This window comes from Silurus meridionalis, chromosome 7 (assembly GCF_014805685.1).
Source record: "Silurus meridionalis isolate SWU-2019-XX chromosome 7, ASM1480568v1, whole genome shotgun sequence".
Taxonomy (NCBI): Eukaryota; Metazoa; Chordata; class Actinopteri; order Siluriformes; family Siluridae; genus Silurus; species Silurus meridionalis.
The window spans coordinates 14,131,620-14,246,841 of NC_060890.1; the positions used below are offsets into that span (position 1 = coordinate 14,131,620).

At 36.1% G+C, this 115,222-nt stretch overlaps 6 protein-coding genes across 12 annotated transcripts; 4 read left to right on the forward strand and 2 right to left on the reverse strand.

Moving 5' to 3' along the window:
• The first annotated feature begins 624 nt into the window (after window positions 1-624).
• mfsd13a (major facilitator superfamily domain containing 13A) lies at window positions 625-10,147 on the forward strand. The gene is made up of 9 exons (XM_046854676.1): window positions 625-930; window positions 3,300-3,540; window positions 3,674-3,750; window positions 3,883-4,335; window positions 4,920-5,040; window positions 5,154-5,250; window positions 5,475-5,646; window positions 5,977-6,170; window positions 8,999-10,147. The coding sequence occupies exons 2-9, from the start codon at window positions 3,376-3,378 to the stop codon at window positions 9,232-9,234; spliced, it is 1,515 nt and encodes a 504-aa protein (XP_046710632.1). The 5' UTR covers window positions 625-930; window positions 3,300-3,375; the 3' UTR covers window positions 9,235-10,147.
• A 1,014-nt stretch (window positions 10,148-11,161) lies between these two features.
• On the forward strand, window positions 11,162-21,255 carry trim8b (tripartite motif containing 8b). 3 transcript variants are annotated; one of them, XM_046854606.1, is made up of 7 exons: window positions 11,162-11,799; window positions 12,492-13,247; window positions 17,777-17,872; window positions 18,116-18,349; window positions 18,834-18,865; window positions 18,954-19,069; window positions 19,196-21,255. In XM_046854606.1, exons 2-7 carry the CDS (start codon window positions 12,675-12,677, stop codon window positions 19,837-19,839), a joined length of 1,695 nt encoding a protein of 564 aa, XP_046710562.1. In that variant the 5' UTR covers window positions 11,162-11,799; window positions 12,492-12,674; the 3' UTR covers window positions 19,840-21,255. The 3 variants fall into 3 exon arrangements, with proteins under 3 accessions (XP_046710562.1, XP_046710563.1, XP_046710561.1); XM_046854607.1 differs by having other exon boundaries at window positions 12,756-13,247; XM_046854605.1 differs by having other exon boundaries at window positions 11,162-13,247.
• A 9,853-nt stretch (window positions 21,256-31,108) lies between these two features.
• arl3b (ADP ribosylation factor like GTPase 3b) lies at window positions 31,109-34,671 on the reverse strand. Its single transcript, XM_046853532.1, has 7 exons — window positions 34,543-34,671; window positions 34,147-34,216; window positions 32,205-32,348; window positions 31,886-32,002; window positions 31,731-31,781; window positions 31,448-31,633; window positions 31,109-31,301 (listed from the first exon to the last, which is right to left on the reverse strand). The coding sequence occupies exons 2-7, from the start codon at window positions 34,147-34,149 to the stop codon at window positions 31,254-31,256; spliced, it is 549 nt and encodes a 182-aa protein (XP_046709488.1). The 5' UTR covers window positions 34,150-34,216; window positions 34,543-34,671; the 3' UTR covers window positions 31,109-31,253.
• On the forward strand, window positions 34,582-48,745 carry sfxn2 (sideroflexin 2). The gene is made up of 12 exons (XM_046853531.1): window positions 34,582-34,707; window positions 36,917-37,098; window positions 38,998-39,168; window positions 39,431-39,529; window positions 39,657-39,732; window positions 39,858-39,943; window positions 40,038-40,098; window positions 44,925-44,991; window positions 47,285-47,334; window positions 47,488-47,537; window positions 47,652-47,699; window positions 47,840-48,745. The coding sequence occupies exons 2-12, from the start codon at window positions 36,941-36,943 to the stop codon at window positions 47,937-47,939; spliced, it is 966 nt and encodes a 321-aa protein (XP_046709487.1). The 5' UTR covers window positions 34,582-34,707; window positions 36,917-36,940; the 3' UTR covers window positions 47,940-48,745.
• A 483-nt stretch (window positions 48,746-49,228) lies between these two features.
• Window positions 49,229-61,177, reverse strand: timp2a (TIMP metallopeptidase inhibitor 2a; the record flags this gene model as incomplete). Its single annotated transcript, XM_046853906.1, has 5 exons — window positions 49,229-51,620; window positions 51,774-51,898; window positions 53,555-53,663; window positions 53,754-53,854; window positions 60,892-61,177. Coding segments are annotated over 5 exons (819 nt in total), but the record flags the coding sequence as incomplete, so codon positions are not given.
• A 3,522-nt stretch (window positions 61,178-64,699) lies between these two features.
• cyth1b (cytohesin 1b) lies at window positions 64,700-109,836 on the forward strand. Of its 5 annotated transcripts, none has more exons than XM_046853913.1 (13): window positions 64,700-64,825; window positions 99,758-99,840; window positions 103,516-103,580; window positions 104,552-104,618; window positions 104,974-105,092; window positions 106,065-106,145; window positions 106,344-106,456; window positions 106,783-106,931; window positions 107,098-107,210; window positions 108,700-108,778; window positions 108,914-108,985; window positions 109,072-109,226; window positions 109,347-109,836. In XM_046853913.1, the coding sequence occupies exons 1-13, from the start codon at window positions 64,807-64,809 to the stop codon at window positions 109,423-109,425; spliced, it is 1,194 nt and encodes a 397-aa protein (XP_046709869.1). In that variant the 5' UTR covers window positions 64,700-64,806; the 3' UTR covers window positions 109,426-109,836. The 5 variants fall into 5 exon arrangements, with proteins under 5 accessions (XP_046709869.1, XP_046709871.1, XP_046709867.1 ...); XM_046853911.1 differs by lacking the exon at window positions 64,700-64,825 and adding an exon at window positions 73,277-73,853 and having other exon boundaries at window positions 107,098-107,209; window positions 108,702-108,778; XM_046853912.1 differs by lacking the exon at window positions 64,700-64,825 and adding an exon at window positions 91,045-91,275 and having other exon boundaries at window positions 107,098-107,209; window positions 108,702-108,778.
• The last annotated feature ends 5,386 nt before the right edge of the window (window positions 109,837-115,222 follow it).

Sequence of the window (115,222 nt, forward strand, 5' to 3'; positions counted from 1 at the left end):
CCAACTCACTCCCAACCCTCTCCCAGCCCTAACTCACTCCCAACCCTCTCCCAACTCCAACTCACTTCTAAACCCAACTCACTCCCAACCCTCACCCAATCCCAACTCACTCCTAACCCCAATTTACTCCTAACCCCAACTCTCTTCCGACCCTCTCCCAACCCTAACTCACTCCTAACCTTAACACTTTCCCAACCCCAACTCACTGCCAACCCTCTCCCAGCCCCAACTCACTCCCAACCCTCTCCCAACCCCAACTCACTCCTAACCTCAACACTTTCCCAACCCCAACTCACTCCCAACCCTCTCCCAATCCTATCTCATTCCTAATCCCAACCCTCTCCTAACCCCAACTCACTCCTAACCCCAACTCACTCCTAACCCTTTCCCCTCTGCAAACCCCATCCACAAGCATTTACTGCTTTTAGGCAACTTCTTTTAGACACGTGTTGATTAATCCTGTTTTCCACACTTGAATATTTATGGATGTGTTGTAAAATTAAAAAGCAACAGAAGCTATCAGTTAATAATATTATTTGGACTAGAAAATTTACATTTGTGGTTTTGCCGCCTGAGAATGTCGTGTAGAAGAAGACGAAGGAGAAACTGGAAGAGAAGGAGGAAGCGGATTTAAAGGGGTTTTACGTCACCAATTTCCTCTTACACATGACAGCTGCTGAAACCCACTTTTATTTTCCATTACTGTACGCTATAGGAACAATCAGAACCGGGTTTTTACTAGTTTTATTTTCTGGCAACAACAGACACGTTTTCTCCAGAGGGTAGATTTTTTTGTTTTTATTATTATTGGAAAAGCTAATAAACCGTGGTAACTGGGTTGAAATGTTCACATGCCAACTGGGCAGCGTGTGAAAGGAACACGTCGCCCTGTGTAAAATAAAAGCAGATGCCGAACAGGACGTGTACAGGGTAAGTTTATTGAGGCTGTTCAGAGAATTACACAGTGGACCAGCTATAAACATTTACACTCGATTTTTGGATATATTTTTCTTAGGGAAAAGCTGAAATCACTAGCTAGGACTAGTTAGCTTGCTAATATATGTATGTATGCCGACCACAATAGTGTCTTCACGTCTAAATAATCACCTTTAGCCAAAAAAAATAATATTAATAAAACAAATAATGAATTAAAAGTGTAGTTTACACTAAGTTTTAGTTTAACGGTAGATTTAGATTGATGATTTTATGAATGTAGCTAGCATGTTGCGCTTGATTAGCATTGGTAAGCCAGGCTGCTTACCTAGCGACAAGTTAACGCCGGGTAGTTAATCTGATGTTAACCAGTGTTGGTAGTCGTTAAGATAACATGTTTTAAATAATTAAACTCGTTGCAATGTTGAACAATTTTATTAAACTTGGATTATGTGACTTGTGGAGGCTGAAACGGGTTTGCACGCCAGGTATATACTGTACATATATATATATCGCTGTATATGCATTGTGACGCCAGTTTACTGTATGTTTCGATACAGAAGCAGAGAGAAAGTGAATATGTTGGTGATTTTCATTCACATGAATCAGTGGGTAAAACCTCAGCAACGGCGGCATGGAGACAGATTTTTTGTGCATTATTTTGCTATATTAATATGGCACAGGTGTGGAACCTGTTACCATATTACATTACTGCCTTACTGTTGATCTCAGCTTGGATCAGATACGGGTTTGTACTACAGCAGTAATAGAGAAGCCACCTGTTCAGAGAGATGAGATGGATATCTATGTGCATGCAGTGGCAAGAACTCAGTGGTTTTGCTTCACACTTTAAATCGTATTGGACACCGACCAGAAATAAGAAATTCACTAATATATTCAAGGATAAACCGATCTGACCTGCTGTTAAAGTATGATATTGAACTACCCTTTGTTTATTAGTTGCTTTGTTTATTATTAGTGGTCATACATGCATGATACATAGAATTAGGTGTTTGTTTAACGCAATACACAGAGGTCCTATATGAAGATTAATTGAAGAAATATTACACTGGTTTTTCAGTGGAGGTATTGACCTTTTAATATTATTATTAGTCACACTGTATACGTTGATTCATGTAAAACATTTTAAGGCCTATGACTAAGCCTAACTAAGTGTTTGATAACGTGTTTTTAGTGCCATATTATATTATGATCCTCCAACAGTAAAATGCTAACTAGGTTTGTGCAGAACATCAAAAACATCAAGTTTTGTTTATATGCAACAAATGAGCTAAAAGCCTAAAACAGACACCGGACTGCGAATGCCTGGAAGAGGGTTCAGTGGACAGATGAGTCCAAATTGTACTTTTTTGGCAGAATAACTTGTGGACTGAGAACAAGAAAGACATTAGCCGGCTGCCTCACACCCAAGTTAAATCAAGTCAAGACGCTTTTATTGTTTTCTACCATATATAGCTGACTTAGTACAAAGTGAAAACCCACCCTCAAACATGGAGGTGAAAGGTAATGGTTGGGGTTGTTTTGGAGCAGGGAAAAATATTACACTTGAAAAAAATACTTAACCAACATGGCTTCTATGCCATACTTTAACACCATGCAATTCCATCTGGACTGGGGCTAATTGGAACTTAACCATACAACAAGCGTTATTTCGAGAGCTGGAGAGCTGGCCTGCCCTGTCACCGCAAACATAAATCTTATAGAACTGCTGTGGCATGAACTGAAGATCAGAAAGAAATCGTTGTAATCATCAGTTAGTGAAGAATACTTTTGGCAAGTTTTACAAGAGGCATGACGAAGTATTTCAGCCAAATGTTTCGAGAAACTGTGTGTTTTTAAAATAAAGTTTAATATCTGTATGTTTATATATTTTTTTTAAGTAAATCATCATACCATACCATATTTATTTTTAGTTTGTTGCATATAAACGAAAAAGAACATGCATATGTCTCTCAAAAATGATAAAAGACTAGGTGTTGCCTAACTTTTGACATGCACGGTTTTTGTAATTGCTTCATGAATCTTGCATCATTTGCTGTCTTCCTGTTCATGACTTACATGAGTGTTGAAGCAATCCAAAAATAGTTAATATCATACATTTGAGAATGGGTTTATTATTTAAAAAAATGTTCAGCATAATCAGGCAGAAAATCCTAGGATGTAAACCCAGCTTAAGGATATGGGTTGAAAACATTAAATAGAAACCTATTTTTTTTTGCAATATATTGTGTGATATTTGCTGAATTATGAAAGTTAACTAGATAAAGTTAAAACTTTTAAACATTAAATCTACGTTTAAAAGTGTCACCACATGACTACAGTGCTGTGTATTTGTTTTTTGACAGGATTACTATTTAGGACGATGACCACATTCTGCTTGTAGAGGAAATGCAGAGGTAGAGCAAAAGAATGTAAAAAGAGATGGGAAAGATGGTGTGGAACTGTTGCCTGGGTGCCTCCACAGCTGTGCTGTATGGCTCCTTGGCCCTTTTTGTCTCAATTCTTCACAATGTCTTCCTGCTTTATTATGTGGAAACTTTTGTGTCCGTTTACAAGATAGACAAACTTTCCTTCTGGGTGGGAGAGGTGAGTTAGTTTGTTTTGTTGCGTATGTAGATAATGCATTATTAATTAATGCATGCATTAAATAAACAAAATGCATTCTTTTATACCAAGATGAGTAATTTGGTCATTAAATGTTTCTGGCTTGCCCACACAGACTGTGTTCCTGATATGGAACAGCCTGAATGACCCCCTCTTTGGCTGGCTAAGTGACCGTGCTTTCCTTAGCACTCAGTAAGAAATTTCTTATTTGCTCTAAAAAGATAAATCTAGAATCTAGAGTACAACTGAACATTTAAATGTTTAAAACAACAGGAAAAACTTTAATTTGGGTTTTGTATGTTATGTATTTGTTTCATATCTCAGGTCTGGATCTCAGATCTCTTCACCTGAGGTTGTGTTGAAACGCCTGCAGTCTCTCTCAAGGAATGGGCCGCTTTTTGCTCTTTCCTTCCTGGCCTTCTGGGTGGCCTGGGCCCACCCTGGTCTGCAGTTCCTCATTTGCCTGTGCCTTTACGATGGTTTCCTCACACTGGTGGACCTCAACCACAACGCTCTGCTGGCCGACCTAGCCGTGTCTGCAAACGAACGCACACGCTTGAACTTCCATAGCTCCCTGTTCAGTGCACTGGGCTCACTTTCTGTCTTCCTGTCCTACTTCTTCTGGGACAAAGAGGATTTTTGGTCCTTCAGGCTTTTTTGTGTTGCGCTGTCTGCCCTGTCAGTGCTAGGCTTTGCGGTGGTATCCCGAATTCTGCGACACAGGTTCCAAACTGAGGTTCAGTCACTCAAGAAAGGAGAAAACGAATTGCTCAAAGAGTAGGTTCAGTTTAAATCTGCATTTTCTGCCAATGATGCATAAAAATACTTCTTATGTTGCTTAGATGTTGCCATGGTTCTGCCAAATGTCACTTTAATATTCATTCATTAAAACAGCATTTATGAATCTTTCATAAAAACTGTTTGGAAACTGCGTTTCACATTTATAGAATATAGATTTTTCCCCAACCTGAAATACTTTGTGTTTCACTCACAAGGAATGTGAAAGCTGCAGAATCCATTATATACAGTCTCCTTTTTCAATTTTCTAAAAAACAAACAGGAAAAAAAAGTCACTTCTATATTTCTGTTACTTTACTCACTATCGTCATTGCTGTGGGGCTCATGTGCTATAATAAAAGTATAAACTCTGTCTTCTGAAACTGTAAGCAATTTAAAAAGGGCAAAAACAAAAGGTAAAAACAGGACTTGGTCTGCCCCATCACCGAATACATGAGAAAAGGCTTCTCAAATTGCAGACCAGTCCCACAAGCCTCTGTTTGTGAGCAAAAAGAGACTAAAATTGCCTTTTCAATTGTGACTTCTTTCTCTCGTTTTTATTATTCTTACACTGTTTCTCTCAGATTGTCTGTTGGCCAGGCTCCTCTTGCTCAGACTGAGAAGCCCGTCACTCTAGGGGAGTATCTGAAGCAACTCTCCCGGCACAAAAATTTCATGTGGTTTGTTTCAATGAATTTGGTGCAGGTGAATATTGCTTTTGAATCCACAATTTTGTGTTTTGATATATTATTGGTTATGCATTTTAGAACTGCTTTATTCATCTTTTGCTTTTTTTATATTGCATTATTTATCCTAAGGTCTTTCACTGCCACTTCAACAGCAACTTTTTTCCTCTGTTTCTGGAGCACCTATTATCAGACCGCATCTCTGCCTCCACTGGCTCTTTTCTGCTGGGTAAGAACATGTGACCCTACTGAAACATTTGCCCAATTAAAATACTACTAATAAGACCTTAGCGTGATCCAGTTGTACATTTATAATCTTTTGGAATGTTTAATTTGGAAAAACAGGAATGGGTTATGGCAATTTTCTATTTTCATGAACTAATTTAAAAAGCTGTTACATAAACTCAGTATGTATCATAACTTTTGATGTCTTTTTCTGTTCAAAATTTACAGGAATCTCTTACATAGCTCCTCATGTCAACAACCTTTACTTTTTGACATTATGCCAAAAACTGGGTGTCTACCAAGTTGTTCGTGGTCTCTTTCTTTTGAAATTGGGCCTTAGTATAGCAATGCTGCTAGCAGGAGCAGACCAGGTCTACCTGCTTTGCTTATTTATTGCCAGGTAAGAGCTCAACATTACACACACTTCAGGACAAAGCATGTTTTTCACATATGATCTAAAATGTCTTAAATATGCTTATTTTTAATCTGGATATGTATGTTTTAATTTATTATTTCAGTTGCTTGTATGTTTCTGTTGCATTATTGTATGTATGCGCTTGAAATATAAGAATCACAATAGATATAATTCCATAAAACTTTGGTTGGATAATCAGTGCACATTTTTAAACCATTTAGTATTATCAATATACTAGTTCAAATATTTTTGATATAACAAAATAATAGAATAAAAGCTTGGCTATGCTTAAAATGCATGACTCCTTCTGTGCAGTAATCGAGTGTTTACTGAGGGGACCTGTAAGCTGTTAAATTTGGTAATCACAGACCTGGTTGACGAGGACTTTGTGTTGAACCGACGAAAACAAGCAGCCTCTGCACTGCTGTTTGGTATGGTTGCTTTAGTAACAAAGCCAGGCCAGACCTTTGCTCCTCTCATTGGCACCTGGCTGCTGTGTGTATATACAGGTATGTCTAAAAGAGTGTGTTCAGTTGGACATGTTTGAATTGTGAAAAGAAAAAAATGACACTCCCTTTATCTTAAACTGACTTGTGAGGGTGGAATAATATGTCAGTTAAAGATGACCTTTTAATATAGATATACAATTGTCCAGTGTCCTGCTGTTCCTTAACAGGCTGATATATAGTAAACTATTCGGTAAATGTGATTTTTATTGTTTAAGCCATATATTATCCTTCCCCACACTTTAAACACAGACAGAAAACATTTGCAAGAATATAGCGAGAGGAATTTTGTGTAAATTTGTAGAAATACAGAACACTGTATCACATTTATAGTGCTTGTTTATTGGTTGTGTCCTATAACTTCAAAAAAGAGGCTGAGATAATGATACACCTCACCGCATTCTTTACTTTCATTTGCAAAATCTGATGGTGTATGTCTTTAACTCCGCCTTTTTTGACGTCAGAGGACACTTCAACCAATAAACAAACAGAAAACCTTTGGTTTTCTGAACTGAAATGCTACTCATTTCTAATGGCATGTATGTTGCCAAAGTAATTATATTGGTTATATATATATATATATATATATATATATATATATATATATCGGCACCCTTGCAATTTTGTCAGAAAATGCAACACCTCTCTCCGAAAATTGTTCCATTTGCAAATGTTTTGGTATTCACATGCTTATTGTTTTTGTTTGCACTGTAACAACACAAAAGAAACAGAAGAAAAGTCAAACAAGAAATAAGATTTCATACAGAACTCAAAAATGGACTGGACAAAATGATTGGCACCTTGTCAAAATTGAAAAAAAAAATTGCTTTTTAAGCAGGTTCCTGTAATTTGTATTTAGACACACCTGTGGCAAGTAACAGGTGTGGGCAATATAGTAATCACACGTGCAACGAGTTCAAACGGAGAAACGTTAACTCAACCTTTGTGTTGTGTGTCACACGGAGCAAGGAGAAAAGAAAGAAGTGTAAAGAGTTGTCTGTGAATTTGAGAAAAAAGATTGTGGAAAAACATGGACAATCCAACAAAGTCCATCTCCAGAGAGCCATTGTGCGCAATATCATCAAGAGGTTCACAGCCCACGGCACTGTAACCTCTCTGGATGTAAACGGAAGATCAAAATGAATGAAAAATTACAATGAAGTATTGTTCAAATACTGGATAAAGAACCCTGGTTAACTTCCAAACAAATTCAAGCTGATCTGCAGACACAGGATACAACAGTGTCAGCTTGCACTATCCATCACCATCTGAATGGAAAAGTACGCTACAAAGGCATAAAAACAGCAAGACATAATTTTGCCAAAACTTATGTGACAAAACCACAATCCTTCTGGGAGAATGTACTGTGGACAGATGAGACAAAAGTAGAGCTTTTTGGTAAAGGACATCATGGCACTGTTTACAAAAAAGAAATGATGAAAGAAAAAAGCACAGCCCCTGCAGTCAATCATGGTGGAAGTTCAAAGATGTTTTGGGCTTCTAACACTGGATGCATTGACTGTGTGAAAGGTTTTATGAAAGCAAAGAATTTTCGGGCGCATTGTAGTGGCCAGTGTCAGAAAGCTACATCTCCACCAGGGGTCATGGGTCTTCCACCAGGACAATGACCCAAAAACACACTTCAAAAAGCACTCAGAAATGGTTACAAACAAAATGCTGAAGAGTCTTGAAATGGCCAGCAGTAAGTCCAGATCTGAATCCCATAGAACACATGTGGAGAGATTTCAAAACAGCAGTTGTAATCAGATATGACTTTTCTTCTCTTTTTTTTTTGTGTAAAATAAACGAGTACCAAAACATTTGCAACTGCAAAAATCTTCTGAGAAATGGGTTGCATTTTTTTGACAGAATTGCAAGGGTGGCAATATTTTTGCAATGACTGCATGTGTGTGTGTATAAAGTCAACTCCCAAAGATTTGCGTTTCAAACTCCCGACTCGGAAAATTTGCGGGTTCTCATTTGGAACCAAAGTAACAGCAAGTTGCGAATTATCTTAAAATTCAGAATCGGCAGTTGGACCGAATGTTCAGGGACGTAAGGAATAAGATTCTAAACTGTTTTCACTTACAAAATTCATAAAAAATTTCAAACACATTATTTTATTAAAGTGACATAATGTCTAGATAATATATAAATATATAAACCCCAATCATGGAATAACATTATGACCAACGAGTGAATAACACTAATTATCTCTTCGTCATGGCATCTGTTAGTGGGTGGGATATATTAGGCAGAAAGTAAACATTTTGTCCTAAAAGTTGAAGTGTTAGAAGCAGGAAAATGGGTGTAAGGATTTAAGCGAATTTGACAAGTTTCAGATTGTGATGGCTAGACGACTGGATCAGCGCATTTCCAAAACTGCAGCTCTTGTGGGCTGTTCCGTGTCTGCAGTGGTCAGTATCTATCAAACGTGTTCCAAGGAAGGAACAGTGGTAATCTGGGAACAGGGTCGTGGGTGGTCAATGCTCACTGATGCACGCGAGGAGCGAAGGCTGGCCCGTGTGGTCCAATCCAACAGATGAGATAAAGTGGTTCAAATTGCTGAAGAAGTTATGCTTAATTGGTCAGGACTGTTTTAGCAGCAAATGTTTTACCAACACAATATTAGGCTGGTGGTCATTATGTTATGCCTGATCGGTGGCTGTACAGTTTTGCCAGGGAAATATATATATTTCACTCTGTCCTTCATACAAGCACATTCATTACCCATTCAGTTTTCTCAATTCATCCACAAGGTTAATTAAATTCACCAGATTATTAAAATGTTTATTTTAGTGTAAATAATATTACTTGTCTGTCTTTACTAGGTTATGACATCTTTGAGCAGACTCCTCTTAAAGACTCAGCTGTAGCTGTATCGGGTACAGAGAGCTCTTTACCACTGCGCCAGGGCTGCTTTTACCTACTGGTGTTTGTTCCCATCTCCTGTGCTCTGCTGCAGCTACTGGCTTGGTCTCGCTTCACCCTCCACAGTCGCAGATTACGGGGCATTAAAGCCATGAGGGAAGGTATTCAACACCCAATTGATGTGAAGGCCATTTAAAACTACCTGACCCATTCTTCACTGCCTCATACAGACTCAAGATGAAGGCTGGAATCGTTTATAAAAGGATTGTAAGACAATAAACTCTTAATGAAATCAGCCTTATTTTCTTATTGTGATATCATCAACATGTCTATATTTGTAAACATAATGACCTAATGACCAAATATGTACTGTTAAAAAAAAATCATGTGGTGTGGGACCATATGGGAGAGGAAAATTCCTTCCGCTTTAACTGCACAATACAAGACTATAGTTTGGCACTGTTGCTCATGAAGGAAACAATGGTTTACTTACTAAGCTTTCATCATTTTCTATAAAAATCATAAGCTTGAGGTTGGTTTACCTATTTATTTAGCATTTTTATAGTATGCTAATCTTTTAAGTATTTCTGGGACTGCATGAGTTTCTACAGGATTTTAATTGATTAATTTGCACCAGTTTTTTGCCATAGGAAATTTTAGTGGTACGCTAATTCTAGAAAGGATCATACTTTTTTTTTTTTTTTTTTTTTTTAATGATAAAATATTTTTACCAAGCATTTTACACTAATTATCTCCAGGTATAATTCCAGTTACACCAGTAATGGCATATCTAGATAAGAGTAATTTTATATATATATACATTTTTTTTTTTAAACTGCCATTTTCATATGTGCTTGTTGACTTATTGATTTATACAAATCATGCATTAACTTTCCAAAAATGAAGAGAGACTTTACAGTACTGTCCTTTGAAATATTTTTTTAGTGTTTGATATTTAATGATATTTGTATTGCTTGTTTTGTGATCAAGGGGACCATTTGTAACTCAGGAAATTTTACATTATGTAATATTTTTTTGTTGTTTATGGTAGTGCTTCATACATTCATATTAATGTTTTGCAGAAAATAAACATATTCGTGTTGCTTGAATTATTTCTGATCTCTGCCAGTTTTTGTTACTGATATCAGAGGACATAGTCAAATTGCTTTAATTTAGGTCATATGAAAATTACATAATTTTAATACCAAAAAATGTGTAATCTTTGTAAGCAGATACATGTTGGGGGTTGAGCAACTTCAATAGCAGGATCACATGGATTTATCTTGATGCATTTTAGTTCATGTAAATGATATTTCTGGGGTTTTTTCTGTAATTTACATGTCCAGTTAAAGGTGTTTGTGTTGTTGGTTTTTTGTTAAGCATAACACAATACATTTTTTGATTAACTAGGATTTAACTAGCCATCAACATGTATTTTATTCAATGAGATGCCAGTTGTTGTTTTAGATTGTCAGTGGTTTTATGGTCAAGTATGTTTTTGTATGTAAATCTCTTCCCTATTTAATGCATAGTTCTGCTAATTTAAGTTATACTACCTAATAATAAACCAGATTTCATGGGGATGCACAAAGAAAAATACATTCCCATAGTGCATCGTTTTAACTCATTTATTTTTTAAATGTGTTTCATTTAAACCTTAATAACGCACAGAGAACAATTTTAATGTAGTCACTTTATGAACTGTTTTGTTTATTTAAAAAATTCAGGAATAAAAAGCTCATTGGCTCCAATATAAAATTTATATATATATATATATATATATATATAAATTTGATAAATGCATTTTTAGATTAAAAAGACTGCTCTGCATAGGGGAAGAACTATGGATTTGATATATTGACTGCAGCCTACCATACAACTGACTATTGAAGCCTGTGTCCCGAAACTATATCACATATCAACATTTACATTTCAGTTATTTAATCCTAAAGTTTAATTCCTTCATCTCGGATTTGGTCTATTTTACATTATTATTTGTTGACGTGTAGGAACCTATTTCTTCTAATCACAGCTTTCTGAGTGGCCACTGCTTCATTTTACTGTTTGGCCCTTTAAAAAAAAAAAGAAAAAAGAAAGGTTCTTCCTGTTTAAGCCCCGCCTCTTTATGTATCAGCGCTGTGACAGATCACGTGACTGTCGGAGTGCTTTATTGTTGGGAGGAGGGAACTCTGAGAGTGTGTGTGCGCGCGCAAGAGCGAGAAGCGAGGTGTGTTGAAACTCAGTTCTGTTTCTGCGTTCCTTCCCTCATCAAAGCCCGTCTAAATAGATAGGGGGGAAATCATAAATTAGACCATGGTGAGATAGAGGAAAGCGATCCACGAAGGAATTTACAGCGAGGACAGATTGGAGGAAATGTGCAGTGTTACATTACCCGTTTGACGCCTTGTGGACAGTAAAGGCAAGAGGCTGCTTTTAGCCAGGGACGTTTTTCTTTTCTTTTTTCATTTTTAAAGAGGAACGCAAGATGGCAGATGACAGGAGTGAATAACGAGACTAGCACGGCGCGGTTCCATTTACAATGTAAAGGATCGCACCGAGGATTTTGGTTGTATATCGGAACTGGACACATTGTACTTATTATTCTCTTCGACCGGATACAAATAAAAGAAAGGAAACTCGGTTTGGTCTCCCGGCAGTGAGGATCTCGGATCAAAATAGGTTAATGTTTTAGCTCTTGAGAACACTCGCTAGCTGGATATGGCAGATCTTTCCATTTAGTCCACCTACAGCAGATTGGTTGGTAAGCCTTTAAACCTTTTTTTTGTAGGCCGTTTCGGCAAGAAAGGCGACGGGAAGCGTCAATCCTGTTTTCAGACCCCAGACCAATAGTGTGTTCTCAGTTAGTTTTCAGAAACTAAAGCTAAAATAGATCCTCTAACACGTTTTTTTTCCACTAAAATGAAAGTAACCTAGGCCATAGATTTGTACTGGTGAAACTAGATTGCACAAGAATGACGCACTGTAGCTTTAATATGAAGGACAGTAGCACTACCCGGCATTAGTATATATTTCACTGATCTTATTTTGATCTGTTGTTAGGATCCTATCCGACTTTAATCAATCGAACTCTATTGAGGCCAATAGTTAATGTTGGGGTTATAAAAATCTGTGCGTAACAACTCCAAAGTCTTAACAGTGCGCCGGAAAGGCCCATAACCGTACATTCACCTACTAAAGGGAGGAACTGCCAAAGCATATCATTCAGATGTGTCAGCAGATTAGTCTGTTCATTATCGTCCCACATGATTCAAGAGTCACTGTGACAAAAAAGAAAGACTGAGTGATAATGAGATGTAGGTAAGTGCACTTGACCATAAGGAACAACATTGTTGTCTTTAACACACGGATTAGTAAATCTAGGGTGATTATAATGTGGCATCAAGTTTACTTTATGATTTCAAGCACTGCTGTTGTTCGGTGTTCCTTCTACAGAAACCTCAATGCCTGTGAAAGTAGGCCTTAAGACCCCCTTGGTTATCATTATTCAGTAGATGAAGCAGGGGCAGGTTTTGTCTGTATGGGTTTATAGGAGTCGTGGACTGTGCATCTTCAAAAAAAAGTTCTCAGCCTTTCACACGTAAATAACTTTAATCTTTGAGACGAGCTCGAGCCGAAATGGCTGAAACCTGGAAGAACTGTCTTGAAGAAGAGCTTATATGTCCGATCTGTCTGCATGTGTTTTCGGAACCGGTTCAGCTGCCATGCAAGCACAACTTTTGCCGCGTGTGTATAAACGAAGCCTGGGCCAAGGATGCGGCCATGGTCCGGTGCCCGGAATGCAACAACGCCTACAGCCAGAAACCAGCTCTGGAGAAAAACCACAAGCTGTCCAACATCGTGGAAAAGTTCAATGCGCTGAACATAGAGAAAGCTCCAACTGTGCTGCACTGTATCCTGTGTCGCCGCGGGCCACCAATGCCTGCTCAGAAAGTATGTCTTAGGTGCAAGGCGCCATGCTGCCAGTCACACGTGCAGACGCACCTGCAGCAGCCCTCGTCCAACGCCGGACACCTGCTAGTGGAGGCGGCCGAGGCTCGGGCATGGAGTTGTCCGCTGCATCACGAGTACCGGCTGTACCACTGCGAGGCTGAGCACGCTGCTGTGTGCCACTACTGCTGCGTGGCCAGATGTGCGCCACACCATGGACACGCCGTCTGTGATGTAGAGCTGCGGCGCAATGACATCCGGGTAAGCGCCCAAACACTAACACTGAAAAAAGCTATACATCTTGGTTGTTGGTTTGGTTAGGTTTGTCACTACTAACCCTGTTTTGTTTGGGTTTTGTTTATACCTTTTAATAAATAAAAAATTTTGGTTGTTAGGTTGTTTTGGTTTGTCACTAGTGACTTGGTTTGGTTTGTCACTAGTGGTCTTGTTCATACCAACGTGTGCCTTTAGTGAATAGCCAGTTAGAAATGCATGATATTTTAGGAGTGTAACTCGATGTTATATCTGTTTCTGTATGTATGTAAAGGCTCCGAATCTCTGTCCTTAACCCTGAAATGGGTGTGGCATAAACGTAAGTTTATTCATATTATTTAATATGAACCCTTTTAAACTCTATGCCACTGTAAAAACATGGGGAAATCCTTGAAACAAATGATCAGTTTTTTGTGAGTAAATATATTTGTATTTATTTAAAACACACACAATTTACATTTTCAGATGGTAACCACTTTTGATCAGATTGTAGGACTAATTGGTTTTAATTGTTTACTGAGTTACTAAATGCTTACTAAAATAAAATAAATTTTTATTATGTAGTTTCCTTCCAAAATAAAAGTACATCAGATTTTAAGCTTGTGAAACAAGGCAACACTAATATCCAGAATGCCTGCCAGTAGGCGTACCTGTCAGTTTATTTATTTATAATTTTTTCTTTATAGCCATCAAGTTTTATTAGGTAATTTCAGAGCCTTACTTCTTGACCCATCTATCTGGGTAGAGTTTTATCAATGTTCCAGGACTGGTTCTTCATTCCTTCTCTCCCTTTTTGCTTTCATATGAGTGATTTCCAGTTGGGCTGAATTGTGAAACACTCCCAGAGTTCTCCTCTGGCCTTATCTCTCTGGGCCAGGTGCATCCTCGCTTGGCATTTGGGGCAGAGAGGGGGGTGGTGGGTTGCAACCAAAGGATTAAATGAGGAGCCTTATTTTTTTTGGCACAAAAAAAGAAATGGAAAACAAAAACTCATTTGAATCTTATTTACTTTTAACAGTTATTGCTTTTCTATATGTGTTAGAATTTGTAGACATTTTGTGTTTATATAATTAACTATGATTTATCAGTTTAATGTCTGTTCTGGTTTTAATTAATTCTGGATGTGGTTGTCGGTTGGTTGGTCATTTAATGGATCAACCTATGTGAATGAAGATAATGGACTTTTTTGTTTTTGAAAATCCTGTTTTGCTTAAACCCTTTATAAGACAAACTAGTATTATGACTGTACTGTAGTGCATTGTTATGCTTCCTATAGTCTTTTTTAAATAAGATTAATATACTGTACTCTGATTAAAATCCCAGTTGAAATTTAGATTTACAGTTGCATGTGCATATCTGCATTTTCGTTTGGGTACAGGCAAGCTATTAGCTTTAATGGACCGCTAATCACTCTGCTAGGGCCGAAAAGGCAGGAAGACCAGCTGTACCTGAACTGATGGTATGGATGTGCCTGCTCTGTTCACCCTGACCTTGATGCTGTCAGTAATTCTAAGAGCCCTACCCCCACTCCCCCTAGAGAAAGGGATAGCAATACCACTGTGCAATATTAGGTTCCCCCTATAGGCTTCTGCCAGCAGCCTGAACTCATCAGTCACTACAATTAGGTCATATATTTGACTCTTGCTTGCATTATTGTTTGGTGAACATGAATGTGTGTTTTATGGATAACTATTAATTCCAGCTACCTTTAGATTAAATCATTAATGTATGTGCATGTGTTACATATTATAGTAATTAGATATTTATTTTTAAAAGTGTTTTATATTGTAATAAAACAGGTCCCTTACCAGTCCCCAGTCTATTTGGCATCGTAAAGATCATGATGATCATCATAATGCCATATTTGTAGCCAGACAGACCATGTTAATTCTAAACGATCATATTAACCCAATGAGAGATACAGTATTAGCTCTGTTACACTGTTAGTTTTTGAAGCTTTTAAAGTTGTTAGAATTAATCTATTTCACTGTGCATTTAACCATTATTTTAATAAAACGTATCTTCTAGTAAGACTGCATAAACCGTTTGCTTGTTCACTAAGCAGTCAATTCAGAGTTGAATTAAACCCACAAAGTGATTAGTTAGCACAAACAAAATTGTACAGGTTAGTGTTCGGACCATAAATGTTACAGTCTCACATGCTACTTGGCAGTTGTGTGGGATTTGTATATGCAGGGTGGAGTTTGACCTTGGAGGTGCATCAGGTTTTTTTGTCCACTATCAGGGTTAGGTGAGGAGTCCGGCATCACTGTTTTATTATGCGTAACCCCAAATTTCATGTTTTAGGCTGTAAATTAAAAAAAATGTTGATTTTAAAATTTCTTCTGATTTTACATGATTTAAGAGCATACATAAATATGACATATTTAGGTGCATTATTCCTGTAAATCCATTGAAAGATTTATATTTTTTTCTTTTTCTGGAAAAGACAGCTTAATCATAGCCACTGTCTATCTCAAGGACCACAGTTTTATGTATTAACTAGATGAACTATATTTACATGGTCAGTTTCTTTTTAAACTATTAATGTTTTTTCATAGGATAATACATCATATTAAATGAAACATTGTTTGTTTTATTTGTTCAACAAATAATTTTTTTTATGCATAAGCTCAATTAAGGATGTTTGTGCAACAATTTTTTAACAATTTACTAGGCTCCTGCTAATTGTTTATTTGAAGATATGTTTACACCAAATAGCCAGATGCTGTTGTGAAAACCCATTTCAGAGATGTGGAATTTTGAATAGGCTGCATTTAAAATCAATTTAAGTAGCAACATAAGCAAACTCTGAATACAGAGAACTTTATCTGCCGGATTTTAGTATACTTTTTAAACTCAAGTTCAAATTCAGCCCATATCTCTTGAGTATGGCGTTCGTATAGATTGATTGACAATGACTGATATAGTATATTGTGCACTGAGGGCAGAGGCATTTATCAGTAGTGGTCAGATTAGAAATTTGATTCCTATCACTTCAGAACCCATCATGATTGTTTGTGCTCATATTTCTTTCAATTTTGTGTGTGTGTAATAAATAAATATATATATATATATATATATATATAAAAAAAATACATACATATACACAAAGTGTAAAGCAGATGGAATTAAATTTAACCTTACAAAATATATTTTATATATATATTTTTTTTTATTTTGTGCAGTTTGATGTGTTTGTATGATTTATAGGCTGCTGAGATGGTTATGGGCATTCAATTACCTATACTGTTTGTCTTATTTAGTTTGTGGCTGGATACACCCAGATCCAATATCATTCAAATTTGACAAGATGCAGAGATCATGTCTGGTACATGATGTGGCCTGTTATTGGGATTCAAAATCCATGTATTTTGTTGTTGGGTCAGTGAGTGCATTTGGCTGGGTCTGAGTGTCTGCACAGTTGCAAGGCAGAGTTGAATGATTACTGATGTGTGTATCTATGGGGGTACTGCTTTGAGAAATTGCTAGAGCAAAATCCGGGGTTTTAAAAAAAAAAAAAAAAAAAAGAGAGATAGAAAATGGGGGTGTTACAGTAAAGCTTCATGGTGTCATGTGAACTAGACACTGGTCTGGTTCAGAAGCTTTAAAGCATCAACTATGTGGTGTGGTTCTAGAATTGTGCTGGATGCAAGCATTTTTATCTGCCAGCCAGCTTGCATTCATTACAGAGCTTTGCTCCAGTATGCACACAGCGAGGGTCACAGCTATTTGTCTCTGACATGCAGGCCGACAAAGACAAAATGGGGGATGATAGTGTGAAATAAATGTGTTTCTTCTGTTTCTTTCCTGTCCTCTTTGCTTTCTATAGTTCTCTTCCCCCTGCTTCATATTCACCTGCTGAATACACAGAAAAATAACAAAGCCGCTAAAGTAAAAAAAAAAAAACAGATTTGTTGCCATGACAGCACTTCCACCTCCTCTTTAGGGGCTCTCTTGCATCATGCTTTTAATTTACACCAATTTAGTGTTTTATTGTTGTTATCACTGACATTTGTTCTAGTGTTAAAGGCCCATTTGTTAGTGTTTTAGATTTTGTATGGAATTTAATATTAACAGGACAATTATTAAGATTCTACTTCTATCATATGCTGATTGGGTTTGACCCTATTTAAACTAAATCTCTTTAATATGACTTTTCTGTTTGTATTATTTAGAGATGTAGATTAGAATGTAGAGATTGCATTTAATTTGAACCCATTTAAGAATGGATTGGTTCAGATGATTTTGCTTTGTAACATGTCATTCATGACATGGTCATTTCATTCCTGTTTTTAGATAAGCATTGTTCTCACCATGGAAACAAAATGTCCTTACTAAGCATCATAGCATTGTCTGGCTCATACGCAAGAAATGCTAAAGCATGTAAAATTCCAGATATTTAGTTTGTCCTTGCTTTAATGGTCTCATGAGAGAGTTTAGTTGCAAGAGCAGTTATTTTAAGGTGTTATTTAATGTTTAAGTGTGACTGTATTGTTCTCGTTCTGCTTCCATAGCAAACGTTAATGAAGCAGCAGGACCGGATCGAAGACCGAGTTCAAGATATAGAAGAGCAACTCTACAAACTAGAGTCTGACAAGTGTCTTGTAGAGGTATGTTTGTTTCATCACCCTTGTACAAACATTATATTTTCCAACATATGCTGTATGCTTTGTTTAGCCGATAAGCCATGTGTGTAATCTCTGTGAATCTGACAGATTTAGTTTACCTTTTTGGTTAATTTTCTAATGAACACCATGTTGCCATGTTAGTCAACAGCCAGATGTTGTGTTATTTGATTAATAATCATTAATAATTGTTATTGATGATTTATGATATTGGACTGAATATTCCAGGAGAAGGTGCAGCATCTAAAAGAGGAGGTACAGCTGCAGTATCAGAAGATGCAGCAGCTGCTAGAAGAAGACTTGGGAAAGACACTGGAGGTGCTGGATCAGGCGCATACCAAATTCTGTCAGGAGAACTCTACCCAGGTTTTGCAGCTCAACCAGAAACGCCAGGAGGCCAAGAAACTTCTTAGCTCCATTCAGATGGTTTCCGATAAGGCAGAGGACATCAAATTTATGAGGGTGAGAACATTGATTCTTGGTTACCTATGTTTTTTTTATATAGCCAATAATAACCTAAGTGACATCAAATTAACATAAAACAGACTGCATTAGTAGTAAGTTTACAGTAATCAGTAGTTCGCCTTTATATGTTTCATTTCTGTGGCACTTAATTTTTAAAGGTTTTTGCAAACTTTGGAAATTGTAGACCTACCATCTTATTGTTTCTGAGCTACACAGCCATATGAGTGTTTATAGTTAACTAATAGATAACATACTTCCTTTAGAAATGCCTCAAAACTGTGTGACTTTTACACAATGACACTCTGATGTCATTGGACTTTATGCCATCTCACCGCAGTTCCTCATTATCGTCACTAAACTCAGACGTCATGTTCAAATCCTGTTTTCCCCCAAAAAACCAAACGTTTTTCTGGGAGCTTTTTAAGAACTGGAATGTGAGCATTAACAAGTTTTGCTGTGCTTTTTTTTTTCTTCATTTTAGAATACAAAATCTGTAAAAATCTTAATGGACAGGTAAGTCTGCATTTCTTGCATATCATATCTTTGTCATAAAGTCTTGACAGTGCAAGTACATATGAGTCTGACACACTGTTTGTTTTAGGTCTCAGTCATATATTGGCAATACCTTACCCTCTTACAAGGTGGGCAGCCTCAATTCGAAGCTGTTTCTTTCTGAAATCACAAAGAGGGAGAAAAACCTGTGCAAAATTCTTGAAGGTAGTTATAAAATAATTTCTGTAATTTGTCTAATGTATACATTTTTAGCAGTTTTGTTTTTATTAGATTATAATTAGATGTGTTCTCTTTTAATACCACTTCCTTTTTTCTCTTCTTGTGTCTTAGCTCCTTTTAGTGCTCCTGCAAACTTCTTCCAGACTATTCCAGCCTATCTGTGTGCAGAGAAGCGTAGGCACTCAGTGGCTTTCTCTGAAGCTGGGGGCAGCAGTAAGGCTGGGTCTAGTTTTATGGAGTCTTCCTCTTCCTCTTCCTCTGTACCTGCTGCTAAACAGCCATGTCTGAGTCTTACTCCAGCTCCAGGTTCCTCCACTAGTGAGGGCCAGTCCTCCCAGCATGCTCTGGGACCTTGCAACTCTGGAAACAGCAGTGCTGCCACCACCTCTCAGTCCATGCATCACTCTGGTTCTGTATTTCCTCATTCTCATTATCCAAACAGCAGCACCTCACAGCTGGCTCAATACGGAGGACGCAAAATTCTAATGTGCACAGTGGATAACTGCTACTGCTCGGGTGTGCCCTCAGTGTCCAACCCTAGAGGGCATCCGCCATACCCTAGATCCAGCTCCTTCCCCTGGCCAGTGAGCTCACAGGAGTATTCCCATCAGCCCCTTCCCTCCACACCTGCAATGTCTCAGTCTCTCCAGAGTCTGTCTATGCGGGACTGGATAGATGCCTCACAGCCACACAGGCATCCTGACTTCTATGGCCTCTACAGTCAGTCTTCCAGCAAGCATTATGTCACCAGTTAACCCCAGTTCCAGTGACTGCTGTCAGTCACAAGATTGGCTAGGTTTTTAAGCTGTGGGAACTTTAAGGAGTGGGAATTAATTTTTTTTTTTTTTTTTTTTTGTACATAACTTGGATCAGTAATTTTTATTTCATTTTGGTCCACTGTCTAAGTCCTTTAAAACAATAAATGTTACAAATTGAAGCATAACTTTGCACGTAGGAACCGATGATGTTCCCTTTAACATGCGTTGCTACTTACAACAGAATAATACTAACCATTTTTCGGAATGGACAAAGAATAATAGTCATCTGTTTATCTTCAGTAATGCTGCACTTTTGTGCAAGTTCCTAATCATTTTAAAACAATTGTTTACTGTATCCAAATCAACGGTCAGCTCTTAATGAAATATACTGTTAGAAAGAAAAGTGATTCTTACCATTCACACTATTATAACCCACTATATTTTATTTGACTACTTATTTCACATAAGTAGTGTTTTTTTTTTTTTTTTTTTTAATCAGTAAGAAATTGTTGTATAAGCAAGATATTTTCAAATTTTTACAATCATCTATGTTTGTTTTCATTTAGCAGAAGATGAACAGTCTTTAGTGTGTTTTTTTTTTTTTGTTTGTTTTTTGTTTGTTTGTTTTTTTTCTTCCCAATAAGAGAAAGGTATACTTATTTGTATAAGTTTGGGTTACTTGTATATGTAACAGGTAATTTTGTATTTTTAGAGGGAAAAAGAAAGGAAAATTTAATGATGCAATTTTTTCATTGTTCTGTTTTTTGTTTTTTTTTTTTTATTTGTGTGTACTTCCCTATAGAGAGTATCTTGATGGAAATGCCCTGTTGGCATGTGATTTCTTGGTGTAGCTGTGACTAAATGTCCAAGCAGCTGCCCAACATGAATGCCCAGCACACAGACAGTGCTGCCACACAAAAAATACCTTTGTAACTTTGTGAAAACAGGATGCATTGGGTTTTACGTTCTATTACTGTTAACCTAATTCATTCAGAGCTATTTGGACCTGATTTCCCCCCAAAATTTGAAGGAAATCTGGAAGTACATTCCTCTCCATTTATTAGTAATGCAGTTCTTCTTTCTCCTGATTCATGTCATTAATGGCAGCAATCAAAGAATATCTGGCTTCCTGTTTGTTATTGATTGCATGTGGGATCAAGTTTCTGAGCACTTGTAGTAAAATAATAAAACTGCAAGAAATTTTAAATGACTTGAAACAGGGAAGGTTCTTTTTTGTTAATAAATAATATTCAGTAATGAAAAGCACTGACTAATGAATCTCTATAGATCAAAGCAAGAAACTGGTTATGAAATGTGTGGGTTTTTCTTTTTTGTAAATATTTTGTCAAACTAAAACAGAGTTGTAACTGGGTAACTGTTTGGTTTTTTTATATAAATAAATAGTAATTTCAATAATGTTGTCAAATGGTTTAAAACAATCAGCTTAATATTTTATACTGTAGACCATTTTTACTTCACATGTTTTTCAGTAACTAGGGAAATTAGTGTAACTGATTCAATGGTTTATTGAGTTTGACATAGTTGTGCTGTGACTTAATGGATGACTGAGGATGTGTGTCAGAGTTTAAAGTTTTAAAAAGTGGCCTACAAAATTAAAGGGAAAAGAGAACAATCTTGTAGATGATAAGACAAATTACTGCAGTTCATCAGTTTAGAAAAAAAAAATTCTATAAGCGTGTATGACTTCTTGATTTTGCCCTCTCAACTATAAGTAAACTTTTCCCTCAAGAATTAAGAGAAGGCCTGCTATGCATGAGACAAATCCTACATTTTTGGCAATGCATTTCAATGAAAGGCATTGACTTGTCAATTGTCAGCAAGTTAGGTTCAGGACAACTGTTCACTTGTCTCTCATGACAGACTGGCTTATTACTAGAAGGTATGACTTCCTGTGGGTTTTTTTTTTTTTTTAATTTAAAAGTAAATAGCAATTTTTACAGTAAGACATACTGAGTTATTATTACTTAAAGTTGTGCTGCAAAATTTAATCAGAGGTACACTGTGCTGCTGCATCCAGCCAGCGTTATTGTTATTACAGCATGAAAAACTAAGCGCAAACATTTAAAAGGTGGACCAGTGACTGTAATGGCTAAAGACTGCAAGTTTCTGTCTTTCTGTATGTTTTCCTTTTTCAGTGTTTAAATGGCTTCTGAATCAGGTTCTTCCCTTTACATTTAAGCTTCTCTTTTTAGAGAAAAACCAAAACCAAAAAGCAGCTATGGCATTTTGGGAACATCACAAGGCAAGAGATTTACTATAATTTACAGGAGTAAAGGGAAGCGCAGACCAGAGTAGAAATATCCACCTCCTCTAAAGGGCATTATCCACTGCTAATCTTAGTATAATTATATTGGTCCAGTGGGTGGATGGAGAAAGACTGTGAGTTCTCACTGTCTGTTAAAATAGATGACGCTTCAGTCAGGAGTTGAAAACTTTTGATAATTCTCACTGCTGTTTGTAATGAGAGCATTATTTTTTTGTTATCTGTAATGTTTGTGGTTCAAATATTGTAATGAAGTGTCAATTTATCTATTGGCTAAATTGAAAGCTTTCCCCTAAAAAATAATGATTCTTCCTAGTGTTTTTCTATGGGTTAAAATAATGTAAATAGCTTGTTTACTACTTGGCTGATTTAGACATAGCCTTTGTATGTGTTGGCAGTTCATAGGCTTTTTTAATGCTTTTAGTTGTACTTATGAGAAGAAAGCAGCCCACAGAGACTTTTAAAGATCCCCTTAATGGCATGGAATGTCTCCCACATGGCTTAAAATGTATTTGCTTATTGATCTATTTTGACAGCAGTGAGTACAGGGCTGTGTGCTCTTTTCACAATGTATAGCTGGCTATTTGAGACCCTTCACTGTGCTGCTGTTCACTGAAACTCCCCACTGCTCTGCTTCTGTGCAGCCCCTTTCCAGCTCTCAAAAATGTGGGGGAAGGAGCTTCGTGTGTGCGTGCGTGCGCGCCTATTTGAAATTTCTTTGGTCATGTTTCAGAAGATACTGTCTCTTGTGCCACTAAATTTATCTCAACTCTTTCTGTGGGTCTCCTGATGTGTGTGTAAATGAGAGGAAGCCAGAGATCTTATGGCCTGTGCGCCATTTTTTCATATGAATGAATTTGTGGAGGTGTCAGTGAGGTTATTTTCAACTCTAGGGGGGAAAAGGGGGGAAAAAAAGAAAAAAGTTAGACGCTGGCCTCTAAATAATCAGCCTGGTCATGCCACAGTGCCTGCTCCCACACACCAGCTCAGTCATCACAGTGAGACAGACTTCTATTAAAAAAAAAAAGGCATTAGTTTTTGCTAAGATAGAAAAGTATACATGTAGTCATACTTAATTATTTACATGAGAATAGCCTAAACAACTGATTACTACATTACATCTTTTACAGAAATCCCAGTCAGCAAGTTTCCTTTGGCCTAGTTGCCACATAATAATCATGGGCCACATGAGTTTGTGTATCTCAAAAAACTGTATTGCATCTAAACAGCCATAGCAACAGTGATACACATCCATACATTACAATATCACATATAATTCAGGCAAATTATAACATTTCATATAGTTCAAAAGTATACCACCAGAGAGCTTATGCAACACAACTTAATCTCTGTGTGCGCAATGTTTTGTTACAGGGCTTGTTTTTATACTAGCAGCATTACTCAAAAAAATGGTTACCTCCTAAGTGGAGTGTATTTCTGGTGGAGAGTAAAAACTTCAACTTTATTTAAAACTCATTAAGTAAATGCAAAAGCAGTTTGTTTACAAAATAATGATTTTCAATTTAGTGTGGATTTGTGAAATAATATTGCAGTTGTACCAAAACCACCAAATAATAAAAGGAACAATAATGTCACCCTTTAAAAGGGGATTAAAATGCCTCATATTATAGGTTATGGGTACACTGCACTTAAAAAATGACAAACATAAATTGAAGTATATTAAATAAGGTTCCCAATTATTAAAGAAAAGAAAAGTGTTCAGTACAACTGTTATTTTGGAATAAGATAATATATAGATTACAGAATTATAATAGTAAAAAAAAAAAGGTTAAAAGCAGTTAGTACTATAGAAACATTTAACATGATACTTATACATACTTAAAATGGTTGGTGCACACACACAACACCTGCAGCATAATTACTCAACCAAGATTAATCTAAGTCTCTCTCATCCTTCTTACTCCGCCACCTCCACGTCATTATCATAATCATTATCATCAGCAGTTGCTAATCTGAGGAGTCTTTTTCCCTTTTATTTCTATGCTCTAATGGTCTTTAGTGTTGTGCTTTGAGATGGTCCTGAATTTATCAGCAGTCAGGTGCCTCTTCCAAAGCAAAAGAACACTATATTTTTGGAATCATTAGGTATTGCGCACTTTTACTGAACCTAACTGATTTTGCACAGTTATACCACAGCAATAAAAAATAGTGCAATAAAGTTAAAAATGGCACATTTGGCTCATCATTTGTGTGGACAAAAGGTTACTAACATTAAATAAGCCAACTAACCAATTAATTCAACACATTTTGCAGAATTGTACAAATTAGAATAATAAATGCATAATTATAATTCACTCTATGAGCGTAATGACTGTGAAACACATAAGCAGCTCACTTCCTATGTGACTAATTCAAAGAATACAAGCAGTGGGTTGTATCTTATAATAGTGCACCACATGCAGTGTAAAATACATAAACAAAGAGGAGATATTTAGTGCATTCCTGTGGGGTTTGCAAAAGAAATTCCAAGTGTGGTGTTCCTGCACTGTATTCAGGCCACAACACACCACTCTGTCACACAAACTTCCTTACTTAATCACACATTTGATAGCTATTACATTGTCACAATGACAATCTTGCTAGGGGCATTGTAAGTAAAATTATCCACTTATTCACTTCAGAAACCAAAGATTAAGTTTATAATTCTACCTTTATGAGTTACTAAATGTAAAGCTTTCTTGTGTTTATTAGAAGGCCAAGATTACAGCCAAAGTAGTCTTCCCACTGATAGAGCTCAATGTTGAGTTCTGCAAATCAATATTTTATATATTTATTTGCAGATGAGGAAGTGACAATGCCCAATCTATCATTCAAAATCTTTTGGCGGTGTCTGAAATGAAACAGACATCTTTGGTTGTCCATTTGAAGTTTGCTTTTTTTTTCTTAAATAAACACACACCATGTCAAAAATGTTCCACAAACCAGTCAGGCTTGGATGAGTCATTAATTCTGATGTAATTATAAATGAACTTTTGTAATGACCTCAATAAACCTATGGTAGTTATTTCCTGTTGCGCATACTATAGTGAATGTCTGCTCTATATCAAATCGTGGTGATGAGCTTCTTCTTCCCCTGTGTGACAGTGGAGATGCTGGGAACCCTGTAATTCAACACTCATCCCTCCCCCTACCCTCTCAGGGCCCACTGAGCTGTCACACACACCTGCCAGCCACTCTGGGTGTTGCCTCTGCTCCCTTTCTTCCTTTTCACCATTTAGTAATCTCGGCCTATTTATCATCCCTGCCTCTGTCTAACACGAAATGTGGAAATTGTCTGTCATGTGGTTGCATTATAGTGTGTTAAGTCAAACATAGAGAAACACTGTGTATCTGTTTAAATAAAATAAAGCATATGTGTGTAATTTTAGAGAAAACCTTACAATAAAATATTACGAGGGACACAGTATCTTCCAGTAGTGCACACCTTTTGAACACATTTTGAAAATATGTGGGAAAGCAACATAAACTTCAAATCTATTACCTTATTAGGAATGAAAGCTGATTGCACTGCTGCTCTGTCACTTACTGCTAAATGTACTCTGATAGGTGGAAAACAGTAAAATGCACAGTTTGACAGAAGCAGAGGGAGAACAGCCCTGTAAAATGTCAAAAAGCAGCTGCAGAACAGCTGCCCAGTTCCCGGTACACAGACACTGTAAACATGAGAAAAGAAATTTAACTGTGCTTTTTGATCAGCACCACATATATACACTTACAATCCTTTAACAGGAACTGCCAGGAAAACATGTTAGTTTTTTTTGGACTATAGAAAACTGGTCCCCTTTAATCATTTCCATTATAATAATAGCACCACCATTTTTTAACATAATTGAAACGGTATAACAGTCATGGAGATGCATCCTACAGAAGAGTTTCCTGACCGTATGGTGCAGAAGGCAGCAGTGTGGGTGTTGGGCCCTTTGTGTCTGGTTGAGGTGCATAATTATGTCTCCTCCACTGCACCCCTCTGACAGCCAGCATCTTAATAGCAGTCAATAACAGAGGTGTGAGTGCCTAAAGTGAAGCCAGGGTACGCATCTATTAACGGCATGCAAATTGTATTTGTCTTCAGTACGACACGAATAGAAGACCATTTATCAGCCACGATCATTCAATAAATCAAAGATGTGCACTTGTTATATAAAACCCTTCTGAGAAAATGTATATAGTACTTTGTTCCTAAGGAAGATACTGAGGAGGTATATTTTTCACATGGTATTGGCATTCTATAATAGAAATAATAAGCAATGAAAGTGAAATCTTGACAGCCATGCAGTTAGAAATTAATGAGACCTTTTAATGGACTTAAGCGTAACTAGGTGCCACTGAGTTTCCATGGTTACATACTGCATGTAATACCCACAGAGATTAAAGTGAAGTATAATTGTTTATTGTAAACTGATGCTGTGTACTGTAATGGTGCTACTGCTTATTCTAAAGTATATATTAGTGCATACACCTGTGTGTTATGTTACCAATTTACCTATTTCATATTACAATAATTAGATTGTCAACTGTAAGTAAACTATAAATGTTTCTCTATTTTGGAAAACATCTATAAACATAGCATATACTATGTTTCGTGTTTATACTAAAACGTAATTTAATGCGCCAATTTGCATCAGTATCAAGTGAATTATTACACTAGGTGATTCTGCCTAAGAATCTATTTTCGAGATGCATTTAAAGAAGCATGTTTGCAATTATTTTAAAAAGGTGGCGCTTTTACATTTAGAACTAAATATTTTAAGCTTCTTGAAGGAATGTTGGAGCTGTATTGTTTATATAGTATATCAGGAATGATATCTGGAGGAATTGCAACATGGTGGTGATTTGATGCAGTCATTTTAAATGATAAATACTTTTGAATTGAATTGCCATAATTACTTGTTTTACGTGTTCTCAAAAGAAAAGGACAGTATCTGTCTCGGGACCTATACAGTCTCTAAAAAGTCTAAGTCTTTCTTTAGAGTGCTTAAGTATGTTACCAACAATCATACCATGTGATTTATGACTTTAAGATTACTGGTTGATAATTGTAGGTATTCAGGGGCAATAACTGTAAAACTGCTAGCCAAATATTCAATGCCTTGTACTTTACGGTTCTACAAACTTGACATGGATTCTGCCTTTCTGCTTTTTTGGAATGCTCTGAAACAGTAAAAATTAAAATTTTAAATAAACAACAAATCAGGCTAATCAATTTAAACACACCAACAATTAAATAGTATAAAATAAAAAACATTTTATTTGACAGAAGGACTACCAGTTTAAGCACCACCTGTAAGTAACCCCCCAGTCAACTGGTAGATCACATTGTAACAGCTTTTGATTGTATTGATCTTAATAGAGAATTTTCGGGTAAAGTCTTATTAAAAGGATGGCATTAACAATATGCCTGTAATAAAATATTTACCACATTGAAATCTGATATATCTTTTAAACATTTATTATTGTTTTCATATTTATGATTAGATCTGGTCCTTATTAAAAGGTTACATTTAATGTGAATAACACTTTAAATGAATGACAGTGGCTATTTTGATGATAAAGGCATATTAATTAATTGCCATTTCTCACTTGATAAATGTCAAATGTACAATAAATATAAGATAGCTTGGATCTCTGCAGTTATGTTACATTTGTAACTGACAGCAAACCTTGAACTTGAATCTTATATCCTTTTTCCACTTCTGTTTACACAGACAGCTGCAGAGTTCCTATTTGTGTTTTTCCAGTCAAAGTAAAGTTACATTAAAATTATATAAAGCTATGCTTTTAAATCATATACAGCTCTGTAACTGTAGTGTAACTGTAGATTAACTGTGAAAAAGGGTTCTTATATCTTAAGGCTACACTTGCCATAAACAGTTTTGCACTCAATTCTCCTTTAATAAACAATTGATAACCTCAAGGATGGAACTATAATTAATGGACACCCAGAAAAGGATGGGTTCCCTTTTTAGTTTGGTTCCTCTTAAGGTTTCTTCCTAATACCATATAAGGGACACAATCACCAGGGCTTTGCTCATAATGAAGAAAAAACCTAGGAAGTAGCAATTTATTCATTTAAATTGTTTATTCTAATTAGCTTGTCAACTGAAGAAAGTATCTTTCACTAATTTACTAGCAGTGTGTCCAATATATCAAAAACTGCAAAACTGCTTTCAAATAGACAAAAAACTTTAGAAATAGTTTGATACATGTGGAATGTGTTCTGGTATGGGTGTCTGTGCATAGTGGTTTTTGTCTGAAAACACAAAAAGAGTCTAAAATATAAATTATTTTTATATCCTCGAAATATTAATGATTTTCTATTTAGAAGTTGATCAAGTAACAGACTATAGTCACATGTCTCAGACTAAAGTGGAAAATTATTATTCAATCTTTTGTTATTTTCTTTCTTACTTGTGCTCATACAAATCTTTTCACAGCCCCATAGTATACATCACTACAACAACATAGCAACTGTAAGGACTAATAATTAATATAAAGGTATAAGAAATAAGGACATTTTGCTTTTGATTCACATTTTTAGTAAAAGGGGCCATTTTCAGCCACACTCTTAAATCATACACATGTATATAAAACATGTTTATGACTTATTTTTTGTGGAGATTTTTTTCCCTCTTATCCAGGTCTTGAGAACAGTCCTTGATAAATGTTGCTGTCTGGCAGTCAGTATATGATGAATACAGCATATGCTAGAGTATTTAGTTCCATGTTTTAAATGCATTTATTTTAAGTGCAATGGTTTAATTACTTTTTAAAGAGGAAAAAATGCTTTGGTCTAGTGACCACAATAGCCCATACTCTGGGTAATCTGACTCTCAGCAAGAGATTTGACTTTTATTTGAATACAAAAACTCCTCTAAAATGACTGGGCAAAGACTAATTTGGTTAGGCAAGTACAGTGGTAAACTACACCAAAATCACCATTTTTGTTTGAATGATTAAAATGTTAGTTAGTCTTTTTAGTATTTGGTAGAAACTGGCTATTTAAAATAAAACACTTGATCAGAAAGTTCCCACATAAGTCCTGTTTGGCAATTTTTCAAGCTCCTTTTCCCCCAGAGGCAATCCATCAACTCTGCACTGATACACATTGATAAACAGCCTTGCTTCAGATTCAGCCATTTACTTCACAGATAGAAATACAACAGGGCCTTTTCTTCAATGAGCAGACTTCAGAAGGGGTAGTGTACTATCAGACTTTTCATTCTTTTTTGTTTCAAGGGCAGATGGAAGGAAAAAGCTACAGATAAGAAATCTGGCTTGCTAGCAAGGATGCACAGGGATGTAGGGCGGCTTGTCTAATTGCCTGTCTCAGAGAGGCAGATACTGAAAGGATTTATTCAGGCTTAATAAAGCCTGCGTGCCTCACCAGAGTGCATGTGTCAGCTTGAGAATGTCACTCAAAGAAGCTGAGTGTGTGGAATCAGTGGAACTGGCTGGGTATGTTCACATTCAGGCATGCTAGTAACCATGAAGATGCAGGCCTGATTCATTTCATGGCCTCATATAAAAGAATATTATAATAATAATTGTAATAATATAATTTATAATAATATAATGTAATAATATAATATTCAGATAAAATATTAGGAGAGTTACAGAATTAAATTTACGGCATGGTAGTTTAGCAAATGTTTTACCGTAAATGTTGTTGTCATTGTTTTGATTTTAATTTTAACCTGAGTATGAAAAAAAAGACTCGGCTCCTAAAAAGACAGAGCCAGGTTTGCAGTTCAGAGTATCAAAGACTGTGTGTGCATCTAATTTATTAAATGTATTTAAGGTGTAGATTTTGTCATCAAAATAAACCAGACAATTTCATTAAAAAATAAAACTGGTTAGTAAATAAAATGGAAAGCTTCACTTTAGGGAGCATAAGTTTTTTTCTTGAAGCAGAACATTTTTGACCATTTTTATTATGGTGGGAATACTATAGGTAAACATTTAGATTTTCTATATAAAATAAACAGTGCCATTTGTATTGGCCAAAATAGGTATCTGGGATAAACCTGGTTTTGTAACTGTAAGGTTATTTCTTTTAAATAATAAAAAGTACAGTAAACAGTAAAAGGCTTTAAATTAAGTGCACTGAAGTATATAGGAAACCACCTGAGTTCTGTCAACACCATCTGTTTCCTTGCTTAATGGGGGATGGTAGCAAAGAGAAAAAGATATATGACCTTTGGATGAGCAGCAGAGGACAAAAGTAAAGCACATTAAAACAAGTAGGATGAAATAATTTCACAGAACTTTATTTTATTTATATCTTTTATTATTGCACGTACAACAGCAATCGATTTGGAGGTACTGTGGGGAGATGCTCAAACTAACAATATTTATAAATATACCAGTTACTTTACTTTATATGAATGTTTTTGTATAAAATAATTTGTAACCTTTGCAAATTATGTACATTAGATTATTAGGCACATTTCATATCATGTCATTTTGTACAAGAATTATGAAGGTTTGTTCAGGTTTGGGAAAACCAATCTTTTTTTAATGTCATTCTATGAAAAGTGATATTTCTACAATTTCAATGTTACAAAAATATACTTAGAAATAGAATAATGTAGTCAAAAATATTGCATTAAAAGGGGCAATGACCAGAACTGTCACCAGAGACAGACGTAACTGTGGTGCTAGAATTAGGAATGTGTACAGGGCTAAGCAGACATGTAACATAGTATGAAGTAAAACATTTAGGAAACTTAGTGTCAGCCCAAGGATGTCATGGTTCTGACCTTAAATATGATGACAGGATATGCTTATTCAAAACTTTACCACTGATTAGTCTACTAAAATGCCAAAGTAAAGTAAAGTAAAGACACTGATAAATGTATGATTGACAAAAATGTAAGCCACGATGACATAAAAGACTGAAAGCTGAGAGTATAAAAATGGTCCACATATGAATTTTCTGTAAGCACAGCAGAAACATATTTATAAATTATAATAAATTATATATTTTTTTGTAACATAAATGTCTTAATAACCCAAATTCGTTTATTTTTAAAGCTGTACATACATGACATGTTTATACAGGGACACACTGCTTTTCCTGGAGCAGCTTAATAGGGAGTATTCAGGTCTACTTCCTTTTTGCATTCACACTTTTACAGACCCAGTTCATGCCATCCTGATACACACAAACAAATTAACATTTTAATCTATCATTTTATAATGCATTTTTTTCTGTTTTTAAAAAATACAAATATAATTTTTTTTGTTAGCATCTAGCTAAGCACTGTAAAACTCTTCTGTATGTTTGTTTTTTATAATTACCTGGATACCCTCGCCAGTAAGGGCTGAACAGGGCTGGATCTGCCATACTCTGTCACGAATGGTGTGCAGGTTTAGTCCCTCAGCAATTTCAGATGCGGGGGCTGCTGTGAGGAGATCTTGCTTATTAGCAAAGATGAGGACAGGAACGCCACTAAGCTTCTCCTCATCTAATAACTCAGCTAACTCCTGTGAAGAGCGGCACAACAGCATAAATAGTGTAGTATTTTCAAAATGTACATTAAATCAAACAGCAAGTCAAAATCATAATAGTTCTTAATATTACCTGCCCCGTTTCTTCAAATCTTTTGCGATCTGCACTGTCAATAACATAAATCTGTAAGAACAAATGGGGAAAAAAATTATACATTTATCTTTCAACTCTAAATCAAACTCAGAGTGCTGTCATGAGTAATGATGGATGAATGCCATGAAACTTTCCAGTAGATCTGTATTTTCAAAGTAGTTCCTCCAATAAGGCCTGATCTTACGTTGCCCGCCGATGTCCCACACATTCAGTTTGAAACCCTGAGACTGCACACTTTTTATGTTGAAACCCTACAAGAATCATAACATATGCAAAATAATAATAATATTCATCATCATCATCATCAAACGGTGAACATAAGTTTAAAAAAAAATGTAAAAGAAAATTCCATATTGTATTACAAGGTCTTTTTTTTTTTACTTAATTGGGAGCAGAGAACTAAAGACTATTGTTCAGAGGAGAAGTTCTGGGATCCTGTGTTTTGCAGCTGACCTGTGTGGGTGTAATGTGGCTAATATCCTCTGAGGCCAGCTGTTTGAGCAGAGTGGTTTTGCCACCGTTGTCCAACCCAAGAAGCAAAATGCGGACCTCCTGGTCCGGAGTACTTTTTAGCTTTCGCAGAATTGATAGTAAACCCTGAAACATACATATATAACTATAACTATAACTATATATAAACACTGGGCAACACTGTGCAAAACAATATGTTAAAGATTTTTTCCCCCTAACAATTATATTAAAATGTGGATGTTATTGCATGTAAAAGAATTGACAACTTCAACAGCTTTACTGACATTTTAGCAAAAACACAAAATATGTGTTGTTCCAAATAATTATGCAGAATGGATTAATGAGATGGGTTATAATGAACTAAAAGCTGAAAACTGTCATATATGGTATATGGACAAACATTTTCATACAAATACTACAATTTAAATTAAAAACAATTATTTACATTTCAAGTGACACTTATATATGAGTCCTTTTTTGACATGACTTTAACAACTCTCTTATCTATTGAACTTTGAACGCTCTCATCCATTGAACGTCCATGTTTAATTTCTGCGTGTATTTCATATGAGGATGCCTGAATAGACCCCCCTGAATTGACTGCTGTTTGTTGTTTTGGAGCTATACTGCCACTCACACTCACCGATCTTTCTTTTGAGGATATTCCACAGGTTTTCAATAAGATTGACGTCAAGGACTGATGGTGGCCACACCATGATTTTTTTTTCTCTTTTTATACTCTATACCAAAAAATTCAATGTTGTTTTTGCAGCTAATGATGGTGCGTTTCCCTGCATAAACATTATTTTATTTCTTAAGGCATAATTTTTTTATATCATGGCAGAAAATTATGTTAGGAACTTCAGAGATCTCACAGAAGTCATTTGACACGTCAGGGATCCTAAAGGGACCTACCACCTCACTTCCCAATATTCCAGCCCAAGTCATCACTCCACCACCTCTTTGCTGACGTCGCAGTCTTGCTTGGACAGGGTGGGCATTCATCCATTTGGACAGTCAGTAAACACAACAAAGCTGACAGCAAATGTTTCTCTTTGTGAGCTTTGGTTAGGGATAGCCAAAATACAGCTTTATGCACAACTGAAAGCCTCTGAAGGGTCCTGCATCGAGAGTTTCCTGAGACTACAGAGACACCAGCAGCCAAGGCTCACTGATGCACTTGCCGAGCGAAGACAAGTTACTGTAGCTCAAATTGCTGAAGAAGATAATGATGTTGATGGTCGACGAGTCAAGACTGTTTTGGCAGCGAATGGGGGACCAACAAAATATTAGGCAGGTGGTCATAATGTTATGCCTGATCAATGGCCATAAAGTTATGCTTGGTTTTTATATATATATATATATATATATATATATATATATATATATATATATATATATATATATATATATATATATATATATATATATATATATATATATAAAATTATAAATAATAAATTAACACGGAAGCAACCACTTTAAGGCCGCAGCAGTAAAACACGAGCCCAGCCATAAAGCTGATAAACCCCATCTATCCATCCACCACCCGTTCATCCATCTTTTCTCACTTGTATGCTATCAGCAGGCACAAACTGTACGATTACTATATTTAATTCTCTCTTTCCAGGTTCGATCACAAGCCATAGTTCTAACACACTGGATCTGGTTTAAAAAACACTGGAAGGGGAATGATGCTGCTTTGGGGCAGAATTAGCACAGGCTTATCTCAATAGAGATTTAGCCATAAGTGATGCTGATTAGTATTCAATCTGTATCAAATCAATGTACAAATAAACATTGTTCTTCGTCAGCATCAACCGATTAAACGGCTGCTAAAACGTCATAACTGTTGTGTCCTATTGGCGCCATGTCTGATGTACAGTGTAAAAGCTTGTAATAATAATAATAGGTTTGAACTCACCATGTTGTGATTGTGCCTCCTCGAGACGCCTCCGTGTTACTAAGGGCTGCCGATGACGTAGCACGCAAGACTGACGCACAAAGGGGGCGGGGTTTCACGAGCACAAGGCGAAAGAGATATTTGTATGAAAATCCTGTTAGTGTAAATCAGGAAAACTTCGGTGTGCAAAACAAATGTTTTAAGTAGCACCACACTAATTTACTTGGCTTCATGGTTTACGAATACACTGTAATCACATATTTACAGGAGCACTTTGTTTTTCTTTAATGTGAGGGATTAATAAAAAGGATGTAGTATTTAATCATGGATTCTTAGAGCAACTCTGTGCGAATAAAGAGGAACTTATACAGGACCATATTCCGAACCGAAAATGTAAAGGAAACTTGCATTTATTACACTCAACTGCAGCTCTTTAGTTCAGCAGTGGATCCGCCCGTTTCTGTGATTGGCAGTGGAGGTGCCACGTGCTTCCGTGAACCTACCGGAACCTACAGGGCCACGCGCGCTGTTACTACAACCACTCACCCATCAGACCCACACCACCGACAGTCCAGTCATATTGTAAGTGCATTTTTTATCCATACATTGAATATTATGGAAGCTACATGGGGATTGGGTTTGAGTTGAGGAAAATGTTGGGAAATGTAGCCTGACGTGTTTAAGCTGTAATTCTAGCAAGATCAGTCTGCTAACCTTTCATCAGCTCTCAATACTACTTACTACTGGTTTTTATGATGCAACTTCACTGAGAAACAAATCGGATCTATAAAGGTCGGTATGCATTTCAGGCAGCTGTGTTGTCTGACTAGTTTATGGAATCCACAGTGGCAGGTTTGTTGTGAAAGCTGCATTTAATTACCAATTTGATCAGAGAGATTTTTTACAGCCTTCTTCTTTTTGTTGTGGAAAAAAAATAATAATAAAATAAATAAATCAAGACTTGTTTTTACTTTCTTCTTTCTGCATGGTTGTTTTTTTGTACGGTTATGTTACATATCTTCAAACCAAAAGTAACAAAATAATACAACACCTAAACAGTAGATTCACAAGATTGTTGTTAAATGCTTATTAAATAAGCAATCTACTTGTTCCTAGAATGTACACATCCACCTCCAATATGCACATTGTGTATCATTGTTCAGAAGATGAGTTATTATCTGTGTAAGGTGTGTCTAATAATATGTCCAGTAATATATGCATGATAAACCACTGTTTACTCATGTGATCTGTCACATTATCAGCTTGTACCTTTTGCTGACAAGGCAAGTTGCTGTGGGAACACTATATTATTATTTGTTATTTTATAACTATGTAAAATGTAGGTGATCTAAATGTACAGGTGAACAATTTAATTAAGTTTTATGCATTCAAATACTAGAATATTTTACATTGATTTTTAAAATACGATCTTAGATTCTTTTGGTGAGCTCAAGGGTTTTTAATATTCATGCCTGCTATTTATCAATATACAGAAAAACAAAGTTGCATTCTTCAAGGCCTTGGAGTAACATTTCAGAGGTCACAGACAGCAGTGTACAAAACCAGTATGTAGTGCAAAACATGTTCTTCAATTGCATCATGAGTTTTTGTTGTCTTCAAAGTTAACAGTTGATTTAAATAAAGCAGTTACTCAAATGAAGGCAGTCACTCAACCCATATTAATCCACTACTGTTTAAGTTCAGAAATCTGAGAAAGTTTCTGCTTGATTTAACAGTTGACATGTGACTGCTGAACATATTACATTTTTGAGTTTTAATATGTTTTAGAATCAGGTGAAGTAATTGACTTTAATAAAATAATTTATTCGCTGTGACTTGCTGTAACATGCTCACCTTTAGAAACCTCTATTTTAGATTTATATAAAACTATGGCCATATTATTTTAAATCTGCATAGATTGCTCAAATCTACTAAACACATTACAGATTGTGATTATAGTCTGAATATGTGAAAGTAGTTAATTTAATCGGAGGATGAATGGATGTTAAATGCATTTGATCTATGCTTGGGCAGAAAACCTTTTTTCGAATCACCGGCAGCAAGAAGGTTCCTGATAACAGTGAATAATAATATGATGATTCATTTGATGATGTGATTTAATTTGATATTAAAGTGAAGACATTTGCTTACTCTTATGGAACGCAGAGATATGGCATGTTTTAACAGGGAATGGTATGCATAAATTGACAGGGCTGAGCAAAAGTAACTGTTTGCAACTAGGTCTTGCTCAGTCAGTCAGCATGCCGTATGTGCACCCTGTGACACTAACCAGAGTACACCACTAATACAGATCAAGGTTCAGCTTTGTTCTTTTGCTGTGTGTGTATAACTGTTTTTTGACCTACAATGTTGACTCGTATGGCTGCCTAAACATAGAGTGTAAACACAGGTATGACAAAAGCCTTTTAATTTAAAATTAAAACTTGTCCTTCTAAAAGTCTAACCTTGAGAACAGTATCTTGTGTATCAAACGATTTACTGTTAAACCCATACTTTTTGCATTTTATGCAAATTAATATTCAAAACCTACAATATAGTTCTTACTTACAGACTTGCTTTTTTTACCCTATTAAAAATCCACCATTTTAAATGCATGATTAGAAACCAAATTGTGAAAGTCATGATAGATGTGAGCTGTTACAGAAGTATAGAAAAATGCAGAAAAAAATGTAATCCATAAATTTACCAGAATTTGCACAATTACTCAGCCATTAATGTCCAGAGGTCAGAAGTGATGCAGTGGGTGTCTTTCTGTGCTATGTTGATTTAGTGCCTGGAGAGAGGAGACAGCACTATGGCGGCTCTGAATGGCTTCGACATCGATGCTCCACGCTGGGATCAGTCCACATTTATGGGCCGTCTCAAACACTTCTTTAACATTACGGACTTTCGCACTGCCGTCCTGCCTAATGCCAAACTGGATGAAGCAAAAGTTTTAGTGGAAAGTTGCAGGTACACAAAAGCAACTCCAAAACCATATGAATAATGGAATTTATTTCACATTGAGCAATAGTCCAGCACATTTTCTTTAAAACTCACTAACAATACAAACTTAATAGTAGTTATTGACATTTGAAAACATATTTAATGCAGTTTACCCGTTAAAATCAAGAATTTTAGTTGAGACAGACTTGTTTAATGTTTTTTACTAAATTAGTTGTGATTAAATTTGTTTGTTATACCTGAAGTATGTTGATAATATGGTAATTCCACTAACCTTTTTTATAGAATCAAAATCTTGCACAGCTCACAATCAGGTGCAGAAAGTAGATTGGTTTGCTTAAAATGCACATGACAAATATGTAGTGGCTTTGTTAAACTATTCAGACCTTTTTAGATTATATTTTACTTTATTGTTTAACATGTTATTGTGTTATATATTTAAATTTTAAATTAAATGCATTTTGGATTTCCTTTTTTTTATATATAATTAACTATTATGGCAAAGGAAAAAAAAAAAGGTTTCATATATTTTGAAGAAGCTCCTCTGGCAGAAGTAACAGCTTTAAGTCTTCTTGGGTACATGTATAAGGTTCAAATTTGGGCTTTGGCTTGGCCACACAGAGACATTCAGGGATTTCTTCTGAAGCCACTGGCATTGTCTTTGTTGTGTGTTTTGATGTCATGTGAGCCCTTGAGTATGTTTTCCTCAGGGACATCCTTTGATTTGGTTGCATTCATTATTCTGTCAATTCTGACTGGTCATCCCTACTACACTTTTTTTAGTTTAACCATAGGAACATAGCCAGTTACGCATAAGTGACTTCTGTCTCTACTCTGTACCATAAACACACAATTAATGGAGAATTTATTAGAGGTTTTTAATTTCTTTAAACTTTGGAACCTCTTCGAGTGGCCATTGAACTTGGGAGCTCCCTGACCCCTTCTGTCTCAGTTATTTATTTTGGACTAAAAGTCTTTCCTTTCCAAATGATGGGGCCTACTGTGAACAATAGTCAAATAAATAGTCAGACTTTATATACCAAGACAGGTTCAAGTTCTTGAGAAATCTCAAGATAATCAATGATTGTCTACAATGATAATAGATAAAAATTTTTATTTCGTTTTATTTTCACTGTGTTTCATTATGAATTATAGTGTGTAGATTAATGGCCAAAAATGCAAATGAGCAAATTTTATATATGTATAATTTAATTGTGTGCAAAAAGCAGATGAACCTACAGTGAGGAAAATAAGTATTTGAACACCCTGCTTTTTTGCAAGTTCTCCCACTTAGAAATCATAGAGGTCTCCAGACCTAAACCCAATAGAGAATCTTTGGAGGGAGCTCAAACTCCGTGTTTCTCAGCGACAGGCCAGAAACCTGACTGATCTAGAGAAGATCTGTGTGGAGGAGTGGGCCAAAATCCCTCCTGCAGTGTGTGCAAACCTGGTGAAAAACTACAGGAAATGTTTGACCTCTGTAATTGCAAACAAAGCCTACTGTACCAAATATTAACATTGACTTTCTCAGGTGTTCAAATACTTATGTGCAGCTGTATCATACAAATAAATAGTTAAAAAATCATATATTGTGATTTCTGGATTTTTTTTTTAGATTATGTCTCTCACAGTGGACATGCACCTACTATGACAATTTCAGACCCCTCCATGATTTCTAAGTGGGAGAACTTGCAAAATAGCAGGGTGTTCAAATACTTATTTTCCTCACTGTATATACCTCAGAAAGCCTCTGTTTGGATACTGTATCTCCTTAGAAGTTATGTAGTGTATTTAATTACATGCTATAAAATTCCAGTGCATGACGTTGATGTTTTTCCTCATTCTACTCTCACTGTTGTTCCTCCAACCTAATCCAATCCTTCTTGCTTATCCTCCTCCTGTGCCTAGAGTGGGCACGATCCCTCCAGGCACAACTGAGGAACAGCTGCATTATGCCAAGAAGCTCTATGACTCAGCATTTCACCCTGATACTGGTGACAGAATGAACTTGATTGGCAGAATGTCTTTCCAAGTCCCAGGGGGCATGGCCATCACCGGCTTCATGCTGCAGTTCTACAGGTTCAAGCTCCTGCACAAGAACAGTTCAAGCATTTAAGCTAAGGGTTGTTGATATCATTAGTTAAACAATTTATTCATTGCATGGTTGTTAATATGAAATTTGAAATATATTAATCTTAAACATCACTGATGCTGTGTATATTTTTTATATATATTTAAAAAACTTTTAAGTATCATGATTATGTGCAAGTTTTCACATTTTTACATGTGTTAATGTGCATGCTGTCTGAATGAATGAGTATGGCCCTGTGTGTGACTGCAGGACAGTGCCTGCTGTGGTGTTTTGGCAGTGGGTAAATCAGTCCTTCAATGCTCTGGTCAACTATACCAACCGCAACGCTGCCTCCCCCATCACAGCAAAGTAAATATTTTGCATTGTATTAATAAGTGGCTGAATAACAAATTTGAATACTATTTTGGAAATCGAAGCATTGCAGTGGGCTGTGTGAGTGTGTGTGCTTTCTAATGTGTCTCTCTGCCTCCTTTAGACAGATCGGTGTGGCTTATGCAACTGCAACAAGCACTGCATTGGCCACTGCCGTGGGTCTGAACCTCTACACAAAGGTATTCACAATCTGTGAATTTTACCTTAAAAAAAGCTGTCATTTAAAAAAGGTGTTTTTTTTTTACTGTTTATTAATGCACAGCATTTGGTTTTATGACCATACTGGTGTTTGGTTTCTCTTCAGAAAGCACCTCCTCTGGTGGCTCGCTGGGTGCCTTTTGCAGCCGTGGCTGCAGCTAACTGTGTAAATATCCCTATGATGAGACAACAGTGAGTCCTGTCCACTTAAATAGCTTTTATTTTTATTCTTCAATTGTATCAGTTGTTTTGCCTCCTATGTTCACATTTCTGTTTTTTTTTGCAGAGAGATCTTGAATGGCATTGCAGTCACAGACGAAAATGGCAATAAACTTGGTGACTCAAGAGTGAGTAACAGTGATCCTACTACCAGAAAGGAACCTCATAATCACTAGTAGAATGTTAAGCACAACAAATCCACAAATATATATCCAAGGCAGGTTTTTAAATTAATCTCGTAGTATCCGAGTCATGTGAAAATATAACTTGCGTTAATGTCATTATGCTTTTCTTACTCTGTGGTCTTCAGTCAGACCTTAATTAAGCCATTGTTATTCTGCATGTTTGCATTATTATGATCCTAACCCTGGCAAGTTAGGAGTGTAGCAACTGTTTTAATGGGAAATATAAGAAGGTTGGGATTGATCATGTGCAGTAAGGAATATTTTGAGCCAGTCAAAAGAGAATTTGTTTTCCATGTCATAGCTAATTTGGAGTAGAACTGAAAAAATTCAATTCAGTTGTCACTTTCTGTTTGCAGCTGATGCTGAAATAGTGTCTCGGTGTTGCACACATACATACTGTAGAAAAATAACTGTTTACCTTTCGCTTGCTGGTACTGCTGCACGATTAATTGTATCACAATGTGAGCTTGTGTGATTATATGACGGCAAACGTTGCGATTTAATGACATAAATAAATAAGTGCATTTGTGGACACATACTTTCTGAGAACAGAAGATTTACAGATTTTCCGCCCCCACTAACAAAACAAAAAAGACCAGACAGTCTCAGTTTAGGCAGTGCACGTGTGGTGTGTGTGGTCACGTGACTTTTTGGCGTGCTTCGCGGAGAACAGAACGCTACCTCTGTTATATGGTGATATTTTAGTTTAAAGATTACCAGCACTGAGCAGAGAAAGTGCAAGATTGGCTGAATTAAATTTGCTACTTCAAGTGGCAATATAACAAATCTGTAACCGATCTCACTGATTTCGGGTTGGAAGAAAGAGACGACAGGCGATGGTTTAACAGTCATCGCTTTCTTTTAGTTTTCATTCACTTTTCCTCGTACACACACTGGGACACACACTTACTCGCGGTAACGCGTAACCCACGCACATTTGCGGATTGGCGCGCATTAACTGGCAACCTCTGCTTTCCCACACTCATCCTCATACACGCTGTCAGCTCTGCCCGGTATCTATCTTTCTCTCTCTCTCTCTCTCCCGGTGTCTGTTACATCCTGCATAAACAGGGCCGTTTCGAGCCTTGTGGAAGCCTGGGCAAGATTCCTATTGTCACCACCCCCCCATGGCACTCTCATCACAATACTCCACTACCACACCATACAAATCATTAGCAATCTAAAGCTATAGCAGGTCTCATAACAGTCCTATAAACTTTCCCTTTCACTCTTGCAGATACTATTCACAAATCACTTCTGCCACTCTTCTACACCAACTCCACCCTGCCTGAACTCTTTTCTTCACTTCTCTAACACACACTCCTTTACTTTGCACTGCTGACCCCAGGTACTTAAATTCATCCACCTTCACCACCTCTTCTCCCTGCAACTGCAACACTCCACTGCCCCTCCCTCTCATTCACACACATGTATGCTGTCTTACTCCTTCTGACTTTCATTGCCCTTTTCTCCAGCGCATACTTCCACCTCTCCAGGCTCTTCTCAACCTGCTCCCTACTCTCACCAAAAATAATATCACTCGCAAACATCATAGTCCATTGAGATTCCTGTCTGACCTCTTCCATCAACCTGTCAATTACCACTGCAAACAGAAAAGGGCTTAGAGCTGATCCTTGATGCAGTCCCACCTCCATCTTGAACCAGTCTGTCCTACTGCACACTCCACTGCTGTCACACTGTCCTCATACATGTCCTGCACCGCCCCCACATACTTCTCAGCCACACCAGACTTCCTCATACAATACTATAACTCCTTTCTCACCCTGTCATAGGCTTTCTCTAAATCCACAAGCACAATGCAACTCCTTCTGACCTTCTCTGTACTTCTCCATCAGCATTCCCAAAGCAAATAATGCATATGTGGTGCTCTTCCTTGGCATGAAACCATACTGCTGCTTACAGATGGTCACCTCTTCTCTCAGCCTGGCTTCCACTACTCTTTCCCATAACTTTATTGTGTGACTGACCAACTTAATTCCCCTGTAGTTACTGCAGGTCTGCACATCTCCCTTATTTTTAAAGATAGATACCAGAACACTCCTTCTCCATTCCTCAGGCATCTTCTCACCTTCCAGAATCTTGTTAAACAATCTGGTTAAAAACTCCACTGCCATCTCTCCTAAACACCTCCATGCTTCTACCAGTATGTCATCTGGTCCTACCAACTTTCCACTTCATCCTTTTAATAGCTGCTCTTACTTCCTCCTTACTAATCTGCTTTACTGATTTACTATCTCCACGTCATCCAACTTTCTCTCACTCTAATTTTCCTCGTTCATCACCTGCTCAAAATACTCCCTCTATCCTCACAACACACTCTCCTCACTAGTCAACACATTTCTATCTTCATCCTTTATTGCTCTAACTTGTATAAATCCTCTTGTTTTAGTGTCCAACTTCTCATACAGCTCCTCGTCTGTCTTTTCCTTTGCTTTCACCACATCCCTCTTCACCTGCTGCCACATCTTCTTGTACTCCTGCCTACTTTTCTCATCACTCTGTCCATCCCAATTTCAGACACAGCCTCTTTCTCCTTATGCTTTCCTATACTTCCTCATTTCACCACCACATGTTTTTGTCTTCCTTTCGATTTCCAGATGTCACACCAAGTACCTTTCTAGCTGCCCCCCTCATCACTTCTGCAGTAGTTGACCATTCATCCAGCACCTCTTCACCACCATTGAGCCCCTGTCTGAACTCTTCCCTGAATCTCACACTACAGTCTTCCTCCTTCAGTTTCCACCATCTTATTCTTCTTTCAGTCTTCTCTCCTCCTCTTCTTCTTTACCTCCAAAACCATCCTAAAGACCACCATCTGATGCTGTCTAGCTACACTGTCCCCTGCCAACACCTTACAGTCTCCAATCTCCTTCAGGTTGCATCTCCTACATAGAACATAATCCACCTGTGTGCACCTTCCTCCACTCTTTTATGTCACCCTATGATCCTCCTTCTTCTTAAAATACGTAATTACCACTGCCATTTCCATCCTTTTAGTAAAATCTACCACCATCTGCCCTTCCACATTCCTGTCCTTAAAGCCATACCTACCCATCACCTCCTCATCACCTCTGTTCCCTTTACCTACATGCTCATTAAAGTCTGCCCCAATCACTAATCTTTCTTTCCTATGTACACCTTCTACCACTTTATCTAACTCACTTCAGAAGTTTTCTTTCTCCTCTATCGCACAACCCACTTGTGGAGCATAAGCACTGATGACATTTATCATCACGCCTTCAACTTCCAGCTTCACGTTCATCACCCTATCAGAAACTCTCTTCACCTCCACTACACTCTCACTGTACTTTTCATTCAGAATCACCCAACACCATTTCTCTTTCTATCCACACCATGATAGAACAGTTTAAACCCACCTCCAATGTTCCTGGCCTTACTCCCTTTCCACTTGTTCTCCTGAACACACAAAATATCTACCTTTCTCCTCTCCATCATATCAGCTACCTCTCTCCCTTTACCAGTCATAGTACCAACATTTAAAGTACCCACCCAAACCTCAACTCTCCTACACTGCTCCTTTTCCTGCCATCTTTGTAGACGTCTTCCTCCTTTCCTTCTTCTCCTTCGGCCAACAGTAGCCCAATTTCCACCGGTACCCTGTTGACCGCCTGTGGCGGTCGTTGGTAACCCGGGCCTCCACTGATCTGGTATGAAAATCTGTTTCGTGATCTGCTGAATGCTCTTCCTAACGCAACCCTCCCTATTTATCCGGGCTTGGGACCGTCACCAAGAGTGCACTGGCTTGTGTAACCCTAATGGCTGGGTTTAAAGGCTTAACTCTGAAACAGTTTACAGTTTTGCCAGTATACTCCCAGGTTTGAGAGTAGGTTTTAAATCTGGGTCGCTAGAGTGAGTGGCAGACACTCTAGCAGTCTGCCTCAGCAGAAACATGGGTAAATAATTAAAATTGTCAAGGGCAGTGGCAGGGCATTTAATGTTTGTTTGGGCAAAAGATTTAAAATATATCTTATTTTTGTGAAAATGTATATATATTTTTTATTGTTTTGTTTAATTCAGCGGTACCTTGGAGAAATTTCTATTTCATTTTGTAAAAAAAATATTCATATTGAAAACCTTTTAAGTTTTACAAATACACATTTTTAGCATAATCACTAATATGTGTGCAGTTCCTTTGCTAACCAATCAAGTGGACTCATGATACCATTTATTATATTGCATATGGCAATATTGACCACAATAATCGCAACATGACATTTTTTCCAAATCATGCAGCCCTTCTTGCTGGTGAGAATGTAGGTTGTCAGGTTAAATAACTGGCTTTATAATATGTTTTGCATACGAAAAAGCAGTATGTTGTTATCCAACATTTCATCTACAAGATGTGTGTTCTGTCCTAATACCAAGCATAAAAGACAATATTCAACTCTGGCTAACATCTTTATTTTCTCTTTATATGTTTAACCACAAGGTTACTCATTAAACTTGTAGTAAGCAGAAGATACCCTGATTCTGAAAAGACTGTTTGTTATCAATGCATTTTAATTATCCATTTACTGAAAACACTCTTCAGCTGTCGGATCATACATTAACTGAGGTGTGTAGTGCAGTGGCTGGTCAGATTTAGGTAGTGTAATTAGATATGTTATCCAATGTATACATATAACATGCATAACAAATAAAAATGTCTAATTATTTTTTGCCTGCTCAAGGTTTTGTTCATTTGTTTAGTTAACAAAAGAGTAATTTGTTCTTTCTGTGTGTCACAGAAAGCAGCGGCAAAGGGCATCACACAGGTGGTCATCTCCCGAATCACCATGGCCGCACCAGGCATGAGTAAGTAAAGACAAACAAATAGCTGGTGATATGTATTCACACTATTTGGACAAAAGTTTGTGGACACCTGAACATCAGATTCATATTTTCTTTTTGAACATCATAATCCAAAATTTAGTCTCCATTTGTTGTCATAAAAACCTTCATTTTTTTGGGTGTATATTCCACTGGAATTTGGAGTGTGGTTATTCTCAATCACTAAAGTCAGGTACTGATGTACAGTGGGGGAAATGATTATTTGATCCCCTGCTGATTCAGTAAATTTAACCCCTTACAAAGAAATGAACAGCCTGGATTTGTTATGGTAGGTTTATTTTAACAGAAAGAGAAAGAACATAAAAACAACATTTGGAAAAATAAATTAATTAATTAATATTACATATAAATTAATTTGTATTTGATCAACTGAAATAAGTATTTGATCCCCCACCAACCAGCAAAAATTCTGACTCTCATACACCAAAATAACCCAGCCATTAGGGTTGCACAAGTCAGTGCACTCTTAGTGCCGGTCCCAAGCCCAGATAAATGGGGAGGGTTGCGTTAGGAAGGGCATCCAGCATAAAACATGCCATATCAAATATGTGGATCACGAATCAATCCGTAGGAGAATGCTGAGGATGGAGCCACCAGGAAGGAAGAAAAGAGGGAGACCAAGGAGGCGGTTTATGGATGTGGTGAGGGAAGACATGCAGGTAGTTGGTTTAAAAGAGGCAGATGGAGAGGAAGGGGGTATGAAGACGGATGATCCGCTGTGGCGACCCCTAATGGGAGCAGCCGGAAGAAGATGACAAACCAAAATGAGTCCTGTCCATTTAAGAAGGTACTCCTAATATTAACTCCTAAAACTACCTAAAACTCCTAGTGTGTCTAAAAGACGCCAGTCACAAATCAACCTCTTCCATTCAAACCTCTCCACCACCATTGGAAAAGAGCTGTCAAAGCACAATGACAAGATGGAGACCTGCACAAAGCTGGAATCGGCTACAAGACCATCAGCAAGAAGCTTGGTGAGAAAGAGACCACTGCTGGCATGATAATTTGAAAATGGAAGAAATACAAGATAAGTCAGTCACCCTTGCTCTGGAGCTCTACATTCACCAAGAAAACCATTGGTAACACACCAAGTTTCCTCTGCTCAAGAATGCACATGAACAGGCCAGTCTGAAGTTTGCCAATGAACACCTTAATGATTCAGAGAAGGTTTGGGAGAATGTGATTTGGTCATATGAGACCAAAATTGAGCTCTTTGGTTTCAACTCAACTCACAGAGAAATTATGAATATGACCCCAAGAACACCATCCCCACTGTCAAACATGGAGGAGGAAGCTAAGGGTACAGGAAGACTTGACCACATGAACAGGGCCATACACTGCAGAATCTTGGATGAGAACCTTTTTGCCTCAGCCAGAACACTGAAGATGGGTTGTGGATGGTCTTCCAGCATGACAATGACCCAAACCTTATGGCCAAGACAACAATCTGATGGTCTGGTAACCCATTTCAGCCTTGTGCAGGTCGACAAACTTGTCCCTGATGTCTTTTTGACAGCTCTTTGGTTTTTCCCATGGTGGTGGAGAGGTTTGAATGGAAGAGTTTGATTCTGTGACTGGTGTCTTTTACTGTATACACATAATGAGTTGATATTAGGAGTATTTTCCTAAAGGTATAGGACTCATTTGGGTCTGAGGGAGTCAGAAATCTTGCTAATTTGGTGTGGGATCAAATACTTATTTCTCTCGATCAAATACCCTATCTTTAATTATTCTTTTTTATATTTTCTCTCAGTTAAAATAAACTTACCATAAAAATTCTAGACTGTTCATTTCTTTGTAAGGGGGTAAATTTATTAAATCAGCAGGGGTTCAAATAATTATTTCCCCCACTGTGGGGTTAGGAGGCCTGGGGTGAGGTCAGCGTTCCAATCTATTTTAAAGGTGTTTATTTGGAGTGAGGGCAGAAAGAATTTGCAGGCCACTCAAGATCTTTCACACTAAACCATATAAAGCATATCTTTATGGAACTCTGTCGTGCACTGGGGCATTGCTATGTTAGTTACTGTGAAGTTGCTACTGAATCCAAAGACATCCTTTACAATTGTGTGCCTCCAAATTTGTGGTAACAGTTTGTCTATAAGTATGTGATTTAGCTATTGGCAAACTACATTTACTTACAGAAGATAAAATAAAGAAAAAAATAGACTTGCACAAATTTTATATGTATTGGTAACTTTATGAGGGGAAAAAGGATCCTGATTTATTTTCCTGTCCTGTTATATTTCTCTCTTTCCAGTCATCCTCCCTATATTAATGCAGAGACTAGAAAAATACAGATTTATGCAGGTATGTTTCACAAACTTCTGGAAATGTAAGAGAATATACAACTCTAAACATTGAAACTTTATTCAAAGCCTCACATTTTGTTATGTTATTTAAATATACTATATTCCTTCACTGTCTCCACTTATATATATTTATTTTCTATTTCTAATGCAGAAAATTACATATCTCCATGCACCACTGCAAGTGATGATGGTTGGAGTATTGTAAGAACCATTTATTTAAGTTATAATTTATTATTGGCAAGTTGCTTTTTACTGAATACATACTGTGAAAACAAATCCTTAATCAGTTTTCTCTTTTTTTTTTTTTTTTTTTAGCCTAATCTTCATGGTGCCCGCAGCATGTTCACTGTTTCCACAGAGATGGTAAATATGAAGATTAATGAACATTAGTATTTAACCACCGGCAATAGGCTGGATAAAGTAACCAGAATATATAATAATATTAATCAGTAACTCTAAGATTGTGTTGGCCAAAACCTGATCTCGATGCTCCTGTTTCCCAGCTCTCTGCCTGTGTCCAAACTGGAGCCAGAGCTCAGGGATTCCATCATCTCCCAGTATGGTGACCGCATCACCCATGTTTATTTTAACAAGGGATTGTGATAATGTTTCACAGCATATCTTAGACTGGAGGAACATAGTCTGATCTTGGCCAAACCTGAGCAAGACCAATACGAGTAAACGGTTATTCATATAATTATACCCCTAGAACTTAAATATTTTAATTCTACATTTTTTGACAGTGTTTGGGATAAGAGGTGAAAAGGATATAGGTTTTCTATAAATTGGAAGTCTTTGGCCCACTTCTGAATAACCTTCAGCATGTCTTTTTTTTTTTCTTTTTAGTTTGTTTAAATTCTTGAGTTAGGCTAAGCAATCAGCAGGTGAACACCTGACTTCCTGGTGCTGGAATATAATAAGATGTAATAGTATCGGTTTAATTTAGGGTTTAAACAGGTTTACAGAATTGCATTATATTTTTTTTTTATTGTTTACAATGTTTGATAATTGTTTAAGTTTGTTGTTTTAGTTATATTGTTCAATATTGAGTTGGTCATAAAGAAAATTGATCAGTGAGCCCTGAGCAGAGTTTTACAAAAAATATTAATAGAAAATCAGAAGAAGGGACCTGCAGTTGCATACTGATGTCTCAGGAATTTTTAATGTAGTGGTTCTATGCTTTAAAGCTTAATTGATTAGTTAAATAATTCAAATATTATCATATACTTAGCTAGTCCAGACTTTGCATTTTTTTAGTGAAGCCTGTTTTTGTTTTTTGTTTTTTTCAATCATTCAAACACATTTAATACATTGACACAATGTGTTATTATTACAAACATTTTTAGAGTAAATGATTGATTGGAGCCTCACCCCTTTATCTGTAATATTTAAATAAATTCTTATGCACAGCTTTTTGCTTTGTGTCGTATACGTATACAGTAAAACCGCAATGCTGTACTCTGGCCACTAGAGGACACTAGAGTATTTAATTTCCAGATATGTTTATGGTTGATGTGCTTCTGCTGCTGTCAAGGATAAAAAAAAAATTTGGAAAGCAAATAGCTTTTCAAGCAAAACCTTTGCACAACGGAAGAGAATTTCCAAAGGAGGATAAAAAATCCTGTGAGAAACTGTTTCTGTAGGAAACTGAGTGCTGCTGAGACCAATGTTTGTATTGTTACTGGATGGTTGAGAAAGGTAACAGCTGGTTTGGGGGATCAGAGGGTGGGACACTGATCTGTGCTTTGTATTGGATAAGAGAAATCTACATACTTCATGCTGCTTTGGCCTGTTTGCTATGTGTAATTAACCCGACATGCAGGCATCAGCAAAGTTCACATTTTACTAGTCTGAAACTTGTGACCAACTGAAAAATCAACCACACAGCCAAATGTCCTTTAAGAGTTTTATTTTTTTTTGCTAATACTGTAAATTTGCCCAACAAGTGAACATCCACATAGGAAAATACACAAAGCTTCAAAGACATGCATAGTCTGGTTCTCATCAAACAACTTCTCTCTCATGTGGTTAACACACAAGAGGTTCTGCATTATTGTACTTTCAGCAAATCTTTAAAGAAAAAGACAAAAGGCTGGTCCAAAAAAAAAAAAAAAAAAAAAATCATAAAATAAAGGTTATGACAGTAAAATATAGAAACATAGCAACATCAAACATTTAAATTATGCTGTTTATATTTCCTTATATCTAATACAATGCTGCAATGTAGATATAGCATGATGAATATTAATCACTGCCAACAATATTCTTACATTAGATTTATGTAAGTATTTATATGTGGTCAAGCATGTTCATGGCAAGTTATAAAAACCGGTTGAAATAAGATTTGTCTTAAAGCTTTTTTCATTTAAAGCACAGTTTCTCCACAACACTAACAACGGTTTCTTTAACACTGTCAGCCTTTAAACAAACAGTAGCTAGAACTAGATTAGGCATCAATTTGAGTATCCTTTGAAAGCTCGCTTGTGTTCGGCAGACATCACTGTGTTCATTTTATACAGCTTAAGTACCTTAAACAAATACACAATGTAGCATTAGCATTAAGCATCAATCATCCCAACCCACTGAAAAAAGAAATGATTGCTCTCTTTTATTTCACAGTGGTCTGTTCCCTCCCTCCCTCCCTCTTTCTGTCTGTCTCTCATTGTGCTATGGTTCACCCTGTCAAAATCCATAGCAACTACTACCCTCACACCTTTTTTCTTTCTGTCACATGACTTAGCAGTGCCCAATCAGGGCACTGTTACAAAAACATAATTCACTGCGCCTTCCTTTCAAGACAGCCAATAAACTGTTTATTGGCAGCGCTGAGAACAGACCACCTTTCTCTCCTAATGCAGGAGAACGTGTATGTATTCTAATGTGTCTGCATGCTAATCTAATTGGTCTGATGACTGAAGGGCAGAACTGGGGTGTCCCCATTTCCATGGCAACTAAATTCTTAAACAGCCCCACTTGATTAAACATTCTAGTGGCACACCAATTTACAAACAATATGCAGAGGCTCTGATGACATGCTAAATCCAAGGCTGGAAAATTCCTATCAAGCATTTCTTAATGAAACCTTACTATCGTATGTCCTGCAGGAACATCACAAAGTCATTTGCAAAAAAAGCATAAAAGGCATTAAATGGCATTCTAAAGACAGCGAGAAGACTTACAAAACCCGAAAGCAGGATTCAGTTCTGTAGCGTTTTCTACAAAGTGCAATAAAAAGTTCAATAAGGATTAAGAGCAATTTTAGAGAAATTATTTGTAAAAAGGCAGATTATAAAAATAGCACAAACAAGACAAAGGTTTACATGTTGCAAAAGAGAGTTTTAAAGGAAGATAGAACGAAATGAGTAAATATCAAACACGTAAATAACAAAAATGAACACACTAGGTAAGCTGACATTTCTTTTACACAACACATCAAATCAGAAAGAAACTAATAATGTTATAAGCAGTGTCAAAATGATTATATGGTATTGTCTTATCACTCTCTTATTTTCCCTAAAAGGGACGCTCTGATTTTTGGCTAAAAACAAACAATACAGAAAAGAAGATGCAACTTATCCCTATGCACTACCATTCTTAAATTTGGTCAGCAGCAAAGTATAAGCTCCCAGCCCCACTTCCCCCTCTTCACAAATCAATGTGAAATGACTTTGGTCTCTAATTTTCAACCCATGCACACTTCTTTCAATAATCGTCATTTGATCTCAGTCAAAGTTTTAACTCTCTGGGAAGTCCTGCCTCACCATGTATTTGACTCGACCAATTAGCATAGCTTTGGGAAACATCATTTGAAAGAGTGAAAAATGTGAAATGAGCTTAAAGTCTGCAAAAGTTTGCAGACCGAGAAGCCATTTCGGTCACAAAAACAATTAAGTGCTTTTAGGGGCAGAAAGTATTCATAAATAAGGATTGTCCATCATGTAATGTTGATGACACAGAATACAAGCTATTTGAGCACTTACACTGACCTATGTTCTAACTTAACTGTAAATCTATTCTAAAGTTTGTTGTGGTGGAGTTTTCGTTTGTTTTGACTAATCGCATTGTAAAGAGATGTACATGAATTTATTATGGGTCTTCGTTGTCCAGAAACTCCTTCTTTGGTGGGGCACTTCCACGGTACCAAGCACACGAACCATCTCCTCTCTTGATGCAGGAGTAGTGTTCAGACTGGCGTCCATGAATGAGCTTCTCTGTCACCCAGTCCGTCCACAGGCACTCCTCGGGGCTGCTGATCTCACAGGGGAAGGCAGCACAGCGGGTGATCTGGTCATAGCAAAAATAATCAAATTAACCATAATTCAATAAAATTGTAAAGAGCATTAATGTTGATCATTTGAAACCTGTGACAATTTTGACCATTATTTTGAACGGTTGAAATGTTTTGTGTGTGTGAGACAGAGCTGTTATGTTCATCACCTTGCAATCGCAGCCCATCTGGTAACGCTGGCTCAGACTCTTCTTCTGGGTGGCACTTGTGGACTCCCAGGGCATGATGAGATCACACAGAGTCACATGCATCTTCCCACTGCCATCTGCCTTTCCTGGAAAGTGCATGTCAGACAAAACAATATGTAGACATAGCAGTAGGTGGAAGTAGCAGCTGTAAAAATAGAAAGACATAACAGCTGTCCATAAGAGTACACAGTAAACAAAGATAAAATCTTGCTTGGATTGGGATGATAACTCTAGCATTTTAGTGTCAGCTAACCCATTTTATGATTTTTAAATCTACTAAAGCTCAAGTCAAAATTCTGATTGGGTAGAAAGCATGTATAAATAAATGTATTATGGGTGAGAAAGAGAAAAGGAAAAAAATCCTTGTGATAGAGCTCAGATATCATTTTTGGGGTGACACCAACAATGGCCTGCATTTTTATTTCTATTTGAAGCACAATATTGTTATTGTTATTAGGCTGTAATGAAAATCACAGCTTTATATTATTGTGCTCATTCTAAATGCATTGTTGTTTCTATAGTAGCAACTTTTTCACAGGGGATGCTACACATCATTCAAACTTAATATAGAGAAAAGCTTTCCAAACAGATGTTTATTTAACATTTATGAAAGGAGTCTACAGTGTCAGCATTCAGAGACAAACAGAGATAAATCCACTCCAGAAAAAACTTCAGGGTGGAGGACATACAAGCAAAACAAGATTCTGATGGATATATAGATAAGCCAGGTAGAACAAAAGATAAATAAAAGTAGCTTGTTATTACTGGTGTACAGCTGACAAACATGCCATGAGTAAAGCTGCTTAATGGTTTGATGATCATCTTATGGGGGGGGGAGGGGAGGTCAGAAAGTCAATATGCATAAATGACTAAAGCAGATAAAAGTATTTAATCCACGACACAGAATAAGTAAAAAAGAATGAATATGCTATACAAAAAAATTGCATAATTGTGCTATTAACTGACAAACTGCTTTTTTTAATATACAGAACTAGATAAATGGGTGTCTAAACCCTTCCCCCAGTTTGTGTGCTGCATAAATTGAGGAAAAGTCACAAGACAAAAAGCGCTGTCTTGGCAAGCCAATTTTTAGAGCTCTATGGAATGAATCTTACATTTCAACAACAGTTATATTAACTATTGTTTTAAATGTTAGTTGATCTACTTTGTTTGAAATGCTCTTTCCATGTGTGATATTATTTCTACCTTTTCTTCATATAGTATTTTTTTTATATGCTGTGTTTGCACACTGAGTATGGCATGTGAACTTTGAAATCACAACCTCAGCAGTTGCTGAGAGCTTCAAGCCCAGTTTCCCTCATTATGGTACCCCCTCCTTCCTTAAACCTTCAGCTTTACAAGGCAATTGCTACCTTGTGCAGCCCTCTGCCTCGTCCACTCTGTAATTTGGGCTATGCTGAATCAGTCTAAAATGGAGAAACCAGAGGATGTCTGTCTTCATACTTTCATGACCTTTCATTTACTCTGCTGTTTGATCAGCAGCTCATTCAGTTCACAGATGAGAGCAATCAAATATAAATATAAATCTAACACTGTATATGCAGCCAGTCGTTGTCACTTCTAACCACCAAGCACCAAGATTTGGCTGTCCACTAGTGCTCTGTGGCCACTCGGGTATTAATTGCACCTTCTGGTTTTGAGTTTGCTTGTTAAACATCCTAAAATGACATGCTATGCCTTCACAAAACACTATGCACACCACTGAATTTCACACACACTACCTGAAATGAGGTACTCCTTCTTTCCATTGGTGTCCATGGTTACCCCACAGACAGCTGAAGAAGGTGCAGTAAAGATCATGTCAATGTGCTGGTCTGGTCCTTTGAACATCTTGGGGAGAAAATACACGTTTAGGAGCTAAGCCATATATTTGTGCCTTAAGAAAAATCAGAGAAACCTTTTTTTTTTTTTTTTTTTTACCTTAATCTGCTTGATGTCGTACTGGATCCTCTTAATAGGGTTGCCATAAATATCATTCCCAGCAGTGATCTCTTTTCCACCTACCACCTTTGCTCTGATTACTATTAAAGTAAAAAGACAAATTAAAAAGACATTCAATAATTTAAACATCACATTTATGTGGATTACTTTTTTAAATGTGTGCAAGGTCCCAGTCAGAGTGCATTTAGCTTCATACACACAATGCTCCCCAGATGGTCTGGATCCACTGTGACCCTAACAAGGATGAAGCTTTCTGAAACCGACTTAATAGATTCCCACCTTTCCACATGACTAATATGACTACTTTAATCATAAAAGAAAAAATCATGTGTATACCACAACTTGTTAGTTTAGGTTAGGCATATAATCATGCACATGTCTCTTGGCCCCTTGAGAGTCATCATTTCTCTGAGGCCTTGCCTAAACAGCAGAGACTAATTTCTCTCACATAGAGTCATACCCCCTATCCCAAATCCCATTTCCTGCTGTCTTAAGCTCTCTTTGTCAGATCAGCCAACATGTGGGAGCCGAGCCTGCACACGAGGAGCTGACACATGGCAACCTTCCGCTGACTCCTCAGTTTTCTTGCTTTTTATATCCCTTTTTATTTTTTCTAAGGCTCCTTCATAGTTGTCAAAAAGCTGTTTGAAGAAGTAGGAAATAGTAGCAAATTTTAACAGCCAAGCAACTAAAGCTTCTCAGTCCCACCCTCTGTAACATCAGCACATTCAAGTTGATGTGTTATGAAACCTGTGACCAAACAGTGATGAGAACACAGCCCTCACATTATTATAAACAATGATGCAACCCCATAATACAGAGACATGCACATACACAGGCACTCACCCTACTGAACTCTGTTTGTGTGTTTGTGAAAAGGTAATGTTTGATTTTGTGACTGTTGACAGTTGTAAATGCTAATAACAAAGCATAGTATTTTTATAGTACTATATTTAATCTTTGTATTTAATGTGGTCAGGCAATATATTTCTGAAATTTGTAAAGGTTATGACCAGAAAAATGTCATAAAAAGATTTAAGATCCCACTATATACTTTAATAAATGGTGGACTGATGGTACGCCATCATAATCTTGTTTTTTGTTGTGTCTGGGTGGTTATTACCTGGCAAAAGCTTTAACCAGAATGCCAACAAAGTCATTGCCAACAGCCCAATATATTTATATAAATATATAAATATATTTAATTTGGAATAAATATAGTGGGGAAAAAAATGCAACCAGTACCAACTCAGTGTAGTCATGCTACTAATCATAAATATGCTTTTCTATTTGAACAACTGCTATGTTTTTAGTGAAAGTTGACAAATGGGGGGAAAAGGTGATACATAAAAGAACAATAAAAACCAACATCAAAGGACTTCCTGGTAAAATGTTCCTATATATTTTAGTGTAACACCTGCAGATGGAAATAGATAGCTTTGCAAGCAGGTTTTCATTAACATTCTAATAACTGTTTGTCCAAATTACAGACCTCTTTCGGTCTTCAATATAACAGCACACTCAACAAAACAACCCAGATCAGCAGATGAGTTGACAAAGTATTAAGACATCAACTGAGCTACTTCTGGACTCTGGCATTGTCTCCTCCTTAGCATCACTGTTTGCCAGCTGCAATGATTTGCCATGTTTTTTGGCAGTACTTTTTATTCTAATGGAGAGATATTCAGGAACACTGTCAAACACTAATGTAAAAACTCAGAGCAATAAGAAAAAGGAATGGCTGGGCAATATTTGTAGGGCAGACAATATTACAAAGAGATAGAAGTAATACAGGTCCTTTAAAAAGGACAAGATTAATGAGTGAATACAGAGGTGGAAGCGCAATGGAGGGAGTCGAATAGAGGAACGACTCCATGGTGTGCAACAGCTGCTGTTTTTGAAGGTATTTGCTCACCATGGAAAATATGAGGCCATGGATATAGCATGCAGAGACAAAATAACCCGGTGAAAAAAATTTAATCTCTCTCTCTCTCTCTCTCTCTCTCTCACACACACAAAAACACACACACACACACAACACGCATGAACCTCTTATTCCACTATAATGGTTTCATTTTATAAGCTAGGAAAGACACAAATTTGAAAAGGACATGGCTCTTTAAATTGATCAAAGTTCCCTCCAAGTTTTTGTGTTCAGGTCAACACTTTCTATGACTAGCAACTTAGACTATGCGGCATGCAAATATACTACAAGTACAGGTCAAACACAGGAAAGTATAACCAATAAAATGCTAAGCATGATCTATTTTTTCACTGATGAGTCATTCAATTGCATTAACTGTCTAAAAGAGTTATAGACTATTTTAAACCATTGTCTAAACATAGAGGCTATTAGTCTTGTAAGTGGGCAAAACTCCTACTGCAATGACAAAGCAAAAATAATATCAGTGAAAATGCCCTATCAGATGTACGTTATGAAATTTAAACGAGAAGGCCTGTATATAAGATATTTGCAACATCAGGACCATGCTATAACTTGATATGAGTCATAACTATTCTGAAGATTAAGTGTTTTTGACTTTTTGGCAAAAGGCTTCTCAGCTGGGCAGAAAATACTGTAGGTCTACTGTTTTTCTAAATCTTTCACTTAATATCCTGCCAGTATGCTTTGTACACTATTTTTTGCAAAGTTTCCCTTTTCAGTGTTTCAGCCATATTTGATGTGTGAACTTATAAGCATAGTACACAATCTTTTCTCTGACTGTCCCATATTTCTGCTCCCTGATAATCGTGTTAAAACCCACATCTTACATATGCACATATCATAATCACAAAGTCATAGTTTCCATGAAAGCATACCCACCACGAGGACCAGCCACATCCTGAGGTTGTTCCATTGCACAGCTTTTAGCAATCATGACCAGTTCTGGGCCTCAAATAGCTTCATTCACTCCTACCTTTATGTCCACCACTCTTAGACACCAAACAGTCACGTGGCAATAGTCAATAGTGCACAGGCGAATGAAACAGCATCATCTTGGTATAATCACTACAAATTGCATCTGTTAGTCTTAAGATGTGCAGTATATATATATATATATATATATATATATATATATATATATATATATATATACACACACACACCAAAACATCAGATGCTGCAACACAGAAAATATAAGAGAAAAAATATGGTGCTATTACACAAGTGCAGCATTAAAGTTTATTCACCAGCCAGAAGACACACGGCTGAGCATCTCCTCTCAATCTCTGTCTGACTAAGTCTCTTTAATTCAAGCACTCATGGATTCTGACACAACAAAACACAGTAATTCAATCTCTCCTCAGCACTGTGTACTTGCCCTTTTCACAGTGCGAGTTCTTGACGGCTCAATGCCAGTTACAGCATTAGAGCTCTTACTTGTGGTTGGATCATTTATTGTCCCATGTACAATATATTTGTGCTTAATTCACATTTAAACCCTTCTCTACAAACCAATGACAGAATATAAATTGGCTATGGGGATAAGCCAGTTATTTCTTTTTTTTTTTTTTTTTTGGATGAGTATATTATTATTTTTAATAATATAGGTTTTGTTAAACATTTTATAAAATTAAATTAATTTGAATCTCTACGCTATAGGCATGTGTATTTTATCTTTATCGCTAAATAATTTAAATAATAATTAAAATAGTCAAATTTAAATGATAGTTCAGTTAGATAAATTGGATGATTAGTTCAGTGGGTTTCTTTGTGATCCAAAGCCAAATGCTTGACAAAATACTGTACATCTGCATGGAGCTTGAACTGCCTTCAAATCTCAACTCAAAACCAATGTTTTGTTAGCTTACTTACTCCTGAACAGATTATTGATCGAATATTGCATTTGTTTTGGCCAGTATAAATATTGTCACTAGAAAAGCCCTTTTCTTGCTACGATATAATCAAATACTAAAAAATATTTATGCTGTGAAGGCTGACTTTGTGAAACATAAATCACTAGCATTGTTGTTTCAGCTGTCTTACCATTGTTAAAGCTGTCATCTGCCAGAAATTAAAAAAGCAAAACCATTTTAATCATGTCTGTACCATCTTCACAAAAGTGGATGGTCTGAGAGCTGCTAAACTGTTTGACTATTATCTGGCTAGATTTGAAAGAGCTGCAGGATGACTCACAGTGAGAAAGCAGCTCAATGGTTTCATCTGCATTGTCACTGTGGCTCCTAAATAAAAATCTATTGGTTAGACAAGCAGGTTTCTATGACATTGGGGTTAACCGCCATGGAAAATGACTAGACAGGACATCTGATGGCTGAAGACTGCCCACGACCCAGGACAAACAAGAAGAGAGTAAGAGAGAGGATGTGGAAAGACAGTGAGTTCATTCAATTTAGGATGACAAAGTCTCAGATACATTTTCCAGTCTCTGCCACAATACACAAGTTATAGATATGGTACAAGACAAATATAAAAAACCTAAAACTGAAATAAACTGAGTGCACAAAATCTGCAGCAGGGTAAACAGGTTTTCAGTTATCTGCACAATGTCACACAGTCTTGTGAATGTTTCTGAAGTTCATGTGCAGCTGGAATACACATCTACACTATGCCTAGCACACTGTGTTCAAGTTTTAAATCCATTGCTTGGACAAAGTAGCTGAAACAGTGATTCCAAATGAAGAATGTAGACATAAACATTTCAGTATTTTCCATTTAATAATTAGCTGCTTCATTGTCAGATTTCCATTTCCCATTGCCAGCTATAATTAGATGTTTGGCGTGTATCTACAAAAATGCTTAGAGTAAAAGTGAGTGGTCATAAATCAACATTGGGCTTTTAGTTTTGTCTTTGCTTCTTCAAATCATAAGACATTTAGATAGAATCACACTTCATGGTTTACTGATGGCTTCCTCACAAGTATTTTTAACACAGTACAGTTAGCTAGTGATTTTGTGATTAAACACAAGCTAAAGTTTTGTATATTTAAGAAAACTAGAACAGATATGAAAGGACAACCAGTTATATTAGCAGTGTCTCAGTAGAATATGTATTTCTGAATCAGAGAATGTATCATTTTAATTTGTATCTGTAGAATCGATAAATATACTCAAGATGGGATTCATCTGAAAGTATTAGGTACTTTTTGCTAAAAAAAAAAAAAAATATGACATTATACTAAATGGTTATCTAGACATTGATAAACAAGATTTTATTTTGCACAAATGTTCTTAAAACAAACAAATGGATAAGGTAAACCCCAATTTCTGAAAACATTCTATAAAACAGGGGCTTTTACTCCACATATGTATGCATGCATGAAATAAGTCAATGACGCCCGACAACAACTCTGTTACTGACAATAAATCTTGAAGAAATCATGACCAGGACGTACAACAATGTACGGTGCTATCAATAAAATGTGGAAATAAAAAGAAGATTCAGTCAACATGCAAGCCTTACTGCATGTTTTTCAATGACACATTAACTATGCATTGTAAGGTATAAAAATAAGCTGTGTTTTTCTAATACGTTTCATTTGAAGGAGAACCAAAAGTTAATAGGGCTGCAGTGACTCCGATTTGCAACCGCCTTCTTGCCCATAAACAGCATGGTTCATTAACATTGAGGTCAATTTGGCGGGAATAATGGCAACAGAACTGAATGACCTCAGAGGGTAGATTAACAGATATTAGAGGCAGGCCGCTATATTATTGTCAAATTTGACACCTAGCACTGCTGTTTACCGTCTGCTGTCCAAAGTCATAAAACTAGTGACCATCATAGAAGAGGCCTTAAATTTAACTGTTCACAAATGGAGAAAGAAACACACACACCCACTCTTGATCCAAAAACTCCAGGTTTAGTGCCAGTAAGCTGATGCAAAGCTGGAGCAAAGAGAAGGAGAGGGCTATTCTCACCATTTGAAGAATGCCTCGCATATTTCTGAAAGCTTCTAGATTTTCATTGCTTTTTCCTCTCAGTCAAATCCAAAACTGTCAGCCAGATGTCAGAAGCTCTCAGACGATTCCACGTCCTTTAATAAGAGGGGTGTGGCACTAATCAAACTATGCCCAATGAGCCTTTTAAAAACACCATCTAAGAGAGCCTGGCTGTCTACTTTTCCCTCCTGTTATTTTATCAGCTCACAGAGAAGCTTGGATTCTATTCCAGTTGCTTGTATCAAGTCTCTGGACATGCTGTCCCAATGAATTAAGCATGAGACTGGTGGGAAAGCCCCAGTGGGACATAAAACATTCCTGCAATTTTTCAGACTTTACAAGCAGTACCTTTTAGCTTTGAGAGCAATCATTAGCATCCATAAAAATAGGGAATATGTGGATTTGGTACAAGGCCTTAGTCTCTAACTATGCCAACATTCTCTCTATTTCCCTATGCACCAGAACATTGATACATCAGAAAATGTATACATCAACTGATGCCTTTTGTGGTCTTGTAATTCATGAAGACATGTTGTTCTGGTTATTACATATCTCAAAGGCAATATTAATCAACAACAGAACACTTTTTGACCACATTTCTGATGAATTTGATAGCCTGCAACTAGACAGTGTGAAAAAACAGTCCAGCAGCATGGTGTGAATGTGTCATACATGTGCTGTTTGGGTGCTAGTTTTAGACTGTTATTTAAACTGAATCTCGTTCAGATCCAACCAGGACACTGCTACACAACAGCTCCATTTAATTCATTCAATATCACCACCTTTTTGCTTCTGGAAATGTAATCATATGTGAAATCTAAAATACTCAAATTATATAACAATATGAAAGTATGAGCCATTGAGTCCTGCTTTCAAAATTGGAGCTCGTTTGTTTATGGCAGTGGTTAGAGACAAAGCCTATGAATAGAAAAGATCTTTTTAGTGCATTTATTTCCCATGGGCTCAGGTAATTGATGATTTAAAAGAAATAGCTGCCCATGTACAGGACTACGGTGGGTATATAATGAAGAAGAATCAAAACAGCAGAAACCCAGTATGAGTAAACTCTTTATAAACAACCCCATTATCATCATCATCATCATCATCAAAACAGCCAAGAAAAGAACGATTGGTTTCAGTCTTTGCATCAGTAGCAATTACTCTTTGCAGTGAGGTTTGTTTCAGGCCTTTATCTTTTCTCTTCTCTCTACTTACCGATGTCGGCATTACAGAACGCCTGTTGAGGATGCACAGGAGAGCAGCTGCAGGCTTCTGCTATTTCCTCCACCCGATAGAGAATCAGCAGCAGCACGGTGGCCACAAACCGCTCAAACACGCCATCTTTTCGCTTAGTACAGCAAAAAAAAAACACAAATAAACACCGCGCTGATGACTGAATCACCGGCCCCGTTTCAGTTAACAAACACAACAACAAAAACACCACCACAACAACAACAACAAAAAGTAGAGCGTCCAATGCGGCCGCGCTACGCCTCGGTGATTAAAAAAAAACTGCACGGAATCGGTTTGCTGATAATAAAACACACTTTGCTATACTGTAACCTCTCTGTATTGCTTCACGGGTGTGTTTTAGATTGAGCCCAGAATCATCATGCTTTTAGTCAGTCTGTGCTCCTCCTCCTCCTCCTTCTTCTTCTTTTTCTATGACCAGAGGTGGGCGCTTCCAACACACTGCTGGAGAGAGAGCACGTTTTATAGTCAGAATTTGTTTAATACAGATCCATTTAATAGACATTTGAGACAGAAATAGTTTTTACCGTATACACAGGCACACTGACATGCTAATAAAAGTGTTCTGTGCAGTAGCATGGCTGAGGGTTTTTAAAAACATCAGTGCCTCTTTTGGGTTGAGAAACAATCCACCAAGCAAAAATATCCAACTGTGCAAAAGCTGTGCAGTGGTTGGGAACTGACAATGATGAAACAGATCTTGAGTCTATCACAAATGCTATATCTTTGTAGTGAGTTCCAACATTATCCTGATGGAGACTATTACAAGGCACTATTCACATACTAAATGGTAAATAAATCTCCATACCTGGTGGCAAATATGTGAAATTCACTCACAACTACTCACAGCTCAGGCTTACACCCAAGACCTTGAATCATTTAGGCAGTAAATACTATTAGTGTATATATATATATATATATATATATATATATATATATATATATATATATATATATATAGAGTAGTACACCAACCACAACACTAATGTAGCTCTCAAAGTAAATCAGATATATTACTGAAATATACCTAAATTGTAATGAGAGAAGAGATTATGCAGGCCTTATCAAAGTCACCATGTACATCTTGAACTCCAAACTGTCATGAAAAACACAGATTAGACTGCTGCTGACTACTCAGTTTAAGTCAAGTCAAGTTTATTTCTATGGCACAACAGACATTGTCTTAAAGCAGCTTTACAGAAATCAACAGTCAAGGTGAATGGTGTGCATTTATCCCTAATGAGCAAGCCGTAGCGACTGTGGCAAGGAAAAACTCCCTTAGATGTTATGAGGAAGAAACCTAGAGAGGAACCAGAATCAAAAGGGGAACCCATCCTCATTTGGGTGACATCAAGAGTTTGATCATAAATCTTTCAACAGTTTAAAATCAAAAGACTCACAGGAAAGAAAACTAGTTATACAACACATCAGTCAGTAAATCACTACACTTCATTATCTATATTTCCTCATGGGTTAATAAAACTCAAGTACAGCATTCTTATATTAATGACTGGTAGCAGGATATAATTGTATTTAAGGGAAAATCTTGATTACCACAATGAACCAATAAATATAATGCAAAAAAATACACTTTTTATTGAAAAGTATTTCACACTTAACATGAGTTCATATTGTTCTGTTAAAGATGTAGTTCCTGTTCACATAAATGCACAAAAGCACACCAGAGACATGGGATTGGTAATAGTATCAACTATCACATCTATGAGGAATGTGCCCTCACTGTAATAAACCTACTGAAATTCATTTTATTGTATGATTTCCCACTCAGAGGAACAGTAAAAAAAAGCTCCCACTTGTCCTTAGCTTGCCAACTAGGCTGGCCCACTCTCATTATTTCCACTTTGACATGAGCAGAAGCACAAAAAAAATGTGTGTTTTTGTGAGGTTAAGGAAGAGAGAGGGAGAGAGGGAGAGAGAGATACCCGGGTTGGAAAATCTCGTGGCAAGGCTCGTGCTCTTTACAACATTAGGCTTCTGACATCATTTCCCTAACTATGGCTGCACACACACTATAGCTACAGCAATGAACTTGATGTTTTGACCTGGATTCATGCATTTCTATTTTCGAGATGTTTATTTCATTTATTCAGTTATATTTCATGTCATATTCCTAACAATATTGAAGCAGAAAAATAGGAGTCTCTCTCATGAATATAAAATATAACCAAAGGTTAAATTCAAAGAAATCTTACAACAAATAGCAAGTTTACTCTTAAGATGCATTAATTTGTGAAGGACTACATATTCTACACAATTAGACTAGGAAATAAAAACAAAGCTAACCTTACTCTGACCTCTTTTAGGCTTATTGAAGATATTGATTTCTAGTTCTAAAGCCCTGACTGTGACTTTAAACAGTTATTTAGGCTGAAAAAGTCTGCAGGCTGTTATGTTGAGTGCTACTGTGTGACATACACAAAAACAACTTTCAGTGCAGATGCTTAACAAGAAAACTATGAAAAAATACCAAATATCAGATCTGGCATCAAAATTAAATACAAGATCTGTGTTTTTCTCTAGCAATTAAGTACTTACTTAAGTAAATAAAGAAGCAATTTTAAATGGGATAATATATCATATTTTATATTTCCTTTCTATATGGTGCATAATGTGCTAATGCAGTGTGTTTACTTTTACATTGAGATATTTCTAAATGTTACATTTACACTTATATCCCATGCCATCAAGACATATTTTGTTTGTGCTGTATTTACCTTTGAAGCAATCAACAGGCCATTTATCCAGAAGTATCCAAAAGTGCTATAGTCTCCATCAAAAACATATCGTCATGATGGAATAAATAAGTCAGGGTCTAGGAATGTTATCAAGCTGAAATTCTATTAGAGAAAGATGAGTTTGTACAACAGGGAAAACATGACTATGTGGATTTTTCCCCTTAATTTTATTTTTGTTTGTGTCAAATTCTTAGTAAAGAAGTAAGTGATCAGTCTTTGTCTGAAGACAGTTAGTGACTCAGCTGTCTGAACATCCAGTGGAAATCATTCCACCACCTGCATGCTATTACAGAGAAGAGTGTTGATGCACATGATGATGCCATCATACTATGTCTTAATATGGGTAATAAAAATGACCATTTTGAGTACAATGCAAATATACTGTCCAGTGATCTGATTATAAGACCTTTCTGTTGTATTTTCTAGTTTTTTTAACCCACCAGAAAAAGCACTGATATGAACCTATGTAGGCCTTGAGCCTGGTATTTCTTCGATTTTCATTCTTGGTAGTTCTTTTTTCTTTCTACTTCCAAATGCAAATACTGACACGTAAACCAAAGTTAAGTGTGGAGTGACACCCCGTGGCTGACGCAAGAAGTGGAGTTGAAAAGCTAATTTCTTCCTTTGTCTCAAATCACCCATAAACTTGTTTTTTTTCTGCCCCAAATACTTTTCTGGTCGTAAAATCCTTCGGATCACAACTAAATCCTGATTTGACCACTAGATGGCACTCTTACACATATTTCACATCGTATTGCTATAAGTGCGCCCCCTGCTGGAGAACTATAATCAACAGTTAACAGGATGTCCTGCGTTCGTGTGTCCTTTTGTACACGGACTCAATGAATAAATGTAATCAATAAATCGGCCCCGTTCCAACCCCCATCACATAATTCATAGACGGATGTCTGATAGATCACTCAACACTTGGCACTGAGCAGCGTTTCCTTTTGTGGAGGCGCGCGTGCACACGCAGCAGGCTGAGTGGACGTGCGCGGCCACGTGGTTGCGGGTGGGATGGAGGCGGTGAGGGAGTAAAGCGGCACAGAAGCCCATGTTCAGAACACGGGGGACTAAATAAAGCGAAATAACTATTCGATACACCGAGAAATAAAACGGGACGATGGAGACTGACATTTACGGTAAATTGCGATACTTCTGAGGCGTAACATTTCAGCCTTATGCTCCTAAACAAGCAGTTATGAAAGTGTAATGTAGTTTGAACCGGTATTATGCACAGCATGAACATCAGTCTATAGTTTCAAATCCCAGCAGTTAGTGTATAGTAATTCTTACATGTGCTCTGTAGCTTGACACTTTGTGTAGTAGTTCAAAGCCAACTTTCCCTTTAATATACTTTAATCTCTGTTTGTTGTAAAAAAAAATATTACGTATATAAACAGATAAGTAAGTGTTTATAGCCAGCTGAAATATAAACACTATCTATTATGAGCTTTCATATACATAAGTACTTTACTGTACCTTTCCTTTTGGAGATGATTTGCATTTTGATTTATATATTTCTTCTGAAAAGTTGGATCAACTGTATTGAAATGATTTAAGTTACATAAATGGCTTTTCAGAGCAAATATGTGCCTTTTCTTAAGGAGTACACTACATGCAAAATACATCAAAGTATTCACATTTGAAGGTACAACAAGGAAAACAAAGAAATGTACATCTTACTTTCCCTTCCTTCACTATCCCTTTCTGAGAATGTAGATTGATAACAAAATGGTTCATAAACAGTGTGTTTTGTAACTGTCAGTAGAGAGTCACAGACATGTATCTCTTTTAATAAGTGATTTTAACATTGTGCATTTTAACATCATCGCTGCTCGACTGAACAATATAACCGCAACGTTTTTGTGCCTTTCTTTATTTCAGTGATTTGGCTGTCTGTGTCTTGTGAGATTGTGACATTTACATACATTTTAACATGCAGTCTAGAGCAGAGAACTTTGTCTTCGCTTTCTAAATATATATTTTTTTTGTTTTTTTAGTCTTTTTACGTTTTTTTTAGGATTTATGTGTCAACATATAAAAAAAAACAGAGTTTGGACAATGGATTACATACGTCTGATCAAAAAGAAGGCAAATCAGTATTGGATCTTGATTTGCAGATATTGTTTAGTCTGACCTGTGTCTTTGTATTATGTGGTGCTTCATGAAGCGTCAGACGAGCATAAACAGTTTAACAGGATTTCCTGTCTGAATTCTTAACTAAGACACGGCACCACCACAGTGTGTGTTTGTGATTGTAAAAATATTGTAAATAATGTGGAGACCTTGTGTTTGGTATTTGTGTTAGAGTGATGTCTATATTTATTTGGTAATTTTAATAAGATACGCCGAACTAAAGATTTGGTTATAGTGCGAGGCAGATAGACAGGAAGTAAGAAAAAAAACGCATCAACGACAGGAACTCAGAAGTACTCCACCCGCTTCCAATTCGCACATGCCAACAACACCTGACACCAATGTGCACTGTGTTTTATAGTCATATTTCACAACTTAGTGACTGCTGCTTTTTTCCTGTTTATGAGCATCTTATACATTTGGCCACATGCAGGAAAGTTTTCTGAATATATTTTTTCAAACAGTAAAACATTTTGTATAAACGAAATGAGAATGTTTAGAAATGTTCGCTTGCTTTTTTGTAACCTTTATGCATTTTTAATATTCTATTATGAGGATGTGTATTGAATGAAGTATAAAATATTTTAGGTCACATTGCACAGCACCGAAATGTATAGATGGCAAACTATAACTGTAAATAAATATATGACTTACAGATATTAAGGGAGATTCAGAAAAAAGATCGAGAATTCATTTGCCATTGTGTTATCATAAGAGAGGACCACAAAGATTAGATTTGGTTAGATTATTTTGTTGTTCTTTGGTAAATCTGATCCGTGTGCACTGCAACTTTGTGGTTACAGAGATATAGTATCATAGAGTTGCAGAATGATTGCTTTTCTTGCTTTGTTGGTATGAAAAGCCATGAAAAATGGATTACACTATTAATATTTCTTTTAGCTGAACATGGCTGTTGAATGGCCACAGTTTTAAGGAGTAATTATAAATATGCGGACACAGGTGACTGTGGGCTCTCAGCACTGCCACAGTTGCAGCTGCAGACGTGGCAATGTGTCACGTCCAGGAAGAAGCCAGAGTGCACAGCAAACCTCTGAGCCTGTCCTTATTTCACCTCATCCAACTGTCTTTCATATCCCTTAACTCCTCCTGCTCATGCTTGTGCACAGCAGTATCTCTTTTAGTGAGTTTTTTCTGATTTCATTATTTCAAAGATTGGTTAGAGGATTTACAGGGACAGCTAAAGTGATTAAGTGCAGCAGTTGGTGGTTTCGCTTCTTCTCTTTTGGCCTCTGAAACTAACTTATCTGCATTGTTGCAGAAGCTTTCTCTTTAACTTATTCATAAACACAAGTGACTATAGTACATTTAGCAAAGTTTTTTAGCCAGTGTGTATATTAAATGTGTTTTATATGCATTTTTTTTAAAAGTTAACTGTGGATTCACTGACAACTCCTGCACTTGCATTAAGATTTCAGTAGGGGGTGCTCTACTCCAAAGCAGGGGAACTAATTGCATAGAAATGCAGTGAGAAAGTAGATCAAGCACATTCCACAGTGTGGAAATTATTCACGACATCAGCAAGACCCAAATAGCAGATGAATTCATCAAAAGGAAAGACTTTGATGTTATAACTTGAGTGACTTGTAAACTAGAGTTTAAAGTAAACATCAAGGGATAGAAGGCTAAAATCCCTTGATGTTTGTGTGATGATATACTGCGTTTTTCAATAATATTGATGGTTTTAATTGCAGTGGTCATAATGATGTTATTAAGAGGTGGACTAATTAAGGAAGGAATCTAATAGCCCTAGGTGTGAAATGCACAGCATGTTACTAATATATATATATATATATATATATATATATATATATATATATATATATATATATATATATAATATTATATTTTTAATATGTGAATGAGTGGTAGTTATATAATGATTATCAGCTGTTTTCAACATCATTAGCATGTAAATGTGTGCACAAATACTTGCACCTAGGGACATTTTAGAATAGCCAATCCACCTACACGAATGTTTTTACGACATAAAACCCATTTACCTGTAGGTTAATAATGAAATATCATATAAATTAGGAAACACATGGAATGAATATTTCCACACTCCTGCTATATATTCATCCACAGCCACAGCCAATGGGTAAGAAAAGCAAAAATCCAAGTATTATTTAAATGTTACATCTACAGCATTTGGCAGATGCTCTTATTCAGAATAACTTACATTTATCTTATTCATCCAGCTGAGCAGTTACTTAGTTTAAGGCCAAGTAGGGTCAGCTTAGTGGTGAACTTTTAATCAAATGTCTAACATATTAATCACTGAGCTACACTTTTTATCTTAGGCTTGTTGTGTTTAGAACAAATGGAAAACTTGTCATAGTATTAATATATAGTGTAAAGTGTGGGATGAAGCGGATTCTATGGTACTTGCAGAATATTAAACAAGTGCTAAATAACAACAGTGTAACTATGGTACCAAATGGAGTATGATGAGATGATGACCTCTAGTGGTAAATCAGGGTTTTGTAAAGCATAAACGAGACAGGGAATGCATTCTACAAGCCTCTCATAAAAAATAAACACTGTACATACAAGTACCTATAATTTCATGAGCAGTATTAGAGTGACAGGGGGAAGTGAGAGAAAATCATCCTCTGTTCTGTACATGTAATTGGAAGGTTTCGCAGTGAAGAAAAAACTGACATTTTGTTGGAATTTTGTATGCTCTATTAGGGGAGAGGTTGTCTGGCTGCTGTTACTCCCTGCTGTGAGAATAGATAAAATGATAATGCTACATCAGATATAAAACTGCAAGCCAATAGTGATGCAACCCTAGATGTTTTTTTCCTTCATTGCAATAGTAGCAACCATCATGCTAAGAAATAGCTGTATTTTAAAGTGTGTGTGCAGATGTTAACAAAATAACTTAAATGCTGAATGCTTGCACTGCTATTAGTTATTTTAAAGAAATAACCACTGGCACACTGCATTAGTATATCAGACATGCCAAGAGCAGCTTTTAGTGGACTTCTGTTGATGGAATAAAGACAACATATAGAAATAAACTCACAGACCACATATTGTGCTTGACAAAGGGGACAATCCTATGTATAAGCTACACAGGTTTTAGAATATACAGTCCATGCAACTGACTAGCCATGAACTATTCAGAAAAAAATAATAAAAATGGATCATTAAGCAAATTGATATAATAACTCAGGCTGTCAACAGTACAAGCACAGAAGGAAACAAAAAGCAGCACAAATAACACCCTAATCAGTTATAGCAAAAGGTGAAAAAATAAAATACAATTTCAAATATCATGTTGCACTAAAGACACAAATCAGAGCTTATCACATATTGCAATGGCCAACTTCCTTCTGTGTATGTAATTACCATTAGATCTGACAACATAAGTTCACTTTCAGATTTCAGATAGATCTATTTTTTTAAAACTATTAGCTATAAAAAGTTTATTTTTATGCTGTAGAGCAGGCTGATTTGAGTTCTCATGTTTACAAGTAGTTGACATTGATTTTTTTATTTATTTATAACACTTCCACATTCCTGTTCTGATATATATATATATATATATATATATATATATATATATATATATATATATATATACTTATATGTTTGAGATGAACATATTTAGCATGGCTTTTAACCTTTTAACATCTGCTTATTTATTGAACATATGTTTTTTATATAAACATATGTTTAATTTTGTGCTCCAACAAATCCTTATTTCATGGTTTTGCGCTTTCATAAAGCATATTAAGAAAGCAAAACTAAATATAACACTAACAGTCAGATGCTGACTGAGTTTTATTGCCCCTTTGGTTGCTCAGCAGTGAAGCTGTATTTATTTTCAAATCCTGACACTGTATTTCTCTTTGAATTTCTCGTTGATGACAACATTTTTAGTGCAGATCCATTAACTGAAATTTACAGTGTGTTACAAAATATTGAAAGTAAGAAATGTAAACTTTTATGTGGGCATGAATGTCTCATATATAAAGCTTGCAGGACAAATGTGCGATGTGTGATGCATCTGTAACACTGTGTGATGCATCTGTAACAGCTTCCTTGGATTGCAATAATAAAGCTGTCAGGATTGCAGTGTCCAAATTATATTACTAGTTTGTTTATATGCCAGTTTGTTAACTTACCATTTTCTTTAGAAATGTTCACAGGTAGAAATACAACAAACTAATTAAAAGTCTCTAATTCAGTAATTGAGGCAAATTGTGAACGAGGGTGATATACTGAAGGATGAGGAACCATCAGAATCACAGACTATGCTGACATGTTTCATGTTTTTCACTGTTTTATTCAGAGCTGTTTGAAGCACTAAACAGATACAATGGCAGTTTTGCATACACAGTATACAGTGTACAATGTGTACAATGCAGCCACGGCTTTGACATCACTAAAATGCACTAGTGATTGACTGCGAGAGTGTTGGTGGGTCCATTTAATTTGGGCTATTTTAACCTTATATGATAATTATTATTATTACTAGAAACATATTGTAAAAATATTATTTAGAAATAAATAGACATGGATGTTGTGATAGGTTTGTAATAAGAGAAGGAAGGGAGTGAACCAGTGTATGAGTAATAGGAGATAAAAAAAGGAAAGTTTAGGAGGGATTTGGAAAGTTCTGGGTGGATTTTCCTGAATGATATCAAATATCAACCTCAGAGTTTCCTAACTAGACACTGCAGGTTTCAAGCTTAGACTAATAATCTTTTGCAAAACATAGTCTTTAAATGAGAAATAAACAAAAAATTGTACGCAACTTTAAATTGTATTAAACTCTATTTGTCATTTTTAAAGTCAACTCCAGATTTTAAAATAATGGCAAATTAGCATAATACTTTGCTAACAATGCTAACTTTTTACTTAATTTTATTAAACTTATTTGAAGAAAAAAATAAATAATTGTGACCTGTGTCAATTTGAGAGCTTTGTTTAGGCTACAACATTTTTTGAAAATCAATTTCTGCAAGACTGTCCTTTGTGCACAGAAGCATTATCATAGTGAAAGGGTTTGGGCTCAGCTCTATAGATAAAATCTTTTTTTTTGTTTTGTTTTAGCAAAACCACATCATATTTATTTGCCTCCCATAAAAATACCTTTATGAAAATTTTAACTAAAGCATGTTTCCATTTTCACATTGTTTAGGAAATTCTAAGCTTTAATGCATTGCTTTCTGATTCACTTGGGCATATGAAGTGACACAGAGGCTAAATTTTCTTGTTCATCATAGGGATGACAAAGTTGCTGACCTTCATAAATCAGACAGTGCCTATAAAAATAGCTGCACACTTGAAACAGTTTAGTGCTAGGCCATTGATTATGTTTAAACCAACTTAACCTGTACTGTAGTGAACCTGGAAGACTACACAGAAGTTTTTTTTTCCTGCCAATGCAAAATAAAGGGGTTAGAGAATAGACAGAAGAATTCTTCTAAGCTTATGCTTAGAGATTTGCAGGAAATGGTAGTGCATTATGATCACACAGTCTCCAAATCTACAGTGCATCTGGAAAGAATTCACAGAGCTTCACCTTTTCCACATTTTATGTTACAGCTTTATCCAAAATGGACTAAATTAATTGTTACCCCATAATGACGATGTGAACGTTTACTTGAAATATTTGGAAATGTATATAAAAAAAAAATAAAAAATATCACATGTACATAAGTATTCACAGGCTTTGCCATGACACTTAAAATTGAGCTCAGCTGCATCCTGTTTCCACTAATTATCCTTGAGATGTTTCTACAACTTGATTATGAAGTCCAAGGAGTTGTCTGTAGACCTCCGAAACAGGATTGTATCAAGGCACAGATCTGGGGAAGGGTACAGAAAGATTTTTGCAGCATTGAAGGTCCCAATGAGCACAGTAGCCTCCATCATCAGTAAATGGAAGAAGTTTAGAATCACTGGGACAGCCAACTGAGGGATCAGGGGAGAAGGGCCTTAGTCAGGGAGGTGACCAAGAACCCGATGAGAGAAAAGAACAACCGTCTTTGCAGCACTCCACCAGCCAGGCCTGTATGATAGAGTAGCCAGACGGAAGCCACTCCACAGTAAAAGGCACGACAGCCCACCTGGATTTTGCCAAAAGGCACCTGATGGACTCTCAGATCCTGAGAAACAAAATTCTCTAGTTTAATAGATGAGCGTCATGTCTGGAGAAAACCAGACCAGCATCATGCTGTGGGGATGTTTTTAGCATCAGGAACTGGAAGACTAGTCAGGATCAAGTAAAAGATGAATGCAGCAATGTACAGAGACATCCTTTATAAAAAAACTTGCTCCAGAACACTCTGGACCTCAGACTAGGGTGACAGTTTATCTTCCAACAGGACAAAGACCATAAGCACACAGTCAAAATAACAAAGGAGTGGCTATAAGACGACTCTGTGAATGTCCTTGAGAGGCCAGCCAGAGCCCAGACTCGAACCCGAATTAACAGCTCTGGAGAGATTTGAAAATGGCTGTGCACCGATGCTCCCCATCCAACCTGATGGAGATGGAGAGGATCTGCGAAGATGAATGCCCATAAATATGTGTGACAAGCTTGTAGCATCATACTCTAAAAGACTTGTAATTGGTGCCGAAGGTGCTTTAAAAAAAGTATTGAGCAAAGGCTGTGAATATTTATGTACATGTGATTTTTTTTGTTTGATATTTATTTTATTTTAATTTGCAAAGATTTCAAACAGACTTGTTTTATGTTGTCATTATGGGTATTTTTAGTAGAATTTTGAGGAAAACAATGAATGTAATATATTTTGGAATAAGGCTGTAACATAACAAAATGTGGAAAAATTGAAGCGCTGTGTGCATTGTACTAGATATTGTATTAAATGTCATCTCCAAGTTAAACTATTTTGCTTTGGAATTTGTATTATTAGAAAACCGACATATTTTGTATGGTGAAGTTGTGAGCCAATTTTCACTCAACTATATTAGCTTTTGTTATTGAATTGCTTACTGAGGCTTGAAGAAGATTTATGTACTTTACACACTTCGACACAACAGAGAGAAGATAGAGAGAATAAAACAAAAACTGTTTTTATCAGGTTAGTGTTATTTTGTTTGTTTCTTTATGACAAGCAAAAACAGCTGGAGGTTCTGGGCATGCACTATGTAAAGATATATTTGTGCTATAATTAATCCCATCTAATACACTCACTCTCTCTCTCTCTCTCTCTCTCTCTCTCTCTCTCTCTCTCTCACACACACACATACACACACACATGCACACACACGCACACATTTATATATACACTGATATACACCCAAGCATTACTTAGATGCTTAGAATGATGATGATGTTACGTGCTGTCTAAAGTGGCCTCTGTGCAATGTGTGGGTGTAAGTGAAGAGGTGAGGTGTGAAGTGTTAATGTGTTCATGCGTATGTGTATTAAAACCTACTGGCTCCAAAATTATTTCAGTGCAAGTGTGGGGAGGAAACAAAAGCCCACAGTACAAATATAAACTCATAAAGTAGAGGGTTGAAGACTGATTCACTGCAGGAGAAGCTCAACAATTGGGGGGAAAGCTATAGTGTCAGTGATAAGAAGAAACCGAAGAATGGATTTAATGAGTGGGAGGAGAGGAGGCACAAGGAGACTCAAACCGACTGAGTGAGAGACTGACTGACAGCACACATCGGTGTGAGGGTGCTTTGTGCCGAGCCTCACGCAATTTGAGTACACATCTCTATGAACGTGTACTCTTATTTGAAATCACTAATTTATATATATTCAAGGAATATACAAATCTGTGCAAGTTCCCTCTTCTGCTACAAGGACTAAAAGGGGAAGCAAACTATCTTTCACTTTCTGCTGGCTGTCTTTCCACGGATTATTCTTTCCGCGAAATTCACTGCTGTGCTCAGTGAAGTGAGATCTTGGTTTGTATTAAGTCAGATTGCTCAAAAGTGAGATGGGGACGGTGAGCGAACTTTGTGCTTCCAGCTTCCAGGCGTTCCTGTGTCCTACTGTGTGCCCAGCTGCACCAGCAGGTGGGTCTGCGCTCGGTGTAGCTGAATGTTTATTTGTGATCTGTCTTTTTTGTTTTTGCTCATTGTTGTTTTTGTTAGACTGCTTAAGATAATAAACATTTCAAATTGAGAAAATGATGGTCCATGGAGCTCCACATCTAAATCACTCTCTTTGTAATGTTAGATTGTTAGATCAGCCTAATGTTGTTACCGTGGTGATGGAGATTTTTCAGAGATTTTATGTATGTAAGAAAAGATTTAATGTTCATGTACAGTAGTATATCAAATCAGTGCTTTGAAGATTAGTGATATTACCTAAGCTGACATGAGCTGAAGAAAAAAATATATAACATTTTATACTGCTGTAATTATTTTTTTAATTGTATGCATTTGAGTTAAGATGTGTGGTATGTGATCTGGATTATGGTTTGGTCTAGATTATGTTGATTGGATAGATGTAAGATTCATGAGAAACACTAGATTCACTCTATAAGATGTTTACTACTGATTACGTGTACAATATGTTGGAGACACTTCTCTGGTAATGGGAATGCATCATGGATTTCAGTGTGATGAAATGGTCAGCAACACACTTAATTTATAGATAAACGCTGTAGTAATGTTACACGCCAAAAATCTTCTTGTGTGGTAATGGTTAAGGGGGTTAGGATACCAGGATTGACTCTGTATCCAATGCAATGCTGATCAGGATTAGGTCATTACTGATTAATTGATTAACTGATGTTTTTTGTGGCAATAAGCAACTTATTCAGGAACAGCTGCATTTTTAGGAACATAAACCTAGATATAAAATATATCCATCTCAAGTGAAATAAGCACATATTAGAATAGATCTTTAGATTGGCAATATAATTTCTGGCTTCACTAATGGTCCTGTTACCCTTTCTTGGTCTTTATTATATAAAACCTAATATATAATATAATATACCTGTAATGCTTTAGCACCATGGTTGTCTATTTAATATCAGTAGTCCACATTCCATCTACATCTTAAACACACACTGCATTTATCATCACACTTTCACCAATTTGCAATGAATGATAGCAGGCATTTGGACACCTCTGAATATGCTTTTATCTCTTGTAAATGTTCCACTGGCACAATATTAGAAGCACTTTTGTAAATGAATTTTATGACCCTTGAGTATGACACTTAGCCTTGTTTTACAGTATATCATTACCAATGTAATATGAGAACATTTAGAATATTTTATGCATTGGTTTCTGCATGTAATAAACTATTGCTTGTCATATGATTTGTTGAAACTAATGACTAAGCTTGTTTAGTTTATCTATATAAAGAGAGGAACCTTTTCCTGCGTTGCTGGAAGTTTTCATTCTCGTTTTTTCCCCCTGGGTTCTGCTTACTGCTGCATTTATTTCAAGGAACAGGAAAGAATTGTTTTATTGTTGCATACTGTCATATGATCGGTTACTGTAATTTACAAGCAACTTGTGACTATAGATTTAGATTAGGCAGGATGACGTTTATAGTCAGGAAATTTTTGTCAAAAAGCAGCATAAGCAGTGTTATTGATTAATTATATTATTGATTAATATAGTTATTTTGCATGGAGATGTAGGTGAAGACTTAATCATTTAACATTAAGGTTAAATACATAGCTGGTACAAATGAAGGTTACTGATGACCATTGCTTATGTGTAAGATGGATTTATTCGCCATCAAGGGCCCTGGGAATTAAAGTGCTAGATTCTACTGAAGGTACCGGTAATCTCTACTGTGATCTACTGTGACTCTTGAAGTAACCCAGACTTTACATAGGGCTGCTATATTGGTCATCATAGAATTGAGTCAGCAATTGTGGGTGGCATTTGTAAATCATATCCATACCAAATGAGGGCTGCATGATGCACATGGTAACCACCTGCTCTGTGGGTCTCTCTTAGCACTCAACTGGCTAACTTTCAAACCATCTTCATATCATACCATGGCATGAAAATTGTAGGGACTTGCAGCTTAAAATGGCAAATTTCTAGAATGAGCTCATATAGGATTTCAGTTTCATATGGTGCGCATATCATCTGGTCATCTATATATATATATATATATATATATATATATATATATATATATATATATATATATATATATATAATGAGAAGAATGGTGTAACATCAGGAAACAACACACGTAAGAAAAAAGAACTGAGTAACATGACAATAATAAAGAACAGAGAAGCAGATAGCAGGAGAGGTGTAGGATGAAAAGGTCTGTAGAGGTTACACACACACACGCTCTCTCTCCCTCACTTTCCCTTTTACACACACACATACACACACACACACACACACACACACACACACACACACACACACACACACACACAAGCTGCTTGTGATTCAGAAGAGACAGTGGGCACTTAGAGCTAGGAATCGCTAATACTAATGATGATGAGTTCTAAAAGGGGGGATGAGAGTTATAATCATCTTGTTATCCATTTGTGTGTGTGTGTGTGTGTGTGTGTGTGTGTGTGTGTGTGAGAGAGAGAGAGAGAGAGAGAAATAGAGAGAGAAGAGAGAAACATTTGAAAGAGAGGTTTAAGATAATAGGAGCACTGACCAGTGTGTGGTTGTATGATAATAAATGTGTGTGTGTGTGTGTGTGTGTGTGTGTGTGTGTGTGTGTGTGTGTGTGTGTGTGTGTGTGTAACACCTACACGCCCCCTTGAGACTGTGGCTTGTCTCTTATTCAGTATTCACTTAAATAGGCATTTTGCCCTTGTATGGAACCTCAGTGATGTTTATTTATCAAAACAGTATATACAGTATTTTGAACTACCTTTTTTTTTTTTATCAGAAGAAATTATTCTTTCAATTTTTTTTTTGCTTTATTTATGCAAAAAAAGTCATGAGGTTTGGTAGATTGCTCAAGTCATGTCAAGTGTGCATTATTTCCCCCTAAACTCTCTGTGTTTAATTTTTGTGATGGAGGGTGCTGTTGTCTTTCCTCAGCATGCTAATTGTATGCTACAGCACAGTCACGTCTTCCTCTTTACACCCACTCTCCTTGTTTTCCTTTATTATCTCTATGTGTACTGTAAGAATATGGACTATTGTTCACCAGAGAACTAAGGAATGATTATAGTGTACAGTTTTGTACATTAGTTTTAAAGCTCTGGTGACAAAAAAAGAAAAACAGCTTTATTTTTCTTTTCTGTAGTACACAAACACACTGAGTACTAATTGCATGCTAAGTCTTGCCAAGTCGAGATTAATAAGTGAATGCTCAAGGCTCTTTAAAAGTGGTGTAATGGAGAAATAAATGTTATATGCTTTGAGTTGCCACTAGCACTTTAACTGTTAACCCAAAAGTAAAATCACAAGTATAACACAAGTGACTGAAGGGACACATGGTTTGAATGCAAGCCACAGTTTTCTTGTGGCTGACTAGTCATTATGGATCTCCTGTGACGCCTGTGTGGAGGCCTGCTGAGTAACGTGTACATGTGAGGGAGTTACATTCTGTGGAAAGAGCTAGAAAATGCCAAATGCCACTATTACATTTATTATATATTTTTTCTTCTTTTTTGATTACTGTTGTGTGTCTGCTCTGCTGACCCGTTGTTCTTTTTGTGAAACATCGCACGCTCAGAAAGACCTCTACCTCTGTGTTTGTATTCTTTGTATTGTATTTAATAAAGGTACAGTAGATTTTGTCTGATAACATTTTAAAATCAAAACATATTTTTGTCAGTTTTAGACATTTACAGATTTATGCAACCTTTGCTAAATTCAGCTTTGTAATATCAGCTGTATATTTTGCACTGTGTCGAGTTATTTTATACTTACTCACTAGAAAATGTAATGATTAGCAATGGTCAGCAAATCCCAAACGGTTACAGCTTGGTGTTGTTAGGTTTTAGAGTCTTTTGCTTTCTGTGTCCCAGATGAATGCCTTTAAAGAAGCCACCATAAAACCCGATTCCATGTTTGTTTTGAAAGATTGGTGATGTGCTTAGTAATTCTGGTACTCTTCTGTTATTCAGTACTGTATTTCTGTTTTTCTTGTAAAAAGTTCCTGTAGGGAGAGTCTTCTTACAGTTTACAATGGTGTTACAATTGCAATGGTAGTACCACAGTAATGCATGAGCACACGAAAAGAACACACAGTGGTGTCACGGATGAAAGCGAAACATCAGCACGGTAAGTAAAAACCGCATAATCCTCATCATGTGAAAATAGTTTAATGAGGTGCTATTGTGTAAACAGTTTGTTTGTTAACTTTGGGACAGTCGCACTGGATTTGTTCTGTCGTGCCTCGCTTGCGACATGATGGATTCAATTAAATTGGTGTGAACAAACACTAAACCAAAAAACAGCAAATAACAACATCAGTAAATGATTACACCTTTAGTCACTCTTGCGGTTTTCAGCAGATCATTATGCATTTGTACCCCAATGCATACATTTATTATTTTTTTTAATCAAGTCTGTTCTCTTGCTGCGTTTCTCCATTTCATTCTCTTTTTATAGCATTTGTCTACAACAGTGAACTTCTGTTTTCAAATGTGATTTACTGTGGCTTTGTTTGTGTATATAATTTATGCATATATAATTTAATTATTATACAAGATTATATTAATTAGATATTCTAGGTACTTATATATTCACAAATGAACATTTGTGTTCACTTTTTAAACAAAAATTGTCAAAATAATAATGTATTATTTTCTATTGATTATTTTAAGCATGGTTGTCAGCTTGTCATCTGCAAAATACAATATAAATGTTGATTTACACAAATTGCTTCACCTTGCAGGCTTAAATGTTGTTGTTTTTTTTTGTTTTTCTACAGAAAGAAACAACTCAGCATGGGGAATTTGTTTAAAGGAAAATCCCTCATGAACTCCTCAACAAGCAGCCACTATAAGCTGTAAAATGACATAATTAAAGACAATTAAACTCACCATATGGCTTTTGCATTTTTTAAGTACACTTTTATACATTTATTTCCTGAATTAGGGTTTTATATAGTCATAATAAGTATATATATATATATATATATATATATATATATATATATATATATATATATATATATTTTTTTTCTTTTTAATCAGATTAATCACAAAAAAATATTCGTCTGACTAATCGATTATCAAAATAATCGTTAGTTGCAGCCCAAGATAACAGTCAGAGTTTGTTTTCTCAAAATAATTTTTCAGTGATGTTTATTTTTGTAGTAATGAAAAGAAGTCCAATGTAGTGGAGACAGCAAACGCTGGACTATAAGGTCCAGAATGCAATTCAGCAATATGTCAGATCTTCAATTGCTATTTTCAGTCCGGCCTGTATGTTACACACAAGTTGGTGTTGTCATTAGAATGAAAGTTTTGGTATCTTTGAAACCTTTTTATCACATTGGAAGGGAGGAAATGAAGAACTGAGAAAGCTGGAGCCAATAAGGGACTAAAGCGCTGCTGCATTATTGTCTTTAGGTAGCGATAAAGCAAGTGATTTATAAGCACTCAGCAGATAGTAGAATACAATTGTGCATATAGGAAATTGTTAACTGTGAAAACAGACAAATGTTTTTATGAAATAACCTAACACATCAGAATTTTAATACAAAGTACACTCTTGAAGTTATTAAAGGTATACATTTTTAAAGATTAATGCATACCAGGGTGGCCTTTTTCTTTATACAAAACTGAAGAATGTCAATAAACATTTTAAGGCAACCAGGTTTAATGTTAAGTCAGTAACTCATGTTCACTGTCTCTGACTGACTTTATTTTTTATACTGCATTGTTCTGAATTATTACTGAATACTGAGAAACATGTTCTAGTGTATACTTCACTTTATCCTTTAGCTGTATTGAATTGCCATTGATGGTTACAGATACTTTTTTTTTCTTTATTTATTCTTATATCCATTATCTATTTTTCATGTAATTTATTTTACCCACTTGAGCCTGGATGAATGATTCACACCAGCCTGGCATTTCATTTTTCTTTATGTCTTCTTTATAAATCAAATACATACTGTCTCTCTGTCATTCCCAAGTGCACACTGCTCCTCCCTGTCTTTTTTGTTGTGATGATGACGAGAGGAGCGTAGGTGTCCTAATACGTAGAATAGTTGGCCAGGATTTGCTCTTGCACCTGCCAAAGCACTGAGTAATAAACTCATGAAAACATGCAGCCTTTGCAGCTCTGATTCTGACTCATGCTTCTTTCCAATCTGAAGGGGAGGTTGTCCGCATCCTGGTGATGCTTTGGATGCAGTTGAATTTTTAAAAAATGAGCCTGTTTGCTTTCTCCCTTTTGTATTAGACATTCACAAACTTTGTGCAAACAAAACTCTGTTCATCACACATGGCAGTTTCTCAGGCCAGTACAGTTTATTGGCTTATAATACCCGGAACAGTATATTGTTCATGCAATATAGCAATGCAGTCAAATTCCCAGTGAAGTGCAACAGGTTTGATGCAGTCTCTCATTTGATCCTTGCCCTAGATAATTTTTTTTTTTGACTACATTATGTCAAACACAAACACATTATACCAAAGCTGGTTAACTCCAATAGACACAGACATTATTCTTTTATACATTTTTTCCTTCTTTATATATATATATATATATATATATATATATATAGTGAGGAAAATAAGTATATGAACACCCTGCTATTTTGCAAGTTCTCCCACTTAGAAATCATGGAGGGCTCTGAAATTGTCATCGTAGGTGCATGTCCACTGTGAGAGACATAATCAAAAAAAAAAAAATCCAGAAATCACAATATATGATTTTTTAACTATTTATTTGTATGATACAGCTGCAAATAAGTATTTGAACACCTGAGAAAGTCAATGTGTAATATTTGGTACAGTAGCCTTTGTTTGCAATTACAGAGGTCAAACGTTTCCTGTAGTTTTTCACCAGGTTTGCACACACTGCAGGAGGGATTTTGGCCCACTTCTCCACACAGATCTTCTCTAGATCAGTCAGGTTTCTGGCCTGTCACTGAGAAACACGGAGTTTGAGCTCCCTCCAAAGATTCTCTATTGGGTTTAGGTCTGGAGACTGGCTAGGCCACGCCAGAACCTTGATATGCTTCTTACAGAGCCACTCCTTGGTTATTCTGGCTGTGTGCTTCGGATCATTGTCATGTTGGAAGACCCAGCCTCGACCCATCTTCAATGCTCTAACTAAGTGAAGGAGGTTGTTCCCCAAAATCTCGCAATACATGGCCCCGGTCATCCTCTCCTTAATACAGTGCAGTCACCCTGTCCCATGTGCAGAAAAACACCCCCAAAGCATGATGCTACCACCCCCATGCTTCACAGTAGGGATGGTGTTCTTGGGATGGTACTCATCATTCTTCTTCCTCCAAACACGTTTAGTGGAATTATGACCCAAAAGTTCTATTTTGGTCTCATCTGACCACATGACTTTCTCCCATGACTCCTCTGGATCATCCAAATGGTCATTGGCAAACTTAAGACGTGCCTGGACATGTGCTGGTTTAAGCAGGGGAACCTTCCATGCCATGCATGATTTCAAACCATGACGTCTTAGTGTATTACCAACAGTAACCTTGGAAACGGTGGTCCCAGCTCTTTTCAGGTCATTGACCAGCTCCTCCCGTGTAGTTCTGGGCTGATTTCTCACCTTTCTTAGGATCATTGAGACCCCACGAGGTGAGATCTTCCATGGAGCCCCAGTCTGAGGAGATTGACAGTCATGTTTAGCTTCTTTTATTTTCTAATGACAGTGGAACTTTGTTCACCAAGCTGCTTGGCAATTTCCTCGTAGCCCTTTCCAGCCTTGTGGAGGTGTAAAATGTTGTCTCTAGTGTCTTTGAACAGCTCTTTGGTCTTGGCCATGGTAGTAGTTGGATTCTTACTGATTGTATGGGGTGGACAGGTGTCTTTTTGCAGCTAACGATCTCAAACAGGTGCATCTAATTTAGGATAATAAATGTAGTGGAGGTGGACATTTTAAAGGCAGACTAACAGGTCTTTGAGGGTCAGAATTCTCTCTGATAGACAGGTGTTCAAATACTTATTTTCAGCTGTATCATACAAATAAATAGTTTAAAAATCATATATTGTGATTTCTGGATTTTTTTTTTTACATTATGTCTCTCACAGTGGACATGCACCTACGATGACAATTTCAGACCCCTCTATGATTTCTAAGTGGGAGAACTTGCAAAATAGCAGGGTGTTCAAATACTTATTTTCCTCACTGTATATATATATATATATATATATATATATATATATATATATATATATATATATATATATATATATAGTGGTGATTTCTTTTTTTTTTTTGCATGTTTGTCACACTTTAATGTTTCAGATCATCAAACTAATTTAAATATTAGTAAAAGATAACACAAGTGAACACAACATACAATTTTTAAATGAAGGTTTTTATTATTGAGGGAAAACAAAATCCAAAACTACATGGCCCTGTGTGAAAAAGTGTTTGCCCCTAAACCTAATAGCTGGTTGGTCCACCCTTAGCTGCAACAACTGCAATCAAGCGTTTACGAAAACTTGCAATGAGTCTGTTACAGCGCTGTGGAGAAATTTTGGTCCACTCATCTCTGCAGAATTGTCGTAATTGAGCCACATTGGAGGATTTTCCGCCTTTTTAAGGTCATGCCACAGCATCTCAATAAGATTCAGGTCATCTTCATGGACTTGCTGTGTTTTGGATCATTGTCCTGCTGCAGAACCCAAGTTTGCTTCAGCTTGAGGTCACAAACAGATAGCCGGACATTCTCCTTCAGGATTTTTTGGTAATCAGCAGTATTCATGGTTCCATTTATCACAGCAAGTCTTTCAGGTCACATCACACTACCACCACCATATTTTACTGTTGGTATGATGTTCTTTTTCTGAAATGTGGTGTTACTTTACCCCAGACGTAATGGGACACACACCTTCCAAAAATTTCAACTTTTATCACGTCAGTCCACAGAGTATTTTCCCAAAAGGGTTATTTTTGCTAAGCAGCGGTCATGCAGACCATTTTTGCCCAGTCTCTTTCTTACGGTGGAGTCATGAACACTGACCTTAACTGAGGCAAGTGAGAACTGCAGTTCTTTGAATGTTGTTTTGGGGTCTTTTGTGACCTTATGGATGAGTCGTCGCTGTGCTCGTGGGGTAATTTTGGTCAGCTGGCCACTCCTGGGAAGGTTCTCCACTGTTCCATGTTTTTGCTATTTGTGAATAATGGCTCTCACTGTGGTTCACTGGACTCCCAAAACTTTAGAAATGGCTTTATAACCTTTTCCAAACTCATAGATTTAAAGTATGTTCTTTTTCATTTGTTTCTGAATTTATTTGAATCTCTGCATGATGTCTAGTTTTGATGATCTTTTGGTTTACTTCACTTTGTCAGGCAGGTCCTATTTAAGAGATTTCTTGATTGTGAAGGTGTGGCAGTAATCAGGCCTGGGTGTGGCTAGAGAAATTAAACTCAGGTGTGATAAACCACAGTTTTAACAGGGGGCAAACACTTTTTCACACAGGGTCATGTAGTTTTTTATTTAAAAACTGCATGTTGTGTGAAACTGTATGTATATACTACATACTTGTAGGGTGATTCTACTGTATATTTGTATAAATTGCTTACAAAAGAATAGATGCAGCAAGTAACCAAGCAAGTGTTTTATTATATAATAACAAACCTTGTATGACCAATGCACATATAAGCATTTCTCCACTGTGATACTATGAAAAAGGAGTGTAAGACAACAATCTTTTTTCTAACAGATTCCTACAGTGGACTTTTCAGAGTAAAGATAGAAATGCTTCTTAAGACATAATTTAACTCATAACTCATCTGTTTGGAGATTTTAGCTTGATTCTCTTCTTCCTTGCAGCACAGAATTGGAGCAAAATAGTAAAGAGATTGGGCAATAACATTTGATTTACCTTTGTCAGCAGTATCATATTCATCAGCGTTATCATCAGGCATGTAAAATTAACCCAGTTTGGGGGTGAACATTGTAGATATATCAGATTTTATTGGAATTAAAGTGGCATTATGAAAAATAAATAGTTATAGAAATAAAGTGGCAGTGAATGAATGAATAGTGGATGGTTGTATTTCAACTATAATCCTATGAGCTTAGTCTAAGACTGGTTCAGTTCAATATAGTGTCCTGACATAGTATTGAGCTATTGTACAGTGTGAGCGATGTTGTACAAGTGACCATCTGTATCTTTATTATAGCAGAGCTGAATGAGTCTTCTACTAAAGGAGCCCTGCTGTTTAAACAGTGGGTCATAGAGGGGATGCTGTTTTTTGTCCAGAATAGCTGAGTTTATTAAATGTTCTCTTTACCACCACCCTCTCAAAACCTTCCAGAAAACACCCCAATACCAAGCCAGAAGATTAGATGAGATTTTGTTCAGCTCTGATACCAAGACTGCACTGGCTACCACAGATTGGTAGAAGGTCTCTAACATGTATATTATATGCTATAACTAAACCTAAAATATAACAAAAATATTAGTTTAGATAAATATTGAATGGTCTGAGCTTCCTAAAGTAAAGTCTGTTCATCTATTTTCTGTACACAGTTTCGGAGCTGACCAGTCTAGCTTAAGGTTAATTCAGATAATTTACTTAGCTGTTTAAAAGCATGCTCAAGGGCCTTTCTTGCCTTTTCTGTGTTTTCTTTTTTCTGGTTTCACTATTTCCTATTCACCCCACCCTGGCCACTCTCTTGTCTAAATTGAGCATGGCTTTTACATTAAGTGTATTTTTTTTAGGCAGGAGGGAGTGTGTGTGTGTGTGTGTGTGTGTGTGTGTGTGTTTGTGTGTGTGTGTGTGTGAGAGAGAGAGAGAGAGAGAGAGAGAGAGAGAGAGAGAGCTCTACTATGATGATGGCAATCCCAAGCAATCAGGTTTTACCATTCCTGATTAGATTTTTCCTGCTTGTTCTTATGCATTTTATCTAAAATAGCATGATATTTATATTGATAATGAGCTCTAATCTTGAAGTGTGACAAGTGCACTTATAGAACAAACTTCCCCCGAGCATTAGAGTGATTTCTTGTTTTTATTTTCAGCTAACACATATTGAAATATTAAGACTCTACATTTAATAAAACATGGCTCCAGAGTCAAATCCTGCTTTCTGAGTAAGGGAGTAAGAGCAGTGTGTCCTGGGCTTAGTTTTAGTGTTTTTTTTTACAGTGTACAGGCTTTGAATTTTACCATCCACACAGCAGGTGGGTCCATTTCTCGATCACCATAGTTACCATAGCCATTTAATAGAGGCTTCACCTCTGATGCCTTCTAACACACATTTTATTACATTTTAAAACATCTCAGCATATTGTAGTGAAGCTGTGTCACAAATTGTGAATCTGCATTTATTCACATGGAAATATTTTCTCTCCAGGGAGAATTGTTCAATTAATAATCAATTAACAAAAACTCATAGATTTGAAGTATTTTCTTTTTATATTTGTTTCTGAATTTATTTTAATCTCTGCATGATGTCTAGTTTTGATGATATTTTGGTTTACTTCACTTTGTCAGGCAGGTCCTATTTAAGAGATTTCTTGATTGTGAAGGTGTGGCAGTAATCAGGCCTGGGTGTGGCTAGAGAAATTAAACTTAGGTGTGATAAACCACAGTTTTAACAGGGGGCAAACACTTTTTCCCACAGGGTCATGTAGTTTTGGATTTTGATTTCCACCAAATAATAAAAACTTTTATTTAAAAACTGCATGTTGTGTGAAATGTATGTATATATCACATACTTGTAGGGTGATTATACTGTATATTTGTATAAATTGCTTACAGAAGAATAGATGCAGCAAGTAACCAAGCAAGTGTTTTATTATATAATAACAAACCTTGTATGACCAATGCACATATAAGCATTTCTCCACTGTGATACTATGAAAAAGGAGTGTAAGACAACAATCTTTTTTCTAACAGATTCCTACAGTGGACTTTTCAGAGTAAAGATAGAAATGCTTCTTAAGACATAATTTAACTCATAACTCATCTGTTTGGAGCCTTCAGCTTGATTCTCTTCTTCCTTGCAGCAAAGAATGTCAATTAATAATCAATTAACAGTCACAGTCAATGTTTCTATAAAGTTACTACACTGTCAGGCAATTGGTGCATTATACCTGCTACAAAATGTGGAAAAAAAAACAGTCCAGTACAAATGGCCATGCTGTCCAAGTAGATACATGTTTAATATCAGGCATGTAAAATTAACAAAAAATATATATATAACTACACAAAATAAGTTTTAATACTGTATCTTTACCTCTAATTTTCAATTCTTGGTCACTTCATTATTAAAAAATATATTTTTTTAGATTTGAGAAATCTCAGCCATGGTCACATATGCATAGGGGAGTCTATTCATATTTATTAATAAATTCCAATTTCTAAAAGTACATACTGTCAGTAGTGTGCTCAGAGTATTTTAAATTTCACTCCAACTCCAATTTAAAAACATTGTCATATTACAGTCAATACAACACATGCAACTAATGCTTTCAATTGTGAAAAATAATAAAATATACAGTATATTAGTATATTAAACGCAGTAGGATATTTCACCTATTTTTTTTTTTTACTCACTGTTGATAGCATTAGAAATTGAATGTTTTAAGGAAAATCAAATTACAGTATGATTAGGAAATTGTTTGATAATACACTGTAGACACCTACCCATAGGTTTGCATGTACTTTTTGAACATCCCATTCCACATTTAATCGTGAATTTCATTTTATTTGTTGCTATAATAGCATTCACTTTTCTCAAAGGAAGTTGCACTAGATTTTGGAGTATGGTTGTAAAGATTTTTGCTCATTTAGACATTCAGAAAGTCAATTACTGATTTAAGGTTCAATCAACATTCCAGATTTATTCCAAAGGTCTTCAATAAGATTGAGGTCAGAGCCCTATTGCAAGTCAAGTTTATTTCTATAGCGCTTTTTACAACAGACATTGTCTCAAAGCAGCCACTCAAGATCTTCCATCCCAACCCATGCAAACCATATTTTCATGGGGCTGGTCTTGTTCACAAGGGTTTTATAATGCTGGCACAGGTTTGGGTCTCCTAGTTCAAGTGAAAGGAACATTTTATTTCACTACATCCTAAGACTCCTATACAATTGTGCACCTCCAATTATTTGGTAACAGTTTGGGGATGAACCACATATGGCTGGAAAAAGAAGGTGTACCAATACCTTTATCCATATTTATCTATACTTTTGCAGTCGAAATACAAAGGGCAGTGGCACTGATATTTAAATGAATGCAGATATGCTTCTAATTCACATGCACACTGTTTAGCCAAAAACAAAAAGGCCATTGTATTGGGTACAAACACACACACATACACACACACACACACACACACACACACACACACACACACACATAGTTTGTCTTTTTCTAATACAAGATTTCCCTGAATACACTTTATATTGCATTATGTCTTGTAACATGATTATATGTATGTAGGAATTTATAATATTTACGTGTCATATTATTCATCAAAAATGCATTATATCTATATTTTATATCACTATATTATTATTAAATATTTTTAATTTTAATTTGTTTATTGATATTTTTTCCATAATAACACTTATTTCCTGTTTGTAAACAAATATGTGTCAAGACCTCGAATTAGAGTGGCTATTAATTATTGACTGCTTTAATTGTGCCTGGTCTGTTGTTTATATCACAGCTCTGAAGTGAACGTCTGGAGAAAGTGTGTCATCTTGCCCAACACAAGAGAAGCACATATTCAGATAGATAAACAAGACTCTCACTGTAGACAGAAAAACGTGTTGTTAACAGGTTTGATGCAGCTGAAGATTTGCTAGGAATATGTGTTCTGTAAATTAAACCAAGCAGACTACAATGTTACTGACATTTTTGTGTTGAGTGGTATTTTGTTAGATGTTGCTGATTGAATTTAGTTGTTTTTATGTCATGACTCAGCACTCTGATCTGAGGGAAAGATTTTGTTTTTTTCCTTAGATACTTGTGTTGCTGAAACTGCAGGTGAAAGGAGAGAGGATATTAATGTTTCTATTCTGAGTTAATGGGCTGTAGTTGAGTTCTGTGTACTTTGCTGTGTTTCAGAGGAAGAGGTTAGCAGAGGTTTAGGCACATGCTGACTCCTGTTTTTTCCTTTTCTAAAGGCTCACAGCAGGCTGTGATCAAGTGTTCTCTGCTGTGCGAGTATTACGTTTGAGGTAGTGTAATGGTGTAAATTAAAAATAACAAAGCAGAAAGCACAATTCAGTAAGGTATGCATATGAATAGGAAAGTTGCTTATAGCATGCATTTAGATTACTGACCCACAAAAGCCAGTTTTATAATTAGAATTGTTTAGAAAAGGATTTAATTGATCAGTCATGACCTTTTATTTCTCTAATGTAATAATAACAGCTTAAGTAATTGGGTGAACTAGAATTATTTTTTTCAAGTCTTTAAATTATGACTCAATTATACTTGACAATTTGCCTCTTTATTACTGTCACTCTAACTTGATATTTTGCTGGTGCTTTAAATGATGTAATACTTGACTCTAGTTTAATGAAATACAATATTCTGAGCTCAAACATACAGACGCATATATAAATGAACCAAAACACTAGTCCAACAACAGAAACAATTAAACAAAAGTTATATATTTTTGACTTGTATGTAGACCCATTTTTTGTTACTCCCTATCTGTAGCCTTAATGTGCCATGGTGAAGTAGGAATTTTGTGATATGCTATCAGAAAAGGCTTGTTTCTTAAAATGTTAAAATCTTTTTGTTATGTAAGGAATACAAGAATAAACTATATTCTCATATCTAATTTGGTTTCAATTGTGCTTGATGTTATTTTTACCTGCTTATGTTTTTTTTATGTTTTTTTTTTTTTTTTTTGTAATAAGTGAGGTGTGCCACATATATGTATATCAGGTAATCAGGGAACAGCTATGATCAATAAGGAATTTCTGAGAATAGGACCAAAAACTTTTTTGAATGAAATATTTTAGCTGAATTTCAAATTTTTAAAATTATTCATGTGCCATTTTTATGCTTGCTTGCTTGCTTGGTTTTGCTTGCTTTTTTATGTCTGCACATATACAAACACTTGTATGCATTTTAATTCTGTCCAATTTGTTAATATTTCTGTCTAATTTATTAATATTTATAAACGCATCATTTTAAAAGAAAAACACAACTGATAGAAAAGTTGAATACAAATGTGAAAGTAATGCTCATAATTCTTGATGAAATATTATGAATGTACTAAATTAACTAGTAAACACGTATAATAAATAGTGGAGACTATTTATAGCTTATCATTTTTGTTTCCAGCTGGCACCATGGCAACAAATCTGCTTGATATATTAAGGCCAATTTTTATGTTTAACACTAAGCATAACTTTACAGATTGGCTATGATTTTTGATGTAAAGGACAAATCTGGAGCAGGACATGGACGTTTTGGATGTCCAAAATATTTAAAACCATTTAAACAGCTCTCTCTGTGTGTGTGTGTGTGTGTGTGTGTGTGTGTGTGTGTGTGTGTGTGTTGCTCACAGTTACACAAACTTTTTTTCCCACTTTAATTAAATTCTAGTTTGAGGAAAAAACAAAGAAGCATTTATTGCCATGGAAACAGTTTCAGACCACAGCTGAGAAAGCAAACTGATTCTCCTATATGCCTTTGGCTGCATGTAGTGTGTATGACATTTAGAAATCTTGAACTTTTTTTGTTCCATTGGTGATTTTTGAGGCTTATTAGGTGGAAAATATCAGCGCTGCAACCCCATAATGCAGGTTTGCTATGACAGGATGCAATTAGTACATTTATTTTATTGATAGAGCTACTGTTAGAAACTGGAGGATGTGAGGCCCAAAATGTTTGAGTAATTCCTCATAAGTGTTTTGCGTTTCTAAACTAAATCACAAATATTTAAAGTAATATTATTATTGGGACCTGAAATTAATACCTTAGAGAACATTTCTTATCATTTGTATGAGAATCATTTGTATGCCAAACACTCTCGAGTTTCATAATCCCAGGTGCACAAATCGAGAAATGTAAAAAGTTATATAGTCTGACATCTACCGACATTTTCGGGTAGTGCATATTCCTGTCTACAATGAGCTTCCTGTCTAGTTTTACTGATGCTGTGGGGTTTCTATGAGTCTCCCTGCTTCATGCCTAAAGGATATGGCAATGATTACAGTCTCTCAGTGTCAGGCTTGACCTTATATTGACGCTAGAGGGAGAATTATTCAAGAAGCAATTTTGCGAAAGAATTAATTCTATTTGTGATATTTATATTCAGATTTCTGTCATGATAGACTTTAAAAAAATTTATATATTTTAAAACAGAAGAGAAAGCAGACCTCACTGTATATCGGTAGCTGAAGAGTATACATTTTAGTTTAAAGTAGTGCTTTAATCTATTTTTACTCTCTTAAGAAATGTGCTTATGTAAAATGTCTTTACTAATAAATTCCACTAGTTGAGAATGAGTGGGTGAGTGTGTTTGTGTATGGTTTATAGACTGGTATTTCATCTCAGATTAATACTTGCAAGTGTGTTGTCCGGATTGACTCTGGATACACCATGGCCCTAAACAGGATAAACCAGGATAAAGATGATGAAAGATAGTTCTATATAATCATTGTCATAATCATAGTAGTAGTAGTAGTAGCAATAATAATTATAATAATAATAATAATAATAATAATAATAATAATAATAGCAGCAACACATGATTTACTACTACCACTGTAATAAATAAATAGATAGATAGATAGATAGATAGATAGATAGATAGATAGATAGATAGATAGATAGATAGATAGATAGTCGTTCTTTTGAGAATTGATATGTATTAATGTGCTGATTGTGTTATCTTTATAGTTCTTACATAAAAGTCTTTAGGTACCTAAATATTCACAAGTGAGAATGCCTTTTCTAAGGAAACGCCAACATACTTTACTGTAGCCTGTGGCCGGAGGTTCAGATGGACGTGACATGAGACAGAGTGTGAAGTGTACAGTACGTGAGGTGCGAGTGGGGGAGGAGTTTTGTTGTATTGTATGCGTGGGGAGGGACTTCTTTAACTCAAGTTAGTGATTGGCTATTGGAAATGAAAGCCTGTTAAGCCACGCCCCTCCTTCGAGGCATGGCAATTTAGCACCCTTACGTGGGTTGAACTGGTGGATATTGTAAGGTAGTATTTTGAAGTGGCTTTTCTTTTAGTTAAAAGCGATTGTATTATTTCCGTTTGAAGTGAGTCAAGAGATCAGAAGTGAAGATTCAATCCGCTTTAGTTTTCTGAGTGGTCCTGCCGGTGTTTACACGGTAAAAGGTACAAGTTTGAAAGAGTGTCAACAATGGTGCTGAAATCAGAAGCTGGAGACGGTGAGTGATCTACTCAGTCTCCTGATTTCTTTTTCTGCAGCAGGGCTTGCTCTTAAGCTTTTTGAGGACCCGTGTTACCAGTTCATCACTTTGCCTACATCGTTTTGTAGTTGCCTTTTTTTTATTATCTCGGCTCGGTTTTGTGCGCATGACCCTAAAAATACAACAGGTCCATGGTTTCTAATGCGAATGTGCAGGAGCGGGTTGGACAGTGGACGGGGAGAATGAAGCTCTCTGGCGGTGCCACTGCTGCAAATTTCTTTCGTTTCTTGTACGTTGTAACCTTTATTAACTTAAAGTCCACACTGATTGAGTCTCTGGAGCCTCACAGAGAAAATGCTAGATAGGTTTATTGACCTAAATGACCTTAGGCTGACCTCTGGTACAGAATGCATGGCAGTGATAAACACAACAGGTTAAACTGCACAGATTCAGCTTTCCAATCACAGTGTTTGATATTTAATCCATAGCAGTTGTCTTTTAGTTTTGCTTGCCAGGTTTTCTGTTTTGACATTGTTTTATAACATTTTTGAAAATGTTGAATTAAAACCCACAGTTCTACATATGCTTAAAAAACATGTCCCAGTGCAATAATAACTCATAAAGGCTGTATGAATAAAGATCCATTTCAACTTTAGTAAGCGGTACATTATAATATCTAGTTCAGTGGTTGATGCGATCACATTTAATGCACACACTTGTGCATTTGCTATTTTTAGTCTGCACTCGGCTCTTTCTTTCTCTAACCCATAGGCATTCGGCTAAAATGGTTGCCATGGTGTGTCAGAGAAGGAGAGAAAGCATTTCCCCATTTTCCTTCACCCTCCCTAGTATGATGGCTCAATGATTCAAGCATGTCCAGCAAATTTAGTGCAATGTGTGAATGTGCAAATTACATAATACATCAAAAACTGTTATTATACATTCAAGTTTTTGGTTACATTGTTTTTAATCGTTGTTGCTGTTCTTCAGGCAGACTTGAAAAGAAATGAAAATGTGGTTTAGTTCATTGGTTAGCTGATTCACTTTTGGTTGCCATCACATGCAGTGTAAACAAATCCATCTGTTTTTAGAATGTTTCCCATCTATTCCTCTTCCACCACTCCTCTTTCAGTATTCTGTGCTAAAAAAGTGTTAAGACAAAATCTGCTCAGTGTAATAGCATATATTTATATACTTGTCTGCCAGCAGATAAACTAATGACTAAGTTAATGTACATTAACATTCATGTAGAAAATGGTGTCTCAAAGTGCTACAGACACTGTTTTCTAGTATGTCTGAAATGTTTGCATACTGTATATTCAAATGTATATAAGGGATGGCTCGATACCATTATTCTGGCTTTGGTACGATACCATTATTTTGGCTTTGGTTTAATTGCAGTACCTTGGAATCGATACTAAATCGATACCATATGTGACAAATAACCAGCCTCAAAAGATAAGTGAATTGAAAACAAGTTTATAACAATAAAAAAATTATTAAAAAAATATATTCATATTTTGTTACATTTTGTAATAGTTAAATTTTGATGTTGGAAAAAGAAAACTGAAGTAATACAATGAAAATATATTCCAATCTTCTTATCTTTTCACTACAAACAAAATGTCACAAAATATTTTTAAAAATCCTACCAGGAAAATAGGTTACATTTTGACTTTGAAGAAAAAAAAGCAAGCAAAATGTCACACAATTAATGCATGTGTATATCTTTTCAGTCTTTTACCAGTTTCGCTGTAATTTGGGAAGCACTGCCTCCTACAGGTGGAATTCGGAGTTATGAAATATCGAGTTCAGCAAAATAATGATATCGTACCGGTATTTGTCCAGTCTTGATATACCGCGCATCACTTATGTATATAAGCTTAGTAGCTCGAAGGCTATGTTTTCATAGTGTTTTATGAAATACAGTGTAACAGACTAATCTCATAGTAAAGACATTGACAAATATTTGACATTTCAACAATTAATGAGCTAATTTTCAGTTCCATGTTGAATGTATCATTACCCAGTGTCTTACTCCAGATAGCATTAGTCACTTGGTTTCTCACTTGTTTCACCTACATTCTGGTTTTATTAAGGTTGGGTTTATGCATAATTAGGATGAGTAGGCATTTTGTTGCTCACTTGTACCCTTTAGAGGAGAATAAATCCTGAAGAAAAGAAAAGCATGTTCACACTTTAATAGAGGATATGGTACATTGTACATAGTACATTTAATTGTTGAACTTACAGTAATTAGTTTTATATCTCTTTGCTTTGATTTCAATTTGTGCTTATGTTGAATAAAATTGATCCTGCTAATCTAACAAACTCTGAAGCATGGGCCAGAGTGTCACTGGACACATTGGGTAATTTCATTATGCAAGATCCTTTATCTTTTCCACAGTCAATATGATATTGCTCAAACACAACAAACTATTTAGCTGTACACTAGATCCCATCTTACTGAAACATGATGGGGAATCAATATTTATTTAACAATTCCAAACATTAAAGCTTTTTCCCTTAGATTGGTATTTATTAGCTAATATCTAAAATCATTAAATTGCAAGTAAACAAACTTGATCAAAGGTCAAATAACAATCAATAATTCAAATTGTAACCTACAAATAGGAGCACAGGTCAGCTAAGTAAAATACATTTAGTTTTACTCTAGGTGTAGGTTTCTGTTGGCAGAAAGATTAAGTTGGATGAGAGGACATAATACATCATCCTGAATGAAAAAGCTTCTATAAAGGACAGACTTGTTTAGACTCTCTGTTTAACAGGAGAGATAAAGACTAATCTACAGTGGACCCACCCTATCTATGCAGCTCATGTATTTTTGTTTTCTTCTTGTTTTCTCTTGTCTGCCTCACCCTGTGCAGCTTCTCTAATTTCAGCTCTCCATGCCTGAAACATTTCACGATTAGTACATAGTATTACCATTAGGTGGAGCTAAGCGTGCTTCTGTCTGTGTGTTTCCTCTGGAGGAGAGGAGGGAGGAGACTAGAGGAGCAGTTATACTGATAAGTGATTTTGCAGATATATTACAGAGAGTAAAGAGACTGTAGTAAAGCTTTTTTGCCTGCAGTGCCAACCACCTACTCCCCTCTTCTCCAGGACCTCCTTCCTATTATTCTCCTCCCTCTGGATTTAGGGCAGCAATCTGTTCTTCTAGCATCAGCTTCTGAATGATTGAATGGTTCACTAGGGATTACTAAAAGACGCTGGGAGGTCCTGGTTGTGTTAGTGGGATGCTAATCCTGAACCTCAGATCTGAGCAGAAAGGCTGATTGGATCAAAGCTTACCATAAAGAAGTAAAGTAAGTGTTCACTGCAGTCTTCACTCTGAGCAGAAGGACCTAATTAGTGGGGACAATATTTAGTGAATCTCTGACGATGTTTTAAGGTGCATATACCTCATAAGCAAATATTTACACATTTGGGGGTCAAGCCCAAACAAATGTTATGCTTTGATAAGTCTTTAGTATATGTATTGTAATTGCGGTTTGGTGGTCCATTTCTAATTTGTGTTGGGGTTTTTTCTTCTCTGTCCTCTGTTAGACAACAGCAGGTTGTTTGCATGTTTGGTTTTCACAAAAATCAGTGAAGTATTTGGAGTAGTGTAAATCCTGACCACATGCTCATTCAAATGCAGCCCACATTCTGGCTAGTTAATTGTAATTAATAATCATATTATTACTTTTAGTTATAACATGATTTTATAAGACTAAAGCATCATCAACAAAGGTTTTCAAAAGATATTTAACTTCCCAGGGCCACTGTTTGATTTATAGACTGTATACTGTATTGATGTATGAAAAGACCATATATACAGTATTTTTGTAAAGTTGTTTTGTTTGTAAAGAATAGGCTGAACATGAGTCATTATGTGAAAGGCAAATGCTGCTTTTGTTTGTGGAAATGAAGACATTCCTATCATGCTACACTCTTTAACAGGTTTTTCTTTTCATGTACCATTCCAGCACTTTGAATCTTTTAACAAATTGCATTTTTTTGTTGGAATACAGTCTGCTGTATTTGTTTTAATGTTTCAGTGGCTAAACTATAATCACACTCTTTATTGACTCTTTGGGTATAAAGGAACATTTTATGCTTCATAAATAATATTATCCAGTCTCCTTTTGAATGTATTGAAACTGCAAGCCCCAGACTGCATTCAACACACTGCTTCATGACCACAGTTTTCTCCTATTAAAAATACACAAAAATGTCTTTCACAGTTCCTCACACATCACTTGTGCTCACAGATTCCATTGATTCTCTGGTGCAGCACAGCATCTGTGTGGGAATGGGGCCTAGAGTGATTGGGTTTTGGCATAAAGTTTGTGTTTGAAGTTAATAAATAGATGTTAGGAAATGGAAGAGTCTGAATTCCAAATCAAAACAGTTACTGATACTTAAATATTTAAAGCTGAACACTAGATGATCTGGTCTATTTCACACTCACAAACAGGCTGATATGTGAGATTCTGTTACATTTGGTGTTGTTCTAGACAGGCACATGGTGTTACAGGCAAAGCTTAGTCATTTTATTTTCTGGTAGCTTAGCAGTTGCATAATTAATAGAATTAAGTTAGGTTTAGTGTGGGGTTTTAGCCACTTTTTTCAGTGTAATATCAGATTTAGACTATCTACTGAGCATGTGCATCCTGACTAAAGTTGATCTAGCTTTTACTGTCCAATTCTACATTTATTATTTCTTATTCTAATTTGCATGACAATGCAAAGCTACTTTGATAGAAGTTCAAATGATCATATGATGACAAGGTCTGATTAACATTACAGTGATAAAGCTTATCTAACAGCTGATGCTGAGACTTCAAAAACAGCAAAAGATTCAGTAGATGATGTTCTGGTTCTGATTGTTGATTGTTGACCCCTTTTGGTAAAATGTACAAAAACGCTTCTGGGGGAAAAAAATTAGAGACAACTAATCAACATTTTCTCTTAAACAGCATAATAAATTGTAAAGTTTTTGCAGCATGTACGGTAATATAATTTTTACAAAGCTAATTTATTTGACATAATTTTAAAGTGATTCAAGTTAAAGCAGCCTAAACTTCGAATCAGTGAGGACATCAGTTGACTGTGCCATAGCAAGCATTTATTATTGCACTTTAAGACATTTTTCCTTAATGTGCCACGTGGCCATTGTGTGGTTAAGACCAGAATCAGATTAGTGTAGTGAGATGTTGGAGGTGGGGTTGGATGGTATGCGAGTCCTTCTGTTTATTTTTTTCACTGGCCTGCAAGACAATTTTAGCTTGTATGTTACCATGGTGCTTAGCACAAAGCTGTGTACATATTTGCTTGTGTGAATAGGACCATGAAGGTTGACTGAAAAATTTTTTATTCTACATTGTTTTTGATGAATCCAACACACATGGTTGGCATGAATGACAGAAATTTGGTGACTGCATTTCTTTCTGTCCTGAGGGTGCAAAAAGAATCAATTAGTCTTATTTCCCAGCCCACCAGAGCAATCATGTGTTATTTTGCATTGCAACCCATTTTGCATGCCCTGGTATAGTTTGAACCAGCATAAAAATGTTAAATTCATAAAAATGTATGTCCAATGATTGTGGTGTTGCAAATGCTATGCTAACAATGGTTTTCAAGTAGGAAGTGGGATTTCTGTGGCAATCATAGAACAGAGGAATGATGCACAGAGTGTAACATCCCAGTCTGGTTACACTAAATATGTGGTTACACAGCAATTTTGGAATTGGTAAAATATGGACATGCTGGTCAACCAATTAGATTAGTGGACCAGAGCTGAATCTCAACAAGATAAGACAAATGTTTCATTGTGACTGTATATTAGTCACTATTGTAAGACTTTTTTGCTATTTATTTTCCTCAGGCTGTATTCAAAAATACTTACAGTAAGCCCAGTACTGGATATTACTAGATTTCTTTTACATGTTTTGCTTACTATAACTATATAAAACCCTATTTCAGGCTATTTATGTATAAAAGTTTACAAACAAATATGCAAGAGCCACATATGGAGTTTCACTATCTTTTATTTTGACATTTTAAAGCGTATAGTGGCTGTTCATTGAGGAGTGCATGAGGGATTTCTCCTTTAAACAAATCCACTCATGCTGGGTTGTTTCTTTCTGTTAAAAACAAAAAAAAAACCCCACAGCATAAATTAACATTTGTAATTTTTTTTTAATGATAATTGCTCATGGCAAGTTGACAACAATGCATAAACAAATCAATATAAAATATATAACACAACATTGTTTTGACAATTTAAAAAATAAATACACAGACAGTTTGCTCAGTTCATTTTGAACATAGTAAAGCCACAGTAAATCAAGTTTGAAAACAGAAGTTCATTGTTGTAGTAGACAAATGCTATAAAAAGAGAATGGAACAGAGAAATGCAGCAAGATAACAGGCCAGATTTAAAAAAAAAGGAAAAAATATGCATTGGTGTACAAATGCATAATCATTCGATGAAAACCACAACAGTTACTTAAAATGTAAACATTTACTCCTGCTGTTATTTTCTGTTTTTACATTCAGTGTTTGCTTGCTCGTAAGCGAGCTGATTGAGCTGATTGCGCAACCTGGTGCTCACAAGTCACGACAGAACAGATCCAGTGCGACTGTCCCGAAGTTACAAACAAACTGTTTACACAATAAAATTTAATCAGACTGTACAATCTTCACATGATTAGAATTATACAGTTTTTACTTACCGTGCTGATGTTTCACCTTCATCCGTGACACCACTGTGTTTTCTTTTTGCGTGCTTGTGCATCACTGTGGTATTTCCATCCCACACAAACTTCGCTTTGATTCAGTTGCAGGAAACTTGGGACACACACTTTTTCCTGCTGCCAGTTGACCCTGTACTCTCCACCATTTCGCAGTCTGCTGTGTTATCTTGCCATCACGCGAACCCGTAACTTGAGCAGCCCAACTAATCAAAAACAGCATACGTTGACAATGAATTTCATTATCGATTTTATCGATTAGTTGTTGAAGCCCTAGATATTACTGTACGTAATTGCATCTTAGGAAAGCACTTCAGGTGGATTGCTACAGCTTTTTTATGCCTTTAAGGATTGTACAGTTGTCTTATCTCATAACTCAGTTTAGAAGGTTGGACCTCTTGATCGCTTTTCTTGATTTCTTTACAGTTCATGAATGCCCCCTGTATTTCAGTTAAAATGCACAGCCCATGAATTTTTAGAAACATTATAGTTTGCGCTGCATCAGAATATCTGTAAACAGAGTTCTGAATATAATCAAAAACCCATTTTTTGACATCACTGTTTGTGGTATTAATTGCCTGAGAATTTTTAAGCTGGGTCCCTGGAAGGTTACCTATATTTTCCCTTTTTTATTTCAAGCTTTCCTTTTAGAAGTGGACAAACTTCCCAAAAGGCCCAAAAATGTGTTTTATTGTATCAAACTTCATTATATTAAAATTAAAGTTACCATGGTTTTTCATTATTAATTATTTAATAATATCTAGAAATAAAAATATTAAAATGAATATGTTCAATAAAAACTTGTAGTACAATAAAAATATAGAAATAATCCTATTTATAGTGCAAAAGAGTTTAATGCCTGTTGTAGCTGTTTGAGCTATAATACAATACAGTCATATGCTTGTAATATCAGTGATCTTTTATGAGACTTTCAGCTATTGTTAAGTTTTTTTCTAATTGGGCAAAGTCAAATTCACTCATATTCCCTACATCTCATTTAAAAATGGTTAGGTCCCCTGGTGGTCTAGTGGTTAAGACGCAGCGCTCCCCCCGCTGCAACCCGGGTTCGATTCCCGGTCAGGGAACCATCCCCAGCGGTCCAAAGCCCGGATAAATTAGGGAGGGTTGCGTTAGGAAGGGCATCCAGCGTAAAAACATGTGCCAAATCAAACGTGCGGAGGATCCGCTGTGGCGACCCCTAACGGGAGAAGCCGAAAGAAAGTTTTCATTTAAAAATGGAAAGGTGATTGGTGAAAGGTGATTGGTTACTGAGTGGAAGGTCGGGGGTTCAAGCCGTGGTAACGACAAGCTGCCACTGCCACAGCACGGCCTTTAACCCTCTGTGCTCCAGGGGCGCTGTATCATGGCTGACCCTGCCCTCTGACCCCAACTTCCGAGCAAACTGGGATAAGCGAAAAAAATAATTTCTCCTTGCTGTAATGTGTATGTGACAAATAAAAGCTAATCTATTCTATTGTACATGTTAAGTTAAAATGAAGATCTGTGTCAGTGTGAGCCAAATCAAAAGTCACCTTGAACCAACTTTGGTCATATTTGCTTTAGCGTACATATGGTCTTTTAAACATTTTTATAGGTTTCACGTGACTGTGTGCACTTGTCCATTTAACATGCATCAAAACCAAACACTCAAAAGTCAAGCCCCGAGTCAGCTGAACTGTTTGTATGGTTACTGCTATGATTTGTAATTAACATGCTCATAATGATCTTTTCTCTTCAACCAGTGCCAGATGACCTGACTCCAGAGGAGAAGCAAGAGCTGGAGAATATACGGCGCCGAAAGCAGGAGCTGCTTGAGGACATCCAGGTGATGATTTTCTTAACTTGTTTTAAAATATCCTTTGCAGCAGGAATCATTATGTAAACTAAGAGAAGCTTTATGCTGTTATGATTTTATGTGCACTGTAGATCTTTTTGATATTGATCTTATTGATATTGTTTTGCAGCTTGTGTTTTGTGTACATTTTTGTGTACATTTTTTCTTATTTATATTGCATGTAAAGAGAATGAAGTTGAAACTAAAACTTGTCACCTGTTCCTGTTAGAAATCATTTTGTTAATGGTGTGTTGCATTTACAGTATCTCACAAAAATGAGTACAAAAAATGATCTTCTCAAGGGACAATACTATAGAAACGAAACGTGGATATATTTTAGATTATTCAATGTGCAGCTTTTTTAGCAGTACAGATTTACTGTCCTCTAAAAATACCTCAACGTACAGCCATTATTGTCAAAATAGCTGGCAACAAATAGTGAGTACACTCTAAGTTCATGGTTTTGTCTGCTTGACAGGACCATACAAATTTGTGTATCTCGTATTAAAGCAGTTGTAATTTGGTGCTTTGAGTGCAATTCTCTTATACTGACCACTGGATGTTCAACATGGCACCTCATGGCAAAAAAACCCTCTAAATTCTAAGAGTTAGAATTGTTGATCACCACAAATATGGCCTGGGATTGGTAATGCCCTGAAACTGCATTATCAGTGATCCAACATAATAATGACCCAAAACACACTAAGAATGTCTCCAAACCTGAACCCTGTTGAGCACCTGTGGGTCATCCTCAATGGGAAGGTAGGGAAGTGCCATGTGTCATCCAGCAGCTTCGTGATGTCATTATCGAGGAGTGGAAGAGGATTCCAGCAACAACCTGGTGAATTCCATGTCCAGGAGGATTAAGGCAGTGCTAGAATGGTGCACACACAGAATATTGACACTTTAGACACAGTTTTGACGTGTTCACTTAGGGTGTATTCACTTTTGTTGCGAGCTATTTTGTTAATATTACAATTAAAATATCTATTATTACAAATCCAATGCAGCAAGTGTGTCCTATATTTGTTGAATTCTTTTGTTTATCCTTAAATGAATCTTGTATATGGGTATCCTGAATATTATTTGCAGTAATTTAACATTTGTTTGGCTGCTCCTTTGTGTTGAATATAATTTTGTCATATACAGGCTGAATAGAAAAGTGACATCCCTGCACATAAATGTTGTTGAACCTGCTTTCTTGAGCAGTTTTAGAACAAATATGAACTTTCACAATGCAGTCATTAAAGGAGAAAAAACATTTTCAGACAGATTTTTGTTGTTGTTGGTTTTATCATTTTTTATGGACACTTGACTGTTTTACTCAATTTATTTTCTTGAATTTACCTCGATTTAAGCATTGTCCTCATATCACTACTTACATTTTCCATGTTCCTGGCACAACTGAGATATATATATATATATATATATATATATATATATATATATATATATATATATGTTATAGTATATGAAGGTGATGCCAGATCTTTAGGCTGAGCCCTTCCAGACTACTGCTAGAACTTTACAAGGCTTATCAAGTCAAGTCAAGTCAAGAGGCTTTTATTGTCATTTCTACTATACACAGTGGTACACAGTACACAGTAAAAATGAGACAACGTTCCTCCAGAACCCTGGTGCTACACCAAACAACATAGAGCTACAACACAACACAAAGCTACATAAAGTGCTTATATACTGATAAGCCTTGTGATCATGGGAACATCAGCTCTGCATGAGGTACATCACATTTACTATAACAGAGACATAAATAAAAATTAGCGTGAAAAAAAAGAGTGTATCATGATGATTCTGCTCATAACATAACCTGAAGTCCTAAATAATGGACAATGCTAGTCATGCACTTTTTGTCCTTACGATTATATAGTAGTTACAACATTTTTTATTCTTTTTTTAATACTCTTTAATATATAAAAAAATATGGATATGTTCATAATTCGATTGGACATAATTGTGTTCCTTCTAGTGAACGTAAAAACTAAGATCAGAGGATGAGCTTCTCGGTCATCTCTATACACTCAGCACTACTTTTCACAGTGTTCTCACACTGAACATCTTTTCAACACACTCAGGTCTTTTGACTTTTACAACTGCACACCGTAATGACTTATTATTCCACAATTCAGTGTGAACAAGAAGAGGAACCATTATCTTTTTTTTTCTTTTGGGTTTCTTCATGTCCTTTCAAGGAGTTTTTCATTGCCACAGTCTCTTCTGACTTGCTCACCAGGGATCCCAATGCACAATAACATTTCTGTTTTGAGAAAACCTATTTACATATGTGGTATGCAAATAAAATAAAATTTGTCTATTACACCATTAATTTGTTAGAAAGACAGAGTGACAGAAGTGCAGTTTACCCAGTTTGTCTCCGTTTTCATCATTTCTCTGGGGTGGTGGGACAATCTGAATGGTGATACAGAAGAAAAAAAATGATAAAAGAGTAAATGGTTGAAACCAGATGGAGAAATGCAAATGGGCAGCTCACTGTTGCCATTCTGATTCTCTCATTGCTTAGCAACTCTGACATAGAACATTGTTAACCTACTCATTTTTGTTCGGTTTCAGCAACACTGGTTTTAATCCTTTAGCAATTACGCCTACTTCTCCCTCCAGAGCAAAATCGGCTCTGGCAGAATTGTTCAGCTCAGTCAGCTGTCCCAGTCAAATTGATCACTGATTCTACTCATAAGAGGCCATGGGGATGATAGGAGACCTTGATTTTTTTTTTAAATCTTGTTAAAGCTTCTTATGTCGTTATTTTGATGGTTGGTTTATAAATATGGTTTGTAATATTTTTAATAATTTAAGTTACTTTTTTCCCATTGCACTTCCTCCAGAATATCATGTATGTTTTTGTCCTTTCAAACTGGTAGCATTTATAATTCAGATGTATTATTTATTTTATGCTACATAATGGCTGCAATGACCTCCTGCATATGGCCCTGAAGTAAGGCCTTCTAGACACAAACCAAGAAGAAGGGGAAAGTAAAAGGGCAAGTGTTTGCGTGTGTGTGTGTGTGTGTGTGTGTGTGTGTGTGTGTGTGTGTGTGTGTGTGTGTGTGTGTGTGTGTTCTGAATAACTGTGTTGCACGAGTAGTATTGATCTATGTCTGAGCTGCTGCAAGATGAATTACTAATGCAGTCCGCTTACAGCGGACACAGGATTACGCTTACATTCTCCCACAAATACAAGCTATACACAAGCACACATTCAGGAAATATTTCACTGCGTTTATATCTGTGGGTTTCCTGAATCCCTGGAATGTATGGATGAGTTGCATATGGAGGGGCGGCAGCATGATTCTGAGCCCTTCTGTATCACCAGTTACTAATTACAGTTGAAAGCATTGCTCAGGATTGTATTTCTCATTTTAACAATTTTTTACATGCACCTCATTTTTTCCTTTACAATCTTTTTTTGGCTTCCTTTGCCTACTTGTTCATACCATTCCTAATCCTTGCTTGGGCCAGACTTTGGCCCATATTGTGAAATGAATAAATATTAAAATGACAATTTGTACACTGTAGAGAAACCTTCTGAGTGTTCTTGGTCAAACTAAACATATGAGGGTTTTTTGAAAGATCCATGTTTAGCTTTGCTCATTAATCACTTTCTTCTTTCTCTCCCTCTTTCCCCTATAGCGGCTCAAGGATGAGATAGCAGAGGTGACAAATGAGATTGAGAACTTGGGTTCCACTGAAGAAAGGTTTGTATTTGTGTTTTTTCTGAAAACTGTTATTTTGATGGACTTTAATTAACAGGCCAAAGAGCAGTAGAGAGCTAGAACACAAACACCTGCAAACACATTTTAACATTAAATTCTATTGAGCTCAATAAACATCCTGTTAGTTACAGAGGAGCAGATAAGCAGCAAAGATGAATGGTAACCTTTCAATGTGTGAACAGTAATTATTAGTCTTACTGTATTTAAAAACCTCCTGCAGTATATATTTTCTCACACAAATGTCACCAGTTGCTGTTAATCTCCACTCTTCTGGGAAGATGTTTCACTAGATTTTGTAGTCTGGTTGGGATATTTGTGTTCATTCACCCACATGGACATTAGTCAAGTCAGGTACTGATGGGCTGCTCCCAGAGTGTTTAATAGGGTTGAGATCAGAGATCTCAGAGATCCTGGAACAGATTTAGGTCTCTAAGTTTAAGTCTAAGAACAGAAAATATAGTGCAACATTCAGAAAATAAAATCGAAAAACATCCCATCCTATACATTCTTTATCCAGACAAAGACTGGCTTATGTGAACGGTGGATAAAAAAGGTATTTTAGGAAATGTGACTTTCAGTTATTTTTTTCTGAATCTCTATTATTGTTCAGGCTTCTATTCAAATGTTTATCCCTTTCTTATTTATGTATTGAATATTTAATTATACTAATAAAGCAGCTAATCCATTAATTAAGAAAACCTCTATTAATGTATAATGTATTACCCAGTGCTCAGTGGGAATACTTCTAATCTGCTAATGCACTGAGATCTTGTGGTTATTAATGATGTCATTAGGATGCTGTGACATGCAAAGTGTGTTAGGAGAAATCATTGTTTAACTGGTTCATGCAGCCATGCCTCTGCACTCTTTTACTGACTTTTATTTGCTGATTTTGTCAATACCTAATGGGTTTTAGGAATGTACAACTTATATTGCTTCCATACTTTTCACAGAAAAAATATGCAAAGAAATAAACAGGTGGCAATTGGCCGAAAGAAATTCAACATGGATCCCAAAAAGGTATAAAACATGTCTGTGTTCTCATGTAATTATATCTATTATTTGCCTTGGACCCTGTAATGGTCATTTTGAATTTAAGGCCTATAATAACTGCGTTTCCATATATATATATATATATATATATATATATATATATATATATATATATATATATCTCATAAAAATACTATTTTCTCATTGCCATTTTTTTTCATGCATAAAAACGCAAATCTTGTATGGAATAGTAGATAGGGGGAAAGTAGATAAACCAAAGTTTTTTGGGAATATTATATCCTGAAATAAGTTTTGCAGTTGGAACTGTGGTAGTGCCCATCTGTAGATTTGTGTGCCTTAAAACAGTGCTGCCTTTTCACAGGGGATACTGTTCCTCATAGAGAATGACCTGCTCAAGAACACCTGTGAGGATATCGCTCAGTTTCTCTATAAGGGTGAGGGCCTCAACAAGACAGCCATTGGAGATTATCTAGGTGAAAGGTGAGAATGACATAATTCCTTAGCTAAATTGATGACAGCAGTGCAGTCCATGTTTTCCAAGTGTTATTTATGAATGCAGCCATAAATGCAGTCAGCATATCACAGTGCATTATTTATGTTCTTTATTCCTTAAGTTATATGCTCCTTTATTACACAGCATCAAAATTAATCATATTACCCTTTCATTCTGGAGTTAACATGCTTATCTTTACAAACATGACATGCAAAAAAACTCAAAAGAGCTACGTTATCATCTGCTCTGTAATCCACAAACTTTATCATTTGGTTTTCATTTAATTGGAAAATTTAATTTCTCTACTCATATTTAGTTACTGGTAGTAAAATATAAAAACAATATGTAGTGGGTGCAGACTGAGAGCAAATACGTTTTCCACTGATTCATGATGATATCACTTGTATTATTCCTGGACTCTGTGCTTAAGGCAGTATTACATCATCCTGTCATGTGTACATCCTCATTAAACGCCCTGTAGCCTTACTATCCTCTGTTGGTCTGAGATGGTGAAGGTCCCAAACCATGCAATGATACAGCTGCTCAGGATGCTCTTGACGGTCCCTATGTAGAACATAATCAGCCTTCTCAGGAAGTAGAGACGCTGCTGTGCTTTCTTGGTGATGGTGATTTCCACGGAGGATTCATCGATGTTCAGTGGAGAATCTCCGCTCTGTGCTCTCCCAAAGTCAACAACTATCTCTTTGGTTTTGTCAACCAAACTGTGGGCAGCACTGAGATAATTACATGAAAAACAAATGATGCTAGTTTATTGCTGATCATTCTTGTTGTATAGAGTAAAATTATTTGAGGGCACACTTTGAAATTACCTAAAACATATTTTAAAAGTTATTTCACAGGCTTCTGGTGAATAGTATTAAAGGTTATCTTTTAGTTAGTAAGCATCTAATATTAGAATAATTCTTGAAATAATATACTTCATCCTCTTGCTTCCCTAGGGATGATTTCAATATTGAGGTACTTCATTCCTTTGTGGAGCTTCATGAATTCACAGATCTCAACCTGGTCCAGGCACTGAGGTAAAATATATCATAATAATAATCATTAACATCATAATCATTATGATGATTATTATATGTTAAAGCTTAAAATATGAGACTGAATTGGGTTGTTAAATGGTTAACTCATGTTAAAAATATGCAGTTATGCAAATGCTATTTTTGTTGATTTAATACCGTAATTAACTTAAGTGCATTTTCCTTCATTGTACCATAAAGACAATTCTTGTGGAGTTTCCGGTTACCTGGTGAAGCCCAGAAAATTGACCGCATGATGGAGGCTTTTGCACAGCGTTACTGTCAGTGCAATCCTGGTGTCTTTCAGTCCACAGGCAAGTCAATGCTTGTTTTATGGCAATTGTAATATTTAATTCTGCAAAAGCTAATTTAACCTTTTCCTGCATAAGTAGAACACTCAACCCATCCCTCTGCACTCTTTTCCCACCTACACACAGTTACTCATACATGAGCCTTTTGCCTACCGTCTATAAGCACCATGCTCTTATTGAGACTAAAGTGCTTCTGTATCTGAAAGTGGCACCGGTTTTGGCCTATTCTGATCCATTACTGTCATTCTGCTGTTAATATATGCATAGTCACCTCCATTAAAAAGGATAGAATGCCACAAGCTTAAAGTTTGCCTTCACTTTTTCTGCAGATACCTGCTATGTTCTTTCATTTGCCATCATCATGTTAAATACAAGCCTGCACAACCCTAACGTAAAGGACAAGCCTTCGGCTGAGCGCTTCATAGCAATGAATAGAGGCATTAATGATGGTGGAGACCTACCAGAGGACTTGCTCAGGGTCAGATTTTATGGTTTATCTGCCTTACATATTCAAACAATGATTAGTTGGATCTCTGTAATAGTCACCAAATAAAATAATGTGTCAGAATTCTTTGCTGGTTGGTGTGTATGCTTTCTCTTTATAGTTTGTTAATTGTCTCTTTAATGCGTGTCAATATCTACAGAACCTGTATGAAAGTATCAAGAATGAGCCCTTTAAGATACCAGAAGACGACGGCAATGATCTCACACATACATTTTTTAATCCAGACCGCGAAGGCTGGTTATTAAAATTAGGTGAGTGCTAAATGTTAGTCTTTTTTTTTTTTTTTTTTTTTTTCGGATAAGATCTATAGAAAATATAATAAAACTGTGGCTTATGCTTATTTTATTGCAGACTAAATAATGTACAAGAACTACTGTTAATGCTTTTAATTTATACTTTTTTCTTTTTTTTTATATTTCTGTTATTTCAAATAAAAAATGTTATTCACTACATTTGCTACCAATTTGCATGTTAGTGTCAGATTAGCCTGTGTCAAACCTAGCCCACCTGACATTGATACCATGTAATATGATTAGAGTATGAAGTATGAAATAAGGAATATGAACATACACGACCTTGAGCTCGACTAGTTTTTTCTTCTTCTTTTGGTTGCCATCTGGTGGCATATAGAAGTGTAATATTAATGACAGTGATTTAGTCAAATTCTTGATGCTATCGAATGCTTCATCACCCAAATATAACGTTTGATTTATTATAATTTTCATATTTATTATTATTTATTCTTTTTTCCATTTTCTTTTGTTCTCCTGTTCTCTTTCTCCAGGAGGTATGTACACTGTTTTTCCCATCAGCCAATATGCTGTGCTTCTTGGTGCTTTATGTGGTGTGCTTTGCTCTCATTATCTACTTCCATTTGGCCCAATACTTTTATTTAAAAAAAAATCAATGTTTTATGTTTCTTAATAGTTCTATAACACTATGTTTCTGCTGGAATGTGGCATTTGTTGCACATTGCTGAATTACTCACAATGTGTGAAACCCCACAATAATGCTACCGCTGTGATCTTGTCTAGACATTAGCGCTTATCTCTGGATACTGCAGGTTCTTTATCCTCTTTGCTTATTAGCACAATTTCTGCAACATCTTAAAAGCTGAAACATCAGAGGTTTTAACAAACACACAGGTCTGTCTTTTATTCTTCCAAACTAATGGCTCTGCTGAGTCCAGAAATACTTGTTATACTTTTTTTTTTCCTCCCTCGTAAAGTATGTGCTCTTTATGATTGACATTGGGATGTATGACCTTTAGGGCCATCGTGTAACAGGAAAACTCAATGCTTGCATTTTCCTCGTTTTACTACTTTGCCATAAATCCTTAATTCTAAATTCAAATTTTAAGCATGCCTTTCAAAGTAAGTACAAAATGAATGCCTCATTATTATTGTAAGATGCAAGACTAGGTTTTACCTCGTGTTGTGGACCACATGCTAATGAAAGCTTGTGTTGTTTATTATAATTAAAGTGAGTCATCCCTCCATATCTCTTTGGTCATTTACTTTTGATTCTATAGTGTGTTGTTCTTTTGACTGATAATGAGTAAACCAATTATAAGCCCATTAACTAATGTACAATAACCATGCACATATCTGTCCGCTGCAGTGCTCCAAACCTCATCCTGCTTCATTTCTCTGTTGCCGTCATCTCGTCCGCTCTCTTAAACGTTAACTCAGATCTCACTATCAGCAGTGGGCCGTATCATTCTTATTCTTTTTTCTTTCATAGGGGGACGAGTAAAAACATGGAAACGAAGATGGTTTATCTTGACAGATAACTGCCTTTACTACTTTGAATACACTACTGTAAGCACCATAATTTGGATTGTTATTTTTATTTCAAATTTTAATTCAACTTTTTTAGTGATAATTAAACCAATTACATGTCAATGCACTAATGTAATAGTTTTATTAAGGATTTATTGTTAACCTTTACTTTAGGATAAAGAGCCAAGAGGGATTATTCCACTGGAGAATTTAAGCATTCGAGATGTGGAGGATTCAAAGAAACCAGTATGTGCTCTTGTATGCATTAAACTTGTTTAGAACTTTGAACATGTTTTACCGTTTCCTTAATGGTTTGAATAACTGTCTCACAGAACTGCTTTGAGCTCTTCATCCCAGACAATAAGGATCAAGTGATCAAAGCCTGTAAGACTGAGGCAGATGGTCGGGTTGTGGAGGGAAACCATACATTCTACAGAATTTCAGCTCCAACCGTTGAAGAAAAAGAGGAATGGATCAGCAGTATCAAGTGAGTGGACTTCCTGAACACACCAGGGGGCAATAATTTTGAATTTATATACAGTGTTCCCCGAGAAATGCTTTTAAAAGAGGCAAATAAATTTAACAGGATTATCTTTTCTTCTGCCAGAGCTGCCATCAGCAGGGACCCTTTCTATGAAATGCTCGCAGCCAGGAAGAAGAAGGTGTCATCTATAAAGAGGCAGTAGGTCTTTTTGACTCTCTGAAACTTTTGTGGTCCACATGCCACATAGGAACTGGCCTGTGATTTGGCAAGTGGACAAACCTAGAAGCCATAACTGTGGACTGGATTAGTCCTACTCAGGAATGCCCTGGTGTTTTAAAAGGGAAAATGGTTAACTGCACTGAGAGTTTGTGTGAGCCTTAAGTGACACTTCTTTAAAATGGACTTTATGCTTCTTGAGAAAACAAAAGAACATTCAATCCTAATTAGTTGTATTGAAGGATTATAGCATTGTACAACAGAGGCTCTCAAACAGCAAATGTTACAAATAATGGGTGTAAATTCACTCTATGTATAGCCTGCATCACTCTATGTATATCTTAAATCAGCAGGTCTGACTGTACAAGGCAACTGAATTAAAAGCTGCTGAAAAATACTTGTCAGTTTTTATGTTTCTTTATTTCATTCATGTACAGACAGTAGGATATGTCATTTCTCTGCACATCCTCCTGACTATTTCATACATTGTGTTTATGTTCAAATTCCATAATGACATTTTGCTTGCTTGTAATAAGTTGCTTTGTATTGTCTCAAGTGGAATTTTAAAGCTTCTTTCAAATTAAGACATTTAAATGTCTCATATAAAAAGATATTTTTATATGCCTTTATTACTGATTGATTGGATTGTTTTTGTTTTTATTTGTCAGGATTATTGAAATGGGACTGTATTGTCCTACTCTAACAGTGGCCTTACATTCTGTATTTAACAGTATAGACAAGACACATTTTTTTTGTTTTACTTTTTATCAACTTTGCCTCGCTTCTTTAGTTTGCCCAGATCCAGTGATAAACTTAAAGAAGGATTTGTCTCCTCAGCGCTCTGGGCTTGTGCAGTATTTTCCTACATAAGCACGGTCGTATGTTATTCCCTACTGATCTGGGATAACACTGTAGCATTTACAAATATTTGTAATTATTTAGTTATTATTATTATTATTGTTGTTGTTAATATTAGTTAGTATTATTACAGAAATAACAACAATAATAAAAATAATTATTATTTAAATTATGATTGGTTGCTTTGTTGAAATGATTGGAAATGTTAGTACCTAATATGTTAAATGTTGTAAAAAAAATCTTATTTTTGTCTGAATGTTTGTATAAAAAAATGTGCTTTCGAAAAGACCTTTATCACTTTGATTTTGATTATTGCCATGTAATCTTACAGACCTACAATAAAACTCCTACTGCAGACACAAAAGTAAAAAAAAAAAACTTGAAGCTGCTGTTGGTCGTCTCTTGTGTTGCAGTTCATCAGTAAATGATATTTTTAGAACATGCTTGAAACTTGTTTAAATTCTTTTAAGAAGGGATTTTCACACTACAGTAGCAAAAGCGTTTGGAGGAAGCAGGTTCACGTTTTTATTACCTACAATATCTGCAATAAGCATTTTTGTAGTCATCTCACACACTCCAATAATCCTCATTTCCTTCTTCTAATATTCAGTTCATTTCAGTTATATTTGTATAGCGCCTTTAATAATGGAGATTTTGCCAAAGCAGCTTTACAGAGACAGAGTATTTATAAAATAGACATTTATAAGCTTAGTGCCTCAAAGTCTATCAGTTAGAAGTAATGAGTGAGCCTGTGGAGGCAATGGCAAAAAAAAAAAATTGACAACACAGCCAGCAACTCTGATCTAAGACTGAATGCACAGCCATTAGCACTGTTATTTTTCACCACTGAATTATAATCAGCACTTTTGACATAAGATCCCTGTCTTCAGTCTGTGTTGCTTTTTGGCTCTCCCTTTTAGTTATGCTGCTATTCTAGTCTTGCCAGAGTCTCTACTTGAACCCTAATCACACTGTACATTGTCTTTAATAAATAGTATACATAATGATGCTTATTTCTCTCTGCCTGTCATGCCTGCCTGTCTTGAATGAATTTATTGAGCAACTCAAGAACATGAGGATGAATTTGTACTGTAATTAATATTAACAGTTTGCTACAATGGCTTAGGAATGCAGTTTGAGAATCAGTAATGCAATTTACTGATCATTAAACCTCAACAATGGCCATTCATTATAGTTTAATCATTCGGTGCTACACAGAGGAAGATGGGTTCCTTTTTAGGTCTCAAGGTTTTTTCCTTTCACCATCTCAGGGAGATTTTCCTCACCACAGTCGCCACTAGCACACTCATTAGGGATAAACTTATAGGCAATAAACTTAAACATTCATGTTTTATAACCTCTATCTTTGTAAAGCTGCTTTGGGACAATTTTCATTGTTAAAAGTGCTATAAAATAAAACTTACTTAAAAGTGTATTAGGCACAGAGGAACAGGAACAGTAGAAGTGATATCACCAGCCAGTGAAAAACGTATTTGCTCTCTCAGTCTGCACTCACTAAATATATATATAATTTATTTTCCTACCAGTAACTTTAATTTAGCAGAGAAATGATGAGTGATATCCTCACAGGTGTTCTTGAGCAGGTCATTCTCTATGAGGTACAGGATCCATTGTTTTACACCACACAAATTTACCGATTTGCACCACCACAGCTCCCACTGCAAAACTTAACAGAACTTATTTCTTGATTTTATTTCTGGACATTTTGGTTTTTGGATCTACTTTCCTCCCTCATCTTCTATTTTGTACATGAATGTAGTATGGAAAAATATCTGAAAATTGCAATGGGAAATAGTGGATAAGTGTTCATAAATACAGATGCAATAGCCAATGCTAAATAATTATATGGAAAGGCAGTTATTATATATTACCTCAAATTTAAACTGACCATTACAGGGTCCAAGGCAAATAATAAATATAATTACATGAGAACACAGACATGTTGAATTTCTTTCGGCCAATTGCCACCAGTTTATTTCTTTGCATATTTTTTCTGTGAAAAGTATTGAAGCAATATAAGTTGTACATTCCTAAAACCCATTAGGTATTGACAAAATCAGCAAATAAAAGTCAGTAAAAGAGTGCAGAGGCATGGCTGCATGAACCAGTTAAACAATGATTTCTCCTAACACACTTTGCATGTCACAGCATCCTAATGACATCATTAATAACCACAAGATCTCAGTGCATTAGCAGATTAGAAGTATTCCCACTGAGCACTGGGTAATACATTATACATTAATAGAGGTTTTCTTACTCAGTAGATTAGCTGCTATATTGATAAAATAATTAATACAGAAAAGAGAATTGGATAAAAATTAAAAGAAGCCTGAAAAATAACAGGGATCCAGGGAAATTAATTGATGAACACATTTCAATGGACAAAAGTATTGAGACACCTGACATTTCCAGCTACATGTGGTTCTTCCTACACACTTTTACCACAAAGCTGGAGGCACACAATACTATGTGATCTCTATGGATATTGTTGCACTACATTTTCCCTTCACTTAGACTTAGAGACCTAAATCTGTTCCAGGATAAGTAGAAGGTCTTGAGATCTCTGACCTCAACCCTATTAAACACTCTGGGAGCAGCCCATCAGTACCTGACTTGACTAATGTCCATGTGGGTGAATGAACACAAATATCCCAACCAGACTACAAAATCTAGTGGAACATCTTCCCAGAAGAGTGGAGGTTAACAGCAAATGGTGACATTTGTGTGAGGAAAATATATACTGCAGGAGGTTTTTAAATACAATAAGACTAATAATTACTGTTCACACATTGAAAGGTTACCATTCATCTTTGCTGCTTATCTGCTCCTCTGTAACTAACAGGATGTTTATTGATCTCACTAGAATTTAATGGTAAAATGTGTTTGCAGGTGTTTGTGTTCTAGCTCTCTACTGCTCTTTGGCCTGTTAATTAAACCAAAGTCTGGCCCAAGCAAGGAATAGGAATGGTATGAACAAGTAGGCCAAGGAAGCCAAAAAAATGACTGGAAAGGAAGAAATGAGGTGCATGTAAAAGAATGTTAAAATGAGAAATACAATCCTGAGCAATGCTTTCAACCGTAATTAGTAACTGGTGATACAGAAGGGCTCTGAATCATGCTGCCGCCCCTCCATATGCAACTCATCCATACATTCCAGGGATTCAGGACACCCACAGATATAAACGCAGGGAAATATTTCCTGAATCTGTGCTTCTGAATAGCTTGTAGTTGGGGGAGGATGTAAGTGTGTGTTTGCAATATATAAGCGGACTGCATTAGTAATTCATTTTCCAGCAGCTCAGAATTAGATCAATACTACTCATGCAACACAGTTATTCTGAACATAATAATATATTATTTTTTACTTTTCATTGGGGGTCCCGGATCCCCCCAGCCACCCCTCAATTTGAGCACATTTTTTTTTTTAATAAAAAGAACCTTTAAAAGAGAGAGGGGGGAGATATAGAGTGGGGGGGGACTGAGAGAGAGAGAGAGAGAGAGAGAGAGAGAGAGAGAGAGAGAGCTGTATCAGCAGGGCATTGCAGAAGAAGGGCAAAATGAATGCGGTCGATTTTGTAAACACTCAACGGGCCATAGTTTCCTCACCGCTGCACTACATTGTCTACAATTTTTGAATATTATGGTGAAGAAATACACTTGTACTGTCAGGTTAGGGGTCTGTCAGCATTGCATTCATTTTTTTTCTTCAGTTTTGAAAATTAAAACCAATTGATTAAATAATTTTAATATTTTAATTTAATTATTGTAACTTTTATTTTTTATCTTAACATGTAAAATAATTAAAAACGCTTCATTTAGAGTTATATACCATCTTATTTTTTGACTGAGTTTTTTTGGGTTTATTGTGCTCATGAAGAACCCGGATGTAAAATAACATCAACCATCAGCACATAATCCATCAGTGGCTTCACCTTGAGAGGTTCCTATGGATCCCTGTGCTGTTCAAAATCAACAAGAGAATGAGAGAAAATAGGAGTCTGACTCATAACCTCTTTATACAGTTTCATACCATGCAGTCTTTACTTATTGAAGAACGGCCCTGCCCACCACATGCTCTACTAGATTGTGTGCCATCTCTCACTATGTTGCTCTTTTTTTTTTATTCATATTTATTTATACAAGTGTACAAGTGGAGATTTCTTTCTAAAAAATAAAACAGAGGAAAAACTCACTTGTACTTCCAGATTAGGATGTTAGATTGGAACTATTGCACACTAAGGCTTTGATCATATTTGTCAGATTTTGATTACTACAAATAGAGAAAATTAATCCATGTAATTATCTTTTTCTGCTTTGATTATTAATAAAAAAATGAAAGAAGGCATGTCACATTTTGCTTTTTGATTTGCTAATCAAGAAACAAGTGCATGTGACCTACCTGGACCTAAAAGCAACCCTTACCTGATCGAACGTGATGCTTCTGTGAAGTGAAAAGAATGCATGTAGAGATAGAAAGTGCTTTGGGAAAAAAAAAAGATCTGTACTTTTATTTGCTCAATACTGTATCTAAAAAACTGCAATCAACTCCAAGCAAATGCATATTTCTTTATGGTTTGGGGAGTGTGTATGAGGAAAGTTCAAGACCAACAGAACAAAGTAAATACACAAGATTCTCACCAAACCATTGCTTCATGCAGTGACATACCAGACACACACAAGGTTTAGGTTTGTTTAAGGATTCTTGATTTAAGTAGCATATGCACAGAGTCTAAATGCATTGCAGCTCTAGTTCCAAATCCTACAATTTCTTACATTCCTCCTATAGACACAGACACATACTCTACAAATAAAGTGCACTTAAAGAATTGTCCATATGTATAAGCATTCATCCCTGTCTCCTAGCTTACTTTTACATTGTATGGATCCTAATTTATTACTAGATG

Excerpts from the sequence above, each read along its gene's own strand:
- cyth1b (XM_046853911.1), top strand. The coding sequence starts at position 73,775 with ATGGGGACGGTGAGCGAACTTTGTGCTTCCAGCTTCCAGGCGTTCCTG. Across the intron at positions 103,581-104,551 it reads TTGGGTTCCACTGAAGAAAG|AAAAAATATGCAAAGAAATA; the intron begins GTTTGTATTTGT and ends TACTTTTCACAG. Across the intron at positions 109,227-109,346 it reads GAATGGATCAGCAGTATCAA|AGCTGCCATCAGCAGGGACC; the intron begins GTGAGTGGACTT and ends TTCTTCTGCCAG.
- sfxn2 (XM_046853531.1), top strand. The coding sequence starts at position 36,941 with ATGGCGGCTCTGAATGGCTTCGACATCGATGCTCCACGCTGGGATCAG. Across the intron at positions 37,099-38,997 it reads GTTTTAGTGGAAAGTTGCAG|AGTGGGCACGATCCCTCCAG; the intron begins GTACACAAAAGC and ends TCCTGTGCCTAG. Across the intron at positions 44,992-47,284 it reads CATGGCCGCACCAGGCATGA|TCATCCTCCCTATATTAATG; the intron begins GTAAGTAAAGAC and ends CTCTCTTTCCAG.
- mfsd13a (XM_046854676.1), top strand. The coding sequence starts at position 3,376 with ATGGGAAAGATGGTGTGGAACTGTTGCCTGGGTGCCTCCACAGCTGTG. Across the intron at positions 5,041-5,153 it reads TTTCAATGAATTTGGTGCAG|GTCTTTCACTGCCACTTCAA; the intron begins GTGAATATTGCT and ends ATTTATCCTAAG. Across the intron at positions 5,251-5,474 it reads CACTGGCTCTTTTCTGCTGG|GAATCTCTTACATAGCTCCT; the intron begins GTAAGAACATGT and ends CAAAATTTACAG.
- arl3b (XM_046853532.1), bottom strand. Across the intron at positions 32,003-32,204 it reads GCCACATTACACCCACACAG|GGTTTCAACATAAAAAGTGT; the intron begins GTCAGCTGCAAA and ends TGATTCTTGTAG. Across the intron at positions 31,782-31,885 it reads TTGAAAATACAGATCTACTG|ATTTATGTTATTGACAGTGC; the intron begins GAAAGTTTCATG and ends TTGTTCTTACAG.
- trim8b (XM_046854605.1), top strand. The coding sequence starts at position 12,675 with ATGGCTGAAACCTGGAAGAACTGTCTTGAAGAAGAGCTTATATGTCCG. Across the intron at positions 17,873-18,115 it reads CTGACAAGTGTCTTGTAGAG|GAGAAGGTGCAGCATCTAAA; the intron begins GTATGTTTGTTT and ends TGAATATTCCAG. Across the intron at positions 18,866-18,953 it reads GTAAAAATCTTAATGGACAG|GTCTCAGTCATATATTGGCA; the intron begins GTAAGTCTGCAT and ends TGTTTGTTTTAG.